The sequence below is a fragment of the Peromyscus californicus genome, unplaced genomic scaffold (assembly GCF_007827085.1).
Source record: "Peromyscus californicus insignis strain IS unplaced genomic scaffold, ASM782708v3 Scaffold_21__1_contigs__length_65335640, whole genome shotgun sequence".
Classification (NCBI taxonomy): Eukaryota; Metazoa; Chordata; class Mammalia; order Rodentia; family Cricetidae; genus Peromyscus; species Peromyscus californicus.
This window is the reverse complement of record NW_026294514.1, coordinates 53,216,217-53,360,395: the sequence shown is the minus strand read 5'-3', so window position 1 is coordinate 53,360,395 and position 144,179 is coordinate 53,216,217. Positions and strand designations below refer to the sequence as shown.

The 144,179-nt window shown below is 36.2% G+C and overlaps 1 protein-coding gene across 1 annotated transcript; it reads right to left on the bottom strand.

Annotated features, from left to right (window-relative positions):
* Positions 1-42,265: 42,265 nt before the first annotated feature.
* St8sia4 (ST8 alpha-N-acetyl-neuraminide alpha-2,8-sialyltransferase 4) lies at positions 42,266-142,825 on the bottom strand. The gene is made up of 5 exons (XM_052750297.1): positions 140,859-142,825; positions 134,560-134,691; positions 126,638-126,895; positions 94,661-94,954; positions 42,266-46,519 (listed from the first exon to the last, which is right to left on the bottom strand). The coding sequence occupies exons 1-5, from the start codon at positions 141,254-141,256 to the stop codon at positions 46,237-46,239; spliced, it is 1,365 nt and encodes a 454-aa protein (XP_052606257.1). The 5' UTR covers positions 141,257-142,825; the 3' UTR covers positions 42,266-46,236.
* Between the last annotated feature and the right edge of the window lie 1,354 nt (positions 142,826-144,179).

Below are 144,179 nucleotides of genomic sequence, written 5' to 3'. Positions count from 1 at the left end.
CACTGGAACCCTGCTTCTGATACTTACTAACTGACCTTGATTAAATCATGTAATTACTGTCTGTCTGTTTCTTTACTTGTAAAAAGTGACTGAATCCATACATGTAAAAAGACTTGTTATAATGCTTATAAAGTGTTTTGCATTGTACCTGGTACATAGAACATTGGTGTATTCTCACATCATTATTGTCTGTGGAGTAACTCTGGTATGTACTAAAAATATGTTAAAAAAATGCCTAAAAATATGTTAAACTTATTTGTAAAAAGAAGACTATGTTTCTTCCCAATTTATGCCTCAATATTTTATTGGCTTTTTTCACTAATACAATAAGTAATAAAAATATTTCCATGTCCTAAGAGTGAAAATCAGCTGGAGTAGAGATAATAAGGCTGTCCAGGGGTAACATTTTAAAAGATCACTTTTCTTGCGCAGTTATATTCCATTACTATTCTATAAGTACTTATTTTCATAATTTCAAACTTATATGAATAACCAATCAGAAAGAGAAAGTGTTGTTTAAAAGCAACAACAACAAAAGTCAGGCTAGTATATTTTAAAAAAAAACTCTGCCTTGAAGATGTGGCTATGCTTTTGATTATTCTAATACATAGATTTTCTTCAGAAGGTAATTGTACTCCCAATTACTGATGACTGTGTAGAAGTTATCCTGCTTGAGAATTGAGGAAGTAGAAAAGAAATAATTTTCTATGGCAGACTTGCATTATCAGGACTCTGATCTATTAGAAGGTGGAGGAAATGAGCAAGAGAGTGTTACCCTGACTTGACAAATAAGGCTAATGAACCATGATGATGCATAATACAAATCAGACCATTTCAGCAAAGTGGTGCTTGCAACCTTGTTTTGTAAGCAACGAGTATACACTCCAGAAGTCAGCCAGCTTTAGCATTTTTAATTAATCAGAAATAGTAAGTGGATTTTAGGTGCTTACTTTCCTGTCGAAGCCTAGAGGAGAGTTAGTCATCAACAGAATTTCAGAGAAAGAGGAGTTTTCTGTACACAGGAAATTTTTATGCATGAAAAACCTTCATATATGACTTTAATGCTTTTAGCTAGGATGTAAAGTACTCATTTACATAATCTCAGTTTTTAATCTATTTTTCAAGCGAGCTACAGGATTCTAGTACATGAATGAAGGATTGTTAACAAAACACTGCACCATAATTATTCAAATAATTGAATGTTATCTAGAGAAGGAAAGCAAAGCTGTTCTAAGAAGGATTTCCTCCTTCCACTTGATTAAAACTATTCTCCAATCTCAGTTTTGTTTTGTTTTTTCTCAGCAAAAATTTGTCTTGAAGAAAGTGCAAGTGGATTAGAGAATGGCCTTTTGGGCCTAGCATGAGCTTCTAAAACTATGGATAAGTCCAAGAACATATATCTCCACTACATTACAAAATAAATAAATAAATAAACCATTCACAGCTATTCAACAAGAAATTTCATGCTTTTTCTTAATTAAATTATTTAAAAAAAACAAACGAGTAAACTAGAAATAATCAGAACTTATTTTATTAAGCACTTTCTCTACTGTTTTGCTCTTATCCTTCTCAGAAAGTACCCCTCCACAGCCACAGATGAGTGCCGTGCTGTCCTCCAATAGGGACCACGTGCAGTTTATACCCCCAGGGATAATGTGAATATTGTTCTCACCCACGGAGCTAGGACTGTCCCATCATTCTTCATTATCAAATCCTCTGCTTTGTCTGGTATTGCTTTTCAGAGGGAAAAAAATGTTAATAAAGATTAGAACCACCCCCCCCCCCCGACCCCGTGACAGTTGTATAGCTTGGTTTGCTTGTGGAGTCCCTAGCAGTGGAATTGGTACTTGTCCCTGGCTCTTCAGCTTGATTATAGGAATCCATTCTTCATGCCGAGTTTGCCTTGCCCAACCTTGATGCAGGGGGAGGAGCTTGGTCCCTCCTCAACTTGATGTGCCATGCTTTGTGGACTCCTACAGGAGGCCAGCCCCTTTCTGGAGACAGAGGAGGAGTGGATAGGGAGGGGGAATAGAAGGGACATGGGAGGAGGGAACAGGAGGAAAGGAGGGAGGGGGAATTGTGGTCACGATGTAAAAATAAAAGAAAAACATTTTTTAAAAAAGATTAGAATCTAATTAATTATAATGAATCTGTCCCAGGAGTAAACTGAAAAGTCTCCAGCCCTCTTTACTGGCCAATACAGCAGATTTCTAATTTATGGGAAAAATTATTTCTAACACATCTCATCAGCTCTTGAAAATGAGGATAAAACCGAGCAATGCTAACTATAAATTTATTTTATGGTATTAAAGTTGTTAATGACATGAGCTATGTTCAGTACAAAACAATCTAAGGATATTCAGAATAAATCATTGAGTAAATTTTCAATGTATATAATTTTTAAATGATCTTTTTGAAAGAGAATTATATTTATGAAAAAGTCATATGTAATAAAATGTATTTTATCTCTTTTTGTATATTATTATTTTGAGGTAGAGTTTCATTAAGTTTCCCAGACTGGGCTGGGATTCAGGATGCTCATGCCTTACACTCTTCAGGATGGGGGTTACAGGTGTGCACCAATACACTTGGTTATTTTTTTTGTCTTGAAAAACCTGAAAGCTTTCTTAACTGGAAGCACATTCATTAAACAATAATTAGCAGACAGTCCTGGAGATTTATCTTTAAGTTCCAGCTATATATATGGCTTGAAGCATAATCTTCGTTTTGCATATCTCCCCTTTCTATGTCCATAATACTATTGCTATAGATGTTGGGCATGGTAAATTGCTATCATTTTGCAATGTCATTCTTTGTGAAATAAATCATAATTCAAAACGTCCATTGCTGTTTTGTACATATGTCTAAAATTATGTGATGTCATTTACATAAGGGTGAGTTTTTCATGTTAAACAACATTCAATAATTGTAAGTGAAAAAATTAAGTGTATAACAACTTTATCTAATTTCACTGTCCTAATGTTTTAAAACATAGGCATCTTTAGGTAGTTGTGATTATTCTCCAGTGAACTAATACATTAATAAGAATTTAAGACATTAACATTTGTATAACTGAGGAATATAAGTTATGATTTTGAGATGATGGGCTTCATCCTCTTTTTAAATTAAAAACAAAAAAACAAACAAACTATGATTAGAGTACCTTGCTCCTTTCCTAGGTCAGTTGCTAATTCACTGGAAACCTTCTCATATTTTCTAGCTAGATAACAGATAGACTAGTTGGTAACTGCTTCATTAGTTTTATTGCTATTGTGATGAAACACTGAACCAAAGTTTATAGTCCATCATTTCCATCAATAAGGGCATTCAGGTCAGGAACTGAAGCAAAAAACATGGAGAAATGCTCTTTTCTGGCTTGGTCTCTGTGACTTGCTCAGCTTGTTTTCTTACAAAATCCAGGACCACCTGCCCAGGAGCTGAAGCACTCCATGTACTTGTCCCTCCAACCTCAACTACTATTCGAGAAAATATCCTACAGACCAGTCTGACAGAAGAAGCAATTCCTCAATTGAGGTTTCATCTTTTCAGGTGGCTCTAGTACCTGTTAAGTTGACAAAAACTAACCATAACAGTAGCTTGTCTATTTTCAATCATTTACTTATATTTATGTAAATTATAAATATATTTTATATTTATATTATATTTATATATTTACGAACATAATACTTTTTATTCTGTGTACTCTGGAGACAGGGGCTGTTTCTCTCTGACTTACAATGTTTTACCATAGAGACTCAACATCCTTCCTGGAATATAGCCGGTGTTTAAGCCTATCTTTACATGAATATAGGGAGAATAAATGAATACCATCCTGGCAGTGGACCCAGAAAAGGTGGTATATTATTCAGTGGATGAAGAATTGAGATAAAGGTTTTGCTAACCTAACATCTGCCTCATCTGCCACAAATCATCTTGTCTGATTACTATCCAAAATGAAATCCTTTTCTCATCAATCGTGGCCCACATCCTCACTCTGGCTTTTATTCCTATTAGTATGACTTACCCTTTGTCAATTCTCTTGTCCACAATTAATCTATGATGTCAGAAATCTACATATGGGGATTAACAAAAAGCCACATAGTCATAATCATTCATTATCAAAGAAAGTTTTCTTCACTAATTTCCCAATGAGTCTTTGCTGTAGTCAGTATTTCTATTTTTAGACAGATACCATGAATTTTCCATGCTTTTGTGTGTGTGTGTGTGTGTGTGTGTGTGTGTGTGTATGTATGTGTGTATGGAGGAGGATGTATGATCTTTTCTTTTATAGTCTTCATTCTCATGGAGAAAAATAAACAAGCAAACAAAATCTTGCTTATCTTAATGTAATCATAATGTATTTTTGGTTTTATACCTAGCTTTTAACAACTGAGCCACTTATTTATCCAAGTCTAATGTAATCATAATGTAAAGATTATGTCAGCAGATTAATGATTATGATCTGCATTCACCTTGATCTCTTTTTCTTTGTCATGATTTTCTTTTGATTGTTTAATAAGCAGGTATTATTTTTACATATCATCAAATGTATGACTATGTCTTTAGTACATCCTTCTCTTAATCTATAAGTCATATGTAGACACACATACATAAATGTATATGTCTGTGTATATGTAACCTAGAAACTTGATGCTCAACATTTTAATTTTAATAATTGTTTGTTCCTTAAACCACTTTGTCTTCTAACTTCTCTTTGACAAATAAATTGATTAGTCCTTAAACCAACTACAAACATATTCTCTCAAGATTTTCAAGCTTCTTTCTTCACTTCTTGCCCAATCAATTTTAAATTCCCATTGAATCCACCTATAACGTACTTATCAAACCTACAATGTTTTTCAGTTCCTGCTACCAATATTCTTCTGCAAACCATTGCCACTAAATGTGTCAGTGAAATTTTCACAAACTGAATCTTGATTTAGCTGCCCTTTCCTTTGCTTTCCCTCATTTATTTTAAACTTCATCTTCAAGATTGAAACCTTTAAATGATTTTTCAAATTATCATGGAAAATAGAAGGTCCATAATCTTGGACATCAATCTTCTTTTTCCTATAATTGAGTTTGGACTGTTCATTAAACACCAACAATTGGAGAGAGAGAAAATTTATAAAGAAGCTAGTCATTTTCATAATATATAGAAAGAAAAATACACACTTCCGTTCCTGAAAGTGCTTTAAAAATAAATATCACTGAGATAGTGCACAGCCTAGGGCCAGTACTATAGGGAAAATGGTGCTGAGTGAATATTCTTTTGAACAGTAAGTGGGAGGAGCAGCCAGGCCCCACCACCCTGGAGAATCACCTCAAATATTAGGGAGGGAATTGTTCACTTCCTTCTCTGGCACAAGTGACAGAATAATACATATCAGTGGAATTTCTAAGAATCCCTGGTATTTAGTAAGGAAAAATTGCTTTCAGAAGTTTCTGTTTTCCAATTTGCTTACAATGACTGCCAAAGTCTCTTCAACCAAATGGAGAAAAACGTTTGAAATTTTCCACATGAAAATTTATTTGAAGTTGAGGAAGAGGCACTTTGAATTCCACTCATGATATTTAACAATAACTTCATTGGTCAATAAACTCAATTCAGCTTTTTGGGATCATAGATTGGCATTCTAGAAGTTTTGTTTTATTTTCTTGTTTGGTATGAAAATAAATTTTCTCTAAGTTGAGGGGGAGGCTCATGAGACTCGGGAAGTAAACAAGCCTGGCAAGCAAGGGGAAGCTGAAACTTCCAGGACTGATAAGGCCTCACCTCAAAGGTGTGTAAGCAGCGAACAGCTGCTGGGAGGATATGCCCTCTGACTGGCTGAGGTGCTTGCAGCTCGCGCAGAAAGATCCAAGGATGCAGCTTTTGTAAGATGACTCTTTTGGGCTTGACTTTTTGGTGATATAGCTGCCTTTCAGTCTTGATGAACCCCAGTCAACTTACTGATTCAACAATGGGAATTTGGGTAAAATTGTGACCTTGATCTACGTTGGTTTTCTATGTGGTGTAACTAGGTTTGTTCACCTCTCCAGGGTTAGTAACATGCCACACTAATAACTGCTCGGAGGTCACTGACCTCCCTTTATTGTTTCTTGATCTTTCTTGAGTAGAGACAATCATCATAAGAAGAATATGGCATATTAATTACGTTTCTATCTCTGGAATATAGCACAGAAACTGACAATAATGACCAGTAAACAAAATTTTAGTGTGAAAATATGCATATACACTGAAATGTTTTCTTGGGTTATTGACCATTTTAGTTTTTAATATTGGAACTTCCTAGTGTTTACCAAATTAGTTGAATTTGTGATGTTTTTTCCTGGACTTAAGGGCAATGAATAATTCATTAAAAACTCTATGTGACTTAAAGAGGGCCTCACCTGTGGCAGGTGATTGATATTCTAAGCTCCAAGGATAAAGCCCTACTTTGATGTAAATTGCCTTCTGGTAGTGAATAAATTATAAAAAATAAATTCCAAATGTACAGAATTTTAGCTCATATGTAGACTACTTTCCTAGCAGAGTGTAAGGTCTTAGGTTTTGATGTCAAGCAATGCAAAAACATTCGATACAATACAAGCTTAAAAACCATATGGGAGCCGAGCAGTGGTAGCACACACCTTTAATCCCAGCACTCGGGAGACAGAGCCAGGTGAATCTCTGTGAGTTCGAGGCCAGCCTGGACTACAGAGTGAGTTCCAAGAAAGGCACAAAGCTACACAGAGAAACCCTGTCTTGAAAAACCAAAAAAAAACAAAAACAAAAACAAAAACAAAAACAAAAAGACAAAACCATATGGGAGAAAAATAAGACAAGACAATGAGATAGAGAAAGGTTGTTGTTTAACATTAGGGAGATCAGGAGCACTGTTCTTTGATGGGGTAGAGAGATTATTTAAAAGTTTCTTAGAAACAAATAAGTAAATGAAGACAGAAATGTGAGCAAAGTTTTGAGTAGAATTTATTAGATTCAGCCCTCATGTTTGAAGACCTTTAGGCCAGCACTAAACATGTATACATGAGTAACCTGTCCTTCTCCCCAAACCAGACACACATGAGAGATGTTGTTTCATTTCTATGACTGATCAGAGTTTTATAGGAGTAAATATGACTAACAATTTACAGACCATTTAAATACCCTTTGCTTTCCATGATATATCTATACCAATATAATATCTGCCAAGAGGTATTTAGATACCAAAATTCATCTCACTTTTCCCAAAAGAACAACTTATTGTGATTTTCTGTGATCAATATACTTTCTTTTAAAAACATAATTCCACATTCTAAAATAAATAGCTGGTATATATTTGAGTTTTTGATTTATCAAATAAAGTAAGTTAATTATTATTTCTCAAGTCCTGATTTGACATGCATTTTTAATTACTCTATTTGAACAGCATGGGTGTGTTTGGGTAAAGTTAACAGAAAAAGTAGCAAACCAGGGTGGGGCAAACATAACACTTGTTTCTAAAGGGAAAAAATACTAGGACCTATTTTAGTTTTTTCTTCATATAAATTATAATTTCAATAGAAAGATTTATTATATAATATTTTATAAGTAAATTATAAAGTTGATTTTCTGTAAATCATTGGAAATATAAAAATGAATGCTACAATTACAGCTTTTATCCATAGTTTAACCACCCATATGCCCAAGAAAGCAAGAACTGATTAAGGTTCCTTCACCAGGGTCAGGAGTTGAGCAGAAGTGACCAGGGACGTCATTTGCTATTTATTAAGGTAGGATGTTTTCTTAATTTATGGTACAACTTTGGAAACAAAATAGTAGCAATTTTAACTTTCATATTATAGATAGGATGCGGGAAAGTAAGATTGCAAGATCTGTTTTAAAAGTTTGTAAAGTCCACTGTTAATCAAAAAGTGTTTACTGTAATTATTAAATAAAAAGAGAACTCCATTAGCTCTAATAAAAATATGAGTTAAATACAAACAGATTACTTCACAAGCACAGCTTACCTTAAGTCTCAAAAGAACGAATGCAATTTTGTTAGATGAACTCTTCTTTCTCAGGGGTTTTCTTTAATTGTTTCTGGTTTGATAGATAAATAGATGAAAAAAGGAATTTATAAGAACTTTTCATAACCAACAATAATAAATGCTTAAAAGTGAAACTGGATCACATCTGTTGTATTAGCAGCCAATGTACTCTAGTATTAAAAACATACTTAACAGTTTGCCGAGATATATTTATTTTCTTTTGAAACTTTGATGTCCAAATACTTTCAGAAGAGTGCTTGTCAACTGAATTAAGCAATAAGTATAGATTAAGTACGTTATGTCAAACTGAGTGCTAGATAAATGTCAGCTAAGGAGACACAAAAACTTGACAGCTGGTCCGTCATGGATCACAGTCTAGTGTGGGAGAAAGAAGTGAAGAGTAATTAACCATAAAGTAAGACACGCTGTACTAAGTGCTATAATGCAAATACAATGAGGCAGGAGAGTAGAATAAAAGAAGGAATTAATTCTAAAGAAGAAAGTACATTTACTGAGAGAAGTTTCATTCTTTATTTTTTTTCTCTTTTCTTTTGCAAACTTATTTTTTTTTTAAAGTCACATTTAATAGGTATAGGAAGGGAGAAGTCTCAGATATAGTCAGGAAGTCCCTGAGTTTATGTGCATGGTGAGGCCTGAGTAACACATGCCCTAGGACTTAGAACACTGGCAGAGGGCTAGGTTGTGGCTGGATGGTGACACTGAGGTTAGCTCATGAACCTTGGGTATTACTATACAGAGTTTTCCTTATACACTCTACGTAATGGGCATCAGCAAAGGTTTCTAAATGTGGAATGGCACAAGCTAGCCTGAGCATGAGAAGGGAGCTTGCAGGGAGAGAGAGAGAGAAAAAAAAAAAAAGATTTCACAGGATAAGAGTTCCAGCTAAAAGGATCAAGTAAAAAACGTTAACACTTCAGTTAATGGGTGTGCAGTGTTGAACCACATGACTTGTGTCAAAGAAATAAAAGAAGAGAACAAATTTAACAAATCAACAAGTGTGAGTGACTGGTAGGGAGTGAGCTAGATTCAAGGAAGAACAACAAGACCAGATTGTGATGAGAAAAAAGGTCCACTACGAAGATCTTGGAAGTCAAAGTAATACACAAAGACTCAAAATGGAACCTGCTCGAAATGCTGTAAACGGAATGCCCATGGATTAAAGAGATCATGAAGGCTATCAGTCATTTGTGGGTGACTGAACATTAGCAGCAATGTGGGAGAAACACATTAAACTACCAATGCCTGTAATCTATTACCAGGAATTTAGATGTAAGTGGTTAGACTTTATCACCTATCTGTCTGTGTCTCATCTGTCTGTCTTCCTAGCTACCTATCTGGTTGCTCAAGTGATCTGAATATGCAGACAGATTTCAAATCCCTGAAAGAAGTTCTGTCCTTTAGAGATTACCCTAGTACTCAACAAGATTGTGTTTCCTTTGCAAGGATTCTGTACTTCGGCAGATTATCCTGCTGTCTCCTTCTGCTGTGTATCTGACCTCCACCTCCTTTTAACCATTCTTCTTGCACATTTACCCAGTGAGCTCTGAGTGAGAAGGCAGACAGTGGTTATAAATTTGGAAATGTGAACATGAGTGGAGAATCCCTGCTGTTTGTAGCAAATGTCTTTCCTTGCATTATATTTCCTGGCTTTTACCATCACTTTGTATATTGCTTAAATAATATCTTTTGTTTAGGTATTTTTCTCAATTTCCAGTGCCAGTTTTCTATTTGCTCATCCTGGTCTGCCACTACAAGCTCAATATATCTAAATTAACTTATCTTGCTTCATAGTTTTCACTGTTACTAATGAGTTGATAACATACATTTTGCACATGCAAGAGTATCCTTGTGTTCCTATAAATTTACGTGAATTGGAGCCACTGTCCATTGTCAATTCTGGTGTGAGGATATTTTCTTGGCAACCAATGTGTCTCCTGTAACATATGTCCTCACTAATCAGATGCCCCCAAACCCTGGAAATCAATATCCTAAGTTGACCATTTCTACCCTGTTCCCTATTACATCTTGATTTCTTACTCAATGCAGACAACCCAATTGGAAGGTTTTTTTTTTTTTTTTTTCAGATGAAGTTGTGGAACTGAGATGCAGGAAACATTCTCCTCTGTCACTTTTATATGCTTCTATTCTTCCAAGTCACAATTTTTATTACCTCAAACAGTGCATAATTATGCTTACTTAGACTGGAAGATATACAAATGCTAAGGACTTGTCTTTCTTTTACTCCAATCTCATCATTCAATGCTGAAAATACTACCTGCTTCATGAGATTGAATTGGAAATCATAGATGTCCTGATGCTCTGCATTGTACATTTTTTTTTTGCCATCTCTTTTGTGGTGCTTCCTGATTTGGGGTATACAGGTGGCATTGTATATGTACCAGATGGGACTAGCCACCCCATGGTCATGTGTCATCTGCATTTTTGGCCATTGATGGATCTCATATTAGTCTCTGTCTTCTGCAAAAACTAAGTTTCTTTGATTCAGGTTGAGCCTTATGTTTATCTCTAGGTATTAGGATAAAGAGTTGAATACAGTTATGTGGCAGGGTCCTATGAGGTTCCCTTTGGGGGAGGAGGTGAGTGGGTGCAGAGTCCATGACTCTGTGAGGATTGTTGAAAACAATAAGCTCAGTTTATTCAGGAAGAGGCAAGTCTTAAATACCCTCCACCTCACAGGGGCAGGTGGAGGGGAGGTATGATGAATATGCATCTGCTAGTGTGGCATGGCTGCCTCTCATTTGTCCAGGTCATCTCAGATCATGGCTCAGAGGCTGCTGCTAAGGCCTTTAGGCAGACCCAAGTTGGCTTTTAGGAAGTATCTTATGTGCATGCTCTTACTACTGATTGGGGCCTGCTGGCCCTTGGGCCTATTAGGGCTGAGTCATCTCACATAGTTAGAATTTACATTGATTTAGGCCTGTAAAACTAATAGGTTTTCCTCTAGGCAATATGACCTCCCATGGATAGTTGTCCAGGTTACCAAACCAGGCATGAATTTCATCTTTTCGGGTGGGCCCAAAAATTAGAAATCACAATGAGAAAGCTGTTGGTTATCCCTAAGACAAGAGTCACCATTTCACCAACAGATATTTTGCTGAGCCAATCATTGTTTGTGGTTATCAGGTTTACAGCTATATAAGAATATTTATTGCTTCTCCTCTTGGCAACTTGCATGGTATCTTGTGATCTAGTCCCTAGGGAGGAGGATTCCAGGTCTGTTCCAGCTTGAGTCCTCTCAAGTTATGTGTCCAAAGTGTATAGCATCTTCACAATAGACTCTTACCTTCAAGTTCAGGGAGACAATTAAGGGCAATGACAACAGTCTATATCCCTTTGAGGGTCATTTGGATCTCCCTAAAAACTTGAAAGGAGGTGCCCCATGCCTGGCACCAGGATTTTTGTTCCATAATCTATGGCTATTGGTAGAGCATTATCACCTCATGCAACCCAACCCCATTTAAACTAAATGTGCATGCGTGTGTGTGTGTGTGTGTGTGTGTGTGTGTGTGTGTGTGTGTGTGTGTTATACAGAAAGATTATAAATTCTAAAGGATCAGGACACTTGCTGCTAGATTGTATCTTCTAAACATAACAGGGATGTTGGGCCCATGTAATCTGAAAACTCTGGTTGCCTAAACAAGTCCTTCTCAATAACACCAGTTGAGATGACAGGAGAAATTTCACAAGGCCTGAAGCACTAGATGAAGAATTACAGGCAGTCATTGTCTGCTGAGAGAGATGGAACCAGTCTTCTCCAGGTAGAAGCTCCTAGTAGGTTGTTGTACAACATTATTTTAAGGTGTGTTACTTTTGTTAATGTTGAATTTGTTTAACTCTCTGAAACTGTGTCACTGTGCCTGTCTAAAACCCTTGATGGTCTAATGAGGAACTGAATGGCCAATAGCAAGGCAGGAGAAAGGATAGGCAGAGCTGGCAGGCAGAGAGAATATATAGAGGGAGAAATCTGAGAGGAGGAGAAGAAAGAAGTAGTCAGAGAAGGAAGAGGACTCCATGGTCCAGCCACTCAGCTACACAGCCAGCCACAGAGTAAGAGTAAGATTTACAGAAGTAAGAGAATGGGAAAAGCCCAGAGGCAAAAGGTAGATGGGATAATTTAAGAAAAGCTGGCTAGAAACAAGCCAAGCTAAGGCTGAGCATTTATAATTAAGAATAAGCCTCCGTGTGTGATTTATTTGGAAGCTGGGTGGTGCCCCCCCGAAAAGAGCGAAAACCACCACCACTAACAGTAGTTATTAAATCCCAAGTGGTCAGCCCTAGACACATATAAATAAAAGTAAGATTAAATGGTGTGTGTGTGTGTGTGTGTGTGTGTGTGTGTGTGTGTGTGTGTGAATTCTAATTATAGAAGAAGAGATCATAATTTTTTAGGGTAGGGGACATGAGAGGAAAAAAAGTTTATACTCATGTATGAACCTCTCAAAAATTTTTTATGAAATCAAAACAAATGGAAATAACAGGAGAGGATAGTTTTGCTAATAGTATTGCATTCTTGGTAGTTATGTTCTATTTCTTTGTATTTCACTTCCTCAATAAAATACAGTTTTAAATAGCCTCTATGTTAAAATGGGATTAAATGAGAATGCTTATGAAATAGCATATATTCAACTATTGTCACCATTGTTTGCTGGAGTGGACATTGCCTTGGACATCTAGCAAACAGATATCTAATTATCATGAGAAGAATCAGGCTTAGAATGCAAATGCTTAGTAAGGCATTTGTCAGCTGTGAGTAGACCTGTCATGTGATTTTTTTTCATCAAAATATATTTGGAATATTAGTGAATCACAGCTTGCTTAGGGATGGGTAGAGGAACTGGCAATAACATATTCTAAGGCAATCTTGAAGGACTTGTCAGATGTTGTAATTAGTCGCTATTTTTGAAGCAGACATAAGCTTCACAAGAGCATTAACAAACATACCAGACATCTGAACACTCTCCCATCCTGCCCTGCTCCACACCAGCCAACTTACTCAGCTGCAAAGCGGAGGTATTTGCTTACTGTCTAAACTCATCAAAAAGCTTAGTGGACCAGAAAATGACAACAATAAACACTTAACCATCCATGAAACAAGAAATCAGAGTTTTCTACTTGTATGCATGCTTAAGCTATGAGAGATGCCAGTCAATGTGTTTAAGGAAAGAAGTATATAAAAGGAAATAGCAAGATAGCTATTGCAAATCTTTCTCAAGGCCTAGAGGAAAAGAGTCCAGCGACTGGCATAGGGAGGGAAGTTGCTGCTTCTAAAGGCCCCAGAAGCTAATAATAGCTGGCAACTTGTTGGACAATTAACCTAAGGTGGCATCTGGCTACTTGTTGGAGAAGTTGCCTGTTTCCTCAGGAGACTTCCATGCGGCCTCCTTTTGAGAATACCGCGGAGCAATGAGTCATCTGGGTTCCACTTCTCTCCTCGGAAAGAGTCCCTAGGATCTACGTTCTCGCCCACTGAAGTCAAAGCTATGCTGAGAGGACCCAGAGGACCTGAGAATGAATGGTACTGGAGCGATGCCACACTCATCTGGGCAGGAAGGGCTGGCTGTCCCCGGCTTCTCCACATTCTTCGTTCTTCTCAGACTTCAATTATTTACCAGAGGAAGAAACAAAATCATGAGTTTTGGCCCTTAATTAAAGAGAGGATAATGTTTGAAGAGTCAGCTGCAGAGATTCCGCGTGAATGTGGCAGGCAGCGGCTGCGCTGAAAGGTTTTGATTTGGCTAATCACTGAGGTCTTGCTCGAATGCTAACTAAGGAGTCCAAGCAGAACAAATTCATTCCTGATGAAGTCTTGCAGCCGACAACGTGGAATAATTTGAATCGCAGACCTGTGAAATTTGATCAGGATGGAATTAAATGACTCCCGAAGTGATCTGGGCAAGTCAGTTTTAACCAAGGAAAGGCAGTGTAGCCAGGGAAGGGTCATTTTCTTCTGCATTCTCATCAAGTCTCTGATATCTGGAGCAATTCTGAGGCCCACACCATCAATGCAAGCTTCCCTAAGTTAGACTAGAAGACATGTCTTAGTACTCGCATTCAATTTACGACCACATATGACTATATCATTTACAGATATGTCCACAACTCTCTAAGATTCTCTTATGTTAGTTCTGCTTCTGGACATTGATTAGGGCTAATTTGTGTGAAATACAATTTCTTCTCATTTCTCTTACACTTTACATCCCTTACATTTTAAAGGATATGAAGTACACACAGCTGAAAAACTGGAAACTCACACAGAACTATCACCAGTCCAACTCTGAACCACACTAACCCCAACACAGAAGTTCTAAGTGCTCTCCTGATGAACCAGATTGAATCTTTCATGTCTGTTCTTGTAGCTTATAGGTAAGATACTACCAGCTTGTCATTCTAAGGATAGGGAAGAATGGAGAAAATGAAATCAACACAAAGTAGAGACTTCTAAATTGTCACATTCTAGTCGTGAATTCTGCTATTGAATAGCAATTTATACCACAATGGTGAGATATGTTTTCCATGCAAGAAAATGTTAGAAATTGCTATTTCAATATTTTATTAGTACAAGTGGGATATCTGAAAAGAAATGCTAATGTCACATTCTACTACATTGTTTCTTAGAAAGTAGTCATGATAGGTGGGCAAGTTTTGGGAGGATAATATATAAGGAACAAATAGATGAACTTTAGAAGACGTATGTGGTGGTGCATAAGAGGTGATCATAGCAGCTGTTTCCAAGGAAAATATGTAGTAAGGAGAGCATTGAGATGGGAAATAAAACATATTGCATTTTAGCAAAATGAAGTAAATAAGAGTTGGACATGAAGGTGCATGATTTTAATCCCGGAACTCAAGAGGCAAGCAAATTTCTGGGAATTCTAGGTAAATATGGTCTACATAGAGAGTTCCAATCAGCCAAGGTTGTAAAGAAAGCACGTCTCAAAAATTAAACTGAGTATTTTTTTTTAGAGAAAGAAAAAGTCCTGTGATGTATGTGGTGGTTTGAAAGAAAAATGGCCTCCAGAGGAAGCAGCACTATTAGAAGGTGTGGCCTTGTTAGAGTAGGTGTGGTTTTGTTGGAGGACCTATGTTACTGTGGAGGAAGGCTTTGAGGTCTCATACACGCTGAAGCTATGCCCAGTGAGGCAGAACACTTCTAGTTGCCTGCAAGTCAAGATGTAAGAACTCTCAGTTCCTTCTCTATCACATCTGCCCGCATGCTGCCTTGCTTCCCAACATGACAATAATGGACTAAACTGTAAGCCCTGAAACTGTAAGCCCCACAATAAAATGTTTTCCTTTAAAAGATTGCCGTAGATATGGTGTCTCTTCATAGCAATGGCAACCTTAACTAAGACAATGTGTATACGGTAAAGATCTCCTAAAACTGCATTATTAAAATGTTTGGTTTTTCAACAATCACATTACATATTATTGATTGATCTAAATGCTACCAATGTTTGGAAACAAAGGAATTGTGATCACTGAACCCTGGACTCAAGCCATGGATGTGTTCTCTTAGCATTTACTCTCACATCTAGTCATTTATACAATAAAACAGTAAAATCATTCATCCGTGTTCACTGGGATCTGCGGAGGAACATTGTGAGGAGAATCCAAAGGATGACAAAGCACTGACATGTAATTTGGTTCCAAACACATAGGAAGCAGTAATCCTAACATTGAAAACATTCTTCAAGTTCAAATCGATGTCCTTTTAAATTGAGCTTATTCTAAACTATCTCAAAATCTCCCAGACTGGAATGAGTTCTGCAAGTTTCATCAGTTAACAATAATTCCAATAATAAGCTCACGATGAGGAAAATATGCCAATTAATATGAAATAATTACTTCTGTAAAATGTAAAAAGAAAATGTGCTAAAAAAATTAGCTCATTCTACAGCTTAGTTTGATTCACACCATATCCTTTTTAGTTTTGTTTTTCCTTGAAGAAAAAGTGGTAAAAGTGAAGAAATGCAAGCCTTTTTCATCACAATTCTATGATACGACTTTTACCCCGTATCTTTAAAAAATTTAATATGCCTGATTAGACAACCATATATAATATATTACTATAATATAATATTATATATCATATATATAGTTATTTAAGCTTCTAGTATTGTAAATTCAAATAAACTCCTAATAACAGCTTGCAACATTTCCCTATAAGGGCATAGCTTATGTACATACATCATAAAACAAGCTTTATGACACATGTGACTTAAGAAGTGCTCAATAAGGTAAGTCATTTGACATTTTATTGACTTTATAACATATATACAATTTTGGAGGTAAAATTTTAGAAAAGCATATCTACAACTAATATTATAAATAGTATTAACGTTTTTATATATCATATTGGTCAACATCAAAAAAGAATATTTTCGGTATTAGATATAACCTATATAAGAAACATCATTAGAAAACTCATGGATTCCCATGATAAATATATAGGCACTTTATAAATTCTTGGCAAACTGACTCAAGACACCATTGTCTCCAGAATGGAAATAAATGTCTAATTCTTCAAGCGAATGTACATGTTCCTCTTTGTTTCCTCCAAAGTCCTTTTCCCTGCCTCTGTCTTCTGAACTGTGACTTCAGTATCCATGAAGTTACATTTCTTAGTTTTTCCACTGACTTCTACCTCTTTTGCCCTCTCTTTCTGCTCTGCTTTACAAGTCTGTTGCATACACACAGGGAGCTGCCAGGTTCCATTCTCCCTGATGCATTCGTCTTCCTACTTTCCACATGCTCACACAATTTGAATTTTTTCATTTAAATCAAAGACATCACTTATCCATTTATTCTTTCTTTCTAAGTACTGGCAGGTAGTTAGCCAACCAGTGTCTACTTCATTCTCCAAAGAAAACCAATTCTATCCTCCCCATTATTTTTTTAACATCAAATGTCCCTATGTCCTCAAATAAAAATTTTAGTTCCCTACCATATATATACTTACATGATGTAAGATTTTAGCCTCTAATTTCTTCATATCAGTTGAGGCTGAATAATGTATCTCCTTAGATGAATTTGCTTTAAAAATTTCCATTCTGGAACAGCCTAAGTCACTTGACTGGAAATGAATGAATGTATTACACTGACTATAGTCCTACTTAATGTCACATAGTTACAGCCATTCAAGCTATCATACCAGTAAATTATCAATTTCTTTTGCTTGTACTGACTCAGTTAACACAGTCTGCACACAGTTTCCAAAACAAAACCACAGACTTTGTTTTTCTTCACACACAAAGTCACGGCAACCCACTCGCCACTAGTGATTAACCAAAGCTGTCACACCTCTCCTCGCATTAACAAACAGTTTTCTATTTTCTTCATGTATTTTTCTCCACTCAACTGTCATGACTGTAATTAGATTGTATCTTCAGTTTTGTTCTATTTATTTATATGAAATTCTGGTCTTTTTAAAATTCTAAGATACAATTGAATTTTGGTTTACACGCCTCTGTGACCACCACTTTCCCTCAACTTTTAGTTTTTAAAGTAGTAGCCTAATGGTGAGCGTATATGCTTGGTTATACCCATTTGACAGGCAATGAGTATGGCAAGGAAAGGAGGGAAGGAGGGAGGAAGAAAATAAGGGAGAGAGGGAAGAGGAGGGAGGAAAGGAAGGGAGAGGGAAAGGTAAAGATGGATATATCTTAAGTTTCTTTCTTAACTGGTAATATCTCAGAATCAGATCAGTGTAGCTTAAAATGTACCTTTATCTATAGCACCACCCCCTTCCATGTTCAGTCTTGCCTCTTAATACACTATTACTCTCATGGCAATAATCTTGTGCTTCATTCTTTCCCATTGGAATTAAGAATACCTTTCATCAGAGACTACTGCTTTATTCACTCAATTCTGTACTGTAGTCTAGGATCAAGGAATACTGTGCTGATATATCAGGCTTAACATCAGTTACTTCCAATATAAAACACACAAGATACTAGATGTTACTATTTATTAATAATAATCTGATGGTACCTTCTGTAGCTGGAGTTTTCCTGCCTGACCCACAGTCAGGATAAATCTCTCTCACCTGCCAGTCCCACAGCCGCTCAGACCCGACCAAGTAAACAAGGAGACTTATACTGATTACAAACTGTATGGCCATGGCAGGCTTCTTGCTAACTGTTCTTACAGCTTAAATTAATCCATTTCCATTAATCTATACCTTGCCACATGGATCGTGGCTTACCGGCATCTTCACATGCTGTTTGTCATCGTGGCGGCTGGCAGTGTCTCTCTGACTCAGCCTTCCACTTCCCAGCTTTAGTCTCCTCCTTGTCCCGCCTACACTTCCTGCCTAGCCAATGGCCAATTAGTGTTTTATTTATTGACTAATCAGCAACACATTTGCCATACAGAACATCCCACAGCAACCTTCTACTTTTTATTCTAACGCTATTGATAATGCTGCTCAGACACAGAAATCCATAAATTCAGTTATGGGGACTTGGTAAAAATAAACATTTAGTTGTTTATAATATAATGGAGGTTAAGGAGATACAAACAAATCCTTCCAAAGAAAAATCTACATAAACTATTTAGAGGTGCAGTCAGTTTGTAGCTGAAGTTTCCTCCAGTCCTGCCTGGCCCATGATCAGGACAAATCTCTTTCACCCACCAGTCCCGCAGCCGCTCAGACCCAACCCAGTAAACAAACAGAGACTTATATTACTTACAAACTGTATGGCCGTGACAGGATTCTTTCTATCTGTTCTTATATCTTAAATTAACTCATTCCTATTAATCTATACCTTGCCACATGGCTCGTGGCTTACCGGTATCTTACATCATGCTTCTCTTCATGGCGGCTGGCAGTGTCTCTCTGCCTCAGCCTTCCCTTTCCCAGAATTTTCTTCTCTGCTTGTCCAGCGTATACTTCCTGCCTGGCTACTGGCCAATCAGCATTTTATTTATACAGAACGATATCCACAACATCAGTTTTTAGTACTCTTTAACATATCATACAAAGTTTAAAATGGATGACATGTTTAACAGTACACATCATAGAAATTCACACACTAGATTCAGAAACAAATAGACACATGTCAGTCAGTAATTGTGGGATAAGTGGTTTTCTTGTGAATAAAAAAGAGTCAGTTCAATGGCTCAAATGTTTCTGAAAAGCTACCTTTCTTAAGCTTGAAAAAGAATTGTGAAAATGTAAGATTACCTACTGGTACTCTTTTTCCCCATCCCCTTGGGTATGTATAGTTTGGAGAGAACAGATCAATCAATATGTAAAAACAGAAGTGGAGACCACTAAGTCTAGAGTACTTGGTATAGCTCAGATTGTAGGGCTGCAAACCTGCCTGGAAGTCCAATATCTCTAACAGCTGAGTCATCCATGCTTCACCAGTTTTCATTACACAGCAAAAACAATCAGAGCAGACAAAGCAGTCAGAGTAGTGTAGACAGTGTCAGAGGAGCCAGTAGAGGAGTGTTAGAGGAGACCATGGCTGTGCTGATTATGACATTTATACACAGTCTTAATGTCTCTAACTTTCTTTCATACTTTATTCTGTTGCTGTTGCTGGGAGGGAAGTAGCTCAGAAGATATTGCTGATGCTTGTGAGCGTCAGGATAGGTGCAGGAAATGACTGGATTCTTGTCCACTGGTTCCCATCACATCAGTGATTTCCTTTGTATTACCATGCCAGTCATATAGGAAAGAAAGACTCAATCGTGACCAAAAAAATAAAAAATAAAAAAGACTTTATACATTTGGAGCCAGTTTCTACCCCCAAACACCTAAAGGCAGGCCCAGGAAATGAGAGTTCCTTTAGAGACCAGGTATCAAAAAAGCCTTCCCAGGATTGCCGCTGTCTAGATTCCCAGTGACTAACTGAGCTAGAATTTCTCTTTATTGTCTGCCATCTAGCAGTTTCCACAACCCTGAAGTTCTTATATCACATCTCCTCTCTTAGTGATTCCTGATTCTAGCCAAGCCCACTACTACCAATTTTATGGTCCTTGGAATAGCTTGTAGTGAGGACTTAGTGTGAACACAGTTGTATGAGCTAGTGCCGCTGTGACAGTCAAAGGTCCTTCTTTGAGTAACTGCTTCACTTTTCCTTAAAACGCTGCAGACTCCTCAGCAGTGAATGTTTGGGCTCCTGGAAGATGCCGTAGGTATGTTACAGAGAATCATATGAAGGCAGAGCTACACACATGGCAGTGTCGCCTTGCAGCTACTGAAAATAACTGTGTTCTTTTATCCTCCTAAAAATCAGTAGTTTAAAAGTATGATTTGTCACACAAAAATAAATGTTTTGTGTTTGTCAACTGTCTATTATCTGGCTCAAAAATACTATCTGTAGAATAATCTAGGAAGGAATGAAAAACATTACAAGGACAGTACTATTTCTAGTGAGTTTTGAGTCATGACTAAGAGTATGCCAACACAGAGAGATTTGAGTACGGGCATCGAAAGAGGATAAATACATGGATTGGGACTAGGCTGTGACTAACAACTAAATATTAAGAATTTAGGAGTAAATCTGCAAGCCAGAGAAAACACTGAGATGAGACTGACACTCTAGGTCACACACACACACACACACACACACACACACACACACACAAATTTCGGCAAGGCAGGTTAGGGGGTCCTGAGTTCATGAGAAGGTTGATTGTATTAAACACAAAGGCTAGGTGTAATCAGTCAAGTCTTTGAATCTGCCTCTGTTACAATAGATTAGCAGGTTTAAGGGAAATGTACATGAAAATTCTTGGGGTATATGGGTGAACATTTAGATGTATCATGATCATCATGCTGAAATAACTTTCATAAAAAGTGGTTTAGAACTCTAATGGATGATATTTGCTAGTTTACAGGTGACGGAATTCAACCTTGGTCTGAGTAACTGAGTAGATGAAGACAGTGTTTGTTAAGATAGAGAGTATTAAATGAGAGACAAAAGAAGAAACATGGAAAGTGTTTAGAATTAGGTTGCTGACATTCGCCACATACAGGATTTTGAAGTTAAGAGACTAGTTTGGGCTAAAAAAATCATCCTTTAGTAAAAGGCAAGAGACTGCTCATGGAGAATGTGCAGTGTGTGGGGCTGAGGGAGAGAACATTTACCTGTATTGAATGCCTTGTACAGTGCACTCTGCAGGTACATGTCACTCCCTAGGTTCAAAATAAAGTTCAATGAAAGCTGAATAAATGTCTCTAACCTAAAAGGTTTTCTGATCCCAAAGATAGACTTCTGCATCTTAAAACAGAAATGCAAGTTTGATTTTATTTTCCAATTCAGTGTAGTCTGTCCTAGCCTACCAGTGTTATCAGGCAGTAGCTTGGCTCTCTGCTGTGGCCAATAAATAACATTTTCACTCTTTCTTTGTGAATTGGGCTATAGGTATAGGGTTAAGTTTCTGGCAATAGATTTCTCTGGGAATGCCCAATCATTGATAATACACAGCATTAAAACTAATAAGCTCATGATTAATTTATTATTTGAAACTTAGAAATAATTGAATAAATAGATCTATGAAAATATTTTTCAATTTAGACAATTTAGTGAAGACAGAGTAAGAAATATAAGAAGAAATAATTAAGAACCGCGAAAACTAGAGGAATATTAAGTTGAATGAGTTGGAAATAGCAAAGTAGATAAGACCATTTCACTTGAAACAAAATATTAATCCCTCTCTTTGAAGGTATTAATATTTTAGTGTTTTGATATCATTATTACAATAAATATTTCTTTTGAGGAATTCAGTGTCTCATCACACATTGATTTTAATCACAATTCACATTACCTATATGTCAAATCTTTTTAAGTGTTGGAAAAAATATTAGCTTCTGGAGTCGCAGGAAACATATCAGCTATTGGTTGCCCTTTCTAGGGTAGTCATTTCCTGAGCATGGGACTGCATCTTTTTACCTAACTATGTGATAGTGATGAAAGCTTCCTGGGGACAGGATCCCTCCATCGCTAAGGCATGACTCAGCAGTGCGCTCTTTCATCACCTGCTGAAGCCGGTTTCCTCACTGAACTCACCAGCTGAAGATACAAGTCTCTGCTGCTCTGAGGTTTGTGGTTGATGACATTCTGATGCTCACTGCATTTTCATACATGGCAACCTTTCATCATGTTGTAGCTTCACATGAAGGGACTAGATGGAGAGTATGTTGACCTCAGCTGCGTCCTCAACAGTGATCAAAGGAGCTCGCTCTGTTAGAACCAGGTCTTTCTAATCCGATTGAACAGTATTTCAGCTAGCTGCTAGCTACTGTATGCGACTCACTTCCCAATTACCTTTAGATTTGCTAAATGCATCTACAGTCGAGAACTAGCAGGAAGAAAAATGTGGTATATGAAAAGAAGTCTTTTTCATACTGTCCCTTATTATTATGTTATAGAAACCCAGGCTTAAAATAGATTGAAGTAGATTTATCTTTTAATGAAAATCGCCGGGAGTTTGAAGTCAAACGTTCTTATCTTTTCCTCATGTCTCCGGTGCAGAGTTGACCTTGCAGTACCATCCTAGTGAGAACTACCGTGGTTTTTGTGGACTGACTTGGTTCACAAGCTACACTTGAAAGAGAAACTGAATCCAGCATGACTCCTTTAAGGTTGCGTTGTCTGGAGTTGTGTATGTCGGCTTTTCCAGAAGGCAGAGAGCAGAAAAGTTCAGGGGCATTGCGTAGAAAAAAAAAAAAAAAAAAAAAAAAAGAGTGAGTTCTCAGGACGCTGTTAGGTGACTGGCCTGACATGCTCACAGGTCCATCTGAAGCACTTATGCGGGTCCTTAGCCGTTATTCTCACCTCCAGGTACTCGCTGAAATCTACAGATTGGGTTGATGTATGCCCCTGACTTCATTATTCTCACTGCCTAAATATAGCCAAGTAGTGATGCGGCAGAATCCACAGAATGATTTCTCAGTGTGTAAGCCTTGCAGAGACCTTTTTTGTTGTCATAGCAGGCTTGAGACACCTGAGCTGAACTCTCAGAACCTGGAAATGACACAAGTGATTTCAAAACCAAAACCAGTTCTCAGTTTAGTTTCTTTTTTTTTAACACTTAAAAAAACCAGTGGGGAAATGATGTTTGCACATTTCTTTTCCTTTGTTTTTGGTTCAGACTTGTATGTATTTCAAAACCCGTGAAAGAGAACAGAGCTGAGGCTGGAATGGAGGAATGTGGTAGCAATAAGCAAAAGCAGAGAAAAGGGAAAACAATTAAGGAAATATTATGTGCAGCTAGCATTTTATAAATACATGTAAAAAAAAAAAACCACACAGGGAAAATACAGTAATGAGAATTTAATGTCAAAATGATTGTAATTTTATGCCTAAATAGACTCAACATGACCAAGAAATATGTTCCTCTTAATTAAAAACAGAGAGGCATTTTATTAGCTTTCTCCAAAATTTCATAGACCCTGGAACTAATTCCTTCCTAAGAACAGTATTTGATGAAGAAGCATGACCACCAAAGCAGCAATGATGCTCTTTGAAGCATGGGACGAAGGTTCCCTTGAATCCTTACCTCTCCACACTGGTAGCAAATAATAAAATCCAGTAGTCATTGTATATTGCAAGGACACTATACAGTTCTTGCTATAACTGCGTAATATAACTGGCGAAGCAAGTCAATTGTCATTACTTTAGGTAAGTACTTTTTACGTTTACTCAAGTGAAAGTCTTACTGAAACTGTGAGCTGCCTAGTCTTTTAAAGATGTTGTGAAACAGTGAAGGAACTGTGGTGGTTTGAGTGGGAAATGTCCCCCACAGTCTCAGGCATGTGAACACTCCTAGGTGGTGGTGCTCTTCGAGGAATTGGGGCCTTGTTGAAGAAAGTATGCCACTAGAAGCAGACTTGGAGAGTTTAAAAACTCTGGCCATTTTCAAGTCACTCTCTCTGCTCTGTGCGTGCAGTTGAAGACGTGAGCTCTCATCTTGTTGTTGCAGCTACCGTGCCGGCCACTTGTTCTTTTACTCTTGTGGACTCTGACCCTCTAGGACCATAAATCCAAATAAACTCTTTCTTCTGTATGTTTGCCTTGTTCAGAGTGTTTTATCACAGCAACAGAAAAGTGGCTAATACAGAAACAGCCTTGCCATATAGATATGCTTACGCAGGACTTGCTTATCGTAGTAAGGGCTTCTCACTATCACTACTTCCTGAATTAGTTTTTTCAGTGATTTACGAAAAAGTTAGCAGCTGTGGGATTCTACTGAAGCTATATAGTGCTATAAGTAGATGAACCTCAAAAATATTGTAATAGTCGTAGGTACATATAATGTGTTTTGATCAACCCCACTCCATTCCCTCCCTTCCAATTGCTCTCCTATCCCCTACCACAGTTCCCTTCCAACCACATGTGCTGTCTTTTCTACTGTAATAGTCACTGAGCTTGTTTTTGTTTTTTTCTTTTTAAAAAAATATGTTTTAATAGAAATAGAATTACATCAGTTTCCACCCTCTCTTTCTTTCCTCCAGCCCTTCCCAGCATCTACGGCTAAGAGAATACTGCGCAGGCAGGAAAAAAATCATAGGAAGCAGAATATCAGGAAGTATTCTGTGAAATAGTTTCTCCTAGAGTTGGCTGTATACATGAGTGGAACAATGGCAGCAATATCACTGGACACGCTAACTAATGTGGAAGGTGGAGAGCTTCATGAGGTCCTACCCATGGACAGAGAACTAAAGACAGCTGCTAGTGTCTGCTGGGAGAGCTTCGTTCGTTTGTTTATATCTATTAAGTTCATTTAGTGCTTCAGATTTGTGCCTGGCTGTGGGGCCATCAGCTGGAACATGGGTATCCTCCGGCTTGCCTCCCTGAAGAAACCGGACTCCTTCTCCCAGCCAATAGCTCCTTAGGGAGGGGTGATACTTGGTTTGTCCTTCCCCCATCCATGCTAGGATTCTGGCTGGTTTTTAATCATAAGAATTCCTCCAATCGACGTGCTTGTTGTGTAGACTTTTCTTTTCAGCTGCATATGATAATTGCCATCTTGAATACAAGCAGCTATAATCATCCACCAGAGATGTCACCATTAATATTCCTTCACACAGGGAGAAGTGTCTCATGAGGCTTATGTGACTCATGGGTCTTTTGAGGCTCGCTAAACTCAAGTTTGTCATAGGGCTTTATAAAATCTTTATGAGCCGTCTCTGTGTCCCTTTTGCCTAACCATAAAAAAATAAATAGAAGATAGACTGGGGATCAGGGCTCTTACACTGGTATTGTCTAGGGCATTTTAGGAAATGGTGTTGCTTATCAGTCATACACATGATACTACAAGCAACCTCAATAAGTCCATTGTTCACCATGCAATACTTGAATAGGATCTTTTCTTTGGTTTTTGGGGTGTGATCTCCCTTTGCAGGGTGAACAGAACTTTGTTTCCTCAGGAAAAGCAACTTTTGTTTATTTGTGCTCTCTTCTGTTTTTGTTGTTATTTTGTTTTGTCTTTTTTTTTAAGTTTTTGAGACAAAGTCTCACAATAGCCCAAGCTGGTTTCAAATTTGCTTTGTAGTAGAGATGGGACTTGAACTCCTGATGCCCCATTTCCTTAAGATTATCAAATCTGGTAGCACATAATATTTTATAGTCACTTATTTTTAGAGTCATTTCTTAAGAACTCTTATCTCTAAAAATATCTGCTGTAACGTCTACACTGTCATTTACAATTAGAAATATTTATACTATTTCAATCATTTTTAGTGTGACTAAAATTGTTGATTTTCTTAACTTTCTAAAGGAACTGTAATGATTTAAAAATGATTTTTTCAATTTTTTTATTGATTTATGTATATTCTGATTCATGTTATTTCTTTCCTTCTCTTAACTTTGGGTTTAATTTCTTTTTTTTTCTTTCTAGGATTGTGAAACACACAGTTAAGTTATCATTGATAAAATCTATTTTATTACAGATTTTATTGCTATGATCTTTTCTTTAGAAAACTGATTTTTTCATATCTTATAGGTTTTTGTTTTTAATGATTTTAAAAATTCATTCTTTGAGAATTTCATACAGTGGAATTTGCTCCTATTTATTCCTCCCTTCCAACTCCTCTCAAACCTGCCTCCACTTCCAACTTTGTCTTCAGCCATTCTCCTACAGAAGAATGTGTATTCTGATGTTATTTTAAAGAACATTCTGTATATATGACATTTATTTAGTCCAAAATCAAATTTATTTCCAGAAATTACTCTCTAGTACTCTGCTAGTTTGATGTGTATATTGTTTAAAGAGAGCACAGAAGAGTTCTTCTGTTACTGCATTGTTACATATTTATATTCATTAATATTTACTTTATATGTTTAGATGCTTTGATATTGGATACATATGTATTTCTAAATGATGGATTAAACTTTTATAGAACAGAGATATTTATTCAAAACAAAATGTTTTGGTACTGATGTGGATGTTATTATTAATTCAACATTACATTTATAACATATGACCTTGCTGTCTATGATCCATAGGCTCATGCATGACTTTTGGTATATAATACATGAATTTTTGTTGATGGAAGTACTAAGAAGCATTTCCTAAGTTTTCTCTTATTAGTTTCTACAGTGATTGAAAATCCACTTAAAACACACCAGTGGAGAATGCACAGATGAGCAGAAGAGTGGTCTCTTACACTAGATTTCTTTTGATGCTTGCTGAAATTTGTGTTTGCTTAAAAATTTTTAAATGTATAGTTTTGTTATTTTTTTTTTTCGAGACAGGGTTTCTCTGTGTAGCTTTGCGCCTTTCCTGGGACTCACTTGGTAGCCCAGGCTGGCCTCGAACTCACAGAGATCCACCTGGCTCTGCCTCCCGAGTGCTGGGATTAAAGGCGTGCGCCACCACCGCCCAGCTAGTTTTGTTATTTTTAATTATGTGTTTGCATGTGTTGTTTTGTGAGGATCTATGCAGGTGAGTGAGGGTACCCAAGGAAGCCAGAGGTATTAGATCTCTGAGACTGGGAGCAAAACTCAGGTCCTCTGAAAGAGTACTGTGAACTCTTAATCATTGAGTCATATCTTCAAGTTGAGAGTATTATATCATAAAATAATAATCACATTTGTCTCTTGTGGAAAATTTCCACCTGATACTTATTGTACTTGATGTAAGAATAACATCCTTGCTCTCATCTGCAATTTTCACAGAAAAATATCATCCACCCCTTTACTTTCAGCCTACAGGTGTCCTTGAGATTGTGGTGGACACATTGTGGACATTCTAAAGTTGGATTTTGTATTTTGTTTCGAATTTCTACCTAACCACTGTGTATCTTTTCATATGAAAATATAATCAGTTTTTATTAATAGAATTATTGAACAAGATTTACTAGTTTATTGCTTTCTGTTTTTACATACTATTTATACATCTTCCTATTTTTATATCTTTGTAATTACTTTATTTCCTGTAGTGATGTTTTGATTCATTGCTCTTTATAATCCGAGTATCATTTACTTTATAGCAAACATGAACTTCACTTGAAAATATATTCCAAAATAAAGGACTTTTAAATGATAACAACCTATCTTGGTTTAAAAAAAATCTCTAATCTTTCAGACTCCCCATCATAAATTATATTCTACATATTATTGCATTTTATAGTAAAAGTTTCTCTAATACCTTGTAACTATGATGGTTTTTACTTTTTGATATTTTGCTATCATGTTGGGAACATATATGATGTCATAAAAATGTATGTCACACACAGAGTTTGAAATACAAAGTATGGTTAAATGAATAATTATGGAGTGTTCTGGGTTTGACTGTGTGCTCAGTAGTAAATACCATGTTTCTGAATGCTTCCATGTAAGTAATTATTGTCCTTTTGTTTCTTTTTCAGAATTCCCTTAAGCATTGCTTGTAAGGTGAATTTAGTAGTAATAAATATTGCTTATCCAAGACATCATTGTCACTTAAATTCTGTTATAGCATGAGACTGTATTTATAACTAGTCCTGTTTGAAATGTTTCATTTTACTCACATTGGCCAAATGCATGGAGTCCTTTCATCATACGAGCTTGAAACCTAAAATGATCAAATTAAAGCTCAAAAATATATCAACCTGCACACACACACACATATGTACATATGCCTGCAATGGTAATTTTGTACCTATACACCTGCAGAATCATATTTTATCCTGATCAAATTGAATTTACCTCTGGTCTTCCCCTCAGAAGAAGACCTAGCAAAGGATTCCTTCTATGCTGGGGCTGCTGTGAATATGTTGCTCTGATTGATTGATAAATAAAATGCTGATTGGCCAGTAGCCAGGCAGGAAGTATAGCTTAGGCAGGATAAGGAGAGAGGAGAATTCTGAGAGGTAGAAGGCTGAGGGAGGGAGATACTGCCAGCCGCCACGAGGAGAAGCATGATGTTAGATACCGGTAAGCCACGAGCCACGTGGCAAGGTATAGAGTTATAGAAATGGGTTAATTTAAGATATAAGAACAGATAACAAGAAGCCTGCCACAGCCATACAGTCTATAAGTAATATAAGTCTCTGTGTGTTTACATGGGGGATGTGAGTGGGAGAGATTTGTCCCAACTGCCAGCAGGCTGGGACACAGGAAAACTTCAGCTACACTTCTATATGTTATATGTGTAATATTAGGAAAGAAGAGAGAACAGAGATGAATAAATGGCAGAATTGTGACTGATGAGAAGAATGTCTTGGAAGCTAGGGTGTTGCAGTGGAATAAAGGACAATATGTGAGTGGCTCAGAGTGCCCTAGGTCTGGTTTGGTTAGGACTGACACTGTGTATAAGTGACTTGAGAAATAACCCAATCCATGAATCTGTTGATTTCATTTCATGTCACAGTAGCTCATTGGAGAGACTTACTTTTCAACATGAACTCAAGAAAGGGCAAATCCTGGAACTTCTGTTTACTTATTGAACAGTGAAGAAGAGTATAAAGTTGTATTTTGTCATCAAACTATCTATATTGCTAATACATGGGCAGCAGATTATAAAAACAATGGAGTGAAAGCACTGTAGTTGAGTTCTAAATTATTCTAGAATATCTAGATGTGATTTCCATCATGAAACATCTCTAAAGAAGCTTACTGTGCAGAAGGCTAATAAATACAATGGAAGTCAGAGTGTGAGAGCCCTATGCCATATCAACAGACCTTTATCTCAGAGACAAGTATGGAGTTGATTACCTGGAGTATTATTACTCTTTAGGAAAACCTACATACCATTGGATAAAATGCCCATTGACAGTAAGAACTCAGAACAAGTAGCCTAGTCCTTCCTGTCTGCTAAGCTCTGGGAGTGTCTCATTGCTGCTAAAAACAGACTTTGGCTTCAAAAGAAGTCCATAGCAGTAATTTTAGATACAATGATATGTTCTGAATCTTTGTAGGCTAGTATGATTCCACGTGCATATAAATACATGTGTAAATACACACTAAAAATTAAAGTAGTAGTTTAAAATACACTGAAATGGTATGTTCCTTTTAACATTGCCTGAGTATCGTGGCCAGAGCCTTATTATTTAGGACAATTCTTTATGGTATTTCATAATTGAGTCTTTAAATGAATAAACACATCATAGAGACTTTATTTCAATTATTTTACTACAGAGTAGTATTTCCAGCTTTGATTATATGTGAGAGAAAATAATATTTACTGATAAGGACTCTAGGAAATTGAAAATTCAGCTTGCTAAAATTAGCTTGATTTCTTGTCTCAAGATGCAAGATTTCCTGGTTATATTTGCTGATAATTCGTGTTATCAATCTATTTGTATAACTTTGATTAAGTTGATACTATTGGAAGGTAGACTGAATGAAATAGTCATTATTTTTTCAGAATAACGATGGGGTAGAGACATTTTTACCAATACTACTTCATGACTAATAATCAATACATTTTCACACTATTATTAAATATAAAATAAAATAGACAATACATAATTCCAAACTTAAAACATTCATCATCATTTACTATCATTTAAGACTCTCTATCACTTTTAGATAAAATTAAGAAAAATAAAAAATTCCAATTACTGTGTTATTACCAATGTTAAACAGCATTCTCATTTCAGAGATGTATAATTGCTAAAATATGTGAGCTTTGGAGTTGATGAATGAAATAATTAATAATTCATTGACCTAGTGGTATCAAGCATTCACCTTATTCTACATGTTTTTTTAACTGACATTTTAGTAACAAAATGTTGAACTTATGAAACACAATTTGTATCTCTAAACTATGCACAGAGACAGAAAAATAACTGATAAAAAAGTAGAGTTTGGAAAACATGATGACAGAGGAAAAGAGGTTGCTCCTGGAACTAAGACACAATTGTTATTGTATGTTAGTTAGGTAATGTGCTGGGAGTGGGTATCTGGAAGGGTGTTTTAACTTAAATAAATTAACCAGAGGCAATAGAAAAATTGTAGCACACTAAAGAACTTAAAATAGTGAACTATGGCCAGTACATAATGCTCAGATGTGATGAAGTTCAGAACATGTTACTGTGGAGCAGTAACCTTCCATCAGAAGGAAGTAACCTTCCATCAGAAGGAAGTAACCTTCCATCAGAAGGAAGGTCCCTTATTTTCTCTTGAAACAGATTATAAACCTTTAAGAAGGCCGTATATTGTCTCTCTAGAAGCAGGCCATGAGATCCTCATTCAAAGGGATCTTCTCTATTTTTAGAAGAAAGAAACATCTTATCTTTCAAAATATTATGATGAATAAAATAATCTGGAAAAAATAGGCTAGACTACGTTTCTCCTGGGCTCTCTATAATTACTTGTCGAGGCTTCTCCAGAGCTGACCACTCACTGGTCACCAAACCTAAGCATGAATGTCATTTCTTTATTTCTCTGAGTCTGCACTTCTAAAGGCTGCTATGTCACATGACACATATATTAAATATACTTATGCATTTTCCCTTGTTAACCTGACTTTTGTTGCAAGGTTCTCAGTTACGAACATACTTACTGGTAGCAAAAAGAAATCTATTCCTTTATAGCTCATAAAGTTTGAGACCCAAGAAGTTTCTGAAATGTGATGGGCACAGAGTAACATAAAACTACATTTAGATCTATAATAGCTATCATTTAATACAGTCAGAGTCCTTGTCACCCTGCATGCATTTTCCCCTTGAGATAGCCAGTTTCCTTTGGAGTAAATAGATTTAAATGCTTGCAGTGAGAAAAATGCTTACATAGAGTTTCAACCTATAATTAACAGAACTTTTTTACTTGAGATGTGCAGGTGTGCATATGGAGCCCATTTTGACCCATGCAGAGAGGCGGGTGTTGCATCTGGAAAACTGGTAGTAGAATGTCACCAGAGAAACATTCTTTAGTTTGAGTATTCCAACAGAAACATGTTTTGAAAATGTTCCTTCATGGACTAGAATATCAAATAATAATTTTAAAATTTAAATGTTCATAGGAATACCACCCAGAAACATAATTATAAGAGAAACATCCAATAGTGTATTATGAGTTATAATTCTGTTTTTATTCATTGTAAAAAAAACATGCAAAGTGAACCACATATAGTGAAAAAATACAAATATACTGTAAATTACCAAAGAAAACGAAGTGCTCTAAACTCTACCATGTTTTAATTACATGTTAATATTTCTATATTCTGTAGGTTTGAGAATCTAGCTCTTCTTTACATTTTTGTATCTAGTACTCTCACTAGAGTACTATAAAACTTTTCTCAACAATAATATTATATTCTGTTATTAAATCTTGGCCATGTCAAATATTAGAGTCTGTGATAGTATTACAACTTTCTGCAGTTAATGGATGAAGCAGTTTGAGTAAGGAGTTTTCCCCACAGGTTCAGGCATTTGAACACTTGGTCTCAATTGGTACTCTTGCTTATTTGGTCTAGATCCTACATCTCTGAGTCTTGATATTCTATCCTCTACTTGATTCATTTTACTCATAAGACTCATCTTTGAATTTTCTATTTAGGTTGTTGAATTTTTAATTCCATCTTCTTTTCAATAGGAGTTCCCTTCAATGTTTCTGTCTCTTCACCAAATCCCATACTCAAGTCCCAGATTATCTTTGTTATTTCTATCCACCTTAAGTTTGTATTTTCTTGGGCATCACTCAGACAATTATTCTTCTTAAATTCTTTCTCCCTGATTTCATTGAGTTGTTTCTTTGTGTTTTCTTAAAACTCCTTGATTATTTTTTATGGAGTTTATGGCTGTTCTTTTCAATTTCTTGTGCTGGGATTCATGTAGGGAATTTTCGTTGGCAAACATTTCTATAGGACTGGCATGTTTTGGAAAGAAGATGTTGGTGTGATCATTCATATTGTTTGTATTTTTGCCATGAGATGTTAACATGTGGACTTCTTTTATTAGTTCTAAGTTTGATATGCATGGAGCATGTTGGGGCAGAAAATAGGATGTGCAGGTAATTTGAGAGTAGAATTTGAAAATGGCATAGGTGGAATGAAGTCGGTAGATAGAAGGAACTGGGCTGATATACAGGGTGTGTTCCATTGTCCAAGCCTAGAGAACAGGAGTAGATTTGGCTGGGTGGAAAGTCTGGATGTGTCATAAGGTAGCAGGCTGTCTGTTGGGTACAGACAGTGTATGTCCTGGTACAAGCTTAGATACTGCTTGCTGGGCAGACATGTGGCCAGACTAGGTCTAGGCATTCTATATGGTACTAAAGTTACATATGGCCAATTGGGGAGGGTGAGTCAGGCTGACTCACCTGGTGTGACCTAAGAGGATGTACAGGATCTGGATGGGCAGAGAGGTTGGATATGGTATGGGAGGGGCTTGTTTGTCTCTTCAGGCATGATCTAGTTCTGGTGGAAGTCTACAGGTTATTTGCAGAGCAGGTAGGAGTGACAATACTAGGCAGAGAGCACAGGATGTGGGACCAATGCTGGATCTGGTAAGTTGAGGAAGGTGGACTGGGGGGCAGGGGAGGGTCAGGAAGACTCACCAGACTAATTTCTGGAGAGTAAGTGCAGAATTTGGCCACGTGGGGAGGTTGAGTAGGGCATCACAGGAGCCTATGAATGAAACTTTTTAACAACTCAATTCCAGTTTGTGCCTAGAGATATTTTCTCTTCCTACTAAGAGCAATGACATTGAGCCTCTTTCCTGCTAGTTAACATTTTTTTAAATTTTATTTCTTATCTATCTACAGCACCAAACATAATCTAGAGTCTCTTGAAGCAGGCACTGCAATAGAGCTTGATGTTAGTTTGATTAGGCAATGATGCCAATGAACTATAAGAGGAAGAAGAATGACTAGACAGAAAGGAATACCACACTCTAATGGAGTTTCTAGCTAATCTCATGAAGACATATAGGAGCTCAAAATGTATGGAGTCTATTTTAATTATCTTATACCGACACTGATGTTGTGATTCCATGTTCGTGTCTTAGGCTGTCACTGAGTATGGGAGATCCTGATATTTGGTAAGACATCTCTTTCCAGGCGAGGCAAACCTTAAACCACTGACAGTTGTATCCGTCCTCTACCACCACATCAGTTAAGCGGTCCTATTTTCCTCCTAAGGTTCATGCTCACATTTCCAACTGTCATTTAATTTCATCCTCCCAAATGCTCACTGCGAAGCTGAATCATCATCCATACACCTTTCTCACCACTACATCAAAATTTCTATCAAGAACAATTGACGCTAAAGTTCTGAGAATGTGCATGTGGTATCTAACCACATCTCTCCTCAGTTACCAACAGCACTAACTTCTGTGTCATTATTATGTCTTGACTGGAGTGAGTAAAATAATTTTCAAGAATTCACACTGGTTTCAAATTTGCTCAATATTGCCTGACCTCCATATTTGTGAGGGCTAATCTTGACATGTGTGGAAAGAGGGCACCTCAATTGAAGAATTGCCCCCATCATATTGGCTTGTAGACATGAGTGTGTTCCATTTTCTTGATTTCTATTTTATGTAGGAAGCCCAGGTCTACTCTGGGCAGTACTATCCCTGAGCTGTTTAACAAAGTAGATGAACATGATTTTGGGAGCAAGCCAGTAAGCAATGTTTCTCTATGATTTCTGCTTGCTTGAGTTCTTGCCTTGGTTTTTCTTGAGTATGAACTGTTACTTTAAAGTATGTGGTTAAATAAGTCTTTTCATCTCCAAGCTGCTTTTGATCATGGTGTTTTATCATAGCAGCAGGGGACCAACGAGAATGACACAAGGGTCAAATTTCATTAATATGCATATATTAATATTCTATATTAATTAAATAATTTATTTGCTTTACAAGAAATTTTAAAAAGGAAGCAAGGAAGAAAGGAAGGAAAGAAGAAAAAGAGACAATTAGGTCTCCCAGTAGAACCTAATTATTTTTATGTCTGATCAAGTAATATCAGACTTCTCCCTATCAACTTTGTCCTGCTGGTCCCACCTACTTGTACTTTTCCTGCCATTCACTCTTCTCTCTGCAGATATCTGACGGTCAAATACTCATATTATTGCAGTAACTACTAAGGTCAGGTAGGAACGTTTTCACTGATAGTTTTGTTTTCCCAATTAGTAGTCTTCCTCTTCCTTTGCTCTGTCTTCATAAAGTCTGAACAAAGTTTCCTTGATCTTATCAATAAAGACACTTATTTTATTCATGAACTCTTCAGTGGGACCATGCACAAGTTGTATAGACTGGCAGGAATGGAATTGTGGATAGATCTAACAATGAAGGCTCCCTCTTTACTCCAGTTGCTGAATGCATAAACTGCCAATGGCTCTAACCTGTGTCAGGTTCCCCAAGATGACAGAAATACAAGTTCAACAACTTAGATGTATGTTGGATTGAGACAAAGTGGATTATATTGGATCCATTCATGTTGGAGGAGGCAATAATTTAACATTATCAGAACTGATGATTCTGAAAGATTCTGAATACAAATTTTATGTATGGACATAATGCAATTGAACGCTTACCATGAAGGTGCTTACAAAATCTCCAGCTCATTGGAAAAGGGTCCTGTATTTCATTTTCTTAGATGAATGGACAGTTTCTTAACAAATAGGGAGAGGCCATGGCTACATTACTACTGCTGTGGAATACATTTCTCACATTACACAATTAATCATCAAAAAGAGTGCCAGCCTAACATAATGGAATGAAGTCTTAACTGCTCAGCAGAATGAGAAGTCATGGTCAAAACCTTATGCAAGTTTATAAGAATGTGTTTTTCAGTTTAGGCATTAAACAAGCAGCCTCAATATCTAATTTCAGTCCTACAAACACCTTCATAAGAGTATCATTTACTTATCTTCTTATTACTTTTGGCAATTCATTTCTGGAAGTTTGTTCTTGTCTTCAAAACTCAAACTCTATTAGATTTGATGTTCTGATTTTTTCAAGGCACACAATAAATATCTCACTGAAGGTAAATCTAAGATTACAGCTTCATTAAGCTGGGTTTCTTCATGACATCGAGTCATTAGTCAAGGAAAAAGAGTTCTCATTCTGGCAGAGGTAATCGACACTTCTTGATGGTAACAAGAATGTAGTTTACACTGTGAAATTTATAGAAAGGAGAGTAAGTCTGAAACCCAGAAGATTCATTCAGTATCTCTTGTGGATTCATTCCAGAAATAAATCTGAGTTCACAATTGTGGCATTCGATGTCTAGTAAATAAAAATCCAGTAAATGCTCAGACTCCTGAAGAAATGTGAGGTCTCCAATGAGTGAGAAAAGAATAATGTGAATAGCAACAAACTTGAATTGGTTTGTAAATAATGGGGTTATAATATCCAAAGAATCATCTTTGGTATTCTGTTAATTTGACATGCTTGTACCAGATTAGAAAGTTGGTTATTAGATTAGATTTGGTAGAAAGAACAAACCTATTGAAAAACATGCCTTAGATTTATTATTCAGGAACCTGAATACTGTTTCCTTTCCCCTGACTCATCTGAGATTCAGAAACTGTCTTAACAAACATAAGAGTGGATGGTACCTCTTAAAATTTACACTTGCAAAACATCAAGTGAGATATTTAAGGAATTATAAAAGATACCCAATGGAGGGTGAGGTCTGACAAAAAAATTATTATTTTATTCCTTGAATCAAGATCTTATTACAAAGTTCCTCAAATTATTCAAGTAAGATTGAATCCTAGTATATAGAATTAGTCAATTTAAAACATGTCTTTATGTGGTCTTTATCTCATATCCTGTCAACTTTGCCTGGTTCCTCACTTCATATTCCAAGAAACATTTGCCAATTAAGCTATCTTCCTATAAAAACTCTTCATGCTATGTTTTAAGTGGAACCTAGAAATATGAACTTATTTACTTATTTGTACTTTTTGTACAGTTTATCTTGTTTGATTTTACTCTGGGTGTTCTTCACTCTCCTGAACTTTACAAACATTCAGAACTGATAAGATCAATAAGGGTATACATATAGAAGAAAGGAAAAATATAAAGTGAAGTCTTACACACACACATGTTAGAGAACATATGTAAGGAAATCTAAATAAGAGAAAGAAGCAGTGGTTACCAAGTCAAAATTAATATTAGCATACTCCTATATTATGAGAGTTCATGATGGTAGATTTTCAAGTTATGGGTCTTCATAAAATAGTACTTAAATTCGCACTAGAATGACTAGAAAATTATTTAAAATTTTGTTACTTAGAACCAAGCAACTTTCTTTTATGGTACATTGCTTGAAGAGGGTAACATAAAATATATACTAAAATGGTTATATTGAAATGTGTATAATGGATAATCAGAAATGTTAATTTCTTTTGATAGTAACTTCTTGTTTTAGATTGAACTTTGATTTTATTTAAATGTAAAATTGAAAAATGAATCTAGGAAAGAAATGTGAGAATGGAATATGTAATTTTTATGAGGAGGGACTTCAAGGGATTCCAATTCTCTAGGCTAGTAGCGATTTCTTTCCCAAACTCTACTATTTATAATAATGGAAGAGCATCTACTACTTTTCTTTTGTGTTAACAAAATATCTTTATTTCCTAGCTCTAGGATCTTGGTTTCTGCCCTGGCTATCTAAAGCATCAGGGGATGTGCAACGCGTCTTTCCCAGAAACATAGGTCCTGTTCTACCAGTCTTAGATCATTTCTGAAGGTTCATTCTTTCTTGTCCTGTTAAATCAACTGCCATACTATAGATGATCAGCACTCTATGTTTCTTGTTATTCCAACAACTAAAATAAAGTGACACATATAAAAACTATTACTATGTTTTTATTGGTGTAATTAACAGTTAACAAATGCTTGTCATATTGACTTAACACTCACTGAAGCAGCACTGGTCAGGAGATACAGCTAATGCTTAACAGAGTATCTCACAGGATTATTATTTATACATGCTGAATAAATATAATCATTATATAGATGGATTATTTTTTTAATTTTTTGTGGAATCAAGATTTGCCAATACATATTTGCAAACTAGTTGATAACCTCTTAGAAGAAATATAAGTAGACAGAGTCTGTAGAATAAATTCATGCCCAGAAAAATATCTAGCTTTTTGATATTCTAGAAAAGAAGCAAAATTTAGAATTATTAATGCAGAGAAGTGTTAGACTATCACAATAAAACACTAATTTGAATTATACCACTAACATAGAATAATAGAAATTATTTTTTCATTCAATTAGGATTTATATTTTATTTTTGAAGATATCAGTAAATAAGATCTTGAAGTTAAAGTAAAGATTTATTAAAATGGCACAACAACAAAAGACCTCGACCTCAAGGAACAGCCTTCATACGTGTTTCTGCATACTTGTGCCTGATAAATATAAAGTGAATGTGCCTACATTGACCCTGTTACTGTTCGAGGCCAAAGAGTCAAAAGATCTATCTGAACAGAATGGCCTATGGCAAAGCGTGAAGATTAACTATCATAGAAGGCAAAGCTGAACAGCTCTGACGGTAGTGATCTTTCCTGGAAAACATCTGCTCCCAGCTGAGTGTGTTTACATCTTGGCAACACTGGCAGATGTGCTTAGATTCAACCCATCTGTGTGGTGTTGGGAGCCTGGGGCTGAGTAAGCAGTGCTGGACAGAAATTGGAGAGTGAGAGTACTGTAAAATACTAAGTTGTAGAAAATGCAAATTAACACCTAGCAGAAACTTAATCCTTCCTGCAATACTGATGCCTTAAGCTATGTGATTTGTGTATATAAGCTAACACGAGCAATAGTTGAGCAACACTGCTTAGTAGTGAGACTCCTCATAAATGGAGTTAAGTCAGAATCAGCTGTGGGTTTTTTTTTTTCATTTTTTTCTTTTATTGAAAAACAGACTATTCTCATACAATATATCCTGATTACAGTTTCCCCTCCCTCTATTCCTCTCAGTTCTTCCCTACTTCCCCTCCCCTCAAGATCCATGCCCTTTCTGTCTCTCATTAGAAAAGAGCAAACTTCTCAGAGATAACAACCAAACATTGCAAAACAAAATATAGTAAGATGAAGAAAAAAACTATCATATGAAAGTTGGACATGACAATCCAAGGGCAGGAAAAGAGTCCCAAGAGTAGGAACAAGAGTCAGAGACTAACTTGTTCTCTTAGTTGGGAGTCCCATAAAAATACTAAGCTAATAGCTAAAATATATACTCTGAGGACCTGGTGTAGACCCTTGTAGGACCCGTGTTTTCTGTTTCTGTCTCTGAGATCTCATGTGCACCTTGCTTAGCTGATTCAGAAGACCTTGTTCTCCTGGTGTCCTCCATCCTCTCTGGTTCTTCCAATATTTCTGCCTCCTTTTCCATGAGATTCCTTGAGCTCTGAGGGGAGGAATTTGATGGAGGCCTCTCATTTAGACTATCTTTCTGCAAATGTCCAGCTGTGGATCTCTGCATCTGTTCCCACCTTCTGCCTGAAGAAGCCATTCTGATGATGATTGGATAAGGCACTGATCTATGAGTATAGCAGAATATCATTAGGAGTCATTTTATTGTCTTTATTGTGTATATATATATATATATATATATATATATATATATATATATATATATATATATATATATGTGTGTGTGTGTGTGTCACCAGTAGTGTTTGGTTTACCCTAGATCTGTTGGCTATCTAGTCTCTGGTTCTTGATTACTTAAGCATTGTTGGTCTTGGGTCTTGAATTCCCTCTCATGCAGTGGGTCTTAAATCAAATCAAACATTCAATGGCTAGTCCCACAAATTTGATGCCACCATTGTCCTATCATGTTTTTCAGGCAGGACAGATTCTATGTTAAAGGTTTTTTCTCTTGGCTGGTGCCCACATTTCTCTTTCAGTAGTCTGAAGAGTGCAGGATCAGTTTTTGTTGTTTTGTTTTTTGTTTCTTTTGTTTTACTAATGAGAATAAATAGTCTTAATAAAGTAATTTAAAAATAAATGAAAACATTGTTAAGAAAATGGTTGATCTTTGAGAAAATAAAACACTAAGTAAAAATAAATTTACTTGTGGCTAGAGAGATAGTTTAGAGCATAAAGTATTTGCTAAAGAAGTATGAGAAATCTGTAATCTGGGAGCAAATGAATAATTGGCTGTGCTTTTACTGGTATTCAATTCTCATTGAATTTTGCTATTGGAATTTCAGATATTGAATGTTTAACTATTATCTTATTTCTAAAATGTGAAAATAGCCTTGATGTCTACCAACTGATGAATGGAAAATCAAACTTCGTATTTGCAAAATTCAATATTATTGAAGTGATAATAAAAAATAAAATTATGAAGTCCAAAGTCAAAGGGATGGAGCTGTAAAAAGTGATTCTGAGTCAGGTCACCCAGACCCAGAAAGATGCATAGTTATTTCTCATTTGTTGATGTTAGCTTTGAATCTTCAGATATCTGTGTTTCATTTGGAATACCAATAGATATCAGGGAATTAGTAAGGAATCATGGAAGCAAAGAGTTTTTAAGGAATGGAAGGTAAAATTATGAATAAAACAAAGGGAAGAAGTGGAGAGGGATGGTTGAATTGGGTTCAGGGAAGGAAAGCCAGTTTAGAAGAGGAATACAGGGAGAGGCAAATAACACTAAGGATCTTTCCAAAAATCCCGGACTAATTTACGGCTGTAGAGTTTCCAAATATATTTATGTGAGGGTGGTGTTAGTTCCCTTCATTAAGGGTGACTATGACCCTAAGAAATACTCTAAGCTAACAGATAAAAACCTCAGTGCTCATAAAAGTCTCAGTCCTTGAGTGGGTTACCTCTTTTGGGGTTGTTGTCCATTGATGTAGGTCCCATGGATTCCAAGCATCATAGATTATAGATATTTGGTCAAGTTATCAGAACTTAACAGTAAGACCATACTGCTAAAACAACTAATATTTGAGTCAAAGAACATGGAAAAACCAAGCTTGTACTGATGTGGGTACTTCATGTTAACCCTCTACTTGCCTATCCATAAAACTTAATGTGCTTTTATTCGCAACCATCAAGTCCAATTTGGCTGTTGATATATTCTTGGAGGCTTTTCACTGGAGCATGCACAACTTATTAGGAACTAGACTTAATAAAGAAAACTCACTCTCCCTCACCCAGCAGCTACCAGTCAATAGTTGCTTGCCTAGAAGTGGGACTTCAAGGTGACATCGATTCTGAATACTGAACTTTGGTCTAGCTTGAACTTGAACAGATCTTACGTTTGTTGTCACAACTACTAAGAGTTAATATGAGCAACTGCCATGCTGTGTCAGAAGAAACTGCTTTCTTACAGTCATACACTGCTTCAGGCTTTAAGAATCCGTGTGCTTCCTCTACTGCCAGGATCCCTATGCTTTCAGATAAAGGACTGTTGACACTGATGTTCCATTTATGGTTGAAAATTCTGTAGCCTCTTCCTCTCAGCACATTGATCAGTTACGGGTCTCTGTATTGATCACCATCTATTGCAGAAAGGTGTTTTCTAACATTTCCAAAGGATTTCACTGCTATTCATGAAGAAGCATCACTGAGGAGAGGATAAGATCAAGAGTCAAAAGAGAGAGTGGATCAAGGATTCGGTGAGTTCAAGTCCTGATTCTCTTACTTTTGAGTCATATGTCCTAGAAAACATAATCTTTTAAATACTATGTGTCGAATTTGAATATTTGCAGTACCTATGTCTTACATTGTTTATTCAAATTCAGTCAGTTAATATGTATAAACTAGTTGGAACACCATTTGGTCCAAAGAGTGGACAATTAAAGTATTGTTAATATAAGATAGGTGAAACGCGAATTAGCCTAGTAAATCCTGAGGTACTATAAGAATTCGTTCAGTTTAAACATAATCTCATGTAAATTAGTTTAGTTTTTGCTTTAGCTTCCCGGTTCCTCAGAGTCTGTGTCATATTATAATGCTTTTTTTCTCCTGTGTGTATACTAGAACTGTGTAAGCGCATGCTTTAGTCCCTTTAAAAGTATGTTTAATAGCATGCTAAATAGAATGATGATAGGAAATCTAATCACAATTTCAGACACCCAAATCTGTTTTAAATTAAAGCACACATTAATATTTGGCTGTAAAAGTAGTATTTTCTTCAGCATGGTGTGATCTGACCATACTCCAGGAACACATAGAATGTACATTATTTAGGGATACTGGAAAAATAAATGTAAGTACACAAGCTTAAAGAACAAATAAAAAATGACATCTAAGCTTATCAGCCACCTCTCATGGTACCTTGATTCCAGCAATGATTTAAAATTGTAGAATGTTAAAAGGGAACTCATAAAACTGCTTCTAATGTGTTTTCCAGAAAGGAGAAGCTATGTCTGAAAACACAGATTTGTAAGTTATTGAAAGGTGTGGGAAATGATTTGAGTACCAATCACCCTCAGGAAGGCAAAAGGCAAACGACAGCAATTTGCAGATGAAATCACAAGTCAACAGGTAGCCCGAGGAACTGTTGGGTGTAAAAAGTCAGCATCACGTTAGCCATGGAGATGAAATGACTCAGCTATATTAGTTAGTGGGAGTACAAACTAGAAATAAATTGCAGTAACCTATGTAAGTGAGATGTTCCAGACTCAAAACCACAGACAAAATATTCCATCCCCAGATTGTTAAGGACTTCCTGATTTTCATGTTGGTATTGTAATTACTCATATATCTATGAATACGTTTAAAATAAATGTTTAAACCAAAATTGTCAGTCAGTGAGGCTTAAATGGAGAAGAACCAAACAGTAGTAAACACTTCATAAAAGCAGTCACCTAATATTGGCATATGAAGGGAAATAAAAGGCATATGTATCAAAGATTAGAGAAAAATTGGAAAAACGTAATTTAATTTATTTTACAATTGTACAAATGATAAATCAAGAATATCTAATTACTATACACAAGTGACAGGGAACAGTGTTGAACAGAATGAACCTACAGAAAAAGCTTCTTTTCCCATTCCACGGATGGTATAAGAAAGACTCAGTAGCAATTATCCTATGCAGCAGAGCTATCTGTAAACTCTTTTTTTTTCTTCCTGCTATATACATTTAAAACACTTGTGCTTTTACATACACAAAGAAATAGTATTTTTTTAAAGGTGCTACATAAAGGAGAAACACACAGCCTAGACCCACAATCAGAAAAAATCGCGATTTAAATACATTGCCAGCTTGAAGATATTTTTTCCCTTTACTTTTGTTTGAAAAGATTTGAACATACTAGTCTCTTACTATTACTCTAGGGAAGAACATATAATTCAGCTATAAAGTAGGTCTTTCTTAAAGCAGAGTAGTAAGTGAAGTCTCAAAAGAACTTCTGTTTTTAAAGTGGTCATGATCTCCAGGGAACTTCACAGTGCAGACCCTGAAGATACCAGTATAACACACATCTAGTTGTGCACATATTACAGACTCAGTGTGTACACACAGATATACATATATAGCATGGTATATATGCATCACACATGTCTATTTGTACTATATAGATATATTTATAGCACATATATAATAAAATATCTATTTCTAGATGGGTTGTATTTGGAGTTTGTTTTTCAAATACAATTACCTTTACCTGTTTTTATTAAAACCTTGGTATATTGGTAACATTTAACGGGGAAACTTTCCAGCTTGTAGAGAAAACAGCTAACTATACACAACGTTTCCCATTCCCCTTCCACAACTATAGATAGTTCTTACAATAGTCACATGAAACAACTCTGTGAACCAAATATCACATAATATGTATTATGACTAACTGGCACAACTAGAAATAAATCACTTTGCTCACCCTTCTTGAGTAGTAGCTGAGTAATTTGTTGGTATGTACACTACCCTTAGCACTTCTTAAATAAAGCATTTCTGTAAGCATATATGTAGAGATTTCCATTAACAATCAATATACAGTTCATATGATACACAACACATGAAGACATTCGAATGCCCAGCACCTTTTCCCAGTGAGAAAAACTTCCACAGTAGTTTCATTATTCCTGTGGGCTGAATCATTAGATTTGCCATGAAAATCTGTTACTGATTCACATTTTCTTTCAGCAACTTACTATTAAGTATAGATCATGCTGAGTAACAATGAGAATATTTCCATGGTCTATTCACGTCAATAGCACAGTAGCAACCACGTTACCACGATGACTGGGATATATCACAGTCAGCTGCCTGGGCATTCCCAGGTACATGAGTAAATCATGAAAAAGGAAATAAAACAATAAAGCTGTGAGCATATCATATTAAGGAAAACACAGATACTTCAAGTATATAGTTATAATTTGATTTTGTTATGATCCCTTATGCCATCATGTGTGTTAAAACCCTTTTCCTCACTCTAGCTGTTAGCCTTCATCTCTCTCTTCGCCTTTTCCCTGTGAGAAGGCCATGATGGGATTGAAGTGTGAGGGCAAATGTAAAGGTATATGTTAGAGAATGAAATGTTCTCACACAGTATTTCTTCTTTGAGCACTAAATACCTTGAATTCATTCTTATGTATTGAAAGTTCCCTGAGATGAACAAACATCGTTTTCTTTCAAATCTGAAGCCCTTGTGATGCTGAACATTTTCCTAACTGGGCAAGCATTTAGAGAACACAAAGCAGGGAGTGAAGAATCAATGTGAAGACGTGAAAAAGGCACTACCCAATGTGTCTACGAGAAAAACATCAAAAGCACGGAACAGAGGATGCCTGAGGTGTGCTAGGTGTGACCTAAATGTTGTTTTAAAACATTTTTTCTCTCTTTTTGAAAATGCAGTCAAAATGGTATGTTGCTGCTTTCAAATACATACTTTGAATAAGTGCCAAGATGGTATTTACTTGTTAAAATTTACTTGTGACTTCTATATTTCTATGGAATTCATGTTAGGTGCTGCGGGGAGCACTCATCTGCACAGAGTTCAAAATAAATTTTATACATTACCCACTTTTCATTTGTGGAGTAAATTAGACTTTCAATTTAACATTCATATAACATGTAGCTAATGCTTTCAAGTAGATGAGGATTTTAATGACAAAAGTATATTGAGATTATTCATGTTAGTTCTGAAACTCCCATGTGGACTCTATTTTGTTTTCTGATAGATGCGTGATTCTCAGAAAATGCTCTTTTTATCCTGAGATTCTGCTAACTTTGAAAAACAATGACAACTCCGATTAAAAATATTGGTAACTGCAGTACAGTGGTTATTCTTTTTCCATAATATGAATACATATATTATATATAACATATATGTACACCTTCACCACACTCTTCATTCATTTTCAGATTGCCTGTTCTAAGAAAAACAAAATAGTCTCAGTTTTCATGCTATTTCTGCTTTCTTCAGACTGCTTTCCCCAAGAAACGAGAAGTCATATTAAGTTGCTATGGGCCAAAGCAGAAGTGAGACTTCAGAGCTTCTGCTTTCAAAAGAAACAGAATACCAGCCCACTAGTCAGTTCAGTCACGTATCTAATCATTCTAAGTCACTCTGTGAATAACTTCATGTTTCTTTCAAAATGGAGTAATAATGGAACGGGACTGAACTGCAGAAAAATTCTTGTTAGTTGAATTCTCTTCAAATGCACAATGTTGATATATTATTGTCAAACTGCTTTGAATTAATCATCTGTTTGAAAAACAAGTCTCAATTAATCATGTTATTTTGTAGGGAGAAGTTTTTTAAATGATATTAAGTGGTGCATGTTGATCTTTGCATGTGAATAACCAGGATGATATTATAGAACTAGGAGTCACATCTCAGCTCCATCAACCCAGTATTTATTCTACAGGGCAACATGCTTCCATAAAATTATTATGAAATGTCATAGGTATAAATTTAAAACAATGTTTGAGTTTGAAATTTTTAAAATATTTAGATCCAAGTATCATAGTAACAGCATATTGATGTGTTCATGTTAATAATATATTTTTTTAATGAAAGAGAAATGTTTTACCGTGTAGGAACACATGATATAATCTTTGGTACCAAGAGCAATTTCACCATTTTTAAGGTATCACTCCTTTACAACAGTTTACTATTACTGAGTGGTATAGTTTGGCTGGTACCTGCTACACCATTGACACATATTCCAGAGATTTAGAGTTGTGCAGAACAAAACAAATAAACAAAAGTTTGGTGTGACTGTTGTTTAAAATTAGAATTTTAGAAAGAACTGTTTGATGTTTATTTTTCTCATTCATATGTATTTCTCATTTCTGTACCTCGAATGATTTTCTAAGCACCCCCATGCCCAAACCAAAACAAGTTTCAAAAGACAAACGAAACACAAGCAAAACATAAACACGATCATTCTCAGTGTTGTGACTGAAGGCATTTTCTCAAGTTGCTTCATCTCATGGATTTCACTGTTGGAATTCTTCTCTTCTTCAGCTCTGCAGATAAGGATGTTTTAATTTCCCAAGAGCCGAGCTGTGCTCCTGGGTTCCTCTTCCAGTGTGCTTGGCATTACAGTGGCTGCCCCACAGTGATGAACATATTTGCTTTGCTAATTAACGATGAGTGCACTGTTGGATCTTGTAAACACTACTGATAATACATTCAAACTGTATTCTTCGTGGAAGTGGCACTTACTAGGACCCTTGAAGTCAGAATGTTTTATAGTTAGAGCACTTAGCAGGTGTTTCATCAGCTGGTGGTGGATTCACACGGACTTCCATTTCAGCTATTCAGTCAATTGGTGGATGCTGAAACCCAGCCTCGTTTTGGATCCTGTTTCTAAATCTCCAGAAGCATCTTTAGAAAAAGTTTGTGTCCAGTTTTTATCCTTCGAAATGTGCTTTATTGCTTCATGCACTTTCCTGTGGTCAGTTTTAGAGCTCCTCGATTGTGTAGCACATTCAGTGTTTTAAATTCTAATGGCATTCTGTGAGGACTTGCGTTGGAAAAGTATCTATATTTTAAGTCATCATAGTAATGGTATTTGACAGCTTTTCCATTCAAATCCTTAGGGAATGGCCAGAATCCATACAGGTGAATTTCATCACAGAACCTGGTGGCAAGTGTATACATGAGGAGACCTGTGCTGGGTCTTTTGATAGGAACTTTGTTGGTCAGCCAGTAACTAGGAGAAACAAAAAGAAAATTAAAACAGAAGAAAATTTATAGTCATATATAGCTCATTTTATAGAAACTATACCATGTAGCAAACATAATGCACAATTACAAATAAACTTTTCAGCGATTACTGATAATAGTGTTTATGTACTTAGAAACATTTGTGCTTCCAAGTTTTCTTTGATGTTTATTGTCTTACAGATTCTTGAACATCCAGAGGACTAAAAGCATAGGTTAATTCTGTTCTATACTATCTAATTCCAGATTAATTAGGGGCAAACATTTATGCAATATTCAGAGTGGAATCTTCCCAGGAAGGTGTAAATATCAATGAACATGCACAGCATTAATGACCCCGCTTTGATTGTCAGCAGTCACAAAAGGCCTGGAATGGTGTGCAGAGACAGGTTGATCTAGAGTCTCATGGTCACCTTGCCCATCCTAATTGGTGAACCACATGGCCCTAGAGTCCAGAGAGAGACTTGTCCCAAGAAAAGAAGGAAGGGAAGGATGGAGAGAGGGATAAACACTGATAGACAGACACACACACACACACACACACACACACACACACACACACAGAAACAGAGAGAGACAGAGAAAGAGGAAAATTCTTGAGTAGCACCTCCCAAAACTGACCTCCAGCCTCAAGCATATACACAAACAGCCTCAAACACACAAAAAGAGCCAAATGAAAGCTTAAGTTGAATTATGTCGACTGATTTTTTTCAACTCACATCTTAAAACCTTATTTTAATGACAGAAATTTCATTACCTCAGCAAACACAAGAGCTATAACAAAACAAATAAATCTTATTTTATAATAAATTAAGAGTTCACTCTTTATATAATTTGACATTTAAAAAATTTGTATTGATAAAATACATGTTCCCTGACAACTTCCTATTCCTCCTGTTTACTCTTACCCCAGCCTTTTATCTCCCTCCCACCTCTGTCACCTATTAATCCTCCCAAAGGTCCTTTTCCCACATTCCTCTCTTTTTATTTTGTTTTGTAACCACTTGGTTTTTAACCAGGATCATCTGTGAGGCCCTAAGTTCCCTTTTTAAATAGGTAAAATGAATTTCTATGCTGAAAAACATTTCCTAATATTAACTTGTAACAACAATACAATGCTTCAGAACGTTCAGGTCCCTTGTTGTTGTCAACTTGGCTGACCTGAAAAGCAGGCAAGTCCACATTCATCACCACCTTGAGAAGGCAGACAGTTTCCAGTGCTTCTGGGCACACTCATTTCCTTAAAGAAAATGGTGTCATGTGGAAACAACTGAAAGGGGAAGAGTGTGAGTTTCCTGTTACTTTAAACTGGTGTTGTTTGAAAACAGTATACTTAATATATGTGTTTTTTTAATTATTATTTTCACTATCATTTCAAACTTCTAGAAACATTCTTGCTTTGCAAATATGAAGAGATAATCTTAGGTACTGTTCATGGCTTCATCAAAAGAAATTGAATGCTATTTTACAGCAACAGCTTATAAACATAATTGTCTCCAAAGATGACCCAAAACATGCTAAATGGGGAAAATATAGTCAACCTTCTTAGTCTCTAGACTTTCCTACATTTTCCTATTTATGTCAAGTATGATTGGTGTGACAGTCAACCATCAGTTTCTACTAACAGCGTTTCAAATCCCTGAGGACACTGCTCCAGTCCTTTCTGGTCTGGTTGTGAGCTTTTCTGGAAGGGGTTTCCTTAATGTGGAGGACCCACACCTCAGCGGGTTGGTACTCTGCCATGGGCTAGCAGTCCATAGAGAACCGATGAGGAAAGGAAGGAATCAGCAAGGCACAAGCTTTCCCCTTTCTCTGCTACCTGGTACCTCACGCCGTGAACTGATTTGCCAAGCCCTCCTTACCATGATGAACCTCTGACTCTGTAAACCAAATGAATATCCTCTTCTTTAACGTGTTAGGTATTTTTGTCATGATGACTGAAAAGCTGATATACTTAATCTTACACTTTCTGCTATTTCTTTGGTAGTGGTATTTAACTCAGAGCCTTACATGTGGCAGGAGAATATTCTAGCACAACACCCAGCCCATAGACATATATATTTTCTAATTTTCTTTGTTTGATAAATGCCAACTCTAAATATTGAGACATGTAAAAATGTGTTGCACAGCTTATATCATTGCAATTGTGCATTCTTGTTTTCAAAATATATGATTTATAAGTATTTTTTTTATTTTGCAATACAATTCAGTTCTATATATCAGCCACGGATTCCCCTGTTCTCCCCCCTCCGGCCCCCCTCCTCCTCCCCCCAGCACACCCCCCATTCCCACCTCCTCCAGGGCAAAGCCTCCCCCGCGGACTGAGAACAACCTGGTACACTCAGTCCAGGCAGGTTCAGTCCCCTCCTCCCAGGCCGAGCCAAGCAACCCTGCATAGGCCCCAGGTTACAAACAGCCAACTCATGCAATGAACACAGGACCCGGTCCCACTGCCTGGATGCCTCCCAAACATATCAAGCCAATCAACTGTCTCACCCATTCAGAGGGCCTGATCCAGTTGGTGACCCCTCAGCCATTGGTTCATAGTTCATGTGTTTCCATTCGTTTGGTTGTTTGTCCCTGTGCTTTATCCAACCTTGGTCTCAACAATTCTCGCTCATATAAACCCTCCTCATTTTCTCCAATTGGACTCCCAGAGATCTACCCGGGGCCTAGCCATGGATCTCTGCATCCAGATCCCTCAGCAGTTGGATGGGGTTTCTAGCATGACAATTAGGGTGTTTGGCCATCCCATCACCAGAGTAGGTCAGTTCGGGCTGTCTCTCGATCATTGCCAGCAGTCTGTTGTGGGGGCATCTTTGTGGATTTATAAGTATTTTTTATAAAGCAGACTATCTGGAGCCTCTTTTGATCAAAAGGTAGATAACCAAGTAGAACTCCTAGCCTATGTGTTGTTAAATTCACCCAGGAAACAGAATGACTCTCCTTTTAAACTCTAATGTGACACTTTTGAGAGGTCTAACTGTCATGAGTCTCTGTATGTTCTAGTAGAGCTGATGTTTGTAAAATGATATGATTGTCACAGGAAAGTTTGTATGGTCTGAGTACAGTCATAGTAGTCAGGTGGTAAAATCGGGATTTTAAAAAGACGCATGTGTTATCTTTTTGACAACTGTCAAAGGCTAAGCTTAGCAAAGCCAATACAAAGTCCTTCTGAGCAATGAGCATTCCCATCAATGGTACTGACTGAAAATGTTTAGCAGTAATAAAAGTTATACTGAATTATTTCTAAAGTGAGACTCATGTTACCAGCAAGAAATAGTGTAGTACTTTACTACTTTTTTGAGAATTCATGTCCTTATCAATAAATATGTTCTATTTTTAATTAATTAGAAATTCTTATAATTATAATTAGACATAAACATATGGCAACACAATACTTAAAACCCACATGATTATTGTGTACACTGCCAACAAGAAATGCTGACAGAAAATTATGTACCTAATGGTTCTAAATAGAGTCAGATGTGTAAGAACATCCAAGAATTTTTGGGTCAAGAGTTTCTTAATGGGATACTATAAAAAAAAATGACATTATAACAAAGAGTTCTAAAAATGTGCTCTATTTGGAAATATAGAGTATTGGAAACTTGTAATCCAAATAAATAGATTGATGTAGTTAACGGTATAGACTAAATAATTTAACATTAGCAATGTTTACAGAGAAGCAACTTCATTAGTGAGGTTTGGCTTACATCACTTTAGATTTAAAAAAAAAAACCCTTAAGTACCCACTTGTCTAGTCATGTTTATATAAACAATGCAAAAAGAAAGCTTCTTATTTATTTAAAAAAAATCACTGAGAAAGTAGAAGGAAACAAATGACATTAAAATATAAAAGAAGTTTATAAAGAATTTAAACCAAATCAAGCTGTTTTGCCTTCCTTGAAAGCTTCTTACCAAAGCCTGACCTGTGTGGGTATTCTAAATGAAACACACAGATCTAAGGATTCAAAGCAGGAATCCACAAATCAGAGAAAACATATTTATCTTTCTGAGTCCAGATTATGTTATAGAATGATTGTTTATGGATCCATCCAATCATTTGTGATTTTTATAACTTTATTTTTCTTAACAAGTAAATGATATTTTATTGTCTAAATGTACCACGCTTTCATTGCCCATTCATCACTGATGAAAGCCTAGTTATGTTTCCTTTTCCTATTAATTATAAATAGAATAGCAATGAACATGGATGAGCAGGTATTTATAAAGTGGGATAGATAATCCTTTGGCTATATGCCCAAAAGTGCTATAGCAGGATCATGTAGTAGTTCTAGTTCTAGGTTCTTGAGCAACCTTCCTACTGGTGTCTATAGTTGCTCTAACAGTTTTCACTAGCATTGAATGACTGTTCCTCTTTCTCCATGTCCATGGCAACTTCTGTCCTCATTTGGGGTTTTGCTTCATCGCTTTTTATCTTAGTCATTGGTACAAGATGAATTTTCAAAGTGTTTTTTAGTTTGTATTTTTGTGAAGACTAAGGATTTTAAACATTTCACATTTTTTTCTTAGCAATTTGTATTTCATCTTTTAAAATTCCTCGTTTAGTTCCATGCCCTATTTGTAACTCGATTGTTTCTTTTCTTGATGTTTAGTTCTTTATATTCCAGATGCTAACCTTCTATCAGATGCATAAATGACAATTCTGTAGGCTGCTCTTCACTCAAATGATGGTGTTCAGAGAGAACTAATGGAGCAGGAAGGGTCAAAGAGTATGTGGACTGGGAGGGCAGGGTAGAGAAAGAATTGTGGGATGGATAAACTAACATTAAAGGCTTATTTTAGTAATATGAAAATCTAATGTTACAAAAGCTTCCTAATAATACGTACAGAAAAACATAAGGGCAAGAGAGAGGGGGCCATGGAAATCAGCCTCTGGTGTTGTTAGACACAACAGGCTAAGAAGTAAAAAGCCCAAGTGCAAGGAATGGGTGACATTTTGGAATTGCTGGCTAACGTGGTCCATCGACCCCCAACGTTACAGGTTATTGCCATTTTTCTTGATGACCCTCCATAACTTTACAGTAAAACACAATTTCTGAAGACCGCTGATGGAATATGAAGACATAAAGCTGCTGTTACCTTGAAACACATCTCTGCTGACTAGCTTTCATAGCACTGAAATGTACTCCGCTCACTTCTAGAGGAGAACAGTAATTATCCACCTTACTAAGCTGTAAACCCTGTGAGTTACATTAACAACCATTCTGGAAAGGCATGCCCAACAAGGCAATATTGACACAATTGTCGTGAGAGTAGTCAATCACTTCTTTCTAATTGGCTTTCATGTCTGCTTCACAAGATAAAAATCCATACATGGCACCAATATTGGGGCCCCAAGCCAGTGACTAGATAAGTCAAAGGCCCTAAGGAGGAACTTACTATTACTATTCTGCTATATAGACACAGTATTAAACTAATTCATAGTGACTTATTTCTATACCCATAGAAAAATACACCTCTCAAACTGCATGAGAGATTTTGTTGTTGTTTTATTTTTGTGTGTGTTTTTGTTCTTTTTTTTTCTTTTCTTTTTTTACAGTGGATGAAGCAAAAAGACCCACAATTAGTCATCGTACAGACTATAGAAAGTGCAGCCCTAAACAGAATAATTATATCCTATTACCTCATCCCCAGGTTACAGGTTCATTGCCAAAGAGGGGGCAGGCAGACTGTAAGAGCCAGGTGTATGTGGTAGAGGACTACAAGGAAAGAATATTTTCCAAACACAGCAGAACAGCTGCACACAGGAACACAGTGATTGTGACCATATGTCTAAGACCTGTACAATCTCAAGCCAGATAAAATTCCAGCATGGTGGGAGGGAGGTTGGCAAGAATTCATACACCCAAATGAGAAACTATTGGCAGCTGATAGCACAAATTGGACTCAATTGTGTTTTTGTTTGTTTGTTTGTTTGTTTGTTTTTAAATAAGAGCAAAATGTGGGTGGGTATGAAAAGGGGGTGAGTAGGCTCAGAATGCAAGGTAGGACATTCTCAAAGACTTCCTAAAATATGTTTAATTTTTAAATGCAGAACACACATTTAGATGTTACTGGGATACATGCTTGTTAAGAATATGAAAATCAGAAGATTCCTACCAACCAAAAATTACAACAATTGTTTCAGAAATCTTTCAAATCTCATGTTCTTTCTTTTCCTGTCACAAATGTTAGTATGGTGTCTGCCCCTTTAAGACAGTGGTCACTCTAGCTATACAGATCTAGAAACAGGAAGAAATCAGCCCCTTTCCTCCCCAGCTCTCACTCTGGGCAGAGTTAAATGGCTATCTATGCTGTTGTTTCACATTCCCTAACTTATAGTCCTACTCAGTACCTGGTTCCTCCATGCTTTTTGTCATGCAGGTGATGCTTTAGGCTAAATCACATTCCCAATAGATTTAAAAGCCATATTTTTTTGGTGTATTTTTTCAAAGCTCTCCTCTGGACCACTGTAATCATTCACTCCATGATGGCTACCTCTCTCACTTTTACTATTCCCTATCTCTCCTGACGAAGCTCTTCTCTAAGTTTTAAAGCATGCTACTCCAATTCTTTAAGGCATCATTCATGATGTAAGGGAGTGTAGCTTTCTAATGATCTCCTACCTCAAAGCTGTGTATAGGGCAAGCTCATCCCCGAGGGGTGATCTTGTGACAGCACCAACATGCTGCTCTGCTATTTCTTTATTCAGTATGGAATAGTGGGATCATTTCTACTTGCATATGTACTTTGCACTTTGTGTAGAAGAGTGGACAATGGGCTACTTTCTTTCTGTAATATTTATTCCTTTCCTGAAAGTATAATATTCTTGGTTTTTTTTAATTAAAATATTGTTGCTGAAAAGACATATATATTTAAAATTGACTATTAATTGAATTTTATTGTTGTGCATTTCTATATAAATATCAACCTTATCAAGCCTATCAAGGACCCCAATACTTGTAGCAATCCTGATTACAAAACTATCAAAATAAATAATGAAGTGTATGGTAACACAAGTCTGAAATCCAAAAAAAAATTAGAATCTTAGATAAATACATCTAGTAAGTACTATAGAGTTCTAATGTAGCCGAAGTTCTCCTGCGTCCTACCTGGCCTGCGCTCAGGACAAATCTCTCTCACCCACTGGTCCTGCAGCCACTCGGACCCAAGTAAACACACAGAGGCTTATATTAATTAAGACTGCTCAGCCATTAGCTCAGGCTTTCCACTGACTAGCTGTTACACTTAAACTCAGCTCATTTCTGTTAATCTACATGTCGCCACATTTTCCATGGCTTTACCTGTGTGCCATTACATGCTGCTCCCTGGATGGCAGGCTGGCGTCTCCCAACTCAGTGGTCCCAGAATTCTCTTTGTCTGGTTATCTTGCCTGTACTTCCTACCTGGCTACTGGTCAATCAGTGTTTTATTTATCAACCAATCTGAGCAGCACATATTCACAGCATACAGAATATGCCACAGCACTCTAATTGCATGCTTAAAATTGTACAGGCCAATCTGAATCACTGATTTGTTACTTCACCAGAAGTTAATTCTGTTCCAAAAAGAATAATGTGGGATACTCTTCAGTTCTGTTTGCATAATCAACTAGACAACAGCTGTCAAATTTGCAATCCACACCCCAAGGTCAGCTTTTAAAATCACTGCCAGGAGGTGATAGTGCACACCTTTAATCCCAGCACTCTGGAGGCAGAGACAGGTAGATCTGTCTGAATTCTAGACCAGGCTGGTCTATAGAGAGAGTTACAGGACAGCCAAGGCTACATAGAGAAGCCCTGTGCTGAAAAAAACAAAATGAACAAAGAAAAATAAATAAATAAAATCACCCCTGAATTTTTCCACACATATACATGCTGACTTCTAAGAGCAACTTCTTCCTTCCTACCTTTTTCCGTCCGTTTCTGTGCTTCTACTTAAATATTACAATGTAAAGCAAATATGCCTTAATGTTGCTCTCTGCAAAAATTTGCTTAAAAAGTTAAGTATAACTTATCTATTATTTCTAAGTAGAAAAAACTTACAGGTCCCATATAATCCATATTAATAGGTCCCATCACTGCTCCACACACATCACTTCTACCTCACCCGACAGCTTATTACTCTTCCTCCAGTACAGTGCCCACATTCTTCAAGCAACCCAAATCTGAAATGCTACAGAAGGCCCATATTTATAATGGTAAAATCCAATTCCATCAATCCAGGAAGAAGCCGCTTCACCTGTCTGGAACCCAGTTAATAATATTTAGCATAGCTTACTGTTATGATGATGTAAAGAGATGGTAGTATGCATGAATACAGCATGGAGATGGACACATAGTGAACAATATTTGTTGACTCTCAACTTGTCATGAAGGAAGCTATTCTTCAATTATCCTAGGTACAAAACTTCTTGCTTAGAAATTATGTCTTAGAATTACATGTCGACCAAACAATTGTGATGATGTTGTCTCATTTCAATGCAAATGTTTCTTCAGCTGAGGACCAAAAACATGTGGTTCTGTGTCTTTGGTTTAATTCCATTGTAGATTAAAATATTTCTTTTCATGAAATTGTGACAAATATTCTAAACATGCTTCCATCTAGCCATTCAATTGTTAGTTACCTTTGTCGAGATCTAACATCACAAGTAAATGTGTATGATTGATGAATTATTTTTATTTTAAAATAAGTACTCTTAGATTTTATGTGGTAATTATATCAAATAATAATCACCTGATAAATCAAAATATCCGATGACTGCAAAGAACTACAATTTCAAGAAAGAAAACAAAAATATGCTGTTCAATTTTACTTTTTAGTGCTTGCCTTCAGGAAATTGGCAGGTTATGAGTAACAATTTGATTTTTATATCTAAATAAAGTATTTTAGCATTTTGATGTGATAGAGAAGCACATAAATTTCAGTATCATTTTGAAACTGTTAGAGTTAAGCTCACAACACCTTTCAGGACTGTGAGATGGCTTGAGTTACCACAAAAAGTACAGTTGACAATAAATTCCTTAAAGAAAAAGAACAAATGTTCCTGCATTGTCTCTATGAGAACAGGGAAGTCTATTGTGGATTAATCCTTTTCTTCACCTATGTGGCAGGAATGCATAGATCCTAAACCTGCATCTACTGTGAGGAAACAAGGGGACAGAAAAGGGGATTTAACATGATTTACAAAGCTAGGAAAATATTAGAGGAACCAAAATACTAATCTACTGAGTATTTATAAAAGAAGAGTGACTCGGTTACACTCTCCACACAGGAGTTTCTGAAATTCTAAACAGCTTTTATTTCACAGAAGAGGTCACTAGGGATTAGGGAATAGGAAAGATTAAATAGGCAGTTTAAGCTCCTGTAGAATAAACGTGGTAGAAACTGAACTTTCTTTGCATTTACAATGATTTCAATTTCAAATAACAAGGACTTGGAATCCCCAGATTCTCTAGATCATTCAACTTGGAATAGAATCGATTGAGAAAAAATGAAAATATGGCATTATGGTGATTATCAGGCCAATGTCAGCAGTGCTGTGGTTTATGCATGGGGCTTTTGTAACTTACTTGAATAGTAAATAGAGCCCAGCTTTACCAATGTGCACTTTAATGCTAAAAGGTAAGTTTCTGGCTTAAGTATGCTGATTTTTTTTTAACCACACTGAAAATACCAAAAAGACTGGCATTGTACCAAAGGGTAAGAATTTCACAGTGGATCAAATGCTTCTTAAAATACTTTCAGATTGTCATTAAAATAAAAGGACAAATTTATAATCTCTAGAGATCATGCAATTTTTCTTGTGTCCTTTCTATGCAAGTTCTTTATTAAGAAGGAGGATTTTTTTTTTTTTTTTGGTTTTTCGAGACAGGGTTTCTCTGTGTAGCTTTGCGCCGTTCCAGGAACTCACTTGGTAGTCCAGGCTGGCCTTGAACTCACAGAGATCCGCCTGGCTCTGCCTCCCGAGTGCTGGGATTAAAGGCGTGCGCCACCACCGCCCGGCAAGAAGGAGGATTTTTTAAGTGAAATCTCTTTATATAGAAGCCCTTCACATAATATAGAAAAATAATTCATCAAACTTTAGAAGATTAATTCACTACAAGTTAGTGCACTCATGGAATGAGGAAGCATGGCGATATGCTTGAGTCTCAAAAATCTCTATCCAATCTTTAAGCAGAGTAGAGTAGAATAATGATGCTACAAAACAATGTATCCTATGGAATAATCTCTCTACTAGATTCCATGTTGTCTAAGTACATAATTAGTCTGAATTTAAAAGCAGTGTTAAGAAATTCTAGATCCGATTATACAGTGTTGTGTTTTATCTTGTGCCTTGTATTTTATTAATGAATTATTACTTTAACTGTTGGAATTTCATTTTATACTCACAGATTCCAACTACTACCTGATATTCATAATATCTCATGGTGCATTCTACTGTATGAAAGACTATCATGAGAGATTAAATTCATGGCTCCAGAAGAAAATATATCCTGTCTGATTTGCTCAGTTGACAAGCTGCCTATTTGCATTCTGTTGAAGATCTGGGAGTAGTCATTTGAAAGGGAAGAAGAAGTTACTGTTCTCTTGCATGTCGTCAGAGCCTGTGGTGGAAATATTCTTTGGATTATTTATATCAAGCTAATATCCTGATATCACTGAATATTTAACTGAGAACACATGGTGCAATCAGCTCTCAAAATAATACAATCCAGCTTCAATATATATTTGCAATACAAGAGAGAGATAAAAATATTTCTCCATACACACAGTACTATTAAGCTTAAAAACTACATTTCAATATTAATTAAACATTGCATAAAACTTCTAAAAATTAAACTATTTTCCTTATTTCTCAAGAAAGAAAATGGATGAAGAGTATGTTTTATGTTTCTAAAGGAGAACTAACTATTGATACTTTCCTAAACAAGTATAATTCCTAACTGCATTCTAATTACTTATCCCTATACCCATAATTACTGTAGCTTTCATCTCTCATATAAGAAGCTTCTTTTCACATCATACAGAGACCATTACAGAAATCCACAACTAGAAAATGCAGAGAACAACTGCCCAGGGTGTGCCCAGTCCCAATGTTATACCCATAACACAACATCTACATCTAAGTCTCAGTTAACATCACAGAAGGAGGGTAGTAAAAGTATAAGAGCCAGAGGATCAAGACACTTATAAAATTATGTCTTCTATAAATTACAGGGAAGCTACACCCAGAAATCTCAACAACATGGCCTCGTAAACAAGACCTGAATGTTGGCACCAGTTTATATGACAGCATGGGTGGGAGGAATTTCACGGGGCCCCAGTCATAGATGAATATTTATAGACAATTAACAGCTGCTGTGATGGGGGGAATTAGTCTTCACCAGAAATCAGGAATGAGACCTCTTGGTTATCAGAAACCAAATGGTCAGTCCTAAAAACCTATGTAGACATGGAACTCTAAACAAACTTAGCAGATTTTACACACACACACACACACACACACACACACACACACACACACACACACACAAATATAGTATCATATATATTAACAATATACACACACATATAAAATAGAGGGTATTGACTTGATAAAGAGTGGTTGGAAGGGAGTGATGAGAGAGGTAATGATATAAAGGTACATATATATGAGACTTTAAACATTAATAACCTAACTTATACTTTCTGAAAAGCAAAAGAAATTAAACAAAAATATTCAAAAAATTATCTATGCATCAAAATACTGAAATGAATAAAAATGAACTTATCCAAAGCAACATGAATGATCATTACATCTTGGACAGAAAGAGGTCAATTAAGGAGTTATTCATTTTAAAACCCAATCATCTTTAGACAGTTTCTAGTTGTACTTAAAAGCTTTTAGGGCATTTTAAAAATAATATTTGAAATTTAAAACTAGCTATGGAATCTATAGCGATATTTAGAAAGATGTCATACCATACCACAAGTTCTGTGATCCTTTTACTTTAGCCAAATTTACATATGGAAAAAATTGAGTACGTAATTGAAACTGTACAATGAGGAAGTACTGACATACAAAAAGTGAAATACTGGTACAGAAATTGGTTCACCATTTGAACCACGAAGAAAGAGAAAAATGAGTTTATTGCTAAAGTCTCACCTCAATGACATTTATGGAATCACTTTTGATATATAAAAATCACGAAAGTCTTGCATTTTCCTGGCAAGGCTGAAAGGAAGTAAAATGCAACAACTTATCGAGACATAAAATGCTACTAGGAAAGTAAGGAATTTGTCAGGAGTTAAGCCACCCAAAGATTTAGTAACATTAGGTTGGGTAGTGGGAAATGGGGAAAAAAATGCTTATCCATGCAAATGTTTCCTTCACATTAATGTTTAGTCCAAGAAGCAACTCTGAGACCACACTTCCAGCCATCAGAAGTAGATTTTCCCAACAAGAGTCAATTTTACTATGAAAACTATATAAACAACTATTAATCGCTTGTGGTTTCATTTTGACTGGACTGGACTGTTTACAAATGAGTAAACACTGTAAGTCAGGTGACATTAACTCCTCGACAGGAGCTAGGCTGAAACCTATTTCAAAGGTAACAAGGGCCAACAAATGTGATCCTTAATCCTTTCAGGGTTGCGAAGTTCTGAAAAGGTTAAATGTAGGCAAAATTCTCTATTTTTATACTTTCTGTAAAGGATTATAAGATGACAACAATGCTCACTTAGACAACCGTGCTGTCCTTTGTATTAGTTTATCATTCAATAAAAGACTATCTATGAATATATAAATGGGGAAAAGGGTTCTAGTGGAGAGAAAAATCCCACGAAGGAGTAATGGTGCGGCAACGCCAGGGGTGCAGGCCTTGACATCTGATGTATATTTCAAAGATATACATCTCTGGGAATGCTACCGCTGCACCTTCTACTCCACAAAATGCATGAAGGGAATCAAGCAACAGTATTTTATGACTGAAATTTTGCTGGATTATAAGACAGCATATTATAGTTTTTGTTATATCCCATGTTAATTAAAGTACTTCTTCATGGCGCTTGCAAATCTTCAGTGCTGAGATGCCAGCCTCATGGACTCAATACTCCCTTCCACATTGCTTTTCACTCTTTTAGGTTGAGTCACTTCATGTACAAGCCACATCTACAAAATGGCTCATGAATAGTCAAACCTTGCCATATAGAATTTTTAAAACAATGTTCCTGTGAAGAAAAGAAACCATAAGAATTGTAGCTGAAAAGATAATTGCAGTATAGCATATGTTGCTTTTTGCAAGGGAAAACTACAAAGTAAAAACAGTACTATAAAATCAGGCACTTCTATGATGAACTATTTACTTGACACTCTCATTGTGAGGTTCATCATAACAGTTGGCTGAAGCATATTGTTGAAAGGCAAAAGGTGAATGCTTTTACCACTGTATAAAGAAACTTAAATGACTCATAGACTAAAGTTTAAGATTTCAAACACTAAAACATTTCATATTTATTTTTAAATGTTTTTATTATGTGTATATTTGTGTGTGTGTGTGTGTGTGTGTGTGTGTGTGTGTGTGTGTGTGTGTGTATGTGTGAGTATGTGCAGGTGAGTACAGGTATCAGTGGAGGTCATAAAGGACACTTGATCAAGGAAAAAAAAGATAAAACCTCACAAAATAGGGGGGGGAAGCTAAATCACTCATCTGGTGATGGACTTGTATCTAAAATACTTAAATATTATCAACAACTCAATAATGAAATATGACACAAATTAAAAAATGAATAAGGTCGACATAGATAATTTTCAAAGGGAGATCTACAAATGGCCAATATGTGCATGAAAATGTTTCACATCCTTACTCATCAAGGAGATGCTAATGGAAACCTAAAGGAGATAGTGTGTCTTAGCAAGTGGTCCTGATGAAAGCAACCAAGTACTGACAATGATGCAGTGGAACTGACGCCTTTGTGCATCGGTGGTGGAAAAGCAAAGCAGCCGAGTTCTTCGGAAAGCAGTTTAGAAGTTTCTGAAAAGGTTAAAATGCATTGCTGTACTATGTAACAACTGCACTCCGATGTATAGGATTACCGAAATTCATCCCTTAACTGTTGCTAGGCTCCCATGAGCCCTCTTCTGACATAAGTCCTGTTTCGGATTCAGCATCCATCCTCACAGATTCCAGTTCCAGCACCTATCCCAACAAACCAACATTGTGTTCCCTTAGAAATGTTTCATTCTTCAATCTGCTCCTTTGCTATGAATTACCATTTGTTCTTTGCTGTATTCAGAAGTCAGCTTAACTATGTTTGAATTTATTTTTCATCTATTTTAAAACATACTGGAAAAAGTTCTATTTACTGTTATTTTTAATCTTCTCTTGTAAGACTACAAGAATTAAAAAACGATGTGTCCATAAAAATAGAAAGCAATTCACATTTCATGAATAGATAAAATAGCATATACCGTAAGAGAACATTATCTGCCATTTAAAATGAAATGCTGATCCATGATGTGACACAAACCAATCTTTGAAAAGTATAGTAAGTGAAAGACGGCAGTTACAACAAAAGTACACAACATATGATTCCATTTAAATGAAATGTACAGGGTGCTGTAGTTCCCTGAAACAAAAAATAATTACAGATGGCCACGAACTGGAGTGGGAGGCACAGAGGATTGTGGGAAATGGCTGTGATACTTGAAGACTTTCTTTCAGATGATGAAAACATCCTAAAATTGATTGTAATGATGGTGAAGTAATCATTAAAATGAAAACCATCTGATTATATAGCTTAAATGTGTAAGTAAAATAAATCCAGAAAAAGTTCTTACAATAAAAAGGTGCCACTGAGTGGTCATACCTGAAGTTTCTGTATCAAGCATGGTACTTTCTCATACCATCACAAAATAGTCTGCAGCACTCAAGAACTGCATGGGTGGGAAATATATTTCTAAAGATACAGAGCAGTAACATTTTTATAATGGAGGTTGTATACCTATCCATCAATTGGTCTATATACTTGTTTATAAATTGTAATCACAGTTCTATGAGTCATGTTTTTCAGAGTGAGAGTTAAAAACAAATACTTTAAAAGGCAAGAATGAAGTTTAGTATGGTGGCCTTTAACTGCCATCCCAGAACTTGGGATGTGAAGGTGAGAGAGGATGTTAAGTTCAAGGCCAGCCTGCATTACATTAAGAAGACTTTGTAACTAGTACCTAGGGAGGGGGGAATGGTGAAGAAGAAAAATATCTATTTTCTTGAATAAATGGGAAACTTTTGTTTTGTTTTGCTCTACTAGTGGAGTCTCATCATGTATCCCTGGCTAGCTTGGAACTTGAGATCCTCCTGTCTCCCTACTCCTGGTATGAGAAGTCAGCTTCACATTCAACTTTGGCAGCTTGGTTGCAATGAAAATCAACCTAAGTCAGCCCTTAGAGTGAGGTCCATATTACTGGGTTTCAGATTTCCAACTGTATCAGGGGTAAATATCTTATTTCAGGAATGCAGAAGGAACTGAACCCTATAATACAAATAATAGTCCAGTGAATTATGAACTTACAGACAAGCGAAAATCAATCCGCAATATTGCTACAACTGCATTATGAAGGTTCAATCACATTATTAAGTACATGAACACATGACATCTAACTGTGAGTCTGAGTGGAGCTTATCTCTTGTTTTTGTTTAGAATATTTGATGAATTCTTGTCTATATTGTACAACTAGAGCTTGGAAATTATCTGGCAAAACAAAACAAAATAAATGAGCAAACAAAAAAAATCTAATGTTTGCTTCTTTGAAATTTGGGAAATTTTAAAAAGCCGGAAAAACAGTCATGAGATAGCCATCCATCTTCACTGCGAACTATACAATTCAACTTAATATACCAATCATGAAATTCATGGGAATTTGAAGCACTAAGAAAATCACAATCTTCATACAATTTCATTCCTTTTAGCTATACAGACAGAGTAAAAATTCAGCATGGAGAGTCACAAACTTCTTTTCAACAGATACTTGGAATAAGAATATAAGCTGATGGAGAAAATTAGTTCAGATTTCATAACAATAAAAACTCAACAAGGGTGAAACAAAGCTCTCTTCACAAAGACAATGTGATTGAAATGGCTTTTTGTTGTGATTACTCAAGAGGAATATTTCCATGATAAAGCATCTCTAATCCTTTGTTTAAAATTGGTTTTACATGGGGAAAGGAATCTGAAGACAGGCAATATGGAGGTGTTGCTTTACAAAGAATGTGTACAGTATTTTGGACCATCTTTCCCTCTGTTTCAGGGAATATTGTTTGTTTGGTATCCTGTCTCAAATTCCTTGATTAGAATCCCATAATGCACACAATATGTGTCATGTACAGAAAACTATAGATGAATCTCAGTTGCAAAAGGACTCAGAAAATGGTATTGACTACTACTTAAATATTAAAGAAGAGAAAAGTTTAAAATATTAAAAAGCCACGTATTGAATCTTTAATACTGTTAGTTAGTTAACTCTTATATCTGAAATGCTTCAATGGTTATTATAAGATCCATTCACTGACATAAATGATAAATGATTCAGTACTAATGAAAATTCTTAAAAATTCATGGGAACTCTAAGAATTATCCAGTGTCCTTCAGTTATAAAGCTATAACAAAGAAATGGCTCTGGTTAAACTCAGTGGGTCACAATGTAAATAAATATGGCATGAATAAAAGTATAGAGAGGAGACTGGCAGGAAAGAAAGATGTGATAGGGAAGAAGGTAAGAGAGGATGGGATAAGGAGTAATCAAAGTCATAATATACAGGTATGAAATCTTGAAAAAATAAATGTAATCATTTTAAATGGGTTTTCCATTTCCTTTATAACAACTGTGGATCAGAGCAAACTCAAGAACCCAGCTTGAATTCTATGTTTAAGCTGCATAGATAAACAGAAGCCAAGACGTAAAAAACCGTGAGATGAACAATCATTTCTTTGTCTGAATTAAACTGGAAAACACACAGAAAGTGTTTCTTAACATGGCTGTATTCACAAGAGAGCTGGGGCCTGGGCACGTACTATTGAAGTACAGAACATGCCTGGCATGTTCAAGACCCTAGGCTCAACCCTCAGTCCCACAAACAAAAGACACCTAAGTGATCACATAACATACTATTATTTCTCTGTTACCATGTCATCAAAACTGCTTGTATTTTCAGAGCTGTGATATATCTGGAGGACATTCTGGCTAGAAAAAAACAAATTTGGAATTTTGATGGGTTTAGAAAAATCTAAAATTTGTATATATGCTTTATATGAAACTGAAGAATGTGGGACCACATTGCAACACTACATGACATTCTGGCAACTTTGGCTGCAGTCTGGCAATCTTCTTTTTTTTTTTTTTGACTCTGTTATGCATTTAAGAACTGACTGTACATCCCAGTGTTGGAAAACATTACTGATCTACAAATAAGAGCTCTACATAAGTTTCAATCACTAGTTGATTCATCGAGACAAAGCTGGTATAGAAAGAGGAAAAAATTACAAGTTGCTTACATCTGTTCAACATAAAATATTATTCATGATCTGCCAAGGTTGATGGCTAAGTCTTCCAGGGGATATGACACACGTTCAAGGTCAGTCACTGCGCAATAAGGAAATGGTAGGTGAAATTTTAAGGTTATTTCAGAGTAGGATGGAAGTTTTCACCTATTTTCGAGATACACAATTCTATATTGATACATACAAGCTGTAAATAAGCACTTATCACTGAACCATGGCGAAGTTGAAAATGCTGTTCAATGAATTAACCAATCATTGACTTCAAGAGTTTCTGAGATGGATATGTAAAACGAGTCTTTATAAGATAACATAACAGGACATGCCATTCAAATTGATAAAATGAGTAAAGGTAAAACACATATTTTAAGCAGTGTCTTCCAGAGGCAGCAGGACTGATACATGTGTGAACTCACACAGACCGTGACATTGTGCACAGGGCATGCACAGGTTCAAGCCAGTCAGAGTCCCAGCACTGAGAAGGGAAGTGGACACAGTTCTCATCCCTAACAAAGAAGGTATTTCAAACTGATAACTGCTCACCAAGTGAAAACCAGCTTCCTCTAATGGAATCTTACTAGATTTAGAAACCACACTTCAGTAACCAACACACACACACATACACACACACACACACACACAGACACACACACGCGCGCGCGCGCGCGCGCGCGCGAGCGAGAGAGAGAGAGAGAGAGAGAGAGAGAGAGAGAGAGAGAGAGAGATAAGTGAATAACATTGACTAGAATAGAATGAGCCCAACATCAAGGAATAAATATAAAATCTTCCTATTAAATCTAAATATCTAAATAGTGAATGCTGGAGAGATGACTCAGCAGTTAAAAGCACTGGTTGCTCTTCCTTAGGTTCCAAGTATGAATCCCAGCACTCACATGGTGGTTCACAGTCATCCATAACCTTAGTCCCAAAGCATCCAATACCCTCTCTTGACCTCCATGGGAACTGTATCCATGTGGTACAGACACACATGCAGGCAAAACAAACACATAGGATTTTTTTTTTAGTTTAAAATAGTAAATTCAAACAGTGAAAAGCTCTTTTTCAGACATTCCAATGAAATGCTTCAGAAGTTCTGTAACTATTTTGCGTAGGTTGATGAAAAAACCACGTCAACTTCAGAACTTAAATATGCACAACATCCAAAAGTTCCCCCTCCCTCTCGAATGAGGACTAAGACAAATCTGCTTCCATAAAGTGTTTGGCAATCCATGAGCAGAAAAAGCCGTGGGGTCAGCTCCACTCATCTGCATGTCTAATAAACAGCATCCTGTAGGAAAAAAAATGTCACAGTCCAATTATCTTCCTCCGCGCAGTTGTATTCATGCCACGATGGAAACGGTTTGAGTGTTTTTCTCTGGAGACTTACGCATCTCTGTGACAGCTGCACTGTCACAATATACTGAAGAGGCTCAAGTTGACAGGTCACATCCTGGATCTCACATTCTGAATGGCAGCTGGGAGATGCCAGAAGGTTTTCCCACAGTGGGTCAGCTCAGCATCTAGTATACATCTATTATAGCTCTCTTGGCCTTCGAAACAAAATGTGCTTGTCCACAGGACTGTAAGCAGCCCAGGTCATATCCTTATCACTCTAGGTCTGCTCTGAGTAGCAGTGACATTCTAGGAAAGCGTAGCTATGGCTCTACAGGAACAGCACCATGACTTTGAGGATCAGCATGCCCTGTGCTCTATTGTGACCACTGTTGACTCATGCCAGATATGGTGTCACCACTATGAACACCACAGATACAGTGGACAAATGCTGGTTAGGAGCACAAGCTTCAGACAGAAATCTCTATACACAATTAAGAATGCGTGTTTGTTTGTGTGTGTATGTGTGAGTGCATGGTGCATGTATGTGTGTGTTTGTGTGTGTATGTATGTGTGTGTGTGTGTGTGTGTGTATGTGTGTGTGTGTGGATGTATGGGTGTATGTGTGTGTATGTGTGGTGTGTGTGCTTATGTGCATTTAAAATTAAGACACTTCAATTTATAGTTCTAAAATACCACAGAGGCTACAACTGAAAATCACGAGCCCATGCCCACCAGTAGAAAGTAATTCCCCATCTTAGTCATGTGTCTCCTGTCTAACACCAACTGGGGACACATAAGCCAACCACCTTACAAACTGTAATTGGCCAATGGGTAATACGTCGGTATGTGCTAACTAATACATGGGCCATTTCTCTCAGCTCTTCAGAGTTACTCCTTTGTGCCAGGCTTGCAGCCTTTTAGGCTGTTCACTCAGAACACTTGCAAGAAAAAGATTTTACTGTTCCTCACTGTCATTGTGATCCTCGCAGGATCCATGACCCTGCTTTGCTTTAAATGGGACCTTACAAAACAGTATTTCTTTGATGAGATCTCTAAAAGATGTTCCTAACAGAAACCGAATGTTTTGCTGTTAGTTGTAAAAAGATGATAAGTTTAGATTTCCAAGCAGACATTGGCAAAAAAAAAAAGAAGTTCCCTGAGGCAAGAGGCCTGGATTGGGTCCTAGATTTCATCACTTGCAGGATTCTAGAGATCTGGAGCCATTTCACATGGATAATTATGAACTAGGTCTCTTGAGAATTTAAGTACAAAGGTTACAGAATTCTCCAGGTAGACAACAGATCACAAAATGCATGGCAGATTCTTACACAACAGGCATAGATTCAGATCTAAGGAAGTCTGACCGTACTGTTGATTGACAAAAGTTTCATACCAGAGGTACAGCTTCCAGTGAGAATTCGTCCTCAGGAAATTGTGAAAACTTTTAGTTAGCTTAATTGGAATAGGAGAAGAATCAATCCCTGTTTTAGATTCTAAACCTCACTATGAATTCTGATGCATTTAACTACAAAGCAGTTGGGTAACTTTGAAAACAGGGTAAGGCAATTATAGGTTCAGGGATGCTTCCAAGCTGACATGTGACCAACATCTTCTACACAGGATGCCCCCGAGGTGCTTAACCTCACTCCATCACTATGTTCTGACCTCTGGCCAATCACTCAAAGGTGTTGAGTACCAGTGGAGCCAATGAAAAACTTCATGAACCAGGAACTACTCCTCAGACTTCCTCCTTCTCATTCAAAATACTTCTCTTTGATCTTGCTAGTCTATCCTTTGCATTGTCCCCAATATAGATTATAAACACAAACTCAATCATTTTCCTAATATAAACACATATATCTTTTTATCACTTTTTCCCTTAGCTCCTTCCAACTAAATGCTTTAAGATTTCTGTTTATCCCTTTGTTGAATTCGATTTTAGCATAGTAGTGAAAAGACAGAAAACCAAAGACTGTTAATAGTGAAACATCTATAATGGAAGAATGGAAAGTTGTAGGTGAATAAGAAAGTAGGTATCATTCTTTAAGCCTTAAAGGACTGGACATTGCTAGTGCATCCTTCAGAAAGGCCACATTTCTGCCTAGCAGTATGTTGTCCTTCATAGAGATCTGATATTTCTAAAGCATAGTTCAAAAAAATAAAGCTATAGAAATTTTTATTTATTATTCACCTAATATTACTAAGAGTATAGTCATGGCATTTTTGGAGGGTTGTTGGCCACAGATATGCAGCAATGAAGTTAAAATGTTTATGTGGTCCAGCTTTGAAATTTTTTCCTACTATTCTTAAAATTATTATAATGAAACCATTTTCAGAGGCAAATAAGTCAAAGGTGTTAGAATTTAGCCTGGCCTACAATTTTGCAACAGTTATGAGTACTATCTAAGTTGATCCTTCATTACATTATCATTGTAATTAGAATGATATGTATCTTATAAATTGTTATGGAGATTAAATTTACAATCTGTATAGTGTTTTTAATACTACTTTGAACAGTATGGAGCTGGGTATGTTTGCTCATACTTCTAATACCAACATCAAAGGGCCTGAGGCAAGAGAAAACTAAGTTTGAAATCAACCTGCACTACATAGTGAGATCCTTGATTAAAAAAAAACCAAAAATGTGGCATAGCAACTTAGTATTGCAATATTCAGACAGATGTCCTTAAAATGTCTATGTTACAGATGTCTCTGGTATACAAGGATAAGCATAAATACTCAGATATGGCAGACACATCCATAGGCAAGCATAAAATAATTAACTTGAAAAGAGCTAATCAGATTATTTCTACAGAAAGTTCAACACATTATCATACCTAAATTTGCTGAATTTTACATTTTCTATGGTAAATATTGTTGATTTTGTTACGGAGGTCATAACTATATGAAGTGTTTTAAAAACAGCTTGTAAAAGTTAGGTCTGATGATAGTTTATGTCTTAAAACCTAAATTCCTAATTTTCAAAATAAATCTATGTATAAATGTTTGACTCGTATTTAATATTAACTGATAATTTCCACTGTAAACATTCATTAAAATTAAGATTGATGAATTAGCCCTGATAAAGTACTCAATAGATAAAGGTGCTTTCTCTCAAGCCTGTCAACCTGAGTTCAACGATCGGAGTCCATGTTAAGATGGAAGGACTTAATTGTCCTCTGACCTCTACATGTGTGCTATGGACACACATACAACAATAATAAATATATTTATTTATTTATTTTGAAAAAGATTGCTGATTTACTACAGGACGAGTAATAACAATATCATTATATTTTATCTACATAAATTTCTTCTGGAATTATTTTTATTTTCACTTATTCATGTAGTCATCTATCAATCACTTAGATTTGACGATCTTTATTTGACAAGTACTCTTCTGCCATGTAAACAAAGAACCGGACAGAGTTCACAGCCACTGCTATATCATCAGTGAGATTTCTGTAAGCTGTTGGGCATACACAGAGAAAAGACTGTGTGGAGTGCTTGTATGTGCCAATCACAACATACTCCAGGATGTAGCTAGAAAAACTTTAGGATTACAGCTTAAGAAATAAAGCACTTTTCCATGTTATCCACTTCCTGCCTTGAGTTTTCATCTGCTTCCTCCTGATTTCTGGGTCTCAATTCTTCTCCTCTTAATAGGAGACTCTTAAACCCAATGGTTATAACATTTAAATAACAGGTGTATAAAAAAAAGTGTATGGTTTATGTGACTTGTTAGGGTCACAGTCCTATTGATGCAGACAGATGACTTCACCGTTTTTAATCATCTTGATCCTATGCTATCATTCATACTTATTTCATTCTCCTCCATGTTTTCTTTCTCCAATCTTTAATGTTCTATTGCAGCTGCAGTCCAGCATAGCTCAATTGGCCCAGAAATTCATGTCTGATTAAGACTCAGGGAAATAAAAGGTTGTATTTAAAGAATTTGCTCCATGCAACTCTTGGTCTAAATTGTCCACCCCCACTTTTTTTGAGCAATTAGGAATGTATGAACAGGTGACAGAAAATTAGGAAGTACAGGGTTGGTAAGGGTGGGAGAAGGATTAAAAAAGGTTGAGGTATAAGTGTGACTAGAGTATAATACAATCATGTGTAGAATTGTCAAAAATAAATTAATGTAATTAAAATTGCAAAAATATAGACAAGTCATTATATCACTTTTAAAGAAGATAAGGTATGCATTTTTCCTTAATCATATTTTACATGGTTGCCAGTGGCAGAGTCTGCTTGACAAAATGTTGCATAAACTGGAAATGCAGGACCTATAGGAGGGTGACCACTGAACTCTGCAAGGTGAAATGGTCCTTCAGGTTCCTGCTTCACAGAGGAAACTGCCAAATATTCTACAGGACACAGGAAGAAGTGGCTAAAAGACTCTAGGCCTAGTGGCTGAAGATGGATGCCCTAATGTTACAGAGGAACTTTGGATGACTATCCAGGCAGACAGCTGTCTCTGTCATTCTAGATTTTTGGAAGTTGCTTACAGTGCATTTCCTGCTTACTTAGGTAATTTATAATCTCTGTGGTCTTTGATGTAATTGAAGACTAGGTAGTTATAATTTTCCTTAGTCATGATAAAAGATAAGTTAGATATGAAACTTTAGACTCACAAACATAGGATGGATAATAGAATAATTTTTAAATTTTGCAAAATATAAATAAACTAGATATTATAACTATAATTCTTGCTTGATAACTATTTCATTATATGTAATTACATTATGTTAAAGTTAAAACCATCCTTTTTGATTAGACAGAAAAGGGGAAATGCTGTGGGATAATGCCCTTGTATACTGGTTTAATAAAACGCTGATTGGCCAGTAGCCAGGCAGGAAGTATGGGTGGGGTGAGCAGATGAGGAGAATTCTGGGAAGAGAAAGGGCTGAGTCAGGAGTTGCCAACCAGACACAGAGGAAGCGAGATGACAAGGCAGAACTGAGAAAAGGTACCAAGCTACATGGCTAAATATAGATAAGAAGTATGGATTAAATTAAGTGTAAGAGCTAGTCAGTAATAAGCCCAAGCTAATGGCCAAGAAGTTATAATTAATATAGGCATCTGTAAGCTTACTTGGGGGATGTGAGTGCGAGAGATTTGTTTGAACTGCCTGCCAGCTGGAACACAGGAAAACTTCTGACTACACAGGAGCTTTGACAAAAATCAGTCCACGCCTTAGGTTTCATCTATTTTCCCATTAATTCTCTATAAACCAGTCATTCTTTAGAGGGGCTGGTAGGACACCACAGTCTTGGCAATTATCACTGAAATATAAAGCAGTGTATCTGGGGCATATGCCTGAGGGAAGCCTTCCCAAAAATGTACAAAAAAAGATTGAAGATATTTCAGTATCACAGATGCTTCCTATTGAAGATATTTCTGTATCACAGATGTTTCATTTTCAAACATGCTTTAGACAACAGAAACTGAAATAAAAATTAGGAAGATTTCCTGTCTCCATCAATAACACGAAGGAAGGAAATTGTTCTTATTCTCAGAGTGATCTTTTCCAGTTTTGTAAGTTTTACACTAAAATGTGTTCTGAAATTCTAACTACTCCATATACCCTTAACCAACTTCCACCCCCAGTCTTTTCCTTCTATTTATGTTTTTGTTGGTCAAATCTAGATCATCAATGAATTGTACAAAGTTAAACAAATCACCCAATAAGTTTTTTATAGGCTCTGGTTATCCAATAAAACGGGAAATTTTTTAAAAATACAGCTTTGATCTTGAAACTTCTAGCTCAAAATCTCTAATCATTGATTCTCCATTTTTTTTCAATTTTTACTAATTTTTATTTTATTAGTACATATTTATTGCACCAAATATTGGCTCTCATTATGAGATTTTTCAGATATGTACATATGTAATTCTCCATTTTTTAAAAAGAATAATGTTCCCTGATTAGTAAGTGGAAATCTTACAGTAGACAAACTTACAGGATGTTCTCATTGTTTTTGTCCCAATCTCTAAATGTTCTGATGTTTTCATTTATCTTCCTCCACATGTCAAGCCTTATTCATACTATCATCCTGTATTAGGGAATTACAACCTGCTCTCCAGGTTCTTAAATGTCACTTTTTAATGAAAAACTATTGATTTGCCCTAATGAAACTAATTCTTCCCTTTATACCATTTTGTGGTATTTAGCTATGCACCCCATTCTTAAGCAGGTTTTAGATTTGTACTACAAATTCAAGATGACAGAGATGAAATCTTTCCTTTCTTACCATATGCAAGCATCAAATTGTCTGTTTTCTATAAGTGTTACTATTATTAGCTATGTACATAGCATTGAGTATAAAATTTGTCAGCAAGTTGAAAGAAGAGTTGAAAGCAATATATCTTTAGATCTTTGGTCTCTAGCACAGAACCTTATATACAGAAGAAAATGTTTCTAAAGTCAACTAAATTCCTAAATGTGTTTTTGACATCTGATCCATGATGAATGACATGTAAGATTTTACTTATTTTTTTTTTGGTGATTAAATTATTTCATCCATTAAAAGCTGGTATCTATCATAATTTTAATTACTGTATTGAACTAGAAAAGAAAACCTGTTATAATGAATTTATTTTGTATTTTAGTGTCTTTCTAGCACTTTCATACTGAAAATTTTGGCAGATAGTAACAAATAGCTGAAAACTGGTATTATGTTACAAAATTATCTCAGGTGTCTTATGTCTCATTTTCCCTGCCTAGACATACAAAGTTCACAGTTACTAATTATAACATGCTAATAAGTTCATATCTATTAGTAGACAGAATTTTATTAATGGTAAAAACATTATTTTTCCTTAGATTATCATGTGTTGTTAGACACTTGCTCATAGAACTATGAGGTATTATCACTGTCAAATACCATTAGATATTTATTTTGGAAAAGCAATTGTCATTTTTTCAAACATAAATAAATTATGTTATACTTATATAAGTGTAGCCCAGTGAGCAAGAACACACACCAGAAAAGCTATTACTATTTTAATATTCAAATGAATATGGTCATTTGAAATTTGAAAACATTCAATTCTGTAAAAGATAAATACTGAGCAACCAGGTTTTTGTAGTATAGTGTTATTAGTGAAAGTTTAGATTAGATTTTTACTAATTCACTTTAAATCATGGCAAATCTCATCCAAAATTGTGTCTATCACTCATGAAAAATGTTTAAGTTGAATTTCAATATGGAACCAAGCCATAATTGTTACAGTGATTGACAATTAGTATTTCAGAAATAACCTATGGAGAGATGGTCATGGCTTATCAACACATCATGTAGTTATTGCATCTGCCAAGTTTAAAATGGATGCATTCCTTTGGGAAACATATTAGGCCAATTTATCTATTATTAACATTAACCAGAGGTGAAAGATAAACATCAGTTGCATGTATTCAGCCCAAATTGAGAGAGATACAGAAGTAAAATAGAAAACAAACACAGACATCCACATTTCTTTCTTAAATCAAGACAACACAAAAGGTATGCTCACTAGGTCTTTCAATCAAAATTCTTTATATTTATTTCAAGACACTTTGCTAGAAATAAACAATGAATGTACTAAAACTATTTCAGTGGCATTTTAATTTCTGCCAAGCTTTTTTTTTAGCAGTCATTATATCCTACAAATTCTTCCAAGTAACCTCAGATGCTGATCTCTCCAAGCCCTTTGATACAGGGATTCTTAATAACTACATATTAGAAATCTGAAGAATAACAAAAATAAGTAATAGGCTTTAAGTCATAGAACTGCTAAAATGTGAACTGAAAATTCCATTCTGTGCCCTAAACAACTGTAGAGATGGATCTTTCTGCATTAATATTAATATAGCCACATTGTTTTCAGTGCATTCTATTATTTCAAAATCAAATATTTAATTCTTAAAATGTAAGGTGTGATGAGTTCTAATTGTAGCATTTTGTGGTATTCTGAGATTACTTATGAAATTCATTGTCCTAACTGATAAAATAAAGATAGCAGTAGATATGCTTCTAAACCTAAAGCAATAAAGTACTTTCAAAACCAAATGTAGTAAAGGTTAAGTAAATAGTTTTTCTTTCTAAGTGTAGCTTGGGCTTTATTAAATTTCACATTTCTGTGATAAGTGTCAAATCTGATATTTACATACTAAAATTGCAAAATCAAAGATCTTATTTTGAATCTTCAAGAGGAACAACTAATACTTAGAAATAAAAATAATTTAATCTATTGATTTAAAATATGTATAATTAGAAAAATATTTAAGAAGGTGACATCATTCCAGTGTAGATTTTTACTTAGTTTTGACAGAGTATGCATCTACTCTGAAAAGAATAAAATCCATCAGAGAAAATTGCTACTGTTTTATGGTGACATTACAGGGAAAGCTTTTGAGACTCACTTTACAGTTTAGAGCTAAAAATACTCCCATGTCACTAGTTATCATTATTTACTTTACTCATAGGAGTTCTAAAGAAAGCCTTGGGAATTTTCTCATTAGTGATCACACACACACACACACACACACACACACACACACACACACACACACAGGACCTGAGAGAAAGCAGATTCTGAGAATTGATTCCACTAGCCACTTATGAGATCAAAATCTTTTAAAGATGGTTTGAGGAATCAGTAGGGAACTGCTTCGCAAAGGAGTAGGGAAGGAGGGAGACTGCAAAGGAAGAGGCTATGAGCATGAATCTTGAAACTTTACTTATCATACTCTTTTTTAAAAACGTCCAGAAAATGCAACAAAATAATAGGCTACTTTGTACCTTATTCTTGGTCTCATAAATCAGTTTCAAATTCTGCTTCATGGCCAAATCTAGAAAAACAAGCATGTAAACTCTCACTCCTTTGCCTTTGTTTTTGTTTATATACTGTAGAATCCAAAAACAAAGTCCTCACTGTTTAGAAATCATGGTCGTGGCAGCTGGGATGGGGAAATACCTTTATTTTGTGGATGAGAAATTGTCATACACACAAAAAAAACATAGCATTTAACAACTGCTCGAGGTACACAAGCACACACACACACACACACACATACACACACACCTTTCATTTTGCAAGTATTTCCATTGACAATATGTAAAATAAATTGAGGTTCCATGAGTCTTGTTAACAGTAGCAACCTCTTACCATCGTTTGCATATCTATCAACAAGCCTTACCTTTCATTACTTCTCCTACATCAAATGATATATTTTGAAATTCAACATGGCTTATTTTCTACAGACAGTGCATTAATGGAACAAATGATAGATATCATCTATCTGCAACATCTAAGATTTCAGCAACACAAGGTAAATCTTCTGATTAGAGTGTGATATACTTTAGATGTATGGGTGTGGTGGACCAGTATTACACAAATGTGAGGATGAATTTAATAGATTTTAGGTGAAACAGCCAACATTATTATTAGCACAGTCCTGGAAAATCATTGTTCGGACAAAATCAATTGATCACATTCTTTTGGTTTTAAGATTAGTACTAACGAATTTGATAAAGGGTGGGGGCACCACTGCAGGAGTCAAATGATGAAAGAAAATAGAGTAATGGTGAGCTATGTTTGATTTTAAATACTAGAGAAAACAATATGGTCCTAGTTCACCATCTTTGTGAATAATTTCATTGTGGAATGAGGAAAAATGCTAACTTAAAGGATCCATGAGCATATAAGAGCCGTAATTAATCACCACAGTGAAACTATTAACTATTTTCTCCTAAAATTGTTTAGCATCTGTATTGGACACAGATATCACTTCCTTCTGGAAATGAATCTTATAATAAAATTATCATTAGAGTTCTTGAATTAGAAATAGTATTAGATGTGTGCTAACTAACGTGTATACTAATTGTAATACATAGACATGAAGAAATAGATGTGTGTACATATGCAAACTACACTAGATATTATGCTGTTGATAGCTGTCATATTAATATGTATTATTATTAATTGAAACATATTTCCTTGTATAGAATTGTATCACAAATTATTTTCCTTCCAATATACTGAGGTGCAAGTAAAGTGATAATTTTATTTTCTCTTGTAATCTGGAGCCATATTTACTACTATGTTTGATTTTATGCTAAGTCCTTAAGAATTTAAAATTTTCAAATTATGTAAATAAATTTACATATCCTGTAAGTTAATTATGTCACAACAATCATGTTTTTAGAGTAAAATAAAAAAATATTCAAAAAATCATCTCAAATATTTATAATAGAATAATTATAATATGAACTCTGTGTTTAAGGAAGGATGATTATGTATCATAAGATTTTTATACCTTGCAAAAGATTTAGTTATAGACAATAGGACTAGAATAAATATCAATTTCTAACAAACACTGTAAGATTTGAAAGCTATTCAAAAGCATGTACCTAGGACAAGCTCAGTAGCAGAAAGAACAATTTAAGTACCTTTTCGTTAGTCAATACCACTTAAAGACTCCTCTCTAAGGATTATTATATAAAAATTCCATTATGCATACTTATATTTAATTGTCATAATAAACTAAAAGACAGGCATTAAGTAAAAGTGACTGAATTTCATTCCCAGACATTAGTTAACCAGTGCTTTTGTGGTAGCCAATCTAAAGTATGATTACAGACATAATAAAAAGAAAATATTCTACTAAATGAAATAGATATTTCCAAAAGAGTGCCCAGGATTAGAAATATTTCATTTAATAACAAGATACACTAGTGGCTCTCCAATTTGGCTTCTCCAACACCACTCAGACTCTCCTTGACATGGACATCTACTCTGGTCCTGCTGCTTGCCCTCAATTGTTCACAAAGCAGCTGTCAAATTTGCTAGAAATTTGCAAACTGTTTAGTATTTTGTATTTAATGTGCAATCAGACATGCTGGGAGCATTTGAAGTATGAAGATGAGAAAATTTCATAAATCTAAATATTTCTCTTTTCCCAAAGAGCTCATTGTTAAGCAATCACTGTCATACATTGCTTGAAAGAAAATGTAATTGACGAATTGATGCTGCCTAACTTTCTGTAACCCATTTGGCATCATGCTTCCTTTATTTGTGTCAAAATAGATAAAAGCTATAGACAAAGCTTCTTCTGTATTTGTATTCTTAAGAAGACACTCACTATCCTAAAGGACAACTATATAGCATTTTTTAAAAACCTAATCACAGTACGTGCAAAGTCTCCTTTCCTCCTTAGGTTGTATGAATCAAATATTGTATATATTTATAACTCATTCTACCTCTAAAAAACAGAAAGATGGGATGCCTGGTTAAAGAACAGAGAAAAACCAGAGACTTGAATGAATGACTCAGTTGGTATCACAATGGGCCAGGAAGTTGTGTACACCAACACCTAAAACTTAAGGAAATTTGTCATTTAACTCTGCCCCACTGGTGTCATGAAGATATTCTTATTTTATTAGAGTAATTAAAAACTGACATTTCTATTTAAAAGTACAAGATTCTCTAATGTTGTCAATAAATTCATTTTAAAACATCTTTGTTGTTAAGTATGCCTGTAGATTGGAATTAAATTGTTAATGATTAATATGTTACTCTTGTTCTATAAATAAAAAAAAGTAACAGAAATGTTAGTAGAAAGTTTCTATGGAATCAGTCAGGGAGATTATGTCTTAAACTGCTATCAACTAGATATATGAAGAGTAGACATTGAATAACAACATATTTTTAAAGTCTTGATCAGGAATAATATCCACTGGCTTGTTCCTCATGGCTTACTCAGCCTGTTTTCTTACAGAACCCAGGACCACCAGCCCAGGGGTGTACCCATCTATAGTGGGATAGACCCTCCCCACACTGATCAGTAATTAAGAACATGTCTCACAGGATTATCTGCTTATGGCCCTATCATCTGGAGCGTATTCTCAAATGAGGTCCCCTCCTCTCTGATGACTATAGCGTGTGTCAAGTTGACATAAAGCCAGCCAGCATAGCTCCTACATGAAGGTTTATCGAGACCATCCGGTAGAAAGATCTGGGAAACACTGTGAACTTTCCATAGACCCACCATAATGAGCAGAAGACTGAGCACATGAGAGATAAAGTTGATCACTCAGGAATCACTGTATCTATTAATGAAACAATTTCTGCTTTCTCATCTCCTGTATCCTAACAGTGTTTAAAAAGCCAAGCAAACTGAGGAGTCAGCACTTTTTTCCTCCATCTGAGAAACAAGGACGCAGTGCAAACTGCTACAGACGGTCACATTTTACCAGAACCCGGACCTCCTGGCAGAAGCTGCAGGAAATAGAAAGGCCTGAGGAGCTAGAGCTGGTTAAGCTTTTAGGCTTTTGAGCAGCACAGTTTAGCTGAGATTCATTCTGAATGAGGACTCAGAGGCTTCCAGTCTGAGGAAACAGGATCAGCTGAGGAACTGGCAAGGTGAGGTAGCTGTGGCTTGTTCTGCTTCTCTGATCTTTCAGCGTTCACCTTCCCCCCAAAAAAGGAATAATACCTACACCATAATTCAATCATTCAAGACCAAAAACTGCTTTCTTATATAGATGTATTACTGGTGAAAACAAAGTATTCAAATAAAGCACTAAACTAAAAACCACATCACTACAAGTATTTCCTAACAAAAATGAACTTAGTTTAATACAAATTTAATATTCGAATTATAGGTGTGTTCAATACTTTCTCTATACCATCGTGCATATTTGCTTTGGACAGATTACTATATATTTGCAAGAGAAAACAAAATTGCCACTATGCCATTTCAACAAATCAAACAATGGTGATATTTTTCTTACCCTATTGCGGTGGATTAATCCTTCTGAAGACTGTGAATATGTAGTACTATCATTGGTTAATAAAGAACTGACTGGCCTCCAGCTGGGCAGGAAGAGATTGGGCAGGAGAGTCAGACTAGGAGGATGTTGAAAGTAGGAGGGCAGAGTCTCAACTAGCGAGCAGACAGAGAGAAGCAAGATGGGCATGCCATACTGAGAAAAGGTACCAAGTCATGTGACAAAGCTTAGATAAGAAATATGAGTTAATTTGAATTATGAGAGTTAGCTAGTAACAAGCCTGAGCTTTTGGCTGAATACTTATGATTAATATTAAGCCTCTGTGTGGTATTTGGGAGTGGCTGGTGGGACAAAAACTTCCATCTACACATTATGTCATAATTATTAAACTTTCTGGAAAAATCATTCAACAAGAAATTCACCTAAATCATGTTAAGGTATACCCCACAAACAGAAAATTTTCATATATTCTAATAAATCTTGACTGACTTACAAAGTATAAGAATTGCTGCTTAGTTATTATATAGAAATGGTTTGTTCCCTGGCCAAATACACACTGTAAACTTCCTTACTTTGTTTTAAATTTCATTTACAGGAAAATATTTCAAATGTGGATGGGTTGAGCTTTGCAAATAGCATAAAACACCATCCATCAGTTCTCTAAAAGAGCTTGATTTTGCTCTGCAGACGTCAGCTGAAAGTCTGAGTAGATAAATGAACTTGGATTTAATGAAATGCTTCGGAATGCAATGATCAAAATTGTGCTATTTCTTTTACAGTTGAAAAAAATAACCATTCAAATTCTATTTTAGAATTATTTGAAAACTTGGGCTTGGAGTTTGGGTTATAAATCCTTCGTGAGGAAGATAGCTCATTTAGTTATTTCTTCTTGTCTGTAAAAAAAAAATGACTTTTTTGTATCTTTGTCTAAGAAAAAACACAAGCCAGAAACAGATCAAGATGTAGTATAACTCATACAAATAGAGATGCATTCCCTTTTTGAATATTATTTTGACATGATACAAAGGTTTTTTTAATCAATGGTATTATATGTAAAACTTAAAGAGGAATAATAGAATGAACAAAGGCTATCATGCTAATATGAAGCGATATTGTTCTTTAAAGGGCTTGGTAGATATAGACCTAATCTTTAAATCAGAAACTCTGGGCATGCCACTAAATAAGGATTTGTTGATGGTCAGTCAGACTTCCAAAATTTGATATTTGAAATAAGAGATTTAATTAGATTAGCTCAGACTTTATTTTTTAAAAATTTCCATATAAATTTATTAGCTATGAAAATGATATTGATGTTCTTATAATGAAAGTAGATATTTTAATATTTTCAACACATCTATAATTTTACAACTACCCATTTCTATCCTGAACGTTTATATTGTTATCATTTTGCATTCATTCTTAGCAATGAATAACTCATTTAATACCTAAAATAAAATATGGCCTTTGAGTGTGCTCAGATATTTCAAGCAGTTATAAATTTTCTCTCACCTGATTTAATACTTTAAGACATTTTATACATGTTTTGTGGAGAACAATGCTTACTACAGGGCTCTTATAAAAACTATGTCTGTAGTAAAGAGTATGATTTTTCTGCCTACCCACCCACACCCACATACGTGATCAATCCTTGAGTTTTCTTAGGGTAAATGATGGGGGAATTCGAAAAGTTACAAAACTAGTTTCAAATGGATGGTTATAATAAATAACAAGCTATGGAAATGTTCCCTAATATTATCAACAGTCAGCTTAGGAAGTCCCATCTCAAAAGCTTGAGATCATTCAGAAGGTAGCAAAATTCCACCAAGCAATTCATGTCATAATGACTCACATCCATCAAGCCTGGGGGATGTGAACTGTGTCCTAATACAAACTTCTGGAGAGGATGCTGGAGGCCACCAATGTACTCTCCCCATTCTGGATAGCATCAACTTGTAACAAATTTTTGTCTAAACAGATTCTTTTCTATCTATTATGTGGGAAACTCTCAGAACATTGTGAACTCTGTATTACTTCAGGGTGCAAAGGCCTAATCTTCATAAGTGTTCTCATTGAACAGATCTCAGAGGATACAATAATGGGAAATAGTTTGTCCAGTTTTCCTCTTTACAATGGCATGTGCATCTTCTATTCAGTATGCACCCTTCTCTTGGCAGTGACAGTGTGTCTCCTCATTATCACACTCTGTAACAGTGAGAAATGCAAGGACGTATTTCCTGTGTACACAAAGTTAAATGAGAAAACCAGAATGGGAAAATACCAAACCTACCATACATCACAAATGAGAGAGAAGCGGGCTTCATAGATCTATCTTGGCCCTACTTTTCCAGCTAGAATTGTTGCTAAAGATCTCCCTCATTTCAGTAGTTGTGCAATTGTTCTTCTTTTCTTACTACTCTTTGCAGCATAGACAATAGCTTGTAGAATTAAATAGCTCAGATCTTGGACATTTTAATACATTGGGAATTTTAGTAATATGTCTAGTATTCAGTACACTATTATGACACAGCATCAGGATTAGAATTACTGCAATTTTTGGTCTGTACAGCTATCGGCCCTTTAATCCCAGAAACTCCTCTGTGACTCTCTGAGTAGAGACAGTTCACACAGTCCAAAGGATGCAGCTCAAGTCCTTGCCGAATCTTTAGGCTAGTATTCCCAACTGCCTTCCCCGCCTCTGTTCTGTCAGTCTGGGAATTCTGTCTCTTTCAAAAGCACATAAATTTGTTTTCCTCCTTGCAACTTCCGACTAGTTAAAGGTCCTGGCCAAAGAGGCCAGCCACATCTTCCTGGGGAAGGAATGACCATGCTGTATATATAGCTGGGGTGCATATTTTCATAATATATGAATGTTTGGGACTCAGGAAAATTTAAATATTGTTCTGCTGCCATAAATCTTCTTAAAGAAAATGTATTTCATCTTTTATTATTTTGTACATTAAAATATTTCTAGGAATATAGTCTGTGTCAATTATTTCTTATAAAATAATGATCTTAGCAACCATTCTGGTATAGGAATATTTTCTAGGAAAAAAGAAAGAAAAAGCATTAGTTACTTCAGTAAATTAAAAAGTGTTAGCAGTGTTGATTCTTGCTGGTGGGACTTTTCTTAAAGACTATTCATGTTGTGCTAGTTGGCTTCAGCATACACCAGTTAACTCCCAAATTTATAAAAGAATACTTACTCTTAACACATCAGAATTAAAGATTAAGAATTTTTCTCAAACATTTATGATTTCTGCATAACTATTTCAAGCACTGCTGAGAAACAGATTTTTTTTTGGTGTAAAATCAGTGTGTTGTACGGGAATATGTTTCATGTGACCACGAGATTTCAGTGAGCTTGCAGAATTCTGGTGAGAGTAGTAAGATCATTGATGGAATAAAGTGTTGAACAGAAATTTCACGCAACAAATCATCTTACTTGAAGGAAAATAAACTTGAAAGAAAGAAAAATGTATTATTCTTTAGAGTAAACTTTGAAAACATTAGTAGTGTAACATTAGGCCTCTAATTCCGGATGCTGAACTATAACCAGTTGCCATGTAATTCTTTTAGCTCGTCACCAGTATTCCTATTCACAGCGTGTGCTGGTGTATTTTGAATGAGTCTAAACTCGGTGCTTGGTCTTAATGTTTGAACTGTTCTGTCAAGTGTCATTGAAATTGACTGCCTAAATGTGAACTAAACAAGGAGATACCTACAAACGTGTCAAACTGAAGGGGGAAAATCCCAGGAGGCCTCAACCCTTCACAAAGAACTACGGTCAACTGAGTAAAGTTTGGAGCAGGAGAGGTGGCCCTCCCCAGGGAAGAAGCACACTAACAAACTGATTGTCCAGTGACAAATGTTTGGTCCTGTGAACATACAGGTAACCTTATATATAGGCTCAGTAGGTTTATTTATGAATACAGTATATATACAAGTGCATATATGCATACAATACCATTCATGAAAAAAGAGGCTATGACTTTGGAGGAGTGCAGAGAGGGGGTTATGGGATGGTTCGAAGTGGGGCGGGGGAGGGAACGGAAACATGATTAAAGTACAATCCTAAAACCAAAGACAGAAGTGTTGTTATAATGACTGAGGAACTAGAATTGATTAAACAGACTCTGCTCCAACAAATTCTTAATTATTTTGTAACATTATCACTTTACACCTTTATGCTTTGCAGAAGAGGGAATGGATCTTTGTGCAGATGTCAGCTGTACAGTGATGATGAAGAGCAGTATATCTCCACAGGAGTGTGCTTCAAGCAGCACAGTCTGCTTTCATTATGAAAACAATCTGACCTTGACAATGAAAGCCTATACTGTCTGAAACAAAAGCAGTGTACACTTCATAAGAACTGACTAACAAGAGAGGTACAGTAAGACTTTACATCATAGTCCGTTGGTCACCCACATGGTCATTCTGGGACAATTTGGAAGATAGAGGCAGAAGTGTGGCAGAACTCGGGCTTTGTACTTGGCAGTTTAGGTCACTGGCATTTGACTGATACCCTCATCAAAAATAAAATTCTTAACAAGGGAATGTAACTAATCAATGCTATGGCTGTGTTGAAACCTCCTGTGAAAACACAATGCAGCAAGTGTTTGCTCATTTTCTCAGAACAGAGTAGTGATTTATCACCTACGCGCTTTTGGAACTGAGTCCCACTGTGATGCCTTTGACACAGTTCTGTGAAGGTGGACAGTGTCGGAGTTCTAATAGGAGTGGGAAGCTGAAATGCTGGTACCTCCATGTACCTTCAACTTCTTACACCCCAAGCCACACAAATACACCCACAAAGCCTTTGCAATTATTTTCCTTTTACTCCAACAATTTATTTTTTTTATTTTTTTTTTTTTTTGGTTTTTCGAGACAGGGTTTCTCTGTGTAGCTTTGCGCCTTTCCTGGAACTCGCTTTGGAGACCAGGCTGGCCTCGAACTCACAGAGATCCGCCTGGCTCTGCCTCCCGAGTGCTGGGATTAAAGGCGTGCGCCACCACCGCCCGGCATTACTCCAACAATTTAATTACCCTCCAGTAAGGACGATTTATAAGCTATTTACATTTATCTATATAAAAAACCTGTTTTCCTCTATCTCTCATATATTCGAAGGTTAGGTACTAATTTTATAATTGACACTAAAAGCCTTTCAATTTATATATAAGTAAAATATTTTGGGGGTTGGAAAAATCATTTCGTATAAGAAAATTTCTACCATGTTATGCAATATTTAATTTATCTACAAATACTCACAAGGTAATATCAGAAGACAAATTTTTATTATTTTTCTACTCTGTGTTTTAAGATGCCTGTTTGTTTTCTAATATGAAAAAAGACAGGATGTGGGTTTGGGTGGGCAGGAAGATTGGGCAGATCTGGAGAGAGTTGGAGGAGTGGAAACCATAATCAGAATATAAGGTATGAAAAATATTTTTCAATAAAAATAATTAAAAATTACAAAAAAAATCCACACCAAGACAAAAATCACATAACTATAATGGAGATCTAGCTCTATGTCAGAGCACTCACCCAGGCAGGGGCCTGGGTTTGATCCTGTTGAGGTGAGGGTGTGGGAGAGGTTGAAATAATAAAACCAAATGGAATTCTCAAAGGACCATAAGAACACTTTATCGCCAAACCCTAAAGCTTCTTTTCCTACAGCATATTTTCTTGCCTTTGTAAAGCGATTCTGAGGTAAGATTTTGTCAAGTAAGGGAAGCAAGAAAGATGAATCCTCTGAACATCTCTCACCTGGACCACTCATGCTATGCTCTCAAATGTTCTCAGAAACAAACAGAATCTATCAGAAATCCATTTCCTACATGACTAATCTCATGGTCAAGAGCCTTCAATTTTTTTTATTTTTACTATTATTACTGATATTATAGAGGTTGCATTGCCAATAACTGTCTCTATAATTTTCAACGTACGGCTTCACGTTCTGATCATGTGACAAACCACATTAGGAGCTCAGTGAGCTGATTGATTATGATCAGTCTCCCAGGAAAGCCTCTAAAAACTATTTTTAAACTCATCTACAGGTAATCTACTTCAGAAACAGGACAAACTACAACTTTGTCTTGGTATTAAAGGATAAACCAGGGCCTTGCACATGGGAGGCAAGGACCCCATCACTGAGACCCCTGCCAAACTGACACTTCTAAAGACTTATCAGATGTCTGATTCAATAATCTTTTTGAATAAACTTAGGCAGTTTGAACTTATACTCTGTGTATAAGCTCATACATTTGCTGTTTGCTTGAAGTCCATAACTGATTATTTAATGTACATTGTGAATGATCCAAATAAACTAAACACTCATTTTCTTATATATAAATTAGACTAGCTTAGTGCAGATTAATTCGATTTCAATATGCACATTATTGTTCCTCTTTCATCCTGAAAGTTCAGAGAAGTGAGGGAGTTTCTGGAGTTAGTTGCAAACTTGGTACCATCACTAGAAGAGTGGATTTTATAAGTAGAAAGATAGAATTGTTTGCTTTCTAAAGAGAGAGATAAAGAAAGAGCTTGGAGTTAGATGAGGAGCATCTGGGAGGAGTAGGGGGATGGGAAATCATGACTGCTACATATTTGATTTTTTTCATTTAAAAAAGAAAAAAAATGAGCAAAAATGCAAAAAGACAGAATAAAAGCCAAAATCATGTAATGAGTATAACTTATGAACCAAATGCATCCATTTCCTCTAGCTCTTAAAATATATATAAACTTCTGTGATTACTAAATTACAGCCATGGAATTCAAAACATTATTAAAATCAAAAGTTTTTCCCCCAAGGCTAAAATGTTTATAGCAATTCTGGAAACTATCACAATCACATAATACCATTCTAAATTATTAAATTAAAAATTAATAGATTATAAAGATTGCTTAAAACTAAACAAATATAGGCAGAAAATATGCAAAATAAACTTAGTTACTAAATTATATTGCTCTATTGCTTTTCTCAGACCGTAAGGCAAATTTGTAATGGTTAGTCTTGATATCCCAATTAATATAATACAAATAATATTTTTAAAATATATATATTAGTTTTTGAAACAATATAATTACAGTTTTTCCACTTTCTTTACTACCTTTAAACTCTTGCTTCTATGCCTCTTGCTCTCTTGCAAATTCATGACCTCTTTTTCTATGACTGTTGCTGTGTGTGTGTGTGTGTGTGTGTGTGTGTGTGTACAGGTGCATGAATGTGGGCATTCCTCAACACATAAATGCAATCTACTCTATCTGTGATGTTCTGCTTGTATGTATGTTTTCAGACCTGATTCTTTAGTATTGGATAACCAACCGTGCTATTCACTGAGAAAGACTATATTTCCCTCTCTCGATCTACCTTAGACATCTGTAGTTATTTGTCTAGGATTTAGGACTTAGGAGCTTTGCCCCTTCTGTGATAGCATGTTTATTGGTGTCTTCATTGCTCACATCATGTTTATGTATCTATGTTTGTGAGATTTCATTGGTGTAGTTTTTGCCTTTCCTAGGAGATGTTGTGGAGCCCACTCCCAATTGATATGTCCAGTTACTTTTTAATCACAATTTGCTCTTAAAATTTATCACTCTACTATCATAGGAAGGTAAAATTTAGTATCAGCTTTACAACTTAGTAGGTACTGGAAACAACTGATACATATCAGCTTTATTAATTATTTATTGACAAAGGATAGGTCATAAGGTTCTGCTCTCGTTATTTGGACTTAAGCCTTTGAGGGGAAGGTTTACTATTTATAACTCTCCAAGGAGAACATAATTTCTAATTAATAAATCATTCCCTCACTTTTATTATTTTCATTGTTTCCTTAATTGCTCTACAGACAACTCCCAGCCAGCTTCGAAGTGCTGCTTGTGTATATATTTGGTCTTTTTCAAGACAGCATCTTCTTCTCTGCTCACGTGTGCCAACATCCAAAGAAACATGTATAGAGAACTTAGTGTTTCCTATTAAGTATGTAGAGGTGTGAATACATTGATCCTTGTTCTGATGAAAAGTAGGAACATATTTTAATGACTCACAATAGAGACATGTACAACTTGTGTGAAGTATGTAGAGAAACAGAACTCAAGACATTCTTGGAAAAGGAAACAGAGACAGAAACCTGTGTGCAACTGGAACTTTTAAACTGAGATTAAGAAAGAAAACAATCCTTCAGGTAAATTTTCCGAAGACAGCCCAGACTGGTACCATCTTTTTTATGGAACAGACCCTGTTCCTTAACTGAAATCTTCAGCAGATTTTCACTGACTGTCCTCTTGTTCCCAGGAACAGCACAGTGGAACTGGTAGATCTTGCCACAGTATGAAATCACAGGGAAAATGCACATCCAGGAAGTAACCCAGGATTTGCTCATGACAAAAATGTACATTGAAGGTTTCTCTTTCTAAAATAAATTTTATAAATAAATTTCTTTTTCTCCAAATAAAATTTGAAAAACCGCCGGGCGGTGGTGGCGCACGCCTTTAATCCCAGCACTCGGGAGGCAGAGGCCGGCGGATCTCTGTGAGTTCGAGGCCAGCCTGGGCTACCAAGTGAGTTCCAGAAAAGGAGCAAAGCTACACAGAGAAACCCTGTCTCGAAAAACCAAAAAAAAAAAAAATTTGAAAAACCTATTAGTCCCAGTGGGAAATGGACACAAATTTTAAAAGTGTCATTAGCATTTTGATCACATTGAATCCACCCACTTATGAATGTCTCTTCAGATATAAGCCATCTACACTGTCATATTTCCTACTATAATGTCAATAATGGAAGCTGCAAAGGAAATAATATTGTGACTAAAGATTAATTCATTGGGAAAATAATGCTGCCTTAGGTATTCACATCTGAATATTCTCAGAGAAATAGAGAGAAATATTCTTTCATAAAAAAATTGCCTTTAGTTTAAAACAATTACTATGCATTGTCTTGCTAATCAAAAAGATTAAACTAGGGCACATGTTTTATGGAGAAATATTACAGCTGTGTTGCACATAGGTCAAAAAAGAAGCCATATGGGAATGTTTTAGGACAAGCTAAAATGAAAACAAATAAGCCATTTTCAGAAATTACTTGTAGTGAATATTTTCCTTTTCCAAGTCTTTTCATTTTGCCTTTTCTTTAGGTGACTTTGAGTTGATTCAAAACTCCAGAACAATTTGCTTGAATGGCTACAACAGACTCCATTTCCTCAAGTGTCCCTAGGAGATATTTCTGCTTATGTTTGATTGGACACTCTGCTGGGATCTGGCCCGATTCGTGCTTCTGAAGACTAGTAATGCACACATGCAATTTCCCCAAGAGAAATGCCTTACATTCACCCTGCATTTTATCTATCTTTGCACATGTTTAAGTGGGCAGATTTCCACATCGGAATGACAAACTCAATGACTGAAATTTGAAATTGGTATTATGTCATTAGTAAAATTGAAAGAAATGGCTGATTCTATAAGGCATGAGGATTTTTTTTATTAAGACCTATAATTGTCACAGACTCTCACATACCGAGTACTGTATAGTTTTCTTTCCTTTAATTGAAAAATTTCTCTTACAAAGTAATAGTCTGCCACACAAGGATATCTCTTCCAAAGAGATGGGGGCAGAGTAATCCTTGTTTAGTTTCTTCTAACTCAATGTCTCTCTCCTACCTTAGTGAGGAATTATGTTCCTGTGAACATAATTTGTAAAATGTTAATACAGGCACTTTTAAGAGTAAATGATGAGAGAATATTCCAATTACTCAGCAAATTCCTCAAAATTTTAGCTCAAAACTTGTTTTCTTCAACATAATTTTATTTGATGAGAAATGTAAAACAAGAAACAATGATGCTATATACACAATTGTAAATGAGTTAGAATATTATGTTCCATGTGAATGAGAGAAATGATGAAAAATTTAGTCACTTGAAGTAACTAATGCAAAAGAATATGTTTTTGACACAAGATGAAATTACTAGAAATAAGTTCAAGAAAACACATCAAATAACAACATGATTACGAAGAAGGGAAATTTTGTTAGGTATCTGACATTGACAAAATGAATTTCTGGAAACTGCAAGAGATTCCAGGTTGCATTTGAGTCAGCAATGTGTCATGACTAAGGGAATTCACTGTATATCGACACTGTAGTTTGTGTGCATGTTTGTTTAGGTAGAATCTCATTTTGTATCCAGTACAGCCTTATTGTGAAGCACAATCTTTCCTCAAACTGAAGATCCTTCTACCTCATCTTTTCCAGTGGTGTGATTACAGGCCATATTAACCCTGTCACTCTGTTTTGCATGCACATAGATACAAAACAACATGAATGGAGTAATACAGATAATTACTGTTCTGTTCCATAAAGTACAATTAGTATGTGAAATATTAGCATATTATGTGCCCTTGTTAGCACATGTGCATATAATTACTAGCATACCAAGTAAGCAATGTCAATATGTATGTTCTCTATGTATATATACTATAATATAAAGTATGTAGATGTTTATGTTTTTGCCATTTTATCGCTTACCTGTACATTTCTTTTGAGATCATTATATTTATTTTAAATATTATGTGTTATTTCCAAATATAAGATTAGTTTCTGTATTTTCCACAAAAATTAAGGAAGAAAACCAATAGTAATTCTTAAATATATTACTTAGTATAATGTGTTACTAAAGCTATACTAGTATACAAGATCTCCATACACACACACACACACACACACACACACATATAGATAGATAGATAGATAGATAGATAGATAGATAGATAGATAGATAGATAGATAGAAGATAGATAGATAAAGGAGTGTATATTTAGTATATATGCATGTCTATTGCAATTTAATATCTATGTAAACAACAAATATAATGTTTCATGATTTTTTCATAAATTTATATTTATTAAAAGAGATATGTATTATTAAAAAGTTTACTTTTATGGAAGTACACAGAAGGACTCAATTCAGGGGCAATATATCTATCTGTCCATCTATCATCTATCTCTCTATCTCTCTATCTCTCTATCTATATCTATATCTATATGTATATTTATCTATATCTATAGATATATTATGTATCTACCTACTACCAATCTATTCAGCCATCTATCTATATGTTACCCTTTATATGTGTACAAATGTACAACTTTGTATACATATACATGTGCATAAATGCATCTCATTAACTGTGGGGAAGAAACATTTAGCTGAGTAGTAATTATTTTGAAGTGTATAGACATTATTTTTATTTAAAAATAGACTTTGCCGGGCGGTGGTGGCGCACGCCTTTAATCCCAGCACTCAGGAGGCAGAGCCAGACGGATCTCTGTGAGTTCGAGGCCAGCCTGGACTACCAAGTGAGTTCCAGGAAAGGCGCAAAGCTACACAGAGAAACCCTGTCTCGAAAAACCAAAAAAAAAAAAAAAAAAAAAAAATAGACTTTAAAAGGGAATATTTATGAAAGTTGTGTCTGCTCTCATAGTAAACAAAAGAAAAAGCTCAGTTAGCCTTTTAAGAGGCTGCAGACAAGGAATACCTGAGAATATTAAAAAAAAAAACTTAGCAAAGAAGTGAGCATGGCATTACAGTTTTACAGATCCTGGGTAGACAGTTTAGAGTTTAGAATTAGTAAAATTAAGAGGGCAAAGAAATGTAATTGTTATTAATGTCTTAATGTCAATATTCATAGTTTGATGGTTATAAATCTGAGACTTAATAGTTCTGTTCCAAATCAGCAGAGCTACATTACAAATTCCTTACTAATAAAATTCCTCAAAAATTCTAAAATAGTCCCTAAAGAAGAGGATCAGAGGAACCAGAGGGAATAGGAACATCATGAGAACAAGGCCCACAGAATCAACTGAATAGGACTCATGGGGGCTCACAGATATCAGGGAACCTGTAGGGGCCTGATCTAGATCCTCTACATGTATGCTGTGGCTAAGTATACAGCTGAGTCTCTTGGTGTTCTTGTGGGATTCCTAACAGTGGAATTAGAGGCTGACTGTGACTCGTTTGCCTGATTGTGGGATTCTTTTCCTCCTACTGGGCTCCCTTGTTCTAGCCTTTGATATGATGGCGTGTGCCTGGTATTATTGTAGCATATTATGCCATGTACGCTGATGTCCCTGGGAGGGCCTGCTCTTTTCTGAGAGGAGACATGTAGGGGGTGGGGGGGCTGCGAAGGGGGAGGGGAAGGGGAGTGGATTTGAGGGAGAGGGGAGGTGGAGGGGAGAAACTGGTGGTGGGGGAATTAGGGGAAATTGTGCTGCAAGTGAAATATATGTGGGAAGAATAAAAAATACAAAATTAAAAAACACTGTACAACGACTTTAAACAAATGTTATCTCACTCTTCAGCATGTATATATGAACTTCTGTCTATAAAACACTATGTCTCCCAGGTAGTGACAATGAGGGAAAGCAGGAAGGCTGATCAATCCAGCTACCACCCAGGCCCAAAACTAGAGCTGTGAGTTGGCCGACCCCAACATCCACTGAATCTATGAACTGTGCAAGCATGTGAAAGCGAAGAAGCTACAGATCCAAAACAGCAGGATCTCCATGACATAGGACATCTAAGAGGAGCCACAGTGAGAGCTCATTATCAGTGGTGTAGCAGTAGCCAGCCACCTCAAGCCAGACCAATGCCTCAGGAACAAGATGAGTTGCAAGAAAAGATGAATGGACTAAAGGGTGTGTAACTCAACAGCTTCGACGACAAGATTCTTCTTTGTTGTTGTTGTTGTTTCTTTATATTTCTTTTAAATTTACTTTTGAAATTTTTGGGGTGGTGATAGGGGAGGTTGCAAGTGCAGAGGATAGATTTGAAGGGACAGGGAGATAAATGGGATCAGAATGCATGATGTGTAATCCACAAAGAATCTATAAATTTAGGGTAAAAAGTGAGATAAGCATGACGCATATATTTTGTACTACTTCCTAGGACTTTCAAAAATTAAAAAAAAAAACACTATGAAAGTTGATAAATGATGATTAAACCTTTAAAATGAAAATTCTGAATTCAGTGAAGTGTGAGCAATTATATAGTCAATTCTTCTTATTATTGCTCAGTATTCTGATAGCCATTAGATTTTAATTCCAAATATTCATTCATCTCTTAGCTCACTCTTTCATTTTTTTCAGGACTGCTATAGTTTTCCTCTGATTTCAAAAATGATTGTACATGATAATACAATCTAAGACTATTCTGAGTTTGGTGGATGTTATCTTCTTTTTTAGTGCTAAAAACAAAACTGAAATGAAGAGTTTAAAGTTAGTAGTTTCATTATTCTCAGAGGACAAAGTTTAAATAATGAAATCTGCTTATATGATAACTTACAGTTGACTCTTGTATTCAGGAACCTTGATTTCCATTACCACTTAATTATTCTATCTTTAATTGCAACACTCAGAAAAACCATCACACGTCAGTCAGCATCATAGTCATGCTCTATCTAAATGATGTGTTCTGGTCCCTTAACCTTTCATCAGTCAGTCAACTCCAGTAATCAATAGAGGACCTGAAACTATTTTCTTAAACTGTTATACCACAGTTTTTCAGATGAATAAGCCAGTAGTACTTACTTCTCTGAAATAAGTAAAACTTAACAGGTCTTTTAGGTTAATCTTGTTAATTTCAGATAAACCTTCTTGTTTTATCATTGCTTTTTAATCTTGTTTTACCAGTGTTCACAGTTTATTATTCTATTCAGAATTCTAGCTACACAAAACATGTTGAAATGATACATTGCCAGTAATATTATTTTTATGATTCCATAAATGAGTTTGCTTTTTGATACACCATGTATGCCCATTTCCATTTCATTTGAAAGGTGATTGGGAACCCCGAAACTATTTTATGTTTATGCCATCGTTCAGGATTCTATCTCTTTACCTTAAAGGAAGGTATGCAGTTATATGAGTAAGAACAAAGTGACACACCTTCTAGAAAAGACAAGAATCACTCCAGTCAAAACTACATAAAACATGGTAACCACGATTTAACACGTCACACATTGTGGCTACAGGATTTATCATAAAGCACTTTGGATTACAGCACTTACTAATTATTGAAATAGTTTTCAAAAAATATGTGAGAAAAGTAAATAAGATGAAACATAAAATATTGATCACTGAAGTAAAAATGATTGATATTTTAACATGTAAACATTTGTGCAAGGTGAAATAAATATGCCTATTGACTTAGTTACTAGAAAGGCAAGGCAGGAGTTTCGCTTGGTTGACCCAGGAGTTAGTAGCCACCCTGGGAGGTAGCAGATGGTTTCAAGCACAAAAAGAAAAAAAAAGTAAGTAACACATAAAAACACCCATAAATACTTCCATTAATATTTTGTTAAGTACATGTGTTTCCAACTGTGACTACAGTTGAAGTTTCGATTTCACGATCTGCTTTTGGTATCGAATTGAGAAATATTAGCCAGAATCTAGTGGCCATATTTTAGTTGACATACTAAGTTTGCTTTATGTTCTCTCTAATCAGGAGTTGAGTATATGCTTTCTAGCCCTGATCATCTATCACTGGAGAATATACGTCTAAAATTAGAAAGAAATCTTTTTTCAGAGTAATATGATACTCTGCACTGATGAAAAATATTCTCAGCACAGATATATGAGTTTTTAACATAATACATCTTTTTTTTTTTTTTTTTTTTTTTGGTTTTTTCGAGACAGGGTTTTCTCTGTGTAGCTTTGCGCCTTTCCTGGAACTCACTTGGTAGCCCAGGCTGACCTTGAACTCACAGCGATCCGCCTGGCTCTGCCTCCCGAGTGCTGGGATTAAAGGCGGTGCGCCACCACCGCCCGGCCAACATAATACATCTTAATTGTAACCTTTGTTGAGAATATATCATTCTTTTCAGTCAAATTTTAAAATAAAAGAATATTTACTCATTTAGAAATAAATGTTAGTTTAGTTATAATCTAAGTGCATATATATATATATATATATATATATATATATATATATAAAACATAAACTTCTCACCATAGTAATGAGTATTGAATATCCAATTATAACAAATTTTATTGTGAACAAGATAGTTCCTTGTAAGAAACTCTGAAGGCTTAAATGGGAAATGGTAAACCTTTTCAGGGAAATATTTCAATAATAAAACAAAACAAAAAAATCCACTTGAGCATAGCTCCTATTATACAAAGAAATTATTTTAATTCTGGAATTAGATAATTTTTTTCTTTCAGGAATTCTATCCCTGCATTTATTTGTTCTCCTCAATGTGTCTTTTTGACCACATCCACCATGTCTAGCCTATATCTTTATTTTCCTATGAGTAAATTAATTAAAATATTTGTTCAATTGCAAGATGCACCATTCCAGATTCAGAAATATCATTGTACTTCAAGCATAATAAAAGCGACTCCCTCCCAGCCAACTCCCAAATTACTTTCCCAGTCTGTGTTTCAGTATTCACAACTGCTCTGCGTACACTGCTTTCATTTTACTTTCTCAGTGCTCCTTTCTCTCTCTCTCTCTCTCTCTCTCTCTCTCTCTCTCTCTCTCTCTCTCTCTCTCCCTCCCTCTCCCTCTCCCCCTCCAAACCCACATTATTTGTCTCTCCAGTCTGTCTTTTAGACACCTTCCCCAATCCCTCCTTTTATTAATCTTTACAATTGTTATTCTGTTTTCAAACCTAGTCAAATAGTAAGTCCACATTTGGAGCTTTGAAAACTTGAAGAAGAAATTATGCCTCCCTGCCATTATGCTTTGTGACGTCACTGGAGTGTCATTGAGCCTCTGCATTTGTTAAGGTTTCCTTCCTGTTTGTATTTACTGTATTTGATACTTAAGATACATTCATAAACATACAAAAGTATTTACCATTGATCTATTTATTGAACATACTGTGTACATTATCACCCCTGACCCTTTTGTCATTACTTATATTTAAGTAATAGATTAGTCCTTCTATAATTTTAGTTATGAACTTGTTTTCTTAAATGGGAAATGGTACCTTAATTTGTAAATGGCAAGTGTGACATTGGTATGAAGCATGAAGGTGCATAATCTCAGCTAGACTCCTGTCTTATTAGTTGGCATCATAGTTGTAGATAGACCTCAATTGCCCCTTTAACAATTCTAGCACTTACGTGTCCATCAGACTGCTACTAGACAGTCAGCATTCAGTTGCAGCCTGTCATTTAAAAGTCATCAGTTTTACTGCAAAGTCTTATTACCCTCAGTCACAGGAAGAAATTAAAAGCAGTACTTTGTTCACGAGCAGGCATCAATGTCAAATTCAACCATTTGATTTTCCAAAGTGGGCGAGTAAAAAGACTAAGCATGCAAATAAAATACATATTTGAAAATATAGAAAGCATTATAAAATAATGAATATGTGTTTATTTTTGGGAGGTTTTACTGATGTTCCTTTCTGTCTAGAGAAAATCTTTAGTTACGTGTTCCGTTGTGCCAAGGACAGCCCGGTAGTTTCCAGCCACTTACCCTCTGACAGCATGAATAAGTCTCAGTGATGGATAGGCAGTCCGCACTTTCAGCTTATTCTTAAGGATTAACGCGTTAACCCATTCCACGTGCTTCTCTCCTCCTTTGACCATGAAAGCGGGGATCCAAAGGACACTGTCATTCAGCATGGAAAGTCTATGCACAAATTTTTCTCTGTCACTCTCATTCCGAAAGCCTCCAAACGCCCTTTGCACAACTGATGGGTTCATGGTAATAAAATCTGACTTAGTCCCCACATCCGCAGCAAACTCCACCACAGGAGCTAGATTACACCTAAGGAAAAATTAATGGAAAAAAAGGAAAAATAAATATGAAAAATTCACTCATAAAATGGTGTGACTGAAAAGAATGAGGAGTCAGCATATTTTCATCAGTAAGCATAACAAAACAAAACAAAAAATCTCCCCAAAATAGTCTGCCTGGCAAAATTACACATTTGATAAATCGTCAAAATTTTAGAAATATTACTTTCAATAAAGATGTTAACTCTCAGTAGAGGTCCAGTTTAGCCAATCTGTAACACGTTTTTTGTCTTCACAAATCCATATAATAAGAGTTCATAATAAATGAATTTATAATGGTAAATCTGCAAGGGCTTTGTGGTTACACAGCAGGAAATCTGAGCTATATGTTAAGTGAAGAAAACACAATGTACGTGCTGGTCAGATCTGTCCTGTTCATCAGGGATGGAGTCTTTTCAACACGTTTATAAATATCACTGAATAAGTTTGACTTTTTAATGCTCTGAGATATGGGAGCCTATACCATTTGTGTAGTACCGTCCACAAACATATTTACAATTGCCTTCTTTTTTTTTTTTTTTTTTTTTTTTTTTTTTTTTTGGTTTTTCGAGACAGGGTTTCTCTGTGTAGCTTTGCGCCTTTCCTGGAACTCGCTTTGGAGACCAGGCTGGCCTCGAACTCACAGAGATCCGCCTGGCTCTGCCTCCCGAGTGCTGGGATTAAAGGCGTGCGCCACCACCGCCCGGCTACAATTGCCTTCTATGGGCCTATATATTGAATAAAGTAATAAAATAAAATTATCTTATTTGCCCTGACTTTCTGAGATTTGAGTGCATAGAAGAAATAACCTCTCTACTTCTTCAGAGGCTGTGATGTAGGCTCCTGCATTCCTGGGCCTTCTGCATCCCTGGGTTCATATGGAGGAAAGGCACAGGATGTGCATTTCTGATATGTACCATGGAATCGTGATGCGTTAAAAAGAGCCTACACCTAATCTTATTTATGCAACATGATCTGGTCCTTGTATTGAAAGACAACTTCGGAAAGCACCTTGAATATATGCCCAACTGATTTGTGATGCTGTATTGAGTATTTCATATTAATCATGGATCCTTGACTTAAGAAACCCTTAAATACCCTCATTTTAGCTTGTTGGAATGCATGTTTCAATTAGTTTGCAAAAGAACATTTAGATTTTCTTCAAACAAGACTTTGGTCTGTAAAAGAAAAATAGCTTTCAGATACATTCAGTCTTTTCATTCATGAAAACACACCTACCTATACATGAAACATAGCTTTCCCCACTTTTTTAGTCCATCCCTCAAAAAAATGAGTATAGATCTTATAGCTCATTAGTTACACAAAATTCTTTATATTTTTCTTCTTGTGCATTTTGCCATATTAATTAAACTCTCAAACTACTTAACTTTGAATTAAAAAGGAAATTGTGTTTACTATTGTAAAAATATTGTCTTAGATATAATTCTATACCTCTCTTAATTAACATATATTTATTATTGACATAGATTCATAGATCTCTTACAACTTTACCTATAACAATAAATCTTTTCCATCTCACACTATTAAGTAAAGTATTTACTATCTAGAGTGAGCTATTAAGAGGGAAAAGGAAAAATATCAACACATTATTTAAATATTAGAGATTAATGGTTATATTTTAATATATATCATTATGCACACTGTACCATATAATAGAGATTTTTAGCTCTTCTTAGTCCATGTCACTAATTCAGATGAAGTATAAATTATTTCCTTTATAATTAAGACAATCAGAATAGGAGAAACCTAAAAGGCTGTCGCACTCAAGAAAGCAGGAATCTCCAAGATGATGAACAAAGGAATAGAAAGTATATTTCACCTAACACTTTAATGTGAACCATTATTTAAAAAAAGACCTGTCATGAGAATTATGGGGTACTGAGAATCTGACAGCTGATTATTATTTAGCTTGGATTTACTGAGTAACAGGGTCTCATGTAGCCCAAATTATCTTCAAACTCATATATAGTTTTAGCCTTAAAGTCTACATTGTAGAGACTAGCCTTGGACTCCAGATCCTTATGTCCCCACCTCTGAAATACTGAGACATTACGTGTACATGGAAGCATCTGAAATTCTAACACCTGTATCACACCAATATTTTAAATCTAAAATCTTAATCAACCTGATCATAGTATTAATTTGAATCCTGTAGGGAAAAGGATATTCTAAGAGTTATTATTATAGATACTACCTCAGATAAGAGTTAAGAGCACAAATTAACTGTAAAACTGACATGATCCCGTCAGGATAGATGACACCATACATATTTTACTAAGAAAAGAAAGAAAGAAAGAAAGAAAGAAAGAAAGAAAGAAAGAAAGAAAGAAAGGAAGGAAGGAAGGAAGGAAGGAAGGAAGGAAGGAAGGAAGGAAGGAAGGAAGGAAGGAAGGAAAGAAGGCAAGAAGGCAAGAAGGCAGGCAAGAAGGAAGGAAGAACCCACAAAACCTCAGCAGCGGCTTTCTCAATGTAAATAGCATCTATATGTCACAATATCAATATTATAAAAAAAAACAGAAACAGTCCTGCTGCAGAGAGTGAAGTTTTTTGTTTTGTTTTAGTTTTCTGGATTTTTTTTTTTTTTTTTTTTTGGTTTTTCGAGACAGGGTTTCTCTGTGTAGTTTTGTGCCTTTGCTAGAACTCACTTTGTAACCCAGACTGGCCTTGATCTCACAGAGATCCGCCTGCCTCTGCCTCCTGAGTGCTGGGATTAAAGGCATGTACCACCACTGCCCGGCGAGAATGAAGTTTTATACTGCTAAATCATCTACTACAGAGAAAGTGTAATGATTACTCTATGCTCATATTCCCTTACAGCATAAGAGCTCTCATCCCATCCTATAATTCCTCAGCACTCACTATTTCAACACAAACTAAGCGTAGTTCTGACATATGACTGTGTGGGCATGTGCCTGATAAATGGACATACTATTTAACTAACTTGTAAAATCTTACCCTTAGACCCATAGAGCAATGTGTCTCTCAACCCTCATTAAAGAAACTTCTATTTGAAGTAGACAGTCATTAACACAGAGACCCACACCTGGACAAGACACACAGAACAAGAGACTGTGGTATACTTAGTCCTAAATGGGACATGTGTGTCATGCCCCTCCCTCCAAACCTCGAGGATCACTGTGGTGAAGAAGAGGAAAGGCTGTATGATCTAGAGATGCTAGCTGAATACAAGAAAACTTTGTCCTCCTGACACAGTAGGGCAGATGTACTATGAACTCACAGCAATTGCAACAGCATAAACAAGCCCTATGCAAGCTCAAGCCAGATCAAATCCCACATGGAGAGGAACAGTGGCCACAAATTCCTACCCTGAGAGCTGTTGCCAATGGGGAGCTGCTTAGAGGGGTGGTGTCAGCTGCTTTAGGAAGGAGTATTGCACTTGGTAGGTCTACTACTACCCTCCAGTGGAAGACCACATATCCAAGAATGTATGAACAGCACAACTTGGACTTGATAGTTGAAAAAAGGGACACAAGGTTGGAAGGTCCTGAAGGAGGAGGAGTAGATCTGGGAGGAGTGGAGAGGGGGGGTCTGAATGATCAAACTTCTTGTTCAAAATTCTCAAAGGACTAATAAATAATAAAAATTAAAATTTTAACAGAAACTTAAAAATCAGAAGAGTTAAAAAAAATATTCACCAATGAGAGCTCAGTACTAAGTGAGAACATTTTCTACTTTGGAAGCAAAAAGAAGCCTAATAAAGCTTTTGGTTGATTGTTTGTTTGAGAGTAAGGTAGATCTTAGAGGAAAAACAACAACAACATATTTAATGCAACTAAATAAAGTTAAATGAGGATGATGATGACTTAAAGACTATTGTGCTTCCTAGTGATGTCAAAGTCAAAAGCTACATCCATAAATTCTCACCAGCATGACTGCCCAAGGACAGTTGGATAAAAATACCAATAGACATGCTAAAATGGAGGGAAGAGGCCTTATCTGTACAGAAAGAACCACAGAAATGCAGAGTGGGAGAAAGTCTTCTCCAGAAAGCAGCACTTCAATTGGTAATCCAATTCCAAATGGTCAGCTCTGAAAATATATGTATGAGTAAGCATTATACAGACTGAGAAGGTTATATCTAGGAATATACATATATATTCATAGATACATATACAAATTAACCAACAAAATAGGTGATGATATGAAAGAAAAATAGGGAGGGCTATATGAGAAGGTTTGGATGGTGGAAAGAAAAGGAAGAAATGATGCAATTAGATTATAATCTCAAAAATAAATAAAAAAGAACAACTGGAGATGGGGGAATAAATAATAAATTCACATGTAGTATTTTGACAACTTGAGCATAGCTCGGTCAGGCTTCAAGAAGTATGGTAGTAAATATATCGAAAATAAGAAGACAAAAAGATACATCATAAAATGTAGCCTATGCTGGCCGTAAAAGGCCAATTTGACACTCCTCTGTGAGTGAGTAGCACGCTTTTTTTCCACTGGAAATAAGGACTAGAACTATATCTACGTGTAGCTGGCAAATTACTATGTGAATAAATCGGATATCTAGTCATAGAATTAGCTGAACTGCACATGTTCAAATAAACTATTAAGTAAGCTACCATAATAAAGCAGCGGTGTTGCTCTGCAGCAGTTGAGCCAACTAGCTGACCTCAGTGTTGTAAGCAGCAATATTGCTGCTAAAGCAAGACTATAACTGATTCTCAATGAAAACGTTTCAGTCTTTCTAAACATCTCCTTTGAAACTGAAGCATTCAGAATTAAACAGAGTGTGACTCATTATTTATGAAGCGCTGTGTGGTTACTCAGTTTATTCTTAACATCATAAGACAGAGGTGGCCAATTTCAGAATGATACATTTTTTAAGTCAAACTACTGTGCAGGTATGAGCAGGTAATAGCCATGAGTTCCTTTGTCTTTAACCAAATCAATTTCTTGTACTTCCAAATTATTGTTGGCAAATAAAAATGTAAGAAAAATATACACAAACTTGGATGCCTTGGCAAGCTTACTCTTAACTCCAAAATTCCCTGCTGGTGCTGATTCTACATTATTGATACAGCATTTGCCAGAATAAGGATGGCTCCAACTTCACTCTAAGTATATGAATTTTCTTCTGTGATCCCATACTATAAATGATTGTTTTTCTGTATGCCTCATGTGAAGTGAAAATGCTTCAATTTTTCAAAGCTATATAAGTTACCTTATAATCCATGATCACATATAAGCACATATAGCTGCATGAAAATACCTAACAGCAAAATACCAAACTCTTAGAATGGCATTTCTAGAAAGTAAGCAACACCGAAAATATTCTTTAATAAAGTTGACTTCCTGTGATGTCTGTGTTTTCTAATTAGGGCTGTCTTTTTCTTCCTGCTTCTACTCTCATATCTTCTGTTTGTGGAAAGCTGCTAGAAACCAACTCTGAGTAACTTAGATGGAGAGTTCTTTCTTGAAAGGAAGGTAAAATTGCCATAGCCACCTTAAATCTATTAAGTGTCCAGTGGTATCCTCATCCATTCTCTACAGCCAGAGAACTCCTAGACATTTGGGAATCTCACTGCCTTCAAGGCTTCCTCTCATTGTTTAAGGCTAGGAATAGGAACTTCTCTTTAGTTCACTTTTCATCCCATTGCCCCTCCCTTCCTGCCAAGTATACAATTAAAATAACTGCTTTGTTTTTGTTTTGCAGTTCAAAACAGCCCCTTTACTATGTGAGTGGATTTATTCCAGATAACAAGACTGGTAAGTCAGACTTGAAGGAGTTCCAGAGCTGTCTAACTACAGAATCTATGCTGAAATATGTTTAAGATTTGAAATAAATAATTAATTAAATACATATATTTAAAATATACATTCCAGTTTTAATATTCAGTTTTATACTCATTATCATTGTAGAAATCTACCCTTATGCTAATTAACTGTCATACGTGTTCAATATGACCTTTATATTCTACCATTTGTCATAGAGCTCTAAAATCTATCACATGACTAACTTTTGTTTTTCAAAATTGTGAACACAGATGTACATATATATATGTATGTATGTATATATATATATATATATATACCTAAAGCCAGCTTTTACTTGAATCATTGTTAATATCATGTTCTCTGAAATTGCATACAGTCTTAAAACCATGTATATCTGCTAAACTTATCCTATTTAATTAAAATGATCATTGTGTTTGTTTCATGAGGAGTGTTAGAGAAAATTCTAGTAGTTCGCTCTTTTTGCCTTAAAAAATCATAAATAGTACAGAGTAGAACATTGCACATGGACTTCTCAAACTCTGGGACCCCTGCAGGTATGTAAGCTAAACAACTAAAGGTCACTTCAACTCCCCCACACTGAGATGTCTTTAAAATGGCATGAATGCATGGCTTTCCTCCATATTTCATTCAGCCCTCTCCTTACATGTTATCATATCCTATCTATACATTCATTTTACACAGATATTTACACATATGTAAAATATATATTTATTTTTAAAATAAACAGCTAAGGTATTCATGAGTAGTGTACAGCTGTAACTCTTTTTACCTGATAAAGAACAGACTTATGCCGGGCGGTGGTGGCGCACGCCTTTAATCCCAGCACTCGGGAGGCAGAGCCAGGCGGATCTCTGTGAGTTCGAGGCCAGCCTGGACTACCAAGTGAGTTCCAGAAAAGGCGCAAAGCTACACAGAGAAACCCTGTCTCAAAAGAACAGACTTATAACAGTTTGGATCTTTTGAAGTTGTGGTTGCTATAGTTCATACTTGGGTTGGGAACTAGCTAGAATTTCTCAGGAAATGTTACTTGTATTATGGCCACTATTGTCTGGGAACTGAAGTCCTCCACTGATCATGGCTGCTGGGAAGTTAATACTCTTTCGTAGAAGGGAGGTCAGGTTAATCATGGAATTTATGCCTTTAGAAAATATGTTCTATACTAAACGGAGAAAAAGAGTGTTCATGAAATATTTCAGTTGCTACTCTAATCACCCATTCTAGAAAACCCATAATTTTTCCTTTTGCAATTCAGTATTAATAAACTATGTCCCATGAGGTCAATAGAGGGCTTTTAGAAGGTGTAACTCTGAGTTCTCTGCTTTTAGTGAATATAAAATAAAACCGGTCACAACCACACTACTTTGACGTTTAAGTTGCTTAGTTAAGAAAACTTTAAAATTGAAAACTCTTTTGATCTGTCATTTTTAAAAACATACTTTTCCCTCTGTTTGTGTGTGAGCATTCGCAAGTGTGTGTCTTTCTATGTGTACACGTGTTGTGTGTGTGTGTGTGTGTGTGTTATGTGTGTGTATGTGTGTGAGTGTGTGTGTGAGTGCGTGTTGTAAGTACAATAGGAAGTTGGAAAATGTGTTCTGACATGCTATATATGTGATTTCCTTAACACTGAGTCCTGGAAAGGCATTATAATTCTCAGAAGATTCAGACATTCTCATACTATCTAAGCTTCCAGGACACTCTCAGGTCATTGGTGTGGAAGCACAGACATTTCAGTTTCTAATGTCACCAGAAGGACACAACAACTTCAGATCCATTACATCACTTTTATTCCAATAGCAGGTGGTGTAGGCATTGTAAACAGTCGCACACTAACCTGGCTGAAAGGCCTTTATCCCTCCCTAAATTGTTCTTACTTTCCCTATCTCATTCCTTACAAACCTCTGGAAATTCCTTGCAACAAATTTACCTGAATACATTCTGTCTTCCCTAGTCCTACCGATGTTTTCTTGGGTGAGGTACCACCACACTTCCTTGAACTATTATTGCAATTAGTTTCTAATTAATTTTGTTAAATTAACTAGATCCATTGGTGGATCATGAATTAATTTGGGGTCACGAATGAGCAAGTTTGGAAAATTGAAGAATACAGTCAATTAGAATAGAAAATGACAGTATTCCCTTCACATACTTTATGAAAATTTGGTGTAATCATTTTAATTACTGTACGTGTGTCCAGACACAGTAATCACGGTAGTGGGAATGACAGCTGGGGTAGATAACGATGTAAAATACATTATTTATTATTCACCATTTTCAAAAAATATTCAAAGTCATTTCTCTCAAGGACTTCCTGCCTTATGTATTCTGCTTTCAGCAGAGACATTCTGCTGGTAAAATGCACATTTTTATCATGTTGTTCTCATAACTCAAAATTGCCAGTGGCTGCAGACAAGACTAATGGTGGCTTTCATTACAGACCTCTTATTTCCCAGAGTTTCCTTGTATATGCACTTTCCATATCTGATATTCCAATAGCATTAGCCTGATCCATGTGCTATACAGTTTGTATCACTCTATGCATGTCAATACCTGTGTTATCCATTAACATGAAAATGTCCTGTATTTTTTAAAATAAGGGTTAATATCTGTCTTATTGATTATGATGCTTTAGAGAAACCTGATAGCATTAACTTATTGGCCCACACTAAAGTATTTATCTATACCTTTATTTCTATATGAAAATAATCAATATAGTAAATTACGTATAAGAAGTATATTTAATGAATTTCAATTTAGGAAAATGAAAGAAAATGATGACCATCATCCAATGTATTTTGTATATGGCTGTATTCATTGAACAACTCACAAACACTCCTCTAGAATTTTCAGAGGCACTATGTATGTTCAAAGCCATATCTGGCCTCATGTTGAGAATCACCAAAGGAAAAGAATGTTACCATCTTGTTGGGGTTCCTAGAATTTCATTTTACATATCCTGTAGCAACTCATCTCATTGTACGCAAAAATCACATCACACGTTTAAGATGATTTTTATTACTTTAAATTACATGTAGGTGTATATTTCTGCATGTGGTTATAGGCAGATGAGTGTAGGGGTCCGCAGAGATCCAGCAGATCAGAGTTCCTGGAACTACAGCTAAGATGGCAGTGAGCAACTTGATGTGGGTGCTGTGATACGAACTCAGATCCACCAGAAGAAAAGCAAGTGCTGTTCAGCACAAAGCCATCTCTCCAGCCTGCGCTTCAGGCTTCATTTTGTTTCCAGTGTGTATTTCTGTTGTGCAGTTGGAGCCAAGGAAAGCACAAAGTGATGAGCAGACCACTTTAATCTGAGGAGTAGCTCTTAACGGTCTCAGAAGTAGTGTTAAAATAGACCAACATGCTTTAAAAAGAACCTTGCAGCTGGAAATGTTTAACGTAAAACAAGAAATACAGTCTGGCACACCAATGTGCTTATTTTAAGTAACTGGTTGTTTCCATAGGTGTGTGCAAGATCACTTAAAACAAGTTGGGGAAACTGGACAGATACTGAGGGTTAATGAAGGCTTTCCCTGAAAACAAACCAAAAACAAGAACAAAATAAAACAGAAACTCTACATCAAAATTCATTCTTAAGAAAAGTGGGCCTCCAGTATTACTAAACACTGTCTAGGTGTGATGAGAAGTAGAAAATAAACTGTAGTGTTTAAAGTAAGTCTAATTTTCAGGATTCCCATTTAATTAAATTGTAACAGTTAAAATTTGTTCTTTTTAAATGTGAAAGTGCAAGTTCTCACTTACTCAATAAAGCCCTGTGCTGTGTCAAAGACCACAGGTAATCTTGAGATATTGTAAAAGTCTATTATATAGAAATTGCTCAAGACAGAAATCTTCTTGGCATATAATTAAGGAGGTGAGAAACAGCTTCAATATAAAGGACACCAAATTAAGCACTCCAAATAGGGACAGTTTTCCTAAGTTGCATATAAAGTATTGTAACTGAAGGGCCTAAGAAAATAAAGAGATCAAAGCATGTATTTGCAAAGTTAAAACTGCAACAGTTTTGTGATGTTAATGATTTTAGTAATCAAGACTGAAAACATTAAAAACTGTACGTACTTGTGCATTACTTCATCAACACGGCATGTATGAAACACAGCAAGCAAGAGAAACTCTTAGCTTGTAAAATTAATGTCATTAATTAAAAAATAAAAGCAAGTAGATTGTGAATTATAAGAAATTTGTGTAAATGCCACTTATTTTCCCTTTTCTATCAGAATCGCCATCAATACCGAACTCTCATTTTTATAATGGATTCCTCTGTCTCATTTCCAATAATCTTCTATTCCTATTTCAGTTATTTCTGTCCTGGTATTCTTTTGTTATTCCTCTATACATATCTGATTTCTCCTTTAAACTCTAAACTCCAAATACAACACACCTTTGTCTTTGTAATACTTGTAAAATGGTCTAGAACTGGATACCTAGAGGATGTTAGGTAATAGTTGATTGAATTTGCATAAAACACTAGCTGAATAAATGTGATAAATTAATAAAATAATTGCTTATATTTAAAACTCAAGTATTTTAATATGATAGCAGTACTGAAAAATAGTTATGAAATTCAAGTTTTGAATCATTTGTGAATCTTTGTACAAAATTTAACTCTGTCATTTATAAAATACCCATGTTTTTGACTCAGCCCTTCATTACTTAGTATGAATACTTGTGGAAATCACCAAACATAAGAACATTAGCTACTACCTCATACCAGATGGCAAATGTGTTAATTACCCAGACCTTAAAAATCACAAATACAATGAAGAATTCATAGTCATGTGTTACTAATGAGAAAAGGTGTCCCATCGATTTTCAAATCTTAGAAACTGGTTTAAGATATGTACAGAATCAAAAGCATTGAATCCAATACTTATCTCACAACTACCATTTTCAATGGTTTTCAGTACTTTAATAATATAGTCTACTCACAAAACAAAAACAATCAATACAGTATCCACAGAAGTGCTACAACTCAAAGATGAATACATAAAACTATAGTTCATGAAATCTCAAAAGTTCAATATTTAATTAAAAAGTTCTTTGGGCTGGATGAATGGCTTAGCAATTAAGAACTTTGCTATTATTGGCAAGGTCCCAAGTTCAGTTCCAAGCACCCATGCTAGGTGGCTCACAAGCACCTATAACTCCAGGAGGACCCAATGCTTCTGACCTCTACTGGCATCCCCCTCCACACACACACACACACACCACCCCCATTCTCACATAAAGACACATTTAAATTGAAAAGTAACTCTTAGCACAAAAAATACCCCTCAATCTCTCTGTGTAAAAATGCAAATATAATCTCATTTCTCCTTACTCTTCATATATGTACAGTGTGCCTATGCAGAGTTAGTATTTTTAATTGAACTTTTCAATTAAAACTAGTATTGTTACAATTTTTTAAAATGGAGCCATATTCACTGCATGGAGGTCTATGTATTAATTTTACATACATGTACACACACACACACACACAAACACGTACACTTGAGGCCATGAAAACATTGAAATCATTCTACCCAAACAGAAGGAAATGTTGTTTTCAAAAATATAATTCTTGTAAGTCCTCTTAAAAATAATTACTGATAATATTTGGCATCATGCTGACTATTAATTCATACTTTTATGTTTCTAGTAACAGATGAGATGATTGGTATTTCAATGTTTCATTCTGTAATTCCAGGAATTTTGATGGTTGCCAGTAAAGTGGCAGATACAGGAACTAGGTTCTATCCTCAGAAATGTGTCAAGGTCTTTTCCCTAGAGCCATCCTGAGTGATGATGATGTAGAACTACTTCTCTTTCTTTGAGTAATTCTAGCAGTTATTTGGTTCTTCTTTACACCTTTCCTATAATCTATGAAATCCCGAGACCCTGATCTCATCACACTTACAGTCCTCTCAATGCGTCATTGAATGTCACGCTTGTTTTTCTTCAGCTAAACAGACATGCTCATCTCTTGATTTTACATCTTAGCCAGCTGACTGGCATTCATCAGAAGGAATGAAACAATTCTGAACCAAATGAAATGAAAACCAGACCAGAGAGCACAGCAATATATGTTAGTACCACAACTTCACTGATGAAATTTTGTGGTGATATATTATGTACCCTAATAAACTTGCCTAAGGATCAGAGGACAGAGCTAGCCACTAGATTAGACACAAAGCCAGGCAGTGGTGGCACACACCTTTAATCCCAGCACTTGAGATCTCATGCCTTTGCTTGGGAAGCACACAAGCCTTATATACCTTTCTTGCCCTGACATATTACTTCCTGGTATTGCTGTGGGATATCTGTATGCTGTGAATATGTGTTGCTCTGATTGGTTGATAAATAAAGCTGCATTGTTCTATGGAAGACTTCTTGCTAGCTAGCTCTTTCATCTTAAATTAACCCATTTTTATTAATCTATGTATTGCCATTCATTCTTTGGCTTCACCTGTGTCCCATTACATGTTGCTCCTTGGACGGCAGTCTGGCATCTCCCCCCACTCTCCTTTCTCCTCTCACTATCTCTCTTGGATTTTCCTGCCTGGCTCCATCCTCTCCTGCCATAGGCCAATGCAACTTTATCTATCAACCAGTCAGAGCAACACATTCACAGTGTACAGAAAGACATCTCACAGCAGAATTTCATCTATAAACTATGGTAACTAGAAGATAAAAATTCCAAACAATGTAAGCCCACTCACTGGCCTTGTTCCAAAGGCATCCATTGAATCATAGGAAATGCAGTCACAGGGTTTGAGAGTCAGAAAGGAGTGCAAGAGACCACTGAGTTCAATTTCTTCGTTAGGCAAATCAGCTGGAGAAAATGAATCCCAAGGTGTATTGTATCGTTTGCATAGTTACACTGCATTTAACTGCTATGTCAGCAGTAGAATCCAGAGTTGCTTATTGTCAAATGACTATCCTTTCAACTGTTGTTTCCTGAGAGTGGGCATCTGAGATAGCCCAAAGGAACACTTAACTACAAATGCTGACATTTTCTGTGTGCATAAGCCATAGTTAGGATGGTCGCAATACAAATGTACTACTTATCAATCCTGAATCATTGGAAGGATATTATATATCTATTGCATAACTGTGCTTGATAGCCACTTTGTGCTATATTTGTACTAGAAACCTTTGTTTTGCTTCTAAATATAGACAAGAGTTATTAGACACTAATTATTTCTTCAATGTATTTGAAAATGTCTGTGGTTTGGTTTGAATACATGTTAAAGAGGTAGTACACAAATACTTGATTTAAAATTTTGTATAATTTTGATTAAGATGCTAAGACTCTTAAGTAGAAGCTCATGAGTTTCCTGGTTACCTGCCTTAAAGATATTCAAACGTATCTTTTGTTCATAGTAAGAACTAAATGGAAAGAAGTTCTTATGTTATAGACCGTAGACTATAACAAAAAACTATTGAATCATACAAATTTCAGCTTGGTGATTTTCACTTTGGATTTCATTGATTAAAAAAACAAACAGAAGCCGGGCGGTGGTGGCGCACGCCTTTAATCCCAGCACTCGGGAGGCAGAGGCAGGTGGATCTCTGTGAGTTCGAGGCCAGCCTGGTCTACAGAGAGTTCCAGGAAAGGCGCAAAGCTACACAGAGAAACCCTGTCTCGAAAAACCAAAAAAAAAAAAAAAACAGTTTATAGTCTTAGTCTACACTTTGAGAACTCCTGGTGCCGTTGGAAAATATCAGACATGAAAATGGGATTCTCCCTTCTGTCCTTCACAGTGTCCCTGAAAGTTAGAATACAATTTAGAGTCCTTAGTTTCACAGTAAACATTCAGTTAATGCTTCTCAACCTGGAACAACCCTGTCTTAATCTTTACCAGTGAAAGTTGTAAGTGCTTTTATTCTGCGTTAGGAATATTGTTGGAATTTGAGTTGGAAAGAAAGCTGTGTCGTTCTTTTGTCCACTGGCTGAGTACCTACCTGCAAAGAAGCCCTAAGCTTCTCGTTCTCTGAAGAAATGTACAAGATTGATGTATGTATGAAGCACCTTAGTGAGAATGAATTCGAATTCTCCAAGGTTGGGTTTAATATATCATAAAAACATCTAACCTTTTCTTTTTCTTTTTTTTTTTTTTTTTTTTTTCATTTTTCGAGACAGGGTTTCTCTGTGTAGCTTTGCGCCTTTCCTGGGACTCACTTGGTAGCCCAGGCTGGCCTCGAACTCACAGAGATCCGCCTGGCTCTGCCTCCCGAGTGCTGGGATTAAAGGCGTGCGCCACCACCGCCCGGCAACCTTTTCTTAGAGTTGTATAGTCATCTTTCCATTTGTATGTTTCTCATTATGTAATTTCACAGTATTGCTGCATTACTGATTTTTTTTTCTTGTCCTCAATTTCTCATCCCCACATCTGTCTCTCAGTTCTTCTCTCATCTTGGTAAGTTTCAGAGTATGTTCAACATTACAGTTTGAACATCCCTCATGTGAAAATACAAAGCCTAAGTGCTCTCATATCTGGAAGCTTTTTGACATTATCATGATGTTGCAAATGATGAGTCATTGTCAAAATGACAATGCTCTACTAATTCACTGAAAATACCTTCAGGCAACACCTAAAAAGCGTATATGAGACATAAGTGTCTATCTCAGACAAGGATTCAACCCCAAAAACATCTCATTGTATATGCGCAAATATCCTTATACTTGAGATAAAAACTGAATGCAAGTTTTTGCAATCTGTCTTAATCATTATTGTGTAATAATTCATACACATCCTGAATCAATTTTATTTCATTTGCATTACTCTATTGGCTGAAACATCTTAATGAGCCTCACATTTTATCCTACAATTCTTTTGTTGAATGTCTTCCCAGAACATGTGCAAAATTAATTTCAATCTTCTTAGGACCTTTCAATCTGTGTTACTAGTCTCATCTCCCTTTTCAGTTCTTCTTGCTCTCATTAATCAGTGCATTCTTGCATTAACACACACTAAAACTGTTCTCCATGGGCATTGAAAAAGACCACAGCATTCTGCTTGTTCCCCCTCTGTATTTACCTGCTGCCTCTCTACATTTCAACTCAGACATACTCAACTTCGATAAACATTTCCCAGCTGGACAGTTACACCTCCTCTACTTCCCATCATTGCTGTGTTCTGAGAGTGCCCTTTTAGACAGTAACCGGCACACTGTGACTTCATGAGCTTATACCCTGCCCTACACTCTGGAAACTTCAAAAGTAGAGATTTCTGCTCTGAACTACTTCAGCATAACTCTTCATATCTAGGTGACTAATGGAAGGAAAATTATTTTTAAAAAAGCCAAAGCTATTATGTACTAAAAATTTTGTGTTTGACTTTAGATCAAAAAAATTAAATATAGCATCCACGTACAGAGGCTTAATAGGTAAATCTTTTACTTTAAATAAAAACTGAAAACATATTTTAAATCTATAGAAAAACTTATAAACTGGGCATTTTGTAGCACTTTATGTCAGAGGAGAAATTCTGTACCATATTGAATCATGCCACTCCAGCACAATATTTTCTACTCTGATCTCAAATTCAGACTTGCTTCCTCTAGACACCCATATTGGGAGGCTATTTTTTCCATAACCACTTTTTATAGTGTTTTCATTCCATTTATAGACACATATCTCTAGAATTCTGAATCTATTCCTTTTTGTTTATAGCAATCGCAAATCAAATAAAATTAAATAAACCAAAACTCCAAAGAAATACAAGGCTATTTCTTGAGATATTCAAAATGTCATGAAAATAATTAATATCACATAGTTATTCATAACATCTACTTCCAAATTTTGCATTTCCTTTTCCATGTAATTTTCATTATGAACCCAAAAGGAAAGTAATTCCAAACTCATATGTTATCTTATGGTCCTGGAAACACTTGTCTTTTGTTATTTTTGGTCCTTCTACCCCATACTTTCGTCTCCACCTGGAGAATTTTCAGTCATATAAATGTCCAGTGATTTCTTAGTTGTTTTCTGTGCACTGTAACAATGCTTTTGTGGTTGAGCAATTGCTTCCATTTGGCAGAATTTCTACAACTGAAAAGTGACATGTATGTGGATATAAATATTTTTAAGGCTCTTAGAGGGCATCATCAACTTGATTTTTGGGAAAGTTCTATCCATTTACATTTCTGAATGTGTTTCACTGAGATATGAATATCAGTGAAGTTTTCAGTACATACTAATTTTTAACATCACCGTATTTATATATAAATAAATAAATCTATATAATATTTATTTTTAGGAATTAGACAATATGCTTTAAATTAGTTTTAGTATTTTTGTTTCCATTTTCATTACTATTTATTAACATGTCCTTTTGTCTTAGGACTAACATAATTACAAAAACTAATCATTGCTTATCATGCAGCAATTCCCGATAACCTTCTTATTTAGCATTGCTAAAATTTAAAATGATGGATTAAAATAAAATTAAATTATTAGTTGTACTTAAAACATGGGTTTTATAATTAAACTCAGTAGACAAAACATGCAAAGATAATTATTTTAAAGCTGTAAAATTCTATTAAGCAAAAATTATGAAAAATATATTAAGGAAAAAATGTAAATTAGAATGGCAAGTTATTCAAGACATGGTCCTTTTTCTGAAACACAAATTGTTCTTTGAATTCACACAAATACTAAACATCCTCTTCGTTCTCTGGGGCTGCCTTTCTGTCACAAACTTTTCTGTTTTCTATTTGCCAATAAGAAATGTGTGTGCATGTATGAAAGAAGGAAAGGTATGCTTTGCAATTATAAGCAAATGTTGCTTTGTTTCTCTAAAAAAAAAATAGTCTTTTAGTTAAATTTTATTTTTATAAATGGTAACATGCAGTAATATCAGCTATGTGATTTAAAGTTTGTCATAAACTACACACCCCTGGAGAGTCTACATGGTTTTGTTCTCTAAGGTTTCTGATTCCTCCATCCTCTATCCCTTTCTTTGGGTGAAGCATCCCTCTTCTTAGAAAGATGGGCCATCTTTGCCGCATTACTTCATATTCCCCAGGACATATATACCTTCATTACATTTAAATCTATTTTTACCTATTCATATTCTATAGATACTTCTGTCTTCTGAAGTAGTGTTCCTTTGCTCCCTCAGATCAAAATCTCTTACAGCTTATTCAGTCTTACTTAGATTCTGTTATCCAGTGTCAACTTTATATATATTTGATAAATTTGGGTAAAGTATGTGTGATTTATATTGGACAATAGTAATAACAACAGCTTGGTACTGGCATAAAACCGACATGTGGACAAATGGAATCGAATTGAAGACCCTGACATCAATTCACACATCTATATACACCTGATTTTTGACAAAGAAGCCAAAACTGTAAAACAGAAAAAATAAAACATCTTCAACAAATGGTGCTGGCATAACTGGACATCAATATGTAGAAGATTGCAAATAGATCCATATCTATCACCATTCACAAAACTCAAGTCAAAGTGGATCAAAGACCTCAATATAAACCAGTTCCACTGAACCTGATAGAAGAGAAAGTAGGAAATAATCTTAAACACATTGGCACAGGAGACCATTTCCTAAATATAAAACCAGTAGCATAGACACTGAGAACAATAATTAATAAATGGGACCTCCTGAAACTGAGAAGCTTTTGTAAGGCAAAGGACACAGTAAATAAGACAAAACAAGAACCTACAGAATGGGAAAAGATTTTCACCAATCTCACATCTGACGGAGGGCTGATCGCCAAAATATATAAAGAACTCAAGAGGGGCTGGAGAGATGGCTCAGTGGTTAAGAGCACTGACTGTTCTTCCAGAGGTCCTGAGTTCAATTCCCAGCAACCACATGATGGCTCACAACCATCTATAATGGGATATGATGCCCTCATCTGGCCTGCAGGAATACATACAGGCAGACCACTGTATACAAAATAAATAATAATAAAAAAAAGAATGAAAAAAAATAAAGAACTCAAGAAACTAGACATCAAAATAACAAAGAATCCAATTAAAAAGGGGCTATAGAGCTAAACAGAAAATTCTCAAAGGAAGAATTTCAAATGGCTGAAAGACATTTAAGGAATTGCTCAGCATTCTTAATCATTAGGGAAATGCAAAATCAAAATGACTCTGAGACACCATCTTACACCTGTCAGAATGGCTAAGATCAAAAGCGCTGCAGACAGCTTATGTTGGAAAGGATGTGGAGCAAGGGGAACACTCCTCCACTGTTTGTGGGAGTGCAAACTGGTACAGCCACTTTGGAAATCAGTATGGTAGTTTCTCAGAAAATTGAGAAGACCTCAAGACCCAGCTATATCACTCTTAGGCATATACCCAAGGAATGCTCAATCATACCACAAGGACACATGCTCAACTATGTTCGTAGCAGCATTATTCATAATATCCAGAACCTAGAAACAATCTAGGTGCCCCTCAACTGAAGAATGGAATAAGAAAATGCGTTACATAAGCACAATGGAGTACTACTCATCAGAGAAAAACAATGACATCATGGAATTTGCAGGCAAATGGATAGAACTAGAAATTATCATCCTGAGTGAGGTAGTCCAGACTCAGAAGGACAAACATGGTATGTACCCACTCATATGTGGATACTAGATGTAAAGCAAAGGATAACCAGACAACAACCCACAACTCCAGAGAAGCTAACTAACAAGGAAGACCCAAAGAGGAATGCATGGATCACCCTGGGAAGGGGAAATAGATGGGATCTCCATGAGTACATTGGGGATGAGTGGTTGGCAATGGAGGGTAGGGGATAGGGGATGAGAACATAAGGGGATGGGATTGTTGAGCTGGAACAGGGATGGAGTGGGAAAGCAATAAAAGAGATACCCATGATACAGGGAGATATCATGGGGATAGAGAGAAACCCGGTGCTAGGGAAGTTGCCAGGAATCCCCAAAGTTGACCCTAACTTGAACTACTACAAATAGTGGAGAGGGTACTTGACTGAACTGGTTTATCCCAGTGATTAGACCAGTGAATACCCTGTCATCACAGAGCTTTTCTCCAATGACTGATGGAAGCAGATGCAGAGATCCACAACCAAACACTAGGCAGAGCTCCAGAAGTCCAGTCAAAGAGAGAGAAGAGGGATTCTATGAGCAAGTGCATCAAGATCATGATGGGGAAACCTGCAGAGAGGACCAAACCAAACTGTTGGGAACTCATGAATGTGGCTGTGGGACCTGCATGGGACTGGACTAGACCCTTTACATGGCAAGACAGTTGTGCAGCTCAATCTGCTTGGCGGGGGGGGGGGGGGGGGGGGGGGGGGGGGGGGGGGGGCTGACAGTAGGATCAGAATCCATCGCTGGTGCATAAGCGGGCTTTTTGGAGCCCACTGCCTATGATGGGACACCTCATGCAGCCTTGAGGCAGGGGGAAGGGCTTGGACTTGCCTTTCCTGGATGTGCCTCCCCATGGGAGGCCTTTGCCTTCTTGTGAGGGGGAGTGGGAGTAGATTGGGAGGGAGAGGTTGGGGGACAAAAGGAGGAAAGAGGGAGATCTTTGATTGGTGTGTAAAGTGAATGAAAAAATTTTCTTAATAAAAAAATAAGAGTGCTAAACAATAAAAAAAGAGTGTGTATTTCTAGTTATTGAGCTTCCATGTTGGGCAAGGTACTTGCAATTTTATTTTATATAAATTTATACTATATATAATACTATATATGTATATATATTTATATATATGTATATGTATATATCAGGTTAGAGAGATAGCTCAGGGGATAAGAGCATTACTGGTTGCTCTTCTAGAGAACCTATATTTGATCCTCAGCACTCATATAGCAGCTCACAGAAAACTGTAACCCATTTTAGGTTATCTGAAGCCCTGTTCTGTCCTTCAGTTGCACCAAGTACAAATAGTGTACAGATATATATGCAGGCAAAACACACATAGACATAAAAATAATAACATCTTAAAAATTATGCATATATATATGCTACCTTCCTATTCATCATTTTTACTAGACTTTAGAACTCATGATTCTTTCACTAAATATTACAGATAATAATATAGAAACTCTTACTAATTCTGAAACTCAATATTACAAAAATTTAAACAGATTTTTTTAATAGCTAAATTTGATCAAAATTACATTTTTTTATTACTGATCTATTTAGTCATGCAAACAATGTATAATTCAATGTACCATTCTTGTTACTGGACCCTAAACATACAGGCCAGAAAAGTTAGATAGGATGTTTAGCTCCAGCTTTCCTACAGCACACTGAGAGTCAATCTCTAAACCTCCTGAACATGTAATAATACGCACATTCTGACTCAGCAGGCCTGGCTCAAGTTCTGTGATTTCATATTGTCATGAAGCCTCAAGTTGGCACTGGAATCCTGAACTGTAACCTAAGATCAAATATCTTGTTGCATCTCTGAGTCTTTTTTCTTTTTTTTTTTTTAAAGTTCCTAGAAGCTTGTCCTAGGATGCTATTTATTTATTTATTTATTATGTACACAGAAGAGGGAGCCAGATCTCATTACAGATGGTTGTGAGCTACCATGTGGGTGCTGGGAATTGAACTCAGGACCTCTGGAAGAGCAGTCGGTGCTCTTAACCTCTGAGCCATCTCTCCAACCCGAGTCTTCCTTCTTTTTCAAAGTAAACTATCCCTTACAGCACAATTCAAAGCATATGGTGAGGGTCGGGATGACCAAAGGGAGAATGAGTACATTCAGAGAGAATGATTTAGATGAAAGAAAGAAAAAAGGTAGAATGGATAAAAGGAAGATTGATATGGAATACATTAACAAAATTAAACAAAAGTCCACACTAATTACACAGAAGCCATAGAAAGTGTGTTTCCACATGAAGCTAACGGTTTCTTCTGGACTCACACCAGGGACACCACATTTGTAGCATTTTTATATTACAATCCACTTTTGGTAGATACATAAAGCGGTAAAGTACCTAACTTTAACTTTAGAAAAATTCAAATCACTTTAAAGATTTTGATTTTTTTTAATGCAAACCTCAAAATAACTTTCACCACTTATTCTGTTTGAATGTATGAAGTACGTGGTTAGAAAGTTGGGTGTGGGGGGAGGAATTGAAATGGTACTATAAACATATGACCAGAGTTCATGTCTAACTCTGTTTTACATACAGTGAAAAATAAGTGGAATTTTCTGCTATACATTAAATTGAAAAAATTTCATAGAATTTATTTACATACGTAAGTACTCAGAGTGACTTAAACAGCACTTTTGTTAGGGTTTGGGAGGGAGACATAGTTCTATGATTCTCTAATCCCTATGCCTAGTCAAGGTGCAGCATTCTCCACAGACAGAAAGAATCTCAGGTTCTGAAGTAGGAAACTCAGGTCCATGAAGGCAAAACTGGTCTGAATGTGTTACCAGCATCTATAACCCCAACGCTTAGGTCCTGGAGGAAGGGGGATCAGATCAATGATTTCCTCAGCTGCAGAATATGTCTGAGGCCAGCCTAGCTACACCAGGTCTTGTTTCCCGAAGACAAAAACTGGAAATGAATGATTAGGCACTTTATTCAGTATCACCGAGAATAAACTTTGATTACACTCTAGGATTCATTATATGTACCTATAATATCTTAAAAATTAGATAACACTAATATTAAAATAACTTTATGTTTTAACTTAATGAAGGCTTCTGTTACCATTAGTTGTTTGTGTGGTGCCAAAAGTACATTCATTTGAATTAGATTTGACTCTGAAACACTAAATCTACATCAAAATTTATAGAGAGGGGATAAAAGTATGTTCCACAGTTACACTTTGACCAAAGCCGAAACCACGCTATTTGGATTTAGTTAAATAGTGTACCTCACTTTGCAAAGGTGAATGTTTCCTGGTAGTGTGACTAACTCTGTTCAGTGTACTCTGGTTAGTTTGACCTAGGTCAGTTCATGGCACTCTGGTAATACTGAACATTATCAGTGATTATCAAAAGCACATGATTAAGATATCTAATGTCTGTTCATTTATCTAGCCTTCTAAACCTATCCTGTAGTACCTAGTAGACTAGGTAAAATTCTGAGGTTGAATAACTATTCAACAATAGAATCACACCTATTTACCTAGAACATTTTATAAGCCTTTCTCCATTCTTTGACATAATAGACATGGAAAAATACTTCAAATTTGCGATGTGTCTTCAAAGATTTTATTTCAGTGATTATTCGTGACCTATGCAGTCTCAGTCTCCTGCAAAAAGGATTCATAGATACTCAGTTCTATAATCAGATCTGCTTTTGACTGGGCCCTGGTATCACATATCAAGTATTACTTTGTGATTATGTAATACATGATTTATTACTATTTTGCTAAAATAAACTAATGTTTTCCTATTTAATAGATAATTTCGAATAGCTACAAGAATAATATAAAATTGATTTGTTCTAATCAACATAATTTTAAGTAATGTGAAGAATGATTTAACTCAAATTTTATAAAATTATTTCTAACTGCCAAGTGTGGTGGCACACACATTTGGGAGGAACTCAACATTTGTGAGTTCAAAGCTAGCCTGGCCTGCAGTGCAATTTTCAGTACAGGCAGGACTGCTACACAGAGAAATCCTGTCTTGTAAAACCCAAAAAAAGTTGTTTCTAGCCATGTTAAATATACTGATATGGCAAATAATAACAGAAAGAAATATTTCAGTATTTTACAATTTTAATTTTTTATATTCCTTCTTTCTGTTTGCAGACAGTGCTACTGTTGAATCTAACACTGTAGGTAGCCTCAGAAAAGTCAATATTTGTGATGTTTCTTTTATTAGTTAATAAAAAAGGCCTCAAATTAAACCTTGCTGTACTTAACAATATCAGAGACACAAATGCTTCTTGAACAATAGAAGTACTTATCCTCAAGAGGAAAAGAAAATATTGGATGTGAAGTCATACCTAGAGCTGAATTCTTTTGTATAGATCATGGTCTGTGCCTACAACACCAGTACAGAATCTGATAGACAGAAATCATAGCTTCCTGTAGTTTTAATACAGTACATCGGAAGTAAGGAAAATTTCTATGAATTTTTCAAGAATTATATCTGAGAAGTACGGCTGAAATCATATTTCATCTTATGCATTTATTTGCTCATATCATCAAGCAGGTAGGAGGTGGATTCAGCATATAACTAGCATATGAGTGCCAGATTAAAATAATCAGTTTTTTCCTCCTGCCCAAAATGACAGAAGAGCTGATACTAAAGGGCCCTCACAATTTCATCAGCCATCTCTCTACTGGAGATGTCAGGCCAAGATATTTTCTTTATTATTATTATTATTATTATTATTATTATTATTATTATTATTATTAAGAGATTTTCTATTCATTTTACATATCAACCACAGATTCCCCTGTCCTCCCTCCTCCTGCCCCCCTAGCCTTCCCCCACAACCCACCCCCCATTCCCACCTCCTCCAATGCAAGTTTCCCCATGGGGAGTCAGCAGAGCCTGGTTGAGGCAGGTCTAAGCCCTTCCTCCCTGTACCACAAAGTGTCTCACTATAGGCACTAGGCTCCCAAGAGCCAGCTCATGTACTAAGGATGGGTCCTGATCCCACTGCCTGGGGGCCCCCTACAGTTCAAGCTAAACAACTGTCTCGCCTATCCAGAGGTCCTAGTCCAGTTTCATGGGGGCTCCTCAGCTATTGGCTGCAGTTCATGCATTCCCACTAGTTTGGCTAGTTGTCTCTGTACTTTTTCCCATCATGGTCTCGATGTCCCTTGCTCATAGAACCCTCCTCTCTCTCATCGATTGGACTCCTGGAGCTTGTCCTGACACCTTCAATTTGAAGCAGAGACTCACTTTTTTTGTCTTAAGATTTCTTTGATGAAACTTAAGATCTGCTTACTTAGTAATCATGGGCCAGGTATCATGAGGCATGTGCATTAAGAAACATTAATCACAGTTTGCCTGACTGTATTGTTTGATTTATGGTTTTAGAAATGCTTATTAAATGTTTTCTCTTTCCTTTTTATGTAAATACATATAGTATGAAACTTTTAATATAGAAATTGGTGAATATTTAGTCACTCAATGAAAATAAAACAATTACATTGGGTTAAGAATCTCTTGCTAGACATGTTGCAAGCACTAAGAGAACCACAAATATTATGCTACTAAATGGATATAGTATTAAACTGAATCCTAATGAATTATTGTTGTACTCATAGACCCATAGATCCACACATCTCTCAACTCTCATCTGAGACACTTGCAGTAGATGATGATTAATACAGTTACTCACAACTGGACAAGGTGCTGAGAGTGAGAGACTGTAGAATGCTCAGTCCCAAAGGGAACATATGTAGCACCCCCCCCACCCCACCAAGACTCAGAGATCATAAAGAGTATAAAGACTGCAAAAGCCAGAGTGGTGAATGAGTCCAGTGAAACATTGTCTTCTGTATACCTCAGGGAAGCTGTACATATGAATTCACTGTGGTTGTGGAAGCATGCAAAAGACTGGTTTAAGCCCAAGCTAGAAAAACTCCAGAATGGAAAGAAAAGTTGGACTCATAATTCCACCCCTACTTGTAAATCTATTGGCAATGATTAGATGCTAGGAGAGGGAGAGACAGTTTTCTCTAAGAGTGTAGTCTCTGGTAAGTCAATGTGCTCTAGTAGAAGAGCACACATCCAAGAATATTTGGGCAGGACAAATTAGTTCTAAAGGAATTTTAAAAAGGCACAAAAGTTTGGAGGGTCAGAGAAGAGGTAGGGAGGGTTGAATATGGTCAAAACTTGAAGGACACTCTCAATAAGTTTTCCTACTCTTGTGTTTTAATACCTCAAACATCATGTATTGATATGATCCTAGTTGCCTTTTGTCCAATATCTACCTGAAACTATTGTTAATACAATTGATTGATTAATTGTACAAATCGATACTGTGAGTGTCCTTTTCAGAATAAAATATCATGTTTCAATGTGTTCTATGCTTATAAAATGAGTTAGTCATTTTCTTGTGCATATTTTAAAATTTATGGGAATATTAAGATTCGTAGTCCTCATAAGTAAGCAGCAAAGACAAGACACATATACCATTTACATTTCCCCATCCTGTCTCCCAAAAGGAAACTACTTGGAGCAAAAGATTGCCATTGGTGTGCCATGCTATACACAATAGTGCATAGCTAAGATGTATGTCAACTTATTTCTTAATATAACAGTACAAAAATAATAAAAATGTGACTGATGCTGAATAAAGATCCATCTTTAAAAAGTTTTGTTATCTTTAAAGTCAGAGGTCAAGTAAAGCATAATACTTAGACAAATTCAATCTCGAGAATGCACTAAACTAATTAATGCCCTATGAAAGTAGACCAGACACAATTCATCTCCCTCAACAAAGCCATTACGCACTAGGGCAGGTGGGAAACAAACTCACTGGAAACATAGGTTGCTCAAGAAACCATTCAAACACCTCTTGGGGAATCTTTGCAGGTGCACAGTGAATCTCCAAGTGGGTCATATATCTGAAATGTTCTATATGTCCTACCCAGCTCAAAATAAGTAGGGAAGTATTCCAAAGAAGAATGGAATTTTCAATAAAATCTAAACAAATATTTTTCTGGACCTTTAATGGAAAGAACGTAACTATTGCACAAAGATACAACAACAAAAGTTCACAGGTATTTGTGGAAGGAAAAGCAGATTGTGCACCTGAAGAAGAGTTTTTAAGGAGGGGGACTGGAGAGATGGCTCAGTGGTTAAGAGCACTGACTGCTCTTTCAGAGGTCCTGAGTTCAATTCCCAGCAACCACATGGTGGCTTATAACCACCTGTAATGAGGTCTGGTGACCTCTTCTGGCCTGCAAGGATACATGCAGACAGAACACTGTATGGATAATAAATAAATAAATCTTAAAAAATAAAAAATATTTTAAGGAGGATAAGAACTTTGGGGCAGTATTCCAGAGATTAGTACACATTGCTATTAAGTGATTTGTTGGTATTCAAGAATCAAATCAGAATTAAGTTTTCCAATGATTATTACCAGCATCAGGACATCTAAAAGTTACCAAAATATGACTTGAAAAAGAAAGTAAATATACTAAGTGAAAGATAGAAATGCAAAAAATAAATATGTGAATTTATAAATAAAAATATATGTAGGCTGAACCCCTTCAAAAGTGTAGAGTAGTTCCTTTTATTACTAAAATTGTCATCCATCTTTGGCCTGTGTGCCATGCTGTGTATTTAAAGTACTCGGGTCCACATCTTTAACCTATCAACTACAAATCAGTATCTTTGGGGTTATTTCAAATTATTTTCATCTTCCAGGGGGGAAAATGGTTACATTTGGTCACTTTACTTCTGACATTGTTCCTTATTTTCATTTTCCTAGGTATTTTGAAATAATCAACAAAGAACTAGTGTAGACACCAGGAGAACCCACTTCTTCATCCAGAAGACCAGACACAACAGAAGTGCACGAGTTCAAATGATATTACACACATGAGAGTTCTTCTCATTCATAATCTTCAGGACTTAGCATCACATACCCATTGGGGACAGTCTTTCTTCACAGGTGACAAAGATTTTTTTTGTCTCATATATTGTTGTCACTTGCTTTTCTCTTCTTTCTGCAGTTTTCTTTTATTTTTTTCAGGTTCAAAATTGTGGATTTTAACTGATAAGTGAGCTTTGGCAAAACCAAGTGTATTTAATGATAAAAAAAAAAAGCTAATGTCTTGTTTATTGTTTCATTCAGTAAATGATAATTTTCTTTCCCTGAGTATTTAAAACAAGTTCCAAATATGTCCATTCAAATATCCTGTACAGTAGTAAATGGTTACCCCACAAATCGCTAATAAATTAAAAACCAAAGGAATGAACTGAGCTGGTATTAAATAAAATGCCTCCCTTCAACTACAGCAGATACTTCCTAAAGTGGACATATTTAAATTGTACCTTGAAAAATAAGGTGTTTTATTTTCTCTTGGGGAAACAGAAAATCCTGACAATATTTTCATACTATACACTGAATTAAAGCACATCAACTTCTAGTTTTTTAAAGTAAAGAAAATGGGCAAAAAGGGAGGAAATGGTTATTAAGATGTTTCTTTCACTTCCTTTTTAAATGTCTTGTTTCCTGCATGTCAAAAATAAAAGTTTTTATAGCTTATCATTATTAAATTCTTATTAAGCACTAAATAACAATAGCTCGACAAAGTATAGAGAGGCTTCTACAGTTCTAGAGCTAAGGGCCTTGACCAACTTCAAATGCCCAAGTGCAGTCAATAACTGCTATGTTAAAAGCCTGTTTAAAACCTTTGTTCAGTGTTAACCTAATATATAGCTGACTCGTACATCCCAGTAGATTTGGCCCAGTTTTATTACTATCTTTAAAAAAATTGTGACCTTGAGGGAATACTATAACAGAGATGAGAGCAACTTAAAAAAATAAATTAGCTATGAAAATATTTCACATACACATAGCCTCTTGCCTCTAGACTTGCTCTAGGCTGGAGAACACTAAATTTATGTAAATTCAACTTTACAAAAATTGATTCATATGTCACCTTTTATAAATTTTGAATGAGTAATTATTTGGTTATAAATTTGAAAATGTTATGAAGAGAAGGAAGAGTCAGTCAACAGAGATTTTCATGTATTTCTTTGTGAATAAGCAAGTTGACATGACAAGAGATAAAAGTTCTATGGTCTTTTACCCTAGAAAGATATAATTTATACAGACAGATGTCCGCTCTTGAATGTGGAATATAAAGCAATGAATAAAGGGGTAAATTTGCTTGATAGTGGGGTTTTTTGGGGTGGTCTATGGCTCTTATAGGGAGTATTGGCATGGTATAGCTTCATTTAAGTTTATATTCATATGTATATGTATACATTCACACACACACACACACACACACACACACACACACACACACACACACATATATATATATATATTGTCTTTGGATTGTCTCTCAGTGGTTGAAGGACCCTACTTCTCTTGACACCCCAGTCTTAGGACACGAGACTCAGAAGATTTGGCTGGATATAACCTGAATGCCTCCTTCCTGCAGTCCAGCTTTCTTAGTACTAAAAAGTGCTATGTAAGTTTCCAAGAAAGGCAAGCAATGGATAGACCCACCCATATGAATCAAAATCATGATCATCATGACAAGACACCCCTAAAAGTGCGGCAGTGATATTCATATGTTGGTGATAACCAACAGCTGTCTAATCATGCCTGAAATTAGAAACTTAGCCAATGACCTGGGGCTAGTGAATTCATGGATCTCAAAAGAAAACCCATAGCATCACCTTGTTAGACCAGCAGAATTTCTTACTGCAGTATAAAATATATCTTTATACCCATATAAAATTGTAGCTCTCATCCCTCATAAAACAAGACCATTATAGAAAACCACAACTGATTTTTTATATCACAGATAAAAATCTCTGATATCACAGAGATCAGTGGGTTGTGGGGAGTCCAGCTCCAATGGATACATCTACAGCATGGGGACAGAAAGAATGTAAGAGTCAGAGGACTAAAAGGCTGTTGTTACTTTGTCTACTAAAAATGACAGGGATGCTACACCTGTGGCTAATTATGTAAGATCTGAACACTGAAAACATTAATCAACATGCTAACATAAAAAAGAGAAATCCTACTGGGTCCCATCCCTAGAAAAAGACCAATGGCTACTGAAAGAGAGAATTAGCCTTTTCCAAGTATGAGCTTCCTCATTGGTTATCCAAAACAAACTGGTCAACCCTGAAAACATATGCACACAAGCAAAAAAATAGACTCAGCTGATGGTATTTATATATTTATGCATATATAAGTAACAATAATAGCAAGATGCCATCAATTTCAGAAAGAGTGGGGAGGCATGGAAAGAGCCAGAAGGAGAAGACATTGTAGAGCTTAAAGGGAGAAAATGGAATGTAGAAGTGATGTATTTACATTTAATTAAAAAATTATAAAGCTGAGCATGACAACACATGCCTTTAATCCCAGAACTTGGGAGGTAAAAGCAGGCAGATCTCTGAGTTTGAGGCTAGCAGGCCTACAGAATGAGTTCCAGAACAACCAGGGCTACACAGAGAAAGCCTGTCTTGAAAAACAAACAAACAAACAAAGACACGAACAAAAACCAAAACAACAACAAAAATTAAAAATTCAAAAGAATAAATAAGTAACATAAAATGTAAAGTTAACAAAAAAGACATAAATATATATACAAATATATATTTAAATTTGTTTTAAAGTTGAATAAAAAGATACATAGACTGATTAGAATAGCAATATTGTTTCAGATGCTGCAGTTAAGGTGGAGTCTAACTTCAGAATAAAGAAGACAGCATGCAACTAGGGAAATCAGTTAAGGACTAAGTTCTAATCAAGAGAGAGTGTTTGTGGGGAGACAATGTCAAATTTTTCAATTTGAAGATATCACCTATGGAAATTGCTGATATGCTGACTGTTTATTCCCAGGACAGTGAAGGAACAGGCTACTTAATGATAACTATAATTTTTCCCACATACATTTGCCATGAAAGGGAATTTGATGCTCTGTGTGTGTGTGTGTGTGTGTGTGTGTGTGTGTGTGTGTGTGTGTGTGTAAAACATATAATTGATACTATAGTAACTTTCTGCGGTACATATTTACGTATAATAATTTGCAATTAGTCCATCTAGGTCCTTTCTTTGGGAGATAAAGCAACTGGAAACCTCCAGGAAGAGAAGCCATTAGTCGGTGAGTTATTTCAACCTCATTCTCAACATTTTCAAAGTTGTTTTCTTCACTGATTATTATTGTTAGCTACTGAAGTAATGAGTGCTGCCTTTTAACCTTTTAGGTGAAACCAGAACATTTGTGAATTCATAAAATAGACAAAACACTGATTCATCTGTTGTAGATACAATGTTTGAGGAGTCAAATGGATTCTGACTTAGAAAGTGTAACCATATTCCTCTTATTGTTTTTCTTTCAGGTGAGAGACAACCCTGTTCTAGAACATAAAATAGGTCCACAAATACACCTGCCAATCATTAGTAAAGCAGATCAAAGATATTGGAGACACAAGCTGTAGGGTTCAAATATGAAAACATTATACTGGATGTTACCAGAATTTGCTTTCCTTAGAAATGATCACAATATATTTAATGGTTACACTGGCAGGTTAGAGATCTGAAACAGAGTATATGAATTGTAAGTCTAACAGTTATACACAAAATTAAGTACCCAAGTCATTAAAGGGAGAGAAAAGACAACATTGGTCAAACCCCCAGTTCCTCAGCATTTAGCTCGAGGTTAGGCAGGGCAGCAACATGATCTAATTCTACTTCTCCCTAGTAGACCAGTGTGGTTCCTGCTAGACTAAGGAAAGAGAATTTTGTCTTTATAAAACACAGATGTTAAAAGTCGTAGACTGAAAATTGCAATCATTAATGGATTGGATAATCATAATGGATCAGATGCTAGGGGTCTGCAAACGTACAGGCTGCTACAAGAGAATGGGACCAGAACAATGGCAGACAGTTTCCAGGAAACGAATGCAAGAAAAATGAAAATGAAAGGCTGTGGTTTGTAGCAACGGCCGTCACCAAATGATGAAAGAAGGTAGGTATCCGCTTATTGAAGGAATAATACAGTGTAAGATACCAGTATTTTAATTAGGATAATGATAAAATTTTAAACATAACAGTCAGTATAAGTGGGTACCAAAGCCAGGAAAGAAAGTGACACCAACGAACTGATATAAATGTGATCAATACTGATGGCATCCTGTCTCACATTGAAAATAATGTTCTCATCAGTATCCAAAATAGGGCTGAATCTATCAGCTTACTCAGCCTGCAATGTTTATGTCCTAAGAAAGGGGATCAAGAAGTGAGTCCTGTTTGGAGCAACTACCTTTAGGATTAATCACATTTTGAAATCTACTTCTTCATGTTGCAATACTTTCTAACACACGCTGATATTTGCACTGCCTTATTTCACCTGCCCTGTGAATGTATGAGTGTGGTAGAGTTGAGAAACCTTACATATTCTTCACAACTGTACTTCACCTAGACATCAGTGTTTAAAGCCCACTCTAGACATTCTTTGCCTTCACATTGTGTATATATTTTCCACACATTGGCACAACTGTTTCATTCATTCAGCATGTTTCCTAAGGACCTAACACATAACAAAAACTGTACAGACACTAGAATGGGACTTTAAAAATTGCTTAATAATCTCAGATGTGATCCGTTTCTTACTTCTTTAAGTTAATAAAAAGTTAACCAAAGACATGCTTTGTCAGATATGTTGGTCACTAATGAACAGCAAATGAGGATGTTCAATTATGTGAGAAAACTAAATTATAAACATGTAACTCCAATAGCACAAATACAGAATAATAAAGGCAATTTTACCCAATATAGTAGATACAAACTCACTAATTTAGATTTCTGTTTCTATGGCTGCTAGGTAATTATTAATAAAACAGTAAAATTAATTTATGTATGAGACGGTGCTACATAATAATCTTCATTGTACAAATTAAGTTATATGAAAAAAATGACTAAAAGATGAGGTATAAGAAACTATCGTTTGTCCCCGTATGTACTAAAATAATTAACATAATCATTCCCCCATCTTTAAAATCTGTTGTGAAATGCAACTACAAGGAAATCAACTTTTCTTCCAATGATATAGTAATTAAATTTCTAATCCAAAATGAAAGGTTGTTTGTATAGAGCCCTGCAAAGGATATCACACATAAACGGTAGAGTTATCAATAATTCCTAAAGTTAATATGAATCTCAAACATTTCTTACAGTATTCTAAGTAAAATGTTGTTGACATATTCACAGTCGCAAAAAGCAAAAGCAAAAGGATGCTCACCTTATTACAAAATTGTGACTGTCAATCTCCTTGCCACACTCACTGTCTAGCAGAATGCCGGAATTTCCAACAACGGCACAGGTCTTAAACCTGCGGTTTTTCATTGGTGAAACCTCAGGCAGAAGACTATGCAGATCATGTGAAATATTTAGTGTTCGGCGTCTGTCTAGCACATAGTGTATGACGTCACCAGGCTTAAAACTGCTCTTGACCACAGAGACATCACGTTCCGCATCTAAGAAACGGAGAATGTTCTTCCTGTATTTGGAATGCAAGCAAAGTTTTATATTAAGAACTGCATATCTAAGAACTGATGGGGTCATTTATACATGACATGCACAATATAAACTAGCAACTACTACTCTTAAAATTTCAGATGGTATTTAAATCAAGTAAATGTTATATGAAATACATATTTTAAAATCCCGTGTAAGGAGCTTCAAATAATTTTGTAAGTAGATATAGTATATACATATATACCATTTAAAGTGAGGAAATCACTCCATTGGTCAAAATATACTTAAATATAATTCCTTAGATAAGTACAATTGATACAGATCGGCTTTGTAACAGTAGATACTTAGTGTTTGTAATTTTCTAGAGTCATTGCTTTTATTTAATATTGTCCAGTGAGATGAATAACAATAATTTGAAGTTATTTTGAATTAGATCATAGGAAGAAATACTAAATTATTGAGAATTTCCCTAAAATACATTTACCCAAATGGTACATTAAATCTGTCTGTAAGTTTTTATTTACACTTAAGAGTCTAAGAAGTAAGATGGTTTCTGTACAGGAAGTCCTGTACAGACAGAACATCAATTTTATGGGGGAATTGTGTGTGTGTGTGTGTGTGTGTGTGTGTGTGTGTGTGTGTGTGTGTGTGTGTGTCTGTGTGTCTGTGGGCACTCGCGTGCATGCTGCCTGCCCTGGACCATCAATTAGAACATTTCTAAGTTTTTAAACATAAGTCTAGTTGTTTGGGCTGTTGATCTTTTCGAACTGGATGTGAATGCATCTTACGTATGACTGTAGGAGAAAAACCTAATTCTAACTCAGCTCCTCACTGCATTTTAAGGCCCATATTTTTATTTTTAAAACTTATCCCATCTTATAGCTATTGTACAAGTGAATCATAAGATATAAAATGATGTGCAAATACAAATATGTGCATATTCTAAATAGATGACAGAAAATGTGAAAATAGACGTAACTGGCTGGTGGACAGGCGAGAGGTGGCCTAAGAGAAAATGCACCCGATCAAGTGGTGGTTCTTTCAAACTTCAGAAGCTGAATATTGTACACAATAAATTGATTTCTCATGGGAAACTGGTTTAAAAGTATTCAACTGTTGTTTCTTAAAGTGTAAAATAGAAGAATCAGACAAGAAATAGCCAAGTGGCAAGCAGTGAGGCAAGGAAATCTATGTCTTGAAAGGGTCTGTAATCCAAACTGTGAGGTTCTGCAGTCTGTAGTTCCCATATTTTTACTGCACCCTGATCAGTAAGGGATGTGAGTATAAATCAGATCTGTCCACACAAGAGTGATAAAATTATCTTCCTGTGTAAATCTATAGATTTTAATGATCTAAAGAGGTATCTGAGATCAAGTTATGGGATGGAGGGCTAGGTTAGAATAATTTTTAAAGCATAAAAAGGAATCTTTGGAATGATCATTCATATTTGTAACATATTCAGGAAATATGCCAGGATCTAATAGCCTTGGAAAAAATTATATTGACAAAAACTTAGGAATGTAGCCTACAAAAATCCAAGATTATTTAATCCCACAGCCACCAAACACAGAGCAGCAAAAAGCAATCTGTGAAAACCATAGTAAATGTTGGAAAGCAGAAGTTATTTACCAATGTGCTCTTCTTTTTTTTTTTTTACATTTTGTTTTATTGTATTTTACAATACAATTCAGTTCTACATATCAGCCACGGATTCCTTTGTTCTCCCCCCTCCCGCCCCCCCCCCTCCCCTTCTCCCCAGCCTACCCCCTATTCCCACCTCATCCAGGGCAAAGCCTCCCCGAGGACTGAGATCAACCTGGTAGACTAAGTCCAGGCAGGTCCAGTCCCCTCCTCCCATGTGCTCTTCTTAATGCAAGCTTCTATCTTCACAGGGATAAAAGTCAGTGCCTGGTAGTAATATGTATGATAAAGACATGTATTTTCCTTTTGTGGTAATATCGTCACTGCTCTGTGACACTGGGTAAGTTTCATTGTTAAGAACAAAACATTATAAGGATCTGGCTATTCTCCACAAAAGATAAACCCCTACTACCAATAGTGGCACCACAAATAACCTTCCATATACACTTACTGACTAGCACCTGATTACCTGGGAAGAGATAGCAAGGACTTGATATCTAGATTTTTAACACAGCTTTTCATTAGCTGTGAAGATGACAAGGTTGTCTTGGAAATAAAACTGCACGGATGTGGTTAAATCACTGAAGTGGGTGATGTTGCCATTTCCCTTTGAAGAGAACCAAAATGGGCCGCTGTAGATACATTTAAAGATTGTGCTCAAAAGTAGTACCATGTTTGGCAGCTTCAGACAAGAAGATCAGGCTATCTGATCTTGCAAGTACGAAAAGTTTCTGTAGCTTAGAAATCCAAAAGGGAAACTCCCTTTCACACCATCAAAATGTTACACTTGCATGCATGTGAACCGGCAAGAGGGACTTTCCAAAAATAACGCCTTTTCTCGCTAATAGAAAATTAGAAGCAAAATCATTTCAAAATATGTTATCTGACGCCCAAGTAAGCAGAACACTTGTACTTTAACCACTCTCAGGGAAAAAGTTTAAAAGGTGTTTGAAAAGTTTAACAAAATTTACTGATGCATAGCCTGGCAAACTTTTGGGGAGAAAATAGTAGTCAATGACATGAATAGATCTTAAGTACAGTAGAATACAGATTAATGTTACGTGTCCTTCTAATGCTGGGTTGTAGGCTTATCAGTCATTTATTTTTATAAAGCAGAAGTATAAAAAAAGCAAAATATCTTTCAAAGCAATAAAAATTCCGAGTCATATAAATTAATGAAACTTAAAAATAGAAAAAGCTTTTAGATAAGATTTAAAACATTTTTTAAATGTAGAATTGCTATTTTAAACTAGAAAGTTAAGAGGGAAAGGCTTTGAACGGCTTTAAATGATTTTTGTATGTCTTATTTCGTGTACTTATCCAAACATTTCATTCCTGTCTTAGGGCTAAAATTTATACATTGGAAGTTATTGGAGATAAGATTGTTGGTAGAAGTGTATAACATGCTGACAATAATTATTATGAATGAATAATATTGTGACTTAGAAGCACAAAGCTTCTTTGGAACCAATGAGGAGTGATTAGATTCTTCTCATTTTAGAAGGCTAAAAAAATTTATTAGATTAAAGATGTAATGGCTATAAGAAATTCCATGGATTTCCTACATACAGTTGTCACTTAGACATACATATATGAAAGGAGAAAAAAATGGCAATTGAATATAATTAGCTGAATGTCACTGAAAACAGGCAATGTGCTTCTTAGAGTAAATTGAAAAACTTTTAGGTTTCATCAGAAAGACATAATCGGTCTGCTTTAGAACATAATATGAATTTAATTTTGTTCAACTGCAGAGTAAGCAAAATTGCTTCAAAAATAAAAGGAAACCCAGCTTAATGTCTGAGCTTACACACTCACAAATCAGCAAAAACTTGTTTTGTACACAAGCTGTAACTTTGCAAGCTTTCTTGATATGTGGTCAAGCCACCAACAGATACTCAAATTCAAGGACTGTGTCTGCCTTTAAAGATTATCCATATCTCTGTCACTTGTTCATTCTAACACAGACCTTCAGACATCTTCAGTTAAGCCAACACCTACTTACAGTGACTGTTTTAATAGTAACTGGAAAAAAAATGAAAACATGTTTCATCTTCAGTGAGACTGAAAATCTTAGTCAGAAAAAGCCTCCCCGCCCCCCAGATAAAGTTGACTTAAACCAAAAGGTTAGTGAACTGTTGCACTGACAGGAAAGACGCTACACAGAAACTTCTCAACTGAAGGTTCCACCAGAACTTCCCTTTCAACACCGCCCATCAGTTGAAACAGCAGCTGCAGTGGTCCAGAGGGTTAAGTTACTACATATTATTTTCACTTGTGAAATGTTAAATATAGCTAACCCACCATCACATGCCATTCTTTCTTCTCTGTTTTCAGGTCAACAATACGTGTGTTGTAGCAACTGAAATTCCACTGAAAGTACATCTGTTCCACCAGAAAGCAATGAGTAACACACCTTACAGTAGGAATATGTTAAAAGTTAAAAATGAAATTAGGGTTTTTTTGGGTTTTTTTTGTATGTATATATATATATATATATATATATATATATATATATATGAAATTGATTTGAATTTATTACAGTAAATAGAAAAGATAGAGGAGAGAATCGGTGTTTGCAAACTTGGTGTTTAAAAACAAACACATTGATTGACAATGACTGTTTACTAAACTGGAAAAGAAAAAAACTTTGAAATTGCTGAGTGCATTATTTTGCTTATAAAATGAAAGAAAATCCCTACAGGATTTTTTGTCTAAAAATTTATCTTCTGGAGCATTTTGCCTCAAAGGACTAAAAGCACAAAGTCTTTTTTTATTACTTAGTACTTCAGGACTGAGGAACATGTTACAGGAAAGAGATTTCTAGCATCAAAAAGAAAATACGAAACAATCACACCAAATGAAAACTAAAATTTTTCCAAAATATGTGAAGAACACTGTTTTTACAGTTCAGCATTTCACATTCGGCTATAAATTTGGTAAAACTGGATGATAACAACTTATAATTTTTTCACTTTACATCAAATAAATATATATTTGGCATCAAATAAATATCATACACTCCTTAAAGGGGCCTTCCATATTTAGTACTAAAATATAATCTTCTACAATTTGTTCCATTAAAAGACTGGCTAAATGAAACAATGGGAATGTTGACTTTTTGGCAAAATAAGCTTCTAAGGCCACAATTAACATTACTGTCCCTTGTTAATCACAGTAAATAGAAGACAGTGTAGAATTGTGTGTTGTGTTTTCTAGAAAATAAATCCATAAATGCAACAACCAATTCTTTTACACAATGAAACACAGAAATGTGCACTTATGTTTAGTTAAACAGTCTTATATGTTTAAGAAAGATGACAGATTGAAACAGTTCACTAATTATTGGCTAGGCTGTTTGGGGAGAGTAGCTGAGTTCACATATTTCTATATCCTTATTTGGCATTTGTACTTCTTAGGGTTTTCTTTTTTAATATATGAAAACTGAGAAAAGAAAAAAAATGTGGAAAGTAGGTCAAGAAACAGATGCTGGGCAGAAACTGACAATATTCCCAGACTTATTCACAAGTAAAGAAGCTGAAAAGTGCATTTCTGAAGAAAACAATATAAACAAGCTACTGTCAATACAGCACAGCCTTAGAACAAGGCAATCACTTTGATTGTGAATTTACTTGTAAGGTGCATTAACTCATTAAACCCTGAGTCTTCAGAGCACAGTGAACACAAATCTCCTTAGACAATTCTCCATCATACAATTGCTTAGCAAGTCAACACCTGATATGTCTATGAAAGCTGCAGGCCAATGGACTGAAGGGCTGAACACTAGAAACAAAATTCACATTGAAAAAAATAAGGAAAGGATCCTGTACAACTATTACATATGTCAATGTAAATTAACAAATAATTCACTAGAAATATCATCAGCTCACTATAAATATAATGGTAATTTTAAAGCCGGGCGGTGGTGGCGCACGCCTTTAATCCCAGCACTCGGGAGGCAGAGCCAGGCGGATCTCTGTGAGTTCGAGGCCAGCCTGGGCTACCAAGTGAGTTCCAGGACAGGCGCAAAGCTACACAGAGAAACCCTGTCTCGAAAAACAAACAAACAAAAAAAAATATAATGGTAATTTTAAAAAACTAGAAAACCTTAAAGTACAATTCAACTACTTAAAACAAAACAAAACAAAAAAACTTATAAGTAATGGCCCAATCAAAGCATTCAAAGTATAATTTTTGAAAAACTTGAACAGTATCCAGCCACCCCCTCATAGACGTGGTTATTAACAACAGACTTGTAAAACCTAAGCCAAACAACAAGATGTTTTAATATCCTAAATCTTTTCTTACAGGTGCCAAACTGATTAATACTCAGTAGTCATTGCTGCTAGAAGCAATTGTAATTTTTATGAACTGTTTGCACATTGTGCAATAATGAACTTACAAATTATTCTTTTCTTGCAAATGACAGCTTTGTATGTATTATTCAATATTTGTTCACTCTGGCATTGTTTACCTCTTTTTCTGTTAAGGGGAGCAATATAAACATAGCTAATACTAACATTTCATTTGTATTAATAGCTATTAACTGAAAAAGCGCACCTTCAAAACCACAATTGCAGCCTTCATTAGTTGTAAAGTTCCAACAGAAGACTCACTTGAGTCAGTTTATATTAAACACCCTTAGATTTGCTACCTTAGTAAAAAGCAAAAATGTAAATTCAAAGTCTCATGAATACATAGAGTATTCATTTTTGAAAAGATGTCAGGAATGCATGAACTGATGTATTAATTATGGAGGTGTATTATTCATTTAATACACTTTTTAGATTTTCACATACATAACACATTTTAAGCATGGCTAGGTATGCTAATTAAACTATTATGATGTTGTTTTGTATAACTCTCTACTTTCTTTTCCATCATCCATGCAGCCCCATCTAAACAACTCCTTTCTTGCCAGATCATTTTTTTTGAAGTCACGATTGTAAATAACTTCTTTTCTTTCTAATCACTTTTTCCCCTCTTTTCTCTTTCAATCAACTTCTGAGATCTAATGCTCCTCTATCACCTCATTCTTAAGAATTAATTCATTGCTAACTTATTTTAGGTTCAAATTTGGAGCTAGTTATGGGAGGCACAGAGGAAGATACTCTATAGGTATCACAAGAGGACAAAAATGTCAAGCTGACAAATAGATGAGACCCTCAACTTTTTAATCAGTCTGCTACTATTACAAAATTTCGATGTCAATATCTCATCAATGAATAACTAACATTTTGAAAAAAAACACTTCAAAAAAGTGAGGATTTTATATCTGTATGTATAGGATATGTTCTCTCAAAGTTCTTGAGTTCTGAATTACCAACATGTTCTAATTTAGGCATACTAACCAAAGCAGTGGTGTAATGAAATATAAGAAACATGGGATTCTTGCTTCCTCCATGCTTAGGAATGTAGAGCCCACTTTTCTTATTAAATTTAGGACTGAAGTAGAAGAGAGTGTTGTGATGGATATAAGGAGTCATTGGATTTTTACTTCAATAATTCATCCCAGCTTAAAATGTCTGTCTGGCAAAGAATAAGCCAAACTGTTAGAAAGTTTATTTTCTGACTTTTTATTCATTTTTTCATATGAGCTTATACAGGCATAACCATGGGATAAATCAAACCAATCTATACTTGAAGCAATAGGAATCAATCAAGGAGCCCCTGTTCTACACATTTAAGTATCAGATCAAAATGAAGTCTCAATAAGGAAAAATTAAGGAAATGACTCCTAAGATGAATGTTCATCCCAAACAATGGAGTAAAAATATGCTAAATGTTAGTACTTAGCTCAGTATTTTATTCCACTGATAATAAGATAGTATATCCAAAATTCCATCATTCTTGAAAATTTGACTGTGCAATGACTTTATTTCTTGGTTCCACATTCTTCCAAGAGGAACATCAAGTACAGCTGATTCAATTTTTCATTAAGCGTTCACACTTAAGCCATAAATCAAGTGTTCAATAGAAATTGACTGAACCCAACACATTTAATAACACGATGTGAAATTTGGGGGGCTTATTAAAGGAACTCACCTTATCTCCAGGACTAAAGAAGAGTTGATTTTCCAGCCTTGTACAGAGTGTTGGAAGATGGTTGAACCAGCCTTCCGGATGATTTTATCAGAGCTGTTGACAAGCGACCTGCTCAAACACAATTCACCATCTCTGTAATAAAAGAAACAGGCCAGCTTTGTGAAAAGCAGAAGCAATTGGCATAAGTGTCATCATACACAATTATATTTACATTAGTGATTGAAAGTTGGATAGTATTTTCACAAGTTATAAGAAAAGAGAAGCATGATGGGATGCACTCTAATAGTTAAGTGATGGATATTATCACAGCAAACGTCTACATACTTTTTTTTTAGAACAGAATCTTTCTTTCGTATAAGACAAACCTCAGGATATTTAAAGAAAAATAACTCTCATCAAAGCTACAATGCCAACTAGTGCTACCCCCACTGTTTACAGAATAAGCAGCATGATGTTTGGTCAGTTATTCTGTGAGCCTATAACTTTGGCCACGAAGGTTAATTTTGTCTCAGAGAAGGCATATAAAAGTACTGAAAATAATTTTTGCTGAGGTCTACTAAGAAAGTCTTGTGTATAGCAGATCTGAAGATGTTCTCGATTTTATGGTGTGTTTGCTCGCTATTCTTGGGCACTACTTCACTGTGTTCTTACCTTAGCCTTGACAAACAGCAATAACATTATTTAATATGCAATGACTGCGAAGATTATGGGTTTTCTGTATAACAAAGTAATTTTTCAAGCATTGTTGAAGTGCCAATTTAAAAAGAATTGTTCACTAACATCATTAGAATGAGATTCCCAGGACACAGAGAAGAAAATTCCTTCAATCCATATGTCCAGTGCTTTTATATTGTTTTAAAAGCAACTACCTCTTTCAATCAATATTCTTTAGTATATAGTATACCATGTAAATTGGTAATTTTAGGGGTTTAGTGGTGTTATGATGGTGATAGACATGTTTTTTTTTTTTTCATTTAAACCATGAGGACCTGTAGAGCTAAGCAGTTCACTACTGAATAGATGTTTGTCTTTCTGATTTCTGGTAAAAGATTCAGAGAATTAGAAGGCCATTCACTTCTAATGAGGAAGAAAAAGCTTAGCTCTTCCAGTATTTGTACTGGTCATTTACATGTAAGCTTTAAATTTTTTGCTTCTCAAAAGCATTGTTAAAAAGCAACATGATTGTTCAAAATCACAAAGTCTGAATGTGTGTGTATTACCTAGAAATTTTTTTTCTACCAATAGAAGCATTGCCTTTTAACAGCTGTTGGAGGATTCTAGAACTGGAGGCTTATTTTTTGGTTCTTGCTTTACACTACTTTTTTAATATGTAGTTTTAATTTGAAGCAATTCCCTGTGCTGCTTATGAAATCATAGGAAAGCCACTCCCTGCAAAATTTGGAACTCTACAAAAATTAATGTTTTACACGGTTCTACTGATGAAAATGACACATTTGCATGTCTGTGCAAGGCTAATAATAATCATTTTCCAGAGGTCATTTAGGATGTTAGGAAACAGAGCACATTTTGCTAAGCAGTGATCCAGTCATCAATTTTCATATTATACTTTTAATGATAATAATTACATGTGAGTGAAAATGTGGATGTGCACAAAAGTTAACCTTCACATTTTAGTGTGCACCTCCCAGCAGGCATAAATTATCACTATTTTCATGGGAAGAGGCAAGGATCTTTCCAATCTTCACTCCATTAACAGCTGCCAGTATCTTTTCCTTCTACCACAGACTGGAAAGATTAGAATAATAACTTTTACAACCAATATATTTTCGTAGGAGTAAAATTATGCATCAGATCGAATTTTTAAAACTTTTATAGTATTGTAGCACTTAATCATGGGTGTAGTTCTACCTGTACACTGGTTTTTGTAATGACATACTTAGTTCTATTGGAGCCTTATCAGAACCTCTAAAATTAAAATTCAAAAAGTCATTTTTAAGAAGTACAAATCCATTTTTTTGTGAGCACTATGCCAACACAGTACTTCACCACCATTTGAACCGCTTCTGTTAAATTGGTGATTGGCCACATGTCAGGCTTTTGTCATTAGAAAGAACCTTGAATGGAAGTGGATGGGTACAAGTAGTCAGAGTTCTCTTTCACACACCAAGGAGTCATCTGAGCCTAGAGAGCATACTTTTTTTTTCTGCAAAGTTAAACAGGGATATTTTTGCACATGATCTAGGTTTCACTCTGTCATAACAAAGACTCTCTTCCCATGAACTCAAAGCATGAAGGATATTTCCACCCACTGCTTGTTTCTCATTCTAGTTTGGACTTGACATCTGAACAGCTGCACTGAAAACAATTTTTTTTTTGCATAAAGATATCTACAAAATAGCCAACATGCATTTTTAAAAGGGAAGAGTCTGAAGACATCAAAGAAATCACTCAGCACTAAAGAATGCAATTTTCCAATATTCCTGCTTATATAGTGCTGTGAAAAATTCAACAAAGATGATAATATAAAACATTCACTGTTAGGGAATATTCTTACTTTTATCACTTAATATCTACAAATCTCTTGTTGGTGTTTTCTCTTTGACATGCGTTTCTAGTCTTTGTGAAAATTTGTTTCATCAGTTCTGATATACATAACAAAGGTGATTAAATATACTTTTGGATATCAGGTCTCAGCAGCCAGGTCCACCCCACTGAAGCTCCAAATGACTACTTAGCTTTAGAATGAAGGTGACCAGATTAAGCTTCCTCATTAACTTAAACTTTTAAAAATCCTATCAGCAAAAGAACTCAAAACAAGCTAAGTTTGAACCCAAGCAGGGGACAATTCCATATTCTATTCCCAAAGTGTCAAACAAATAAAGATGTGATACAGTGTAGTGTAATTATAATCTATGAAGCAGAAACCGTGGAATGCTGTTTTCCAAAACCATCCTCCACCTTTAAACAAATTGAAACTAGCTTGTCCTAGCCATAGTCCAAGCGCCAGTGTTTAGCTTTACTGTCAACTTTATGAATGCCAGAACTCATAAGTGTTGGTCATTTAGTAACATAATGTAAGCAGCCTTGAGGGGAGAAAAAAAAGACATGTATAAGTCAAATATATTTAAGCCTCATTTTAGTCTGCCAAGCTAGTTTCAGGGAATCTAATCAAAACAGACATCTATGCATCATCTGGTTTTGTCACACTTGCCAATTCTTTCCTTGTTAAATAGGCATGTTCATGTATTGCGTGTGGGAATCTTAAAACCCATTTCCAATATAGTCTCACCAACACAGAAAAAAATGGAAAGGTGGGACAAATGTGAAGCACGTGCAAAAAAAAAAAGTCAAAAATGACCCACTAAATACTATCGATCATCGGGGTAAATTTGTTAATAAAGTCATTCTAACAATCAATACAATTTATAAAAGAGGACGTGGCAGTTTCAGGTGGTCAATGGTCCCTTACTCTTGTTGCACACACTGCTGGTGCTACTCTGTCTGCTAGGAGAAGGTGTATGATGGACAGGAAAGTTCCTCAGCTACTGTTTTCCTCTCTGCGTATAACAACTAACTGCTCCTTACTGAAGAGTGATGCGGCACTGACTTTGCTTGGGGGCTCTGCTGAAGGAAGAAGGGCTGAATAGACACACCGCCTATCTGGTGAGAAATGCTCATGGGAGCGGCAGGGACGTTGAATATGAACCCAGAGGAATGTAAGAGGAGAGGACTAGGTTGAAACTACTGCCCACCTGCAAGGCACGCAGTGCCCCCCAAAGGCTATGGACTGCCTCTGTTACTTCACTTTTAAGTGAAGCTTGGGTCCTGGCTCCAGAGCTTCTTTACTCTTTTAGTCGCCTCAGAACAAGGCTTCTCCACATAAGCTTACACGGAGAAGAGAGATGAGTTTGATGAGTCAACTGCTCCACCAGAGGCACTAGTGGGGAGTTGAAAGAAAACCATGTGCTCGGGTCACAAGCTTTTCTCCCAAATGTTTCATTCTGGCGGAGGAAAAGGAATGAATGTTCAGAGACAACAGCTACCCTGCACTGCTCCTGGCAACACTGGCTCCACCTTGGGCTGCTGAGTCTGAAGCTCAGGGCCGTCAGAATTCCTCCAGCACGTGTATGGAGACGATCTCCGCAACCAGGTCCCTGTTTTGCCCGAAAGGACTGCAGTTGCGGCTTTTAATTAAAGAGGAGGAGCTTTGAACGCGAATTTATTGTTTGACTATCAAAAAAAAAAAAAAAAAAAAAGGAGTCACAAAATGTTGACTCCTTTCAGAAACCCTCTACCCCATCTCTTTATCCAGCTCTGGCTGCTTGTTCTCTGAGAGGAAAGGCTAGACACCGGGCATACCTCTCTTCCTCTTTTGTTAACTCAAGCGACTGCCTTAAGCCTTCTCAAATGAACTGGGACGAAAGAAACTGCCGCCCCGCAGGCGAAGGGTTCAGGCCACAGCTTAGGAGAGCTACCCAGGCACTGCGCGGCTGCTAGCGGTTCCCCACCTCCGTTCCCCACCTCCCAGGGCTGCGCCCACCCTCCAAAGGTTTCCAGAAAAAGGCCACAGAAGAAATGTCACTGTGAAACGTGGGGTGTCCTGGATCTGTTATTTCCTCCGTGGCACCAGGGTGCATGCCTCCTCCCTGAAGGCAGTTTACCCAAGCTAGGAAAGGATTCCTTTCCAGTATTTGGAGACCCTGTTCATCGCCACGCCCACTCCTGCTCACCAGGGTCCCAAACCATTGGAGTCCTGTAGAGGCTGGGGCTGCTTTGTCTAGGCTCGGGCTCATCTTCCGAACCCATCAGTTCAGAAGGGAACAAAGAGCCTCTACTCACCAGCCCCAGCCTCCGCCTCTCCCAGGAATTCCCACGCGCGGGTTCACCACCTTCAAGACCCCTTTGTCTGCCTGGCAAAAACAGGTCTGCTGGGGATGCCCACACCCCTCCTAAATTTTTTCTTTCCCACCGTTGACATGGATTTTCAAACCACCCACTTCTGTGTAAACGACCTCACATGATTCTTTTATTTATTTATTTTCTTTTCTCTGATACCGACCTTGAATAGGTTTGTTGAAGCGTAAGGACCATTCAGCCCACTCCTTATTAGCTTTCCTTTCTCCTACAGTCCCCTTTGAATGTGGTACTGTTAGGCTAGCTTTGTATGAGTCCTTCCGCGAGGATACACCTGCGTCTTGCTCTCTTAAATGCGATGATTACTCAGAGAGGAGCAGGGATATTAAGAAAAGAGCTGCGTAAAGTTTCACAGTGTGTGTTTTAGCAGCCCCGTGTCCCCGCCCCCATACAAACCTCGCACACAAAAATGGCAAGCATCCTCCTTCGTTTTAAAAATGTCAGAGACAATTTAAAAACAGAAGGAAATCTCAGCCAGGGCAGTTTCTGACTGCAGAAACCTCCAGGCTTGGAAGGATTTCCGAAACAGGACTTTTAACAGAGTTGACAGCAAGGACCATATCCTCAGGAAAAAAAAAAAAAAAAAAAAAAAAAAAAAAAACGTTTCCAAGCCTGTCAGAGACACGGAGTTACAAGGAGCTCTGCTCTTGATAGACTTCAAAGGCAGAGAGGCCAGGGGAGAGAGGAAGGAAGTGTGGTATTTACAGAACTTAACGGGGCGGAGATTTTGAACCCATCTTGACAAACTCAAGAAAGAGCAATGATATAGTCTGTGAAGGCACAGTTCCCAGGCCCCTTCTAAAACTATTATCGTGAAACGCAGGAGTTTTATCCGTGGAGGAGTAAATAAGGAACTGTCCTTATTGGCACTGTAATTTCGAATTAAAAAAGAAAGAAAGAAAACAGATCTCACAGGCGCCTCCCACCACCACCAAAATCAAAAACAAACAAACAGGAAAGACTAAAGAAGACCCATTTCCTCTTCTGTGAACTTAAACTTCTGCCTTTCGAGAAAGACGCTTGTTAGAGTATCTATCTAGACTGTCAGGACACAGAAGGAAGGAAAGACAAGGATGTGATGAGTTCTGCTCAAGCATTAAAATGACAAGGGCACACGCTCTTTGTTGACACTTCTGCAGTGACTTTTCTTTGGTGAGCGGCACCCTGTGCCAATACATCTGCTGCTGCCGCCGCCGCCGCTGCCACCACCACCACCACCACCACCACCGCACAGGGCAAGTTAAACTCATACTGGAAACAGCATGAGAAACCCACACACACCTCCAAAGAGCCATTGTTATTTAATTCATGGCACTAGCCACCCGCAAGCAAGCTCGAACCAACACACACAGCACTCCAAACGTCACTTATATGCACACTTCACTATGGCTTGACTTTGTGTCATATCCTGAACATGCATTTACCCGATGAGTTGCGTCTCTTGGTGCTCCTCAGTTCTTGCTATTTCTTTTGTCTTATAAAAGATCAGAAGTAGACTTATAGTGCAGATGGTCCACCGCTTTCTAATGGAGCGCATCTTGGGTGCCCGGGAAAGTCCTGGTTGCCCCAGTTCCGGCACCTTCTCTTGGTATAAAGACTCCGTTTTGGGAAAATAGTCGAGGGGGAGAAATCTGAAAATTGCGATGGGAGCGTGGAGCCGAGATCCCAGAATCAGGTCGCTAGGATGTTCTGCGGTGGAGCTCCCTGGGTTCTCCAGCGCTGCCCGGCGCCCTGCCACGCAGTTTGCTCTAGCCAGGCCAGGGTCGCTCAGTGCCGTCTCCCCGGGGCTTAGGTTTCTTTTCAAATGTGACACCTTGTGCATTGGAGGTGGCAGTCGCTTCTGCAGCTGAGCTCGGGGGCGTCACTGGCCCTTTCCTCGCCGTAGCAGGGAAATGATAAGCAAGGCCAGCCAATCACCGGGCTGAGGGGGCGGAGGCTGCTGTTGCCTTGCGTTGCTGGCGGCTGCTAGGAGAGTAACGTCGTGGGCACGGTCTGCACTCTGCCTGGGGAGGAAGCTCACTGTCGCACGCGCGCGCGTTCTCGCACACATACTCAAAAAACCAGAGACACACACAGATACACCCCGACCGTCTCCTAGGACGCCCAAACGTCAATGCCGCGGATCCGCCAGCGTCCAGACCATCTGACTACATCAATGCAAAGAGTGGATCTGATCTGAGAAAGATGAGAGAGACTCATCCCACCGTAGGAATGCAGTAGATAGGGCTAGGGGTGGGATGAGAAAGGAACCTGTTATTGAAAGCGTGGTTGCTAAACATGCATGATCGCACTAGAGAATAAACCCGTCCGTTGTAGAGTGACATCTTGCCGGGAAGTGGAAGGAGGACGCTCATTATTCAGTGCACAACTCTGTCTGGAAAATACAAATATCCACAGGAGCCAATGAGCTGGTCTCGGTCAGAATGGGTGGGTAATGAGAATCCCAGCTAGAAGCTTGCGATAAGCAAGTGAAGTCAGAGGTGGCGTTGTGAGGGTTATGGATATTTATGTGACCCTCTCGTTGTCATTTGGAAACTCCTCACGAAGAAGTGAAGTCCACTGCCTTTTAAACTTAACTGCAGAGAATCAGGATTCTGAGAAAAAGAAGCTACCTCCGGGCTGGACTCGGGCACACCCACAAACACATACAGTCTAAGGAAAGAAGAAAGAAGGGTTAAAAACAGGACAGGCAGGCCCTTCTTGAAAATCTAACTCAAGCGTATTGGCCTCTGATTTTCACCCCTCCTCCAACCTACCATTTTCCTTACTCCTATTGTGTTGTGCAGCTGGCGCGCTTTCTGAGTTCTGTGTGTGAGCACCTCTCCGTTCTGAGTTTCCGGCATCTCCAACAGAGCTGACTGCAGGGGCTTATCACACCTAACATCTGTACGCTTCCAGCATGAGACAGAGCCTGGAAGCCAGACTCCTTCCTATCTGCGTGCCTTAGCCCCAAGATCCCTGAGACTCTGACGTCTGAATTCCTGCTCCTTCGGGCTGAGCACTGCCTCTGGTCGTCCATCACTCTAACCCTTTAAGTTCACACTTTCCACATCAGGAAATGATGAGGCCCACCACCAAGACTTGGCCATCCTTGGACTAGAGGAGGAATTCTGAGTAACTCCTGGAACAGCATGAAATGAAAAGACATCGCTTTTGCTTAAAACCTGGGGTTCCAGAAGTTCAGGGATAGAGTTTGCCTAGCTGCTGAAGTCTCTAAAAATGACACAACAAAGCTTACTGTTCCTTGCTGATGCATGCCAGCCTCTACTTGAGGTTTCCTAAGTTAAAAATCTCCCAAGTTTTGAGAGCCTAATCTCTGCAGCACAGCCAAGCAAAGGGCTGAGTCTAAAATGCACCAAGGAGCAAGTCATTATGAGCCTTTATTGACCCTGCAAGTGGCCTGCCGGGAGCCTTTCCAGTTTATTGATGTCTAGGCAAGTCCTGCTTGCCTTAATGCATTTTTGTTACACAGACTTCTCAACTAGCAGCAGGGAGAGAATAAAACAGTATCTTATTTGAGTTCAAGGGAAGTGGCATTTGTGGGGGTGTGCCTATGTATCAATACAAAAGAAATCCAGTAACTATAAAACAAAAAAATGCTGTTTATTGCAAGGCAAATCATTTTTACATGTAGAATATGTAATTTAATTTTTTCCTACATTAATTCATTTTTCTTCATGTAAGGACATATTTAAAATCTATTTCTTGTTTTCTGTATGTTGCCCTTTTGCTGTTTCCATACATAAGAACCAAATATAATGTGCCCAATCAAGGAAGACCTTGACTTTAGTTAGAATGCACAGTCATAAATTTAGTGTAATTTCTCACAAATCGACAAAAGCCTATCATCATTACTCTTAAATCTTCATAATTGTTTGACCTGGGTAATTTACATTCACATTCTTTTGCATAGATTGCCATGGTTTGTAGTCAAGCATGAATGTTTTTTACAATGGATAACACAAGCACTTTCAAGTAAGTAATTTTCAATTTGTAATATCTAATTTGAATGTCCTATGAGAGGTATCTTTGAATGTGTGCCACTCAGAAACACCTCTGTTTTTAAGAGTCATTTTACTTGCTTAAGGTACACATTTTAATTGTCTATACACCTTTGTTTCAGCCTTGGAGATCTGTGGTTCCAGTTCTTACTATTTCTTATTCCACAGCACTTTGAGATAGTAAAAATACACAGGAGCACTACCTCATCCATGCTTTGCTACATGCTACTCTATTACCTAGGTTTTTTCTTTCTTTGTTTTTTATGTTGCCTTTTGGTGTGTTACTCTGATCCAACATGATGACTGATCCTGCCTGGTAGGAAGAGAGTAAGTGTCAGACCAGTGTTCTTCAACCCAACTTTCTGGATAACGGAAGCTCACTGAGTGTTTGGCTGAGTCACTACCACTAAGGAGAATATTATTAATGGTTGTAGTTTCGTCAGCATGGCTTTTCAGGTTTCTTTCTTGGTTCTGGGCTAGTCTACTTTTTGTTTCTTCTCTTATGAGCTTTTCCCCTCCCATTTCCTAACTGAATGACAGAATTAACTTCTTCTCTTATATATCTCCTTTCCATATTATTCTCAAAACATCATATTAAAATCAAAAGGAGAAATTATACCGTAAAATTTCAAGGCCACAAGAACTGTCTGTGTACATCTATTTCTTTTGAAAATCACATGTATATTCATATATATACACATATATATTATGACTGCTTTTAACAATTTGAACATACTGACTCAA

Coding starts and splice junctions, on each gene's coding strand:
- St8sia4 (XM_052750297.1), bottom strand. CDS start 141,256: ATGCACAAGGTGTCACATTTGAAAAGAAACCTAAGCCCCGGGGAGACG. Junction 134,692..140,858: donor CAAGAGACGCAACTCATCGG/GTAAATGCATGT, acceptor CTTTTATTACAG/AGATGGTGAATTGTGTTTGA. Junction 126,896..134,559: donor TCTTTAGTCCTGGAGATAAG/GTGAGTTCCTTT, acceptor TTCCAAATACAG/GAAGAACATTCTCCGTTTCT.